Source organism: Anopheles coustani, chromosome 3, assembly GCF_943734705.1.
Source record: "Anopheles coustani chromosome 3, idAnoCousDA_361_x.2, whole genome shotgun sequence".
Taxonomy (NCBI): Eukaryota; Metazoa; Arthropoda; class Insecta; order Diptera; family Culicidae; genus Anopheles; species Anopheles coustani.
The window spans coordinates 11342361-11464256 of NC_071288.1; the positions used below are offsets into that span (position 1 = coordinate 11342361).

The window sequence follows — 121896 nt, forward strand, 5'->3', positions numbered from 1 at the left end:
TGTCGCTCTTCAAACGGGCGAGAAGGTTGTTGAATGCAGAGGCAACACTCAAGTAACTACCATGCCTAGCGGAGAGCGAGAAAAGCAAGTTCAATGTAAGTAAGTACATATTCTGCGTCCGTAGTGTTCACCGAACTCACCCTGCAGCCCAAATTGCATGGTTTTGTTGCAGGTAGTTTGAAGCATGTGGCAAATTGTACTGGTTATTGATGATATACAGGTATGCATTGCTCTTGTCTTGCGATCGAATGTGCTCAGAAGCGATGGCGTCCATCATAATCTGTAAGTACAATTGATTGTAATAGATCTTCCTGGTGTTTGGTTGAGTATTTCACCCTGCCGAAAACACAACTCACACTAATCAATTCATACGTCGATGCACAACCCATTCCGCGCAGTATGGTAAGCTGCTCCGTCGCTACATTGGAAGACAAGTACTGATTCCACAGGAACTCGAAATGAGCTTTGGTACCCTTGCGAGCTCCCTCGCAGTACACCACCTGGCGGAGATCGGGATGGACTCTGTAAAAGAAATTATTATCACTATAATTTATCTAATTGGTGCGACTAGACGAACGACACTACGTACTTCACTGAAGGGTTCTGATAGAATCTCTCGAATTCGGCCACTGCTGCCTTGCTACACGCTTCGTGACCATAATTGCAAGCCCATTGCAAGACGTTTTGGCGCATGTAGGTAAACACACGGCGTTCGGTAGCAGACGGTGCTTGGAACATGACGGTTTCATACGCCTTGGCAAAAATGTCCAAGATGTGAATCTACGGAAGAGAAATGGAACTTGATAACATGGCTTACAGATAGTTATCAATAGCAATAGAAACTTACCGCGAACAGATCCTCGTCCTCCTCATGAATCCTGCGGGACAGCGTCGTCAGTCCATTTACTGCCGCCAGCCAGGGTGCGTATTCGGTTTCGTGCTTGAGATATTCCAAAATCTCCAATGCCGTATCGTACGGGACGACATCTCCTCGGGCCAGATTGAACAGATCGTCGACGAGTTGTGCACGGTTGAGCACATGAATGCCGCCGAAGTTTTCGCTGTGCAGAGCCTTGCTTATTTTTCCCCACAAGACAGCATCATAGTTGACGCGATAGTATCCAACTTGCTGGTTATTCAGGATAAAATATTCAACATCGGTTGCGTTGGCCATGGGAATTTCGTGAGAGGCTGTCATCACAAACGTTGGGTTCGTGTTGGCGAAATCAGCCGCCTTGGTGGCATAGGTCAGCGGCAATGGCCACAATGTAGCATCGGAATGATTAGGTTCATTGACGAGGAAACGCTTTTGTGTGATGGTGAATCCATTTGTATTACTGGTGACAGTTACCAGAGGGAATCCGGACTGCACAGTCCACGGTTCCATGTACATTCGTACGTTGGGATTATATCGGTTGAGAGTGTTGAACAAGTGATCTGGGCGTACGGATTTATATGCATTTTCCTTTATATAAGCTCTTATGGCGGTCAAAAAGGTCGATGGAGTCATCAAGTGTTCAATCATTCTCAATACTACAGCTCCCTTATTGTAGGAGATGTTATCGAAAATGGAACTAGCTTGTGCCTGTGTGTATACAGGATGCGTCATGGGGTGCGTTGTGATTAAACTGTCCATTTGCATAGCACTTTGAACTTGCTCTACCACAAACTGGTGCTCAAGATCCCAGGAAGGCTCCACCAGAGCCGTAGCGAAATACTCGCAATAGCGAGCGAATCCCTCGTTTAACCAAGCCACATCCCACCACTCGCAGGTCAGCAGATCTCCGAACCACTGATGGGCAATCTCGTGTGATATAACGGTTGCGATACGCTGTTGCTGCATAGTGGACGAGTCATCCGAACGGAATAGAATGTTTGCCTCCCGATAGGTCAATAGACCCCAGTTTTCCATAGCTCCAGCCGAAAAGTCCGGCACCGCCGCCATGTACATGCGCGTCATCTCAGGCACATTCGAGTACGGATAATCGGCCCAATCATCAAGGGCCTGCAGAACTTTAATACCTTCATCCAAACTGTATTGGGTCTGATTCTGGGCTTGCGGGCGGGCGAGAATTCCCATGTTTTCGCGTTGGTTCACTTCGTAAGGTGCAACGATGAAAGCCAGTAGATAGGTCGACATTTTTGGAGTAATTCCGAACGTCGTTAAAGTACGTCCAGTTCTACCAATAAACGATGATAAATGATTAAGCGTTGGAGAAAATCCCCCAACCTACTCAACAAGCCCAGTGATAATACTTACTCTGAGGGGGCGGTATTTACGATCGGCGTGTTGGAGTACACGTTGTATTGAGGAGTTTTATGGTTGATCTTCAACTGGAAGGTCGCCTTAAATCGGGGCTCGTCGAAGGAAGGGAATGCACGGCGTGCATCAGTTTGTTCGAATTGTGTTGATCCCAACCATACTTTGGCACCGTCGAGTAGATAGTAGCTACGATAAAATCCAGCCATATCATCATCCATATTGCCAACGTATGTGAAAGATAATACGTATTCCGTATTGGGTTGAAGGGTAACACCGTTGGCTAGTGGAAGCGTCAATACTTCCGTTTCGCTATCGTAGATCTGCGTGAGGGTTTGCACAAGACTGTTGTCTGATTTTCGTACCACACTCCATGCACTGATGTCCATTCGTGCCATATGTAGCTTAATCAGCGTAACACCTTGCTTCTCGGTTGTGACAGTGATTTTTGTGTTGCCATCGAAGGTAAAAGCTTGTTTGCCAGCTTCAGCCTCAATGTATGGTTTGATCTCGATCTCGTAGTGCGTTGGCCATACATCATCATTCAACCGGTAATCCTCCGGCTGGGCTCGTGGTTCGGCTTCGACCAACAGATAACGTTCGGGGTCTAGAGGGCTTGCCCTTGACGTCAAAACGAAGCTACAGGCAACTATGGCCGCGAGGGCTATCACATTTGTGAACATCATCCTGCAATAATTGAATGAACTGATTGGATTGTTGGAATGATAACGGTTTGTGAAAATATGCCATAAATGTAAAACATGAATGGGATTCACACTCTGTGGATTGATTGGAAATATCACGTGTCTTAGCTTATCTAGTTAATGACAATGATTCATCGCAAGGCTACTAGCTCAGTTTTGTCTTAGCAACGGTCAACACAAATCAATAAGATTGCTTATCAATCAAATTTCACCTTCGCGAAACACTACAGATTTTCGACGAATTCTGATGGATCTCCCATCACTGATATTTAATGAAAGTAAATGGTGCTGAATTTACATTCTTAGATAGTTTTGCTTTCTCTTTTGATGGATTGCAATATTCTAACAGAGCAAAATTAGAATAAATTGTTTAAAAGTATATCTGTTGTAAGGCCATAGATAGAGACACAACACTACGCAATCAAGGAACAATCTGGTAACACTGATAGACACCAATCAACTGTTATTTTACAAACGTGGTCACTTGAAACTTTCAATAACGTACATTCATAATATACTTTTTTATCGATATGTTTATAATTTTTTAAAATTCCAAACATGTTTTTTATGAATTAGTTCACTGTTATTGAGAACCAGCGAGATGTTTTTCCACTTGTAAATATTTTCTTTGGCAGAAACAATTTTCATCACTTCTATCCTACTTTAGCCCCAAAGAGATGATGGCACGTCTAATTACCTGTTTGCTTGCCTAGGATACTAGGCTACTACTCGACGGGACGGGAAAGTCGATCCTCTTATATAGAAGAGGTGGTACTCGATCGCACGAAGAAGCGGGAAAGAATTTTGGAATGGAAAGAAAAACAAATCAAGATGACAACCATTATCAATACTTTACGATAGCACGCAGCCGATAACCAGCTCCCATCAATATTTGTACGAAGCGCATCCGCCGAAGGGTCTCAATAAAATAGTTAAGCTTACTCACACGCTCCGTCGGTATTACAGCGCTGACCGATAGCGAGAAGATTCGTGACGTGCCCACTTTGTTGCCGGTAACGTTCTCGCGGTTCACACGAATTGCTGGAGTGGCAATCTCTTCCCCTAAATATGTTCGTACCTACATTTTGATTGATTTGTAACAACCTTCCTGATTGAACTGTCGTTGACGGTAAGGTGCAAAATACCCGTATCACAAAACCGACTGGATGAACGATGAAGAAGAACTTATGACGTCTTATTACCGGTTACAGCAATACAAGATTAATAGGTGATTCACGGTCGTAAAAAGCGCATGTGATCACTCATGTGAACTTATTGATGAACAGATATTCGAATGAAACTTTTTAATAGATAATAACCAATTTTACAACAGGTTTGAACATGTTTGCAAATGAAAAACAGTTCTTTCGAGTAGATTCGATCAATGGATTATATTATAATATAAGCATTTATACAGCCACAGCATGGACTTCGATCGCATTAATCCGATCGAATCGAGTGGTCCATTTTCATACATATTACGATAAAAGTTCAATTCCTTTTGTATGAAAATTGAGAGCTCAATTCGATCGGACTAATTCGATCAAAATCCGTGCTTAGGCTGATAACGTCAATATAAAAAAAATCACTAGAAGAGAGCGCAACAAAGTTTATTGCGTTGATGCATCTATTTCGAGAAACTGCCCAATTTATATGTAATAAATACGATACTTGTATTTTTACAACGAAGTCCGAGCAAGTTGTGTGAAGGAATGAAAAGAAGTAAAGAAGTTTATCAGAAGGGAGGAAGTTGCCAATACAAAAGGAAGTACACAAGGAAGTTTATTGTATTGTTGTATGTAGTTTACCCCAACCACCCTTCGCCACGAGAGGAAAGACTGTCCATATTCCAGAAAAGCAAGGCAGAAAAGTTGAATTTTACTATAATCACTTTATTAACATTTGAAACAGTCACTGTTATTTTAATCGATGGTTCCATTTCAGCAAGCATCGTTGCTGTCCTTACCAACGACATACTACGAGAACCAACAGACTAACAATTAATGCCATGTTGGCAAACACCGTAGCGGCGCCTCCATCGGCTTTCTTTTTCAAGAAACCGTGGATTTCGTCGCGGTTTCGCAGCGTGAACTGCTTGTTGGTCTCGTAATCGGCAAGTCCATTCTTGATCGAATCATAAGCGGACTGACCGAGGGTATTCTTATTTGTCTCGATGAACGCACTGATCGTGTCCCTTTCGGTGTCACTCCTTAGACGGGCGAGAAGATTATTGAATGCAGATGCCACATTCATGTAACTGCCATGGCTGTGGGAAGAGAAATTACGAGGCAACAGTTAGTGATTGTACAAAATTTTCGATTTGGGACGTCCATGACAATACGTACCCTGCCGCCCAAGTCGCATGATTCATTTGTAGGTAGCGAGATACATGGGGTAACGTATACAGATTGTTGATAACATAGGTGTATGCATTGCTCTTATCCTGAGATCGGATGTTCTCAGAAGAGATGGCGTCCATCATAATCTGAAACATATTGAATAAAGACACTTTAAATTCCCGATCCAATTATATGATTTATAATAAAAATCTACTTACACTAATCAATTCATACGTTGATGCACATCCCATTCCCTGGAGGATAAGAATCTGCTCCGTCGCCATGTTGGAAGACAGGTATTGATTCCAGAGGAACTCGAAATGAGCCTTGGTTCCCTTGCGGATACCCTCGCAGTACACCACCTGACGTAGATCGGGATGGACTCTGTAAAATAAATTATTATGATTATACTTGAAAGTGAAAAAAGTGTCTGGCCATACGGCAATCCGTACTTCACTGAAGGGTTCTGATAGAATCTTTCGAATTCGGCCACTGCTGCCTTGCTACATGCTTCGTGACCATAATTGCAAGCCCATTGCAAGACGTTTTGGCGCATGTAGGTAAACACACGGCGTTCGGTGGCAGACGGTGCTTTGAACATGACGGTTTCATACGCCTTGGCAAAAATGTCCAAGATGTGAATCTACGGAAGAGAAATGGAAGTTGATAATATGGCTTACAGATAGTTATCAATAGCAATAGAAACTTACCGCGAACAGATCCTCGTCCTCCTCATGAATCCTTCGGGACAGCGTCGTCAGTCCATTTACTGCCGCCAGCCAGGGTGCGTATTCGGTTTCGTGCTTGAGATATTCCAAAATCTCCAATGCCGTATCGTACGGGACGACATCTCCTCGGGCCAGATTGAACAGATCGTCGACGAGTTGTGCACGGTTGAGCACATGAATGCCTCCGAAGTTTTCGCTGTGCAGAGCCTTGCTTATTTTTCCCCACAAGACAGCATCATAGTTGACGCGATAGTATCCAACTTGCTGGTTATTCAGGATAAAATATTCAACATCGGCTGCGTTGGCCATGGGAATTTCGTGAGAAGCTGTCATCACAAACGTTGGGTTCGTGTTGGCGAAATCAGCTGCCTTGGTGGCATAGGTCAGCGGCAATGGCCACAATGTAGCATCGGAATGATTAGGTTCATTGACGAGGAAACGCTTTTGTGTGATGGTGAATCCATTTGCATTACTGGTGACAGTTACCAGAGGGAATCCGGACTGCACTGTCCACGGTTCCATGTACATTCGTACGTTTGGATTATATCGGTTGAGAGCTTCAAACAAGTGCTCTGGGCGCACTGCTGTATACTGACGTTCCTTTACATACGCCCTCAACGCGGCCTGGAATGTCGATGGAGTCATGAAGTGCTCCATCATTCTCAACACCACTGCTCCCTTATTGTAGGAAATGTTATCGAAAATACCGCTGACTTGACTTTGGGTGTATACAGGATGCGTCATGGGATGAGTACTGGTTAAACTGTCCATTTGCATAACCCCTTGCAACTGTTCTACCACAAATTGATGCTCCAGATCCCAGGAAGGCTCCACCAAAGCAGTGCCAAAGAATTGATAGTAGCGAGCAAATCCCTCGTTTAGCCATGTCACGTCCCACCATTCACATGTCAACAGATCTCCGAACCACTGATGGGCAATTTCATGTGCGATGACGGCGGCTATGCGCTGCTGTTGCAGACTTGTCGAGTCATCCGAGCGATACAGTATGTTCGTCTCCCTGTATGTCAACAGGCCCCAGTTTTCCATAGCTCCAGCCGAAAAGTCAGGCACCGCCGCCATGTACATGCGCGTCATCTCAGGTACATTCGAGTACGGATAATCAATCCAGTCTCCAAGGGCCTTCAGAACTTTAATACCCTCATCCAAACTGTATTGGGTCTGATTCTGGGCTTGCGGGCGGGCGAGAATTCCCATGTTTTCGCGTTGGTTCACTTCGTAAGGTGCAACGATAAATGCCAGCAGATAGCTCGACATACTTGGAGTCATACCGAATGTGGTTAGAGTACGTCCTGTCCTGCAAATAAACAGAAAGAATTGATCATCTCATAGTCAATTCACTAAATGCAGGCCTTGAAGTAATACTTACTCTGAGGGGGCGGTATTTACGATCGGCGTGTTGGAGTACACGTTGTATTGAGGAGTTTTATGGTTGATCTTCAACTGGAAGGTCGCCTTAAATCGGGGCTCGTCGAAGCACGGGAACGCACGACGTGCATGAGTTTGTTGGAACTGCGTAGATCCAAGCCATACCTTGACACCGTTGACTAGATAGTAGCTACGATAGAAACCATGCATGTCCTCGTCCATATTGCCAACGTATGTGAAAGATAATACGTATTCCGTATTGGGTTGAAGGGTAACGCCGTTGGCTAGCGGAAGCGTCAATACTTCCGTTTCGCTATCGTAGATCTGCGTGAGGGTTTGCACAAGACTGTTGTCTGATTTTTGCACCACACTCCATGCACTGATGTCCATTCGTGCCATGTGTAGCTTAATCAGCGTAACACCTTGCTTCTCGGTAGTGACAGTGATTTTTGTGTTGCCATCGAAGGTAAAAGCCTGCTTGCCAGCTTCAGCCTCAATGTATGGTTTGATCTCGATCTCGTAGTGCGTTGGCCATACATCATCATTCAACCGGTAATCCTCCGGCTGGGCTCGTGGTTCGGCTTCGACCAACAGATAACGTTCGGGGTCTAGAGGGCTTGCCCTTGACGTCAAAACGAAGCCACAAGCAACTAAGGCCGCAAGGGCTAGTACTTTCGTGCCCGTCATCCTGCAACAATTGAATGAACAGATATGATCGTAGGGATGATTACAGTTTATGGTACTATTTCTATATCAAGTGCATGAGTAGTAAAGCTCGCAGTCGATAAGTTTGTGGTTTTGACATTCATTGCTCATACTTATGTGACACCATATTTTATGAGACACTACATCTTATCAAACGTGTATGCCGAATCAGGTGACATCCTGCGATTATTTTTATACTAGACACATGCTGTTACTTTAAATTGACAAATTTTATTGTTACTTCTTTTGGTAAATCAACTTTTTCGTTTAATAATCCGTAAAAATATATTTTGTTGTGTGTTTGTCGATCATTTTGAATCCTTAGATCTTTAACAATACTAATTGCTAACTATCTAATTTCTATGTGTCCTATAAAATATGATCTACTTTGTAACGGGTACACGGAGATGAGTTCGGAATTTCTATTGTGTAACTGCCACGAGGTCACTGTCACATATTTATATTCTGCCTGTTGTACATGTTACATGCGCATGGACATCGTGTGAAATAAACTTCACACATACACACACAGGATAATTTGAGAGTAAAAGCAATATCACTTAAAAATATGTAAAAGCCCAATCACTTGTGTGTTAAAAACACTTGAACAACCACATGTGTTAACAACACTTGAATGCAAATTTTCTGCACACTGCAGCCTAAACAGACAACTAGAAGCACAATTACCTGCTCAGTTTACAGGAAAGCACACCTTCTACTGCCGATCGCATCGATCGGAATCCCTTTTTATAGAGAAGCTTGCAGTTGGTTTTTATCAGTTGTTGATGATATCCGTTATCTGCGTTTTATGATAGGTCACTTAACCAGTTTACTTATCCTCGTTGACACAGAATAGAAATGGGCGTAACAATTGAAAAGCTTCTTAAAAGCTCTGATGTTCTTACTGATGTTGTAAACAAAACAAAAACAGTGAAAATTTGGTTATTCCTTAATTGTTTGAAGAAATTTTTAATTTGTTTTGTTGTATGAAAGAATTGCTGTGACAATCAATTTCTGGGAGTGAAATAGTATTGGTTGATAATGAACCGCTTGGTTGGTGAACCTATAAATTATTGACTTATTATCTATCATGACACACCAGATAATGTTGAATGCGTTTACTTATTAGCACATCTGCGAAACAAAGAACATTTATGGGACATTCAAAACTTTAACTGGGCCAGGCTTATGCCATTTCAAATGCGCAAGACGTATTTCACTTGCACATTCTTGCTGTATTTGTCCAGAGAAACAAATATAACTAACCTGTGTAACACAAAACATAATAAATAATTACGTTTAGTCTATCCATTCATTACGCTTCTTCTTCTTCTTAGTCTATGAGATTTTACACCAGTACGGCTGTTGAATCCAGCTTCCTGGGCCTTCGCCAACTAACCTGGTGATGTAGACCTCTGTGGGTTAAGGACCGGCAACTAGGGCCATATGCTCCCCCATTCATTACTCATCGCACTTTTGTCTAGTAATAGGCTATTGTTCTTTGTTTACCATTCACCATTTATTTGAATCTTCTAATATATAAAAGTCACCGTTGCCTGTGTATATATATATAAATATATATATATATGTATGTGATCGCATCACGCAAAATCTACCGGGCCGATTTCCACCAAACTTGGCAGGAAGGTAGCTAATTTTCCAAGGTTGAATGATCTGAACTTCGTTTGTTGATATCCCTATACCTCCCTACCCCTCCCGAACACCTACCCTCTAAAATTAATGAAAAACAATTATTACTCAACGATTATTGAATGGATTTTCACAAAAATTGGTACACATACTGCTCACACAGGAACATAGCATGAATTAAAATTTCATCTTTCTAAAAGAAGGGGAAAGGGGGGCTCTCATACTACCCCATACCACGAAAATGGTATAAATACAATATGGGTATTAATTTCGAGTTATTTTTGGTCTCTAAAACGAATGGTCTTACTCTTAATGTTCAATCTTACCTCAGACTCCCTCTACCCTCCTCCTCTTCGGCAAAATAATAGCAATGCTCAAAATGAAAAGCGTTAATTCTTATCACATGTATGCTACGCAAAATCTACCAAGTCTATCTGAACCAAACTTGGCTGGAATGTAGCTAATTTTGTATTTTTTCTAATGCCCTCCTTCCCTACCCCCCCTTTCGAACACCCATCAATTACAATTATGAAAAATAATAATAATTCGTTAATTATGGAAAGGGTTCTTACAAAAATTGGACCTCATACTATTTTAACATATAGCCAACAAATGAGAATATTTCATCCATTTGGCGGAAGGGGTAAGATCCTATATCTTTGCTAAACAATGGTTACAATTCAATATGGGTATCATTTTCGTACAATTTGGGGTCACTAAATCGAATGGTTACACTTTGGGTGGTCAATCTCATCTCTCCTACGTAACAAATATTCTCAATCATACAAAATCGGTCTAATCAATTCAACCAAACATAATTATAAGAAAGCCAATTTTTCAAGTGTGAAATGTCCAACATTCTTATGCCTCCTTCCTGCCTCTAAATTTCAAACACCTGAACGATAGAAAATATCTAAAAAGAAAATGATATCACCCTACGACAGATGCGACGGATTTAAAAAAAAGACACTATTTGACACCGTAAATATCGTGGGGTGATGGTAGAAGTGCTCTTAAATAATCGTCGATTATCTGTTGTCCTGGTCCAACTGATACTGAATGCAAACACTCTTCAGTTAGGAATTTATTTCTACCTGGATGAAATCGGGTTAATCAGCTAGTATTAAAAAATTTGAACAAAAGTTCAATCACATCTTTGATTGAATAAGTTATTACATGTAGTTACGATGATTCATTTGATTCTCGATAATATAGCGATTTGCTTACAATAAATAATAACATCGTTTGAAGTTTATAATAAATCGAAGGGGTGCAATCGATAGTTAGAAGCAATTGAAAAGAATAATTTCTCATGATTGAATGCTTCGAAAATAACAGAAAACCGCCTACACCACCATCACACTGCTTTCATTCAAACATTCTGGCCACCATCTATCATGTATGAGTGAATTTCCTAGAAAGTATAGTTTAAAAACAATCATTGATCTGCCGATTCAAACGGACTCCTGTTAAAAATGCAACATACAAGCAACTCACACCATTTTAGCTGATATAAATTTCTTTAGCTGATATAAAAGTTGCAACATTTTTTGAAGCTACAACTAATATTTTGTTGTGTATTATTGAAACTACTAACACTACACTAAACAATCACACAATTTCGATAAACAATCGATTAATATGCGGTCGAATGAACTATTGAGCTGCAATTAAGAGGACACATACTGCTCTCTGGCCTGCCACCTCCACAGTAAACAAATGCTTGACAGCTAGTTGTTCTAGAAACACCAGTGCTCACCAAAAAACACCTTTGGTAGGTTAGGAGGTGTGCATGTTACCAAAACCTACCAAAAATACACCTTTGGCTGGTTATGAGGTGTGCATGTCAAAAAAGCCTACCAAAAAACACTTGGCGAGGTGTTTTTTGTAGACGCGTACACCTTTGGTAGGTACGCTTCTCCTTGGGTAGAAATCTGTCCACATGTGAGTATCGCACCTGATTAATCGTGACTAGAGAAGCTGCAACCGAAACAAGGTACACTCTCCCTGCTGAACATGTCCGGAGGCTGCGCAAGGCTTATCACTGCGCCTCATGCAGGTTAAATGGACAACCATCTCCTACCTAGATCTCCCTCAGCCTCCAGCGTCAATATGGCTATAAACACTAAATGATAATTAGCTGCAGTAAATATCGTAACCAGTGGCGTTCGACAGTTTGCCCAGTCCCAGACACGTTCATATCAGTGGTGGTATCATCTCTAGGAAATACGCGTTCAGGCGAATGGTATTTAACTGGCGGAAAGGTGACAGTTAATAACCGTCTATTTTAATTCTAAATTAAAAAAACACCATTGAAATTTTAGTTTTTTCTTAATTGTTTGAAGCAATTTTTAATTTGTTTTGTTGGACGAAAGAATTGATGTGACAATCAATTTCCGGGAGTGAAATAGTATTGGTTGATAATGAACCGCTTATTATCTATCATGACACAACAGATAATGTTGAATGCGTTTACTTATTAGCACGTCGACAAAACAAAGAACATTCGTGGGACATTCAAAACTATGTAGTTCAGATGTTGTGTGTCCCATTATCTTACTGGCGCGGGCACAATTATCATTGTATGTATCAATTATACATTGTATTTCTGTATGTACTATTCATAATTTAACGCTAATTCTAGATTCGGGGAGGTAAGGGAGGGGTGTAGTACAGAGTTAACCCTTTGATTGGTTTACACAAAGATGCCGGTTTCTAACATTGATTGAACAGCCTAACTAACTTAAATCGAAATTTCTACTTTTCATATTGGGTATGCTTTACCATCTTACAAATGCTAACAAAGCAATGCAAAGGGTGAATGTAGAGCTAAAGATAAGCCTGGAAGACGCAGATCTACTTCCAGCCTTTGCTAGCAAAAAGTCGCGAATGTCATTACGGTAATTCATGCTGGATTTTTGCTTATCATCAAACGCTGTTATAGAATCGATAATGAAATCATCATCTGCCCATTGTTCCTTGTGGGAATAAACGAACTCTTTGATTATGTTCCTGTCAGCCGGATTCTTGGAGAACGTCAGGAGTGTGAGGAGTGTGGCTATTACGTATGACGGTTCATGGCTGCTGCAACGAAATACAATGGGTTTCATATTTATCAGCTTCACTACGAAAGCTTTCATGCAGTCAACTTACAGCTCCATCAAAGCTTCGCTGTTTTCCACAATGTAGGTTATCGCGGACGAAACCATACGGGGGTTGTTAACAACTGAACGCCACAAGTTTTCACTCATGTTCGGAGAAAGCATAAAGCTCAAATATTTCTGTATGATTGAAATAGGTAAAAAATATAAGTAACATGTTAAAGTCACCATACAAATAGTGCAGTTCCTTAACGTACGTGTATAAGGTCATTTTCTTCGACGCAACTTAGCCCTTTTAATATGAGGTCCCTTTCCTTGGTCGCATTGCTCGTTTGGTAGCGATTCAGAAGAAAATCAAACTGGATGGCCGAGCCCTTGCGTACCCCTTCACAGTACACGATATCACGAAGATCAGGATGAATCCTACGAGTTGGAAAAGCAAATCAAAACTGGAATAACCGAATCTCTCATCGCTGGTAAGTGCTACAGATTAGTGGTTTGTACGTACTTCACGCTAGGATTTTTGCGGAATCGCTCAAATTCCTCAACGGCCTTTCGCCTGCAGTCTTCGTGTCCATGCCGGCATGTCCATTGAAGTACCTTCCGACGTAGATAAGAATTTACTCGGCGTTCCGAGTTTACTGGTGGTCGGAAATCCACCTTCCTATAGACTGTCTCAAAAATGTCCAGAATGTGGTCCTGAAATGCAAAACAAAAAACAAAACAATGTGCCGTAAGCCGCAACAACTCTTCGCAGTGGATTGTTTGTTCATACCGAAAACAGTTTTTCGTCGTCTGGTTGAATTTTTTGGGAAAGCTTATCTAAACCGTAAACGGCCGCCAGCCAGGGTAAATATTCGGTTTCTGTCTTTAGATAGTCGAGGATCTTCAGTGATGCGGCGTAACTCATGACATCTGCCGCGGCTAAGTTGAACAGATTGTCCACAATTTGTGCACGATTGAGAACATGGATGCCACCATAGTTGTCACTCCGCAGGGCGTTACTAATCTTATCCCATAGCTTCGGCTCGTAGTTCACCCGGTAGTAGCCCACTTGCTGATTGTTGACTATGAAGTAACGCACACTAGAAGCATTTGGGATCGGCACGTCATAAGAGGCCGCAGTGACGAACGTCGGCATGGTGTTGGCGAAATCCTCCGGCTTGGTGGCATAGGTTACAGGTATAGGCCACAGCGAGTTCTCGTTGTTGTCCGTCCCATTCGCAAAGAACCGTTTCTGTGTCAAAGTGAATCCTCCCTCCGTCATGGAGACCGTCACGAGTGGAAAACCTGGTTGTGTTGTCCACGGTTCAATGTAGGCGCTAGTATTAGCCTTGTGGCGGTCCAATACTGCAAACAGATCATCTGGACGTGCGGTCTGAAACGCTTGTGCTTTGACATACTCCCTCAAAGCTAACTGGAAAATGGGTTTGGTGAGAAAATGCTCCACCATTCTCAGCACAGCGGCACCTTTATCGTATGAAATGTAGTCAAACTTTCGAAGTGCATCGAATGGCGAGTGAACGGGACTCGTGAGTGGATGAGTCAATACCCTAGCTTCCATGCGCATTGCACTCTGTAGCGAATCCACAACAAACTGCTGCTCCAGCTCCCAATCAGGCTCCACCAAAGCCGTGCCGAAATACTCCAAGTAGTTTGCGAAACTTTCGTTCAACCAGGTGACACTCCACCAGTCGCAAGTGACCAGATTTCCAAACCACTGATGAGCCAGCTCGTGCGCTATTGTGGTCGTGATTTGTTGCTGATCTAAGCTGGTGTCCTCCAGGGGATCATACAGTAAGAAGGACTCTCTGTAGATGATAAGGCCCCAGTTTTCCATCGCTGCAGCAGAGAAGTCAGGCATGGCGGCCATATAAATGGGAAATATTTCATAGAAATTACCGATCGGATAATCAATCCAATCTTCGAGATATTGAAGCAGTTTCAATCCTTCTTGCACAGCGTAACTAGTTTGATTGGAAATACCGGGACGTGTCAGACTTCGAATTTGGCCCTCTCCTGTCATCTCAAATGGTGCCACAATGAATGCCAGCAAATAGGTTGACATTTTAGGTGTGACTCCAAACGTTGTCAACGACCGGTTATTGCTAGAACATTGAGGTAAAACAGTGTCATATAAATTCGACTTCAGGCATTTTTTTTATGTATTTTTTTATGTAAAGCTTACCCCACATCCACGCTACTTCTGATGGGCGTGTTAGAATACACACTATATTCCAGTGGTATATGATTAATTTTCAGCTCGAATGTGGCCTTAAATCTGGGCTCATCAAAGCAAGGAAAGGCAAGTCGCGCATCCGTAGGCTCGAACTGGGTCGTACCAAGCCATATCTGTTCGCCACTCCTGCTGAAGGAACTCCTGTAGAAGCCACGCAATTTTTCCTGAATAACCCCAATGTAGTGGAAAGTGAGCAAGTACTCAACTTTCGGCAGTAATGGTTCAGCCAGTTCTAACGTTAGAATTTCCGTTTGCGGATCGTACGTTTCATTCCACCGCCGCACCATCTGGCTGTTGCTTCTGCGCAATAAGTTCCACGACTGGATGTCCAGTTCCGACTGATGAAGTTTAATGCTACTAACACCTTCCTTAAAGGTGGTGATCGTTATGGTGGTAATACCGTCAAACGTGAATGCAGACTTGTTCGATTCGTTTGCAAAGTACGGCTTTATCTCGAGGTCGTAATGCGATGGCCAAACGTCTTCGTTTAGTCGATACTCTTTCGGTTCTGTTCGGTTCGGTTCTTCAACGGGCTGTTCGAATTTTAACAGACGATTGTTTAAATTAAAAGGCGTACACTCAGTATCTTTCCAGTGGCTAATTCCTAAGATGATGAGTATCACCCTTAACCGTAGTAATTTGATCATTCTGCAATGAAATAAAACATCCGTATTTCATTACCACCAGCCATTAAACCAGTTCATGCGAATACATAAACTATTGTATGTGAATCACGGGTTAGTTTCAATTGCGTAAATTCCATTTGCTCATTTGATGATTCAGTACAATGTGCCGCACAATTCCTTATAAATATTTACGATTCACCTTTCACCTATGACCGTGAGTATAAATATGCAAAAATACACCCAACTATATTATTCCAACGTGGTACAATCTACACACTTTGAGACGCTCTCAGCTGGAACTGAGCTAAGGCATCAGTAGATCGTCTTATTTATAGCAAAGATAGGTACAGATGTGTAGGCACGTCCCTTCAAAGTCTAGGTTAGCTTTTATCAGCTTAAATGTATTTTTACAACTGGGTCGGGCTTATGCCATTTCAAATGCGCAACACGTATTTCCATTGCACATTCTTGCTGTATTTGTCGAGAGAAACAAAATTAAATAACCTGTGTAACACAAAACATAACAAATAATTACGTTTAGTCTATCTATTCATTACTCATCCCACTTTTGTTTAGTAATTGACTCCCGTTCTTTGTTTACTATTGACCATTTATATGAATAATAAATATATTTAACAAAAGTTCAATCGCATCGTTGATTGAATAAGTTATTACATATAGTTGTGATGATTCATTTGATTCTCGATAACATAGCGAATGGCTTACAACAAATAACTTCGTTTGAAATTTGTAATAAATCAAAGGGGTGCAATCGATAGTTAGAAGCAATTGAAAAGAATAATATCTCGTGATTAGATGCTTTGAAAATAACGGAAAACCATCTACACCACTATCAACAACACTGGTTTCATTCAAACATTCTGGCCACCATCGATCATGCATGAAGGAATTTCTTAGAAAGTATAATCATTTTTACGCACACTTTGCACAAAATTATCTAACTGTGCTTCCTTCTTGGTGCTTACATTCAAAATTAATGAATACTTGCTTCAGTATGATGAAAACTATGCTGGAAACCCAGTTGAACCAGGACAACAGGGCAAACTAAAGTTTATAATTTAGCATTTTTCCGTTCTGTAGTGTAAACGGTTTGTCCTAAAGATTTTCTACAATTTTACTTTATTTTTTAATTTTAATTTTTTTAATGATAAGCCAATCCATTTAATCACTGTAAGAGTTGCAGAATTTATGCTTTAAAGCACGATTTGAAGTTTAATTAATTTCCTTTTTTTTGCCTAGAAATAATTTTTGTGAAGGATTTTGGTAGAGGTAAAGGAGGGGTTTGATATCAATAAAGTTAGAGTAGAATAACAAACTTAACAAACCCTCAAATCTAGTTTGGTGCATACCAGAACGGAAGTTTTATCGTGGTGCAATTGTATGTATGTCATTAATATCAACAATTTTTGCAAACAATGCAAATTGATTAGGCTGACATGAGATTGAGCACTAAAATTGAGACCAATCGATTTAGATACCCCAAATAGTACGGAAATGATACCCATATTACATTTTTACGATTTTTGATGCAGTTGCATACATGTGATAAGAATCAATGCTTTTCGTTTGCATTGCTATTGTTTTACTGAAGAGGGGGGTACAGGGAGTCTGGGCTAAGATTGAACAAAAAGAGTAAGGCCATTCGATTTAGAGAACATATATTTAGCGAAATTGATAAATTTGTACCCATATTGTATTTTTACCATTTTTGAGGTATGGAGTAGTGTGAGAGCCCTCCTTTCTCCTTATCCTAGATAGATGAAATTTTAACCCACGCTATGTCCATATGTGAAAATTTGATTAATAATCGTTGAGCTATAATTGTTGTTCATTAATTTTAGAGGAAAGTTATTGGAGAGGGGTAGGGAGATATGAAGATATCAATAAAAAAAAATCAAATAATTCAACCTGGAAAAATTAGCTACCTTCCAGCCAAGATTGGTGCAAATCGGCCCGGTAGATTTGACGTTATCCGAGCAAATACATATTTATATATACATATACAGGCAATGTTGACTTTTATATATTAGATTATCTATCATGACAAACCATATAATGTTGAATGCGTTTACTTATTAGCACGTCTGCGAAACAAAGAACATTTATGCGACATTCAAAACTTTATAGTTCAGATGTTGTGTGTCCCATTATCTGACTGACGCGAGTACCACTATCATTTACTTACATTGTATTTCTGTATGTACTATTCATAATTTAACGCTAATTTATTCAAAAATACACACCTAGGCTACGGTGTAGTACAGAGTTAACCCTTTGATTGATTTACACAAAGATGCCGGTTTCTAACATTGATTGAACAGCCTAACTAACTTAAATCGAAATTTCTACTTTTCATGTTGGGTAAGCTTTACCATCTTAAAAATGCTAACAAAGCAATGCAAAGGGTGAATGTAGAGCTAAAGATAAGCCTGGAAGACGCAGATCTACTTCCAGCCTTTGCTAGCAAAAAGTCGCGAATGTCATTACGGTAATTCATGCTGGATTTTTGCTTATCATCAAACGCTGTTATAGAATCGATAATGAAATCATCATCTTCCCATTTTTCCTTGTGGGAATAAACGAACTCTTTGATTATGTTCCTGTCAGCCGGATCCTTGGAGAGCGTCAGGAGTGTGAGGATGGTGGCTATTACGTATGACGGTTCATGGCTGCTGCAACGAAATACAATGGGTTTCATATTTATCAGCTGCACTACGAAAGCTTTCATGCAGTCAACTTACAGCTCCATCAAAGCTTCGCTGTTTTCCACAATGTAGGTTATCGCGGGCGAAACCATACGGGGGTTGTTAACAACTGAACGCCACAAGTTTTCACTCATGTTCGGAGAAAGCATAAAGCTCAAATATTTCTGTATGATTGAAATAGGTAAAAAATATAAGTAACATGTTAAAGTCACCATACAAATAGTGCAGTTCCTTAACGTACGTGTATAAGGTCATTTTCTTCGACGCAACTTAGCCCTTTTAATATGAGGTCCCTTTCCTTGGTCGCATTGCTCGTTTGGTAGCGATTCAGAAGAAAATCAAACTGGATGGCCGAGCCCTTGCGTACCCCTTCACAGTACACGATATCACGAAGATCAGGATGAATCCTACGAGTTGGAAAAGCAAATCAAAACTGGAATAACCGAATCTCTCATCGCTGGTAAGTGCTACAGATTAGTGGTTTGTACGTACTTCACGCTAGGATTTTTGCGGAATCGCTCAAATTCCTCAACGGCCTTTCGCCTGCAGTCTTCGTGTCCATGCCGGCATGTCCATTGAAGTACCTTCCGACGTAGATAAGAATTTACTCGGCGTTCCGAGTTTACTGGTGGTCGGAAATCCACCTTCCTATAGACTGTCTCAAAAATGTCCAGAATGTGGTCCTGAAATGCAAAACAAAAAACAAAACAATGTGCCGTAAGCCGCAACAACTCTTCGCAGTGGATTGTTTGTTCATACCGAAAACAGTTTTTCGTCGTCTGGTTGAATTTTTTGGGAAAGCTTATCTAAACCGTAAACGGCCGCCAGCCAGGGTAAATATTCGGTTTCTGTCTTTAGATAGTCGAGGATCTTCAGTGATGCGGCGTAACTCATGACATCTGCCGCGGCTAAGTTGAACAGATTGTCCACAATTTGTGCACGATTGAGAACATGGATGCCACCATAGTTGTCACTCCGCAGGGCGTTACTAATCTTATCCCATAGCTTCGGCTCGTAGTTCACCCGGTAGTAGCCCACTTGCTGATTGTTGACTATGAAGTAACGCACACTAGAAGCATTTGGGATCGGCACGTCATAAGAGGCCGCAGTGACGAACGTCGGCATGGTGTTGGCGAAATCCTCCGGCTTGGTGGCATAGGTTACAGGTATAGGCCACAGCGAGTTCTCGTTGTTGTCCGTCCCATTCGCAAAGAACCGTTTCTGTGTCAAAGTGAATCCTCCCTCCGTCATGGAGACCGTCACGAGTGGAAAACCTGGTTGTGTTGTCCACGGTTCAATGTAGGCGCTAGTATTAGCCTTGTGGCGGTCCAATACTGCAAACAGATCATCTGGACGTGCGGTCTGAAACGCTTGTGCTTTGACATACTCCCTCAAAGCTAACTGGAAAATGGGTTTGGTGAGAAAATGCTCCACCATTCTCAGCACAGCGGCACCTTTATTGTACGAAATGTAGTCAAACTTTCGAAGCGCATCGAGTGGCGAGTGAACGGGACTCGTGAGTGGATGAGTTAATTCGCTAGCATCCATCTGCATTGCTTTCTGTAGCGAATCCACAACAAACTGCTGCTCAAGCTCCCAGTCAGGCTCCACCAAAGCCGTGCCAAAATACTCCAAGTAGTTTGCGAAACCTTCGTTCAACCAGGTGACACTCCACCAGTCGCAAGTGACCAGATTTCCAAACCACTGATGAGCCAGCTCGTGCGCTATTGTGGTCATGATTTTTTGCTGATCTAAGCTGGTGTCCTCCAGGGGATCATACAGTAGAAAGGACTCTTTGTAGATGATAAGGCCCCAGTTTTCCATCGCTCCAGAAGAGAAGTCAGGCATGGCGGCCATATAAATGGGAAATATTTCATAGAAATTACCGATCGGATAATCAATCCAATCTTCGAGATATTGAAGCAGTTTCAATCCTGCTTGCACAGCATAACTAGTTTGATTCGAAATACCGGGACGCGTCAGACCTCGAATTTGGCCCTCTCCTGTCATCTCAAATGGTGCCACAATGAATGCCAGCAAATAGGTTGACATTTTAGGTGTGACTCCAAACTTTGTCAACGACCGGTTATTGCTAGAACATTGAGATAAAACAGCGTCATATAAATTGGATATCAGGCATTTATTAACATATTCGATGTAAAGCTTACCCCAAATCCACGCTGCTTTTGATGGGCGTGTTAGAATACACACTATATTCCAGTGGTATATGATTAATTTTCAGCTCGAATGTGGCCTTAAATCTGGGCTCATCAAAGCAAGGAAAGGCAAGTCGCGCATCCGTAGGCTCGAACTGGGTCGTACCAAGCCATACCTGTTCGCCACTCCTGTTGAAGGAACTCCTGTAGAAGCCACGCAATTTTTCCTGAATAACCCCAATGTAGTGGAAAGTGAGCAAGTACTCAACTTTCGGCAGTAATGGTTCAGCCAGTTCTAACGTTAGAATTTCCGTTTGCGGATCGTACGTTTCATTCCCCTGCCGCACCATCTGGCTGTTGCTTCTGCGCAATAAGTTCCACGACTGGATGTCCAGTTCCGACTGATGAAGTTTAATGCTACTAACACCTTCTTTAAGGGTGGTGATCGTTATGGTGGTAATACCATCAAACGTGAATGCAGACTTCTTCGATTCGTTTGCAAAGTACGGTTTTATCTCGAGGTCGTAATGTGATGGCCAGACGTCTTCGTTTAGTCGATACTCTTTCGGTTCTGTTAAGGTCGGTTCTTCAACGGGCTGTTCGAATTCTAACAGACGATTGTTTAAATTTAAAGGCGTACACTCAGCATCTTTACAGAGGATCATTCCTACGGTGATGAGTATCACCCTTAACCATAGTAATTTGATCATTCTGCAATGAAATAAAACATCCATATTCCATTACCACCAACCATTACACCAGTTTATGTGAATAGATAAACTATATGTGAATCACAGTTTAGTTTCAATTGCGTTAGTTCAATTTACTAATTTCATGATTGAGTACAATGTGCCGCACAATTCCTTATAAATATTTACGATTCACCTTTCACCTATGACCGTGAGTATAAATATGCAAAAATACACCCAACTATATTATACCAACGTGGTATAATCTACACACTTTGAGACGCTCTCTGCTAGAACTGAACTAAGGCATCAGTAGATCGTCTTATTTATAGCATAGATAGGTACAGATGTGTAGGCTCGTCCCTTCAAAGTCTAGGTTTTCTTTTATCAGCACTATAAATGTATTTTTACAACTGGGTCGGGCTTATGCCATTTCAAATGCGCAACACGTATTTCACTTGCACATTCTTGCTGTATTTGTCCAGAGAAACCAAAATAAATGATCTGTGTAACACAAAACATGATAAATAAATACTTTTAGTCTATCCATTCATTACACATCACAGTTTTGTCTAGCAATATGCTTCCGTTTATTGTTTACCATTCACCATTTATTCAATAATTAGTTAATTCAATTAGTTAGAATAAGTTATTACATATAGTTGTGATGATTAATTTGATTCTCGATTCTCGTCGAGTAACAAATAATAACTTCGTTTGAAATGTGTAATTTGGGTGCAACCGATAATTACAAGCAACTGAAAATAATAATTTCTCATGGTCGAATGCTTTGAAAATAACAGAAAACCGTCTACACCACCATCAACAACACTGCTTTCATTCAAACATTCTGGCCACCAATACACCATCGATCATGCATGAATGAATTTCCTAGAAAATATAGTTTAAAAACAAAACAACATTGATCTGCCGATTCAAACAGACTGCGGTTAAAAGACATGCAACTGACACCATTTTAGCTGATATAAATTTCTTAGAATTGACGAACACTAATAATAATAGCACTTAAAAAATATATAATTTTCTTGAGAAACGAGAACTACTGAATACCTTTTTGCACTGCAGAATGGAATGGAAATCTGTCCACATGTGAGTATCACACCTGATTAATCGTGACTAGAGAAGCTGCAACCGAAACAAGGTACACTCTCCCTGCTGAACATGTCCGGAGGCTGCGCAAGGCTTATCACTGCGCCTCATGCAGGTTAAATGGACAACCATCTCCTACCCAGATCTCCCTCAGCCTCCAGCGTCAATATGGCTATAAACACTAAATGGTAATTAGCTGCAGTAAATATCGTAACCAGTGGCGTTCGACAGTTTGCCCAGCCTCAGACACGTTCATATCAGTAGTGATATCATCTCTAGGAAGTACGCGTTTAGGCGAATGGTATTTAACTGGCGGAAAGGTGACAGTTAATAACCGTCTATTGCTGGTGTGTCGATTGCCTTGCCTAAGGTTTTATAGTTTACAATCCGTTTTACAGGATTTGAAAAAGATATCGTTTTTATCGTCATCCGTTAAGTACAAAGCTGATTTGAGACGAACAATGAAAACATACAAATTAAGTATGTTTAAACTTGGACAATAATTTTTGAAAAAGACATTGCAACATGTTGAAGGCATGTGATCCAATACATAAAGGAAATTTTCTATGTATTACTATTCTTAGGGAAGATTTATTTAAATTCGATTCTATTTGGATGAATTCGAATAAGTGCAGCTTAGTCGTTGAATGAGTCTATTAATAACCTTTTTTGACATTAAATGGTTCTTATTAAGTTAAATTAATTTTGAAAATAAATTCTAAAATAAATGAGCAAATTAGAAAACGAAAATGAATTATCCATTTAACACGACCGAAACTCAATCAGCAACAAAAACACTCAAGTGGAAGCGGTACATCCATCGCTTATGCGGATCTACGGGGTTCCTTATCAGTCCAAGGCAAAACAAAAATCTTATCATGCGCTTCAGGTATTTGCAATAGGACTATAACATATCCCTATACGACGGTCTAGTCGGTTGTTGCCCCTATTCAATGATAATCCTTATCACTTTATCGTAAACCGGTTCTTCACACGTTCATATCGCAAACCATAGGATGTAACAAGAGGCGCACGGTGGTAACCAAGCTAATTGATGATAGAAATGAATCAGTTGGTAAAGGTAGAGCGCTCAATCTAGATGCGTTATGGCGCGTGCGGATAAGATGGGTGTTTTTCGTGTATATATTGCACTAGCTTCGCTAGGGTGTGTGCTGTCAAGTACTAGTGTTAATGCATCCCATTCAGCAAGTGTAAATACAATCCCAAATCGTCTAGGGAAACTCGTTGACTCGTCGTCGGTACAATACCGGTTGGATAATGCTTCGGAACCTTTGTCGTACGACCTGTTTTTAGACTTAACCGACGAGAATTTCCTAGCGTACTCTGGTGCAGTAGACATAGCAATAAGATACCTGAGTAGCGAGAGCTATGGTTTCGTTATCAACAGTGCTGGTTTGACGGTGGATGAGGGTAGTCTGCGGTTGACTCGCTCTGATGGGAAGCTTATTCCGGTCGATCAACAAACGCCTGTACAAATATTAAGTGAATTTGAACAAATCCATTTAAAATTCGCCGAAACTTTGGAAAAGGAGGTGGTGTACACGGTGCATTTGGAGTTTAGTGGTATCATTAGAAGCGATTTTTTTAAAGGTCTCTACCGTAGTAGTTATAGAGTGAATGGGCATGAAAGGTACGTTTCTTGAATGCTTAGTTTTATAAAATCATTATAAATTCGATATGTCTATCGTCCACTACAGATACCTTGCAACAACATTTTTTGCCGCTGCATACGCTCGAACTGTGTTTCCTTGCTATGATGAACCCGAATACAAAGCTTCCTACAGCATCAAAATTCGTCATCGCCCGCAACACATGGCATTGTCGAACATGCCAGTGAGTCAAAGGTATAAAAACGATATTCATAAAGTGAACACCAATTTATAATATCTTAATTTGTTTACATTTTATTTTACCCAAAGCGTACAGGTTGGAGAAAATAGAGAAACATCTTTCGAACCAACCCCTTTGATGTCCACCTATTTGGTTGCCTTCGTTGTATCGGATTTCCAAACAGCATCCTCCGGAGATGAACTTATACGTGTGTATGCTCCGGTAATGTCTTTTCCAAGGATAGAAATTGCTTCATTATCATTTCAAATAATTTTTAATATTTTTATAGGAAAACAAAGTGTCTCATACCCAGTACGCCCACGACTTTGCTATGAGATCACTGCAAACCCTGGAAAGATATTTTGGCCGTCAAAATCAAGTGCCAAAGATTGATCTCGTCGCAATACCTGATTTTGCGATGGGTGCCATGGAGAATTGGGGGATGATAACATTCCGAGAAGATTATTTAATCTACGAGGACGAATATAACACGACAGCCATGGCAAAACAATCGATTGCCGCGGTTGTAACACACGAGCTGGTGCACATGTGGTTCGGCAATGAGGTGACACCGGAATGGTGGACGTACGTGTGGCTGAACGAAGGATTCGCTCGATACTTTGAGTATTACATCACGTCCCAGGTTTGCTTACACAAGTGTATGCGCATGATTGAAAACATCTAAAAAGTATTCCTTTTTAGCTCGAGCCTTCGTGGAATCTTTGGGATCAATTCGTTGTGACTAATGTACATTCAGCACTTTCGCAAGATTGCCACAGTTACACCCGCCCGATGAATTATTATGCTACTGATCCATCTATCTTGAATGCAATCTATGACTATGTAGTATATGCTAAGAGTGCCTCCGTTATTCGCATGATTCAAAACGTCATCGGATCGGATACGTTCAAAATGGTAATCAATGATTACCTGCGATCCCGCAGCTATCTTACCACCAAACCGCAGTATCTTTATGCAAGCATTGAAAAGTTCCGAACGGTTGAGCTGCCGGCTAGCGTGGAAGCTATCTTTGAAAGTTGGGCCAACGCTCCGGGCTATCCCGTTGTTACGGTTAACGTTGACCTGACCCAACGTACGTTAAAAGCTTCTCAGAAACGATTCTGGATGCCAAACGAGATCGAAAGTCCTCCCAAGAATGAGCTGTTCTATGTGCCCATCAACTACGCGTCCAGCATCTCCAAGGACTTTGACACAACAACTCCAACATCATGGCTGACACCTACCTCTCCAGAGATCACTGTTTCGATTGAGTCCGATATAAATTGGTTGGTTGTTAACAAACAACAAACAGGATATTACAGAGTAAACTACGACGAAGCAAGCTGGAATCGGCTGGTTGGCGTACTGAATAGCGATCGTTTCGATACCGATCTTCCCGTGATTAACCGAGCCCAGCTGGTGGACGACGTTGCAAACCTTGCACGTGCCGGTGAAGTAGACTACGGTATAGCCTTGTCGTTGATGCAATACCTTGAACGAGAGACTGAATACATCCCTTGGAGTACGGCGTACAACGCCCTTCTGCACCTCGATCGTATGTTTTCGGGCAACAAAGAGTACCCAAGTTTCGAGAACTACGCGCAAAAACTTCTGTCACATGTGTTCAATGAAACAAAAGTCATCGGACCCACCGACCATCTAAGCCGTCTTTATCGTGAAAAAACGATTTATTTAGCGTGTTACTATGGCGTCCCCGCGTGTCTGAAACAGGCAACCGCCATTCTACAAACAGCCATCCAAGGAGAATCGTTGGATGTTCCCAAAGAAATACAATCCAGCGTGTTTTGTGCATTCCATAAATACGGACCATTACTCGATGCTAGTTCCGAACTGGTGCTTCTCCAGAAATTTATCGAAGGTGGCGATCGGCTTGAGGAGCTGATGCAAAAATACATCGCCAGCATGGGATGTTCGCGACTTCCGCTCACTATCGATTTTTATCTACAGATGGTTGAGTTTGGTCCGCCAGGACTATCACGAAGCATGCAACGTGACATCCTAGCCAGCATGATTAAAGGAGGTCCTGCTAGCCGAAATGCTTCGCTAAAGTATATGTTGGATCGTTTTACAATGATCTCCACTGCCTTGAATGGGCAACTAAACATAGCATTTGACGCCTTTGGAACAAGCGTTAATACTCATGAGGAGTATCAGATGGTACGGATTTCCGGTGATCCGGAAATTTTATAACCGAAATTTTTCATATTTTTTAAGTGACACATTTCAATTGTTTTTACAGCTAGAACAAATTATTACAACTCATAAATCGTCAATGAATGAGGCGATACGAGCTGCAGCAATGAAAGCTCTGACACAGGCTGAACAAAATCTGCACTGGGTGGACGCGCATGCCTCTGGAATCGCAAAATGGTTAGTCGAGCAACAGTTTGGAGATGATGATCCGGATGATAATGGTGCAATACCGGCAAACGCAAGGAGTGTTTCGTTACTCGGTATCTTATTCATCAGTTTGTATAGTCTTTTTATGTACTAAAATAAAACTAAAGTGCTGCTCATTGATTCTAGTGTTCTTAAGTTCAGATGTGAAGTAATACCGTCATTGTATAACTGTGAATGTCAATGTATGTCATTCTTTATTTGCTCACACTTCAAACTAATACAAGATAACACTCTGGTTACTAGTCACTTATACCCCTTACAAGTTAGTAAGGCAAACTTTTGGTGCTCCTTCACCATAAGCCGGATTTTCAGCTTTGGAATTTATTCCCGAACAATAGAAACCTTATCAGTGAACTTATCGGAAGCAACCCACTGTGACATGATATGATGTTATCTCGAGTGGTTCCATTGAGAGCATTGTATCCCGATATTGGCATTAGGATTTAATCTGCAAAGCGATTAATCGCCCTATCTTTTCCATTTCACTTTGTGGTTATTCGCATCCTGTCAATGGGACATTAAAAGTCTGGCTGACAAGCTACTAGAGTAGTGCCCAATCGCAATCGGGACCAGCAAGATGTACAAACGTGTTTTTCTAATCGTTGTGACCGTGTGGTTGCCTACCATCTTAGGTTTGGTGCCAGTAGAGCAGGAACCACTTGTACTAAAACGTGATTCCCATGATGACGCTCGGTATCTGATGGAGAAGGTTTCGGAACCGATTTCCTACAAACTGTTCTTTGACATAACAGACATCGATTTCTATTCGTATACCGGTACGGTGGAGATACTGATGCGTTATACTGGCGATCAGAACCACTTCTATTTGCACAGTGGCGGATTGGTAATCGATGAGAGCAGTGTAACAGTGACAGGCCCAGATGGCACCAATGTGCAAGTAGCAGACATTATCCACATGGACCAGTTCGAGCAAATCTACTTTGGGTTTATTGATCGGCTTCAAACAGGCGGGACGTACAAGGTCCAGTTGAGCTTTCTGAACAACATCGGTACGGAGCTGAAGGGACTGTACAGGAGCAGCTATACTGTTGGTAACACGACCAGGTAGGTAACTTACTACACGTACATCAGAGGGCTATCATTCCTGTGCTAATCTGTGTGCACTAAAGCAATAAATGAGACAATAGCCAATTGTAAAAACCCTACTACGCCCACTGAGGTGTTGTAGAGTATTACTCCAACGATAAAGCAGTGTGTTGTGTATGTCACTGGTTGGTAGATTGTCAAATTCAGACCAAAATAAAACAATAAGAATTTTATCAGCAGAATTCATCAGATAGAAACTTGCCCTCCTCCCGACAGGTACCTTGCAACGACTCATTTTGAATCAACCTACGCCCGCAGTGTGTTCCCATGTTACGATGAGCCATCGTATAAGGCCCAATTCGACATTCGAATTCGCCACCGGTCTCAATACACAGCCCTATCCAACATGCCCGTCAAAGAAACGTAATTATGATAGGACCAGATACTACAGCATTGATAAAGACTAACTTAAACCATGCTTTCATCACAGAGTTCAACAAAGCGATTATACTGAAACGACCTTCGATACCACTCCTCTGATGTCTACGTATTTAGTAGCATTCGTTGTTTCGGATTTTAAATCACTATCGCAAGATTCACGCTTCCGAGTGTATGCCGTCGTAAGTGTTTCATTGGAAAATACTTAAAACTCACCACAGCTCACCCGAGTGCCTTGGACTTGAAGTAATCCTTACGTTCTTATTGCTATAGGAAAGCAAAGTGCCTTATACCGAATACGCGCTGGATTTTCTTGGTAAATCGTTGCGCAGTCTAGAGACCTTCTTCGGGCGTCAGTATCAGTTACCGAAGGTCGACCTGATCGCCATACCCGATTTTGCGATGGGGGCCATGGAGAACTGGGGCTTGATAACATTCCGTGAGATGTATCTAATCAACGAGGAAGGAGTCACTACGGCACGTACCAAGCAGAACATTGCCGATCTGATAACGCACGAGTTAACCCACATGTGGTTCGGCAATGAGGTGACTCCCGAGTGGTGGACGTACTTATGGTTAAGCGAGGGTTTTGCTCGATACTTTGAGTATTACATCACGGATCAGGTACATAGCGATCGATTGGGTTGTGTTAACATAGCAATGTGATGTATTGTTAAACATTTATTAATTTCCTTGGTTCGGCTACTTACAGCTAGAACCAACCTGGCACCTGTGGGAACAATTCATTGTAACCAACGTGCATTCAGCACTTTCGCAGGATGGTAGAAGCAATAACCGACCAATGAGCTACTACGCAACAGAACCATCGATTTTGAATAATCTCTTCGATTATGTAGTGTACGCTAAGAGTGCTTCCGTTATTCGTATGATACAGAATGTCATCGGATTCGATACCTTCAAGATAGCACTAAACGATTATCTACGATCCCGCAGCTATCTTACCACCAAACCGCAGTATCTTTACGCAAGCATTGAAAAGTTCCGAACGGTTGAGCTGCCGGCTAGCGTGGAAGCTATCTTTGAAAGTTGGGCCAACGCTCCGGGCTATCCCGTTGTTACAGTTAACGTTGACCTCACCCAACGTACGTTAAAAGCTTCTCAGAAACGATTCTGGATGCCAAACGAGATCGATAGTCCTCCCAAGAATGAGCTGTTCTATGTGCCGATCAACTACGCTTCCAGCATCTCCAAGGACTTTGACACAACAGCTCCAACATCCTGGCTGACACCTACCTCTCCAGAGATCACTGTTTCGATTGAGTCCGACATAAATTGGCTGGTTGTTAACAAACAACAAACAGGATATTACAGAGTAAACTACGATGAAGCAAACTGGAACCGACTGATTGGCGTACTGAATAGCGATCGTTTCGATACCGATCTTCCCGTGATTAACCGAGCCCAGCTGGTGGACGACGTTGCAAACCTTGCACGTGCCGGTGAAGTAGACTACGGTATAGCCTTGTCGTTGATGCAATACCTTGAACGAGAGACTGAATACATCCCTTGGAGTACGGCGTACAACGCCCTTCTGCACCTCGATCGTATGTTTTCTTCAAGCAGCGATTATGGTAAATTTGAAGACTTCCTGCGCACAATCACGGGGTGTATGTATGAGAACGTACGCCTTGCTGGGCTCACGGATCACATCAGTAGACTACATCGCGGAAATACCGTTTACCTAGCATGCTACTCCGGTGTGCAGAAATGTCTGGACGACGTTAGCGTAATGGTGAACAAAACGGTAGAGGATCCTACGTTCGTCGTTCCCGAAGAGGTTCAAGCTGCTGTGTTTTGTGCACTGCATAGACACCCCATTCCTGTGCCTGTCGATGTACAAATGGAGTTATTCGAAACGTTCCTCCTAGCGCCGGACCAACCAGGACAGTCTGATTTAATTAATCGCTATCTGTCAAGCGTCGGATGCTCCAGGAATGAATCCATCGTGCAGTATTACTTGTCACTTACACTCTTCAACGAGCCCAGTTTTCCTTTAAAGTCTCAGCACAAAACTCAAATCTATCTCGGTCTCATTAGCGGTAGTCCACAAACCCGAATGGCGGCACTACAGTACATGAACAACCATTTTGCCACTGTTATGTACTTCCTGAGCTCCGTTGGCCCACTCTTTACCGAGCTCGGCAATCGGATTAACTCAAGGGCAGAGTATGAAGTGGTAAGTTATCATCCAAGCGCTAATTGTTTTCTTTAAAATAACACTACGTTTCATCTGAATTTCCAGTTGGCGGGAATGGTAGAAACATACGGAGATACTCTATCGTCCGGTGCCAGGGATGCCGCGAATAATGCGCTGGTACAAGCAGAGGAAAACCTCAGATGGATCACAAAACACGCAGGAGCGATAGCATCCTGGCTAGAGCAGCAAAACTACGAAGGAACGACCCAAAAACCGTCCGATGGTGGCGCTGTAGCACATTCTATTGGCATCATCGTTGCGATTGGATGTGTGCTGGTATTGATTGCATCCAATGCCATAAATAAGTAACACTTTTGGTTGTTCGAGATTAGAGTTCAGTTGTTTGGTTTTATAAAGCAGAAAATATATGTGGATTGAAAAAATCGAGTCTAGAGAGTCTTCCTCTCCTGAGCGGCGGGATATATGAGCAACGCGCCAAGCGCTGCGGGCAGTTTTTTTTTTCTTTTTTTTTCAGTATTTTACATGAGCAGTTAGACATCGAGTGCTGAAAAAACGATAGTGCGTATCACTTGGAAGTGTTAGCAGTGGTTTGTGCTGTTGAAAGGTTACGCGTGTATCTTCTTGGCACAACATTCATCACGATCGCGAGATGCCCATCTTAATGTTAGCAAAGTATGAATATGAAGTATTTCATCGATCGAGCTCTTCGATGTAGCATATAGACGCGCTTAGTCGGGCGCCATTGATGACGATGACAGTCGACCGGGTGATCAGTGCTCTGCGAAGAGCACAAGAACGCGATGAACGTGTTATGGACGCAACAGAGAAAAATACGGGTACTTACTCGTGATATTAGATGCCTTTAGTAAGTACACTTGGATCTACCCTACCAAGACGACGAACTCCCCTGAAGTTATACAAAAGCTAACAATACAAAGTCGACAAGGAACGGCGCTGACGTCACACGATTACAAGCAGTACTGCGACGATCGGAACATCGAATGAATCGAAACTACAACAGGAGTTCCACGTGGGAACGGGCAGGTTGAAAGAGTTATTCAAGTAATTATTAGTATGCTACGGAAGATGTGTGTGGGCGACGCTATGTTTGGAGTACCGATGAGACATGAAGGGGACTTCAGATTGGGAGAATTGATGGAGGAAATCAAAGTGGCTCAGCATAACGACCAGCGAGAGCAGATTCGAACCCGTGCCGGAACTTTAATTGAGAAAGCGCAAGAGCAACGCAGATCCTATAACCTACGAGCGCGACCCGCTAATGTTTACCGAGAAGACGACCTGGTAGTTATTAAGCGGACACAATTCAGCAGTTTCGCATTCAGGAGTTCGCAGTTCGGTCAGTTCGGTCAGGGTAGTCAGTTAGAATTCGCAGTTAGAATTGGCGGTCAGTTAGAATTGACACAGTCGGTGGTCGAAATAAAGCGAAGAAAGAAAAGCAAAAGCATTGTTTTTTTGTTTGGTGTTGATATTGTCATCCGAAACCTTACATATATTTGAACTTTTGTAAACGAATTAATATGATGAATTTAATTTAACAATTCATTTTGATCATCTATTGATTTGCAGAAAAACAGACCTCTTAATCGTGCTGCATTTCCACACCAATCACATGTTTGATCCAGCTGTAGTACTCGCTAATACGTTGATAGACCCCATAATAACGAACAGGTGGAATCTCTCCGAAATCATTGTCATCCGCATTGCCCTTATGCTCGATGGTCCGCTCGGTACCGAACAATCCGACCAGATAAGTAACCTGATACTCTTCTACATCTTGAGCAAAGTGACTGACCAGGGCGTTGCCACCGTCAACGTTGTTGCGCACGAAACCTTGATAGAACATCGAATCCTTTTCGACGCACAAATACAAGTCGGTAACGTTGGCCACGTTTCTCCGTAGGCACTCCTTGTTGAACAGCGGGTACCGATACTGATGAGTGTAGTTCGGATTGGCGTACACTTCCTGCAACCGCAACGGTGTGTGGGTTTGGTTGTACCAAAGGCATGCCGGAATGGTTTCATTATTCACCGTGACCGGTGTCTTCAGCATCAGCAGCACCAAATTGAACTCCATCGGGTTTTCGCTGTACTGTGGATGCGTTATTGCACGATGAAGAGAGAAATTGTGCTTCGTACTGTTGCCTACTACAACAGTGACCTTATCTTCGGCAAGCTTCCGATAGCACATGGCAGTAGTTAGGACAAACTGTTTCGATATCAGTGTACCATTACACGAATGCTCGCCCTCGTCGTGGATACGGACCTGAAATATACACACGGTGAGCTCGTTGCTAAATTAAATTCCGAAAATTGGGTTTTATTTTCCAAACTTACCAGGTATGGATAGGTAGGGAAGTTGTCTATTTTGTATGGCGACTTATTCTTACGGAACTCGTGATACAGCTGTGGGCAAGCATCGATCTCTGCCGTCGCTTGAGCTAATTGCTCCCGATAGGTCTCGTTTCTCAGTAAGTCTCGTTCCGTGCAGCACACTGTCAAATCTGCAAATTCAAACGAACAAGATCCTGCAGCAGTTTGCACGTCCGCCGATGATTGGTCACTTTTAACCTCCTCTGCTAGTCTCGGACATTGAGTCAGGCCCACACATGTACCTTCGACGCCGGCTCCATTTTTGCAGCGATCGCCATAGTATTTCGTGCTATCCTTATAATGTACTAAAACAAAAATGCCAACGAAACTTAGACCGTTGCTTTTGTCTTTAAGAACGTCATGATTCGTACCTTTGTCTGCAAAAATGACACTATCGATCCACTGCACGTACGGTGCTATAACGGTATAGACGGTCGGCATGTTAAAACCGCAGTTCTCACCCCGGCTGTTGATTGCAAAGATATACTCGAAGAAACGATCGTAGCTGAACAGCGAGCGCGACATGGCTGACCCGATACTGTTATGGCACGAGTTCGGCGCCAGAGCCGTTGGAAAACCGGCACAGATTTTATGCTGCGGTACCTTCTCTACGCACTCTTCCAGCACGTCCGCCGTGGCATACCTCTGCTTTGTCCGAACGGTCTCCTCGTCGGTTTCCTCGAACGGAACATAGCCATTGGTTTGGAACTGATTCACAGGGAATTTATCCTGCGACCAGATACAGGCAGGGACCAGTGTTTTATTAAATCTGTTGTTTAAACGGATTGATAAGTAACACGTACGTTTTAAACTTTTTAAACGAGATGAACTTACTCAGAAATGGGAGTCACTAGTTCTAATAATGCGATATCGTTCTCCAGCGTGTCTGCGTTGAATTCCGGATGATAGTGAACCTTGCGTGCCAAAGTGCGTACTCGTATACCGAAATCCTCTACCGGGTAGTATACACTTTGCTGGCCCATCTCAACAATATAGCTGTCACTGTTGTTTCGGTGAGTAAAAACATCAAACATATTAATAAAAGGATTTCATCCACCAAATCTTTAAAACTTACACGTCATATTGATGCAGACAATTTGCAGCAGTGAGGATAAACTTTGGTGCAATCAGCGATCCATAGCAGTGCCGTTTGGAGCCTGTCTCCGTCGTGTTTGGCACTATACGCACCTTGTATTGGCTTACACTTGTGCTCGATAAGCGACTTTTTGAGTACTGGACACTCTGATAGTTGTCACTCCTTTGAACCATACTATCCTCATACTCACGATATTCAATATACTGGGAGACGCAATCTACAAGATAGAATCTATTTATATTTGTTTCATGGTTACGCTACCAACCGGTGAAAAGTCTTTACCCGAAGACTTTATTTTCTCCTCCGTAACCGTTCCCAGCCATTCAATGTATTTTGATACTGGCAACGCGAGTCCTTCATCATCTGATCCAAAGGTGAAAACGAACGGATGCATCCGATACTGGCCAATGGCTCTCGTCTGTACAATGGTATCCGTTTTTCTAAGAGCCTCGAGACAATCTTTTCGGTTCTGGAATGAACACTTTGTCTCTTCCAGGCTTAATGTTCCGTTCGGTGCTGTAAAAAATCGTTCGTTACAATGAGCATCAGTCGAAGTTTAGCTGCATCGCGCTGGTTGCATACCAATAAAAATGTTTTGGATTTTCTCAAACCCGTCGTCGTAGGGCGTATCCCAGAAACAAGTAGGAACAGCCAGTATTGTAAGCCTTTAAAAAAACATTCAATTATTAATGCTATTTTGCAGAGCGATAAACGTGCATGGCTTGAGTGTTCAAAAAATACATTAAGAAATAAGTAATAAATAAATAATTCATAAGATGCTTACTTAATAGACGAATCAAGACGAAGAACGGTAACATTGTAGTCAGGATTGCGAAAAATTTCCGTAGTTTCCAATGGCGGAAGGGTTTCGTTGTAGAGCTTCACTTCGGGCAGGGGACCGTCATCCGGAGCACACTCAGAAGTGGTCAGCACGTGCTTTTCGTCGACAATCAACCCAACACACGTGCTCTCGCCGTTGACTACCTTTACTGTATGACTGTAGGATTTGTCAATGTACCGATCAGCGGCTATTGAGCTGGCCAGTGCAAACCCACCAAGAGGATACACAGTAAATGGACAATCTGCAACAAGAGAATACTTAATGGATTCCATTCCCGAAACGCTACTGCATGGTAATTATTGATTATGGTGGTAAACTCCTATGGGTGGTAGAATGAAACCGTTGAACATATTTAGAACGCGAGAGATAATCGTTGTGAGTAAACATAACACTGATTAAATGAAAAGTGTGTCAGTGTGTAAAACAATTTTATAACAATTTCAATATACGCCCTCGACACACATTCAAAGACATGTTTAATTTTTACTCTACTACTAAGTACTCATATTTTATGATGAAACCACATTTTAGTCAGCTATTTGTACTTTCACATTTTCACCTGATAAAGTAAATATACTCTGCTCATGAGAATTTTAATGTGGGGAATACATTTTCAGTACCAACGGTTTTGTTTGGTCGTTGGGAATTACCGCGATCAGGTTGGGAATTAAGAATCCGGTCAGGTAAAATAATAATATCAAGCATCTATGCGACGATCTGTCATATAAACCAGTTCTAATTTATTGTGGGAAAGTCCTTGATCTAGGTCAGCCACCAGTTCAGCAAAAACCACTACGAACTATGAAGCATGTTACAATAATTCTCATTTTACAACACAATGCTTTTGGAATGGTTTTAGAACTCATGCCAAGTAAACCCCCTGGCTTTATTATTTATATAACGTTAAATTTATATATATACATACCTTTAACACTTGTCTCTTCATTCGGCATGAGAGGATCGTCCGCTTTGAGCTGCGGAACGGTCTCTGGAAACAGCTCAGCGAAACCTGTTAACACATTAACAGTTGAATTAATTTTTGTTTCGTTCAATGTTGTTCCATGGTTTAGGATAAAATGATTCCACTTTTGCCGTGCTTGCACTTCCTTGTTTCATTACATTACCTGTGTGCATGCTGCAGCAAAGCACCACGATTTGCAAAACGGACATCTTAAGGCTAACGTTAGCGAGTTGCGATCGGCCAGTCGACGAGAGCAGACGTGCTTTTGGATGCTCCGCAGCTAACAAGTGGGAACTTGCGTGTGTGTGTGCGTGTGAGTGTGAGCACTGGTGGAGTGATCTACAGAAGGTGCAGAGCGAGAGCAACGTGTACCGGCAAGTGACAGTAGTGCATTGGGACAAGAGAGTAGAGATTTGGGACGAGACGACGGGAGGCCGAGATACGGAGGTACCTAACGGTAAAGTAACGGTGAAATAACGGCTTTTGACTCCTGTGTAGCAGCGTGGGCCAGAGCGCGTCGGTGCGGGTGAGCTTGGTACCACGAACCAGAAGATGCGAGCTTCGACCCGTTTGGCCGAAAAGCGACAGGGTAATCCCCCGCCCAGCCGCCTGCCAACGCGTTCCTCACGAGCGACCAACAAAACGATGGTTTTGGGATCGTTGCCCAACGCAGGTGCTAGGGACGCCGGGGATTTGGCTACACCACCACCAACGCCGTCAGGCGAAGGGGCTCCGGGGGGCCCAGAGGCAGTGCCGTTGCCGAAGCCTAAGCTCTCCGCTGCCCCCAGTAGCGTAGACCCTTCTATAGTGCTTCTCACTGAGAGAGTGACGAAGCTAAGCGAGAGGCTGGAGCACCTGGCCTCCGAGCTTGAACGAGAGCGCAGACTACGACAGGAGCTGGAGAGACAGCTTCGAAAAGGTAATAAGAGAGGCACGGCTGAGCGGCAAGGTCAGCAGCAGCAGCAGCAGCAGCAGCAGCAGCAGCAGCAGCAGCAGCAGCAGCAGCAGAAGCAGCAGCAGCAACAGCAGCATCCGGACCAGCAGCAGCAGCAACCGGAGCAGCAGCAGCAGCATCCGGACCAGCAGCAGCAGCATCCGGAGCAGCAGACGGCCCCCAAGCGCGGCCAACATGCCTGGCAGCTGGTTGAAAACCGAAAAAATGGAAGTGCTAAAAACAAAGGGGAGAAAATAAAGGTTCCCCGCGTTCACGCTAGACCAGATGCCATCCTGGTCAAGATCGCCGAAGGAAGAAGCTACAAGGAGGTGCTAACAGCCCTTCGCACTGACCCCAGGCTAAAACAGGTAGGTGAGGCCAGCAAGCGAGTTCGGCGGACGGGCGAGCACATGCTAGTGGAACTGACCAGGGAGAGCTCGAGGGACTCCACGGTATTGGCGGAGAGAATGGAAGCTTCGCTTGAGGGAAAGGCGACTGTGACCACCCTTAGACAAACCGTCACGGTCGTAATCCGCAACGTAGACGAGGTGGCAACGCGTGAGGAGATCCGCGATGCACTCGAAGAGCAACAGCGCGTCAACATCAGCGCGTCGGCGGTTCGTTTGGGAGCGGTACACCGGGGTCTTCGCAAGGCGTTTATCCGGGTGGCAGCAACCGAGGCGACCACCTTACTAGAGAAAAGGCTGCGTATCGGATGGACGTCCTGCACGATAGCAGAGGACACCGAGTCCAAGAAGTGCTTTAGATGCTTCCACAGTGGACACATCCAACGTCACTGCGAAGGACCGGACCGATCGGGTCTTTGCATGATCTGCGGCAACGAGGGTCACAAAGCAGCCCAGTGCTCGAGCGAGCGTCGCTGCTTGGATTGCGGGGTCGAGTCGGGATCGGATCATGTTACCGGCCACGTTCGATGCCCTAAGCGCTCCAGTTTCAACAAAAAACGAGTATGAAACACCTGCAGATTAATATCAACCATTGCCAAGCCGCCCAGCAACTAATTTATCAGACGGCTCTGCAGAAAAACTGTGAGGTTATATTAGTGTCGGATCCATACAAAGTCCCGCGCGAAAATGCCAACTGGGTGGTTGATGTGGGTGACAGAGCTGCAATCCTCGTACTGGGAAGATACCCAGTCCAAGAAGTAATATCCACACAACACCAAGGATGCGCTGCAGCAGTGATAAACGGCACTCTCTACGTGAGTTGCTACGCACCACCCAGTTTTTCTCCGGAGGATTATGAGGCCTTGATTGCTCACGTTGAGGCGTTGGTCGTCGGGCGCAGCAGGGTAGTAGTTGCGGGTGACTTCAACGCATGGTCCACCAGCTGGGGAAGCAGAGCAACCAATAGAAGAGGAGAAAAGCTAGAAGAGGCAATGGAGAGTGCGGGGATGCTGTTGCTGAATGTCGGAACTAGTCCCACCTTCAGCAGGAACGGAGGGGAGTCGGTAATCGATGTAACCTTTTGCAGTCCATCCATGATACGCGGGGCAAAATGGGAAGTTGGAGACGACCACATGCAGAGTGACCACTTCCCAGTGTTCTTCGAAGTGGGAATGATTCCCAACAATGGACAGCGACGACCGCAGCACCTAACAAGAGAACGCTCACTACTGCCAGCTAGGGCATGGAAAACCACCTTCTTCGAAAAGGAAGTCTTTGCAGAGGCACTACATGCGGAGGACATCTACGGCCAGGACCTGCGGGCAGAGCAATTAACCAGAGCGGTATCTAATGCCTGTGACGCGACCATGCCACGTCGCTCTACGGCAAGGGGTCCCAGGAAGGCTTTTTGGTGGAACGAGGACCTAGACAACAAAAGGGACCGTTGCAACAGAGCTCGCAGGGTACTAAAAAGAGCTGGAACTCTCGATCGGATGGACCCCAGGTTGGTGGAATACCGGACAGCAAAGAAGGAGCTAGCGATAGCAATCGAGGCGACCAGACAACAATGCTTCGAAGAACTATGCGCAGAGGCCGATGTAAACCCGTGGGGATCTGCCTATCAGGTCGTAATGCGTCGGATGAGATGCCCACGAACTGCTCCAGAGAGGTGTCCCGAAAAACTCCGCCGGATAGTGGACACACTCTTTCCACATCATCAACAGCAAACATGGCCGCTCCCTCGACTGGAACCGGTCGCTGAGGTGGCGGAGATTCCTACAATCACGGAACAGGAGCTCTTGTCGATCGTAGACCGATGGGTGTCGCGCAAGGCGCCGGGACTCGACGGCATCCCAAATGTTGCTGCAGCTGAGACAGTACGATCCCAACCGGCAGCGGTGAGAGCTATGCTTCAAAAATACCTGGAAGAGGGTCGGTTTCCGGACATTTGGAAACAGCAAAGGTTGGTTCTTATACCAAAAGCAGGCAAACCACCGAACGACCCAAGCGCATATAGACCAATATGTTTGCTGGACGCGTTCGGAAAGCTCTACGAACGAGTTATCACCAACAGGCTCACGGAGTATTCGGAAGGGGCGAACGGACTATCGGGACTGCAGTACGGGTTTCGTCGAAAGCGTTCCACAATCGACGCCATCCGTTACGTCATCGAACAGGCGAGACCACACCGCAATCGGTACCGGTATGGCGGACGCTTCTTTGGGCTTATAACTCTGGACGTACGAAACGCCTTTAATAGCGCCAGCTGGGAAGCGATAGCCTCGGCGTTGAGGAGATTGCAAGTCCCCGGCTACCTCTACAGAGTCATCGGAGACTACTTCTCCAACAGGCTCCTCCTCTATGAGACCAACGAGGGAGTAGAGAGACGCGGCATCACGGCGGGGGTTCCACAGGGTTCTGTCTTAGGACCAATACTGTGGAATATAATGTATGATGGCGTTCTTCGGCTGGACCTTCCTCAAGGTTGCGGCATCGTGGGTTTTGCGGACGACATAGTACTTACGGTCGTAGCAGATAACATCCCGATGCTAAACACTACGGCAGAAGTGGCAGTCCATGCAATACAACAGTGGATGTCAAGTGTAAAGCTTCGATTGGCGCTACAAAAGACGGAGCTCCTGGTCTTCCACAGCCAGCACAGGAGCTTGCATGAGCTGGCCAAAATATCCGTCGAGGGTGTTGATGTCCTAGAGCAGCCTGCGATTCGGTATCTTGGAGTTACCTTGGACACCAAGATAACGTTCAAACAACATCTAGAAACCGCAGCAAAGAAAGCAACCTCGGCCTTCCAGTCTCTCAACAGAATCATCAGCAGCAGAAGAGCCCCACGCAGCAGCATTAAGAGAATCCTGGTCAGCGTGGTAGAGAGTATCATCCGATACGGCGCCCCGGTGTGGCAAGAATGCTTAAGATACGACTCGTACCGAGCAATACTGCAGAGAGCGCACAAGCCTGCGGTAAACAAGGTCGCGTGTGCCTTCAGCAACGTTTCTTACGAGGCAGCATGCGTCATTGCGGGGGTGGTGCCAATACATCTGGTAATCCGCGAGGATGCCCGTTGCTACGAACTGCGGAACAGCGGGAGAGATCCGAAGGAAGTTCGGAGAGAAATGAAGGCGGAGACGATGATACTCTGGCAGGAACAATGGGAGGCTGCTGGGCACGGACATCATACCCGCGAATGCATCCCAGATATCTCCAGATGGACAACAAGGAAGCACGGAGAGATCAACCGACACCTAACGCAGGTGCTGACGGGGTTTGGTTTTCTCCGCGCCTACCAACACCGGGTCGATAACGCTGAGTCACCAACATGCCCAGCATGCCCAGCAGAACAAGAGACAGCAGACCACGTGCTTCGCATCTGCCCTCGGTTCAACGCGGAAAGACGACCTCTCCAACGGCCCGATGGATCATATCCAACACTACGAGAATTATGCGACGACATGTGTGCGAGTGAGGATGTGTGGCAGGCAGCCTGCTCCACCAGTAAAAGCATTATGACGAATCTGCAGCGGATGTGGAACTACGAAAGCCCCATGCCAGCCAGGAGACGACAGCGACAACGATAAAGAGATGCACGTTAAAACGAGCCATGATGCCATGCATCACCCAAGGCGAGATGTACCAACATCACCCCCACCCATGCCATATCAGTTAAGACGGGATCTGGGTGGAGCCAGGGTTTAGAGGCCGGGGTTAGGTTTTAGTCCGTAGAAATCAGACACTCCCCACCTGTCGTGCCAGGTGGGCGCCTTTTGAAGGTTTCCTCCCCGAAAACAAAAAAAAAAAAAAAAAAAAAAAAAGGCTAACGTTAGCCATTGTTGAGGAAACTAATCGCAGCACGAAATCGAATTTGTCCTACACTCAAAATCACTCGTAGAAAAACCAACAATAAACCAGAGGGAAGTCGTTCAGCTGACTGCTAGGGTCGAACTGTGGGAATTAAAAGCTAAACGTTGGGCTTTATCAATTGTATACACCACTGGGCAGTGTTTCACAGGAACATGACTGTCTTGGGAATTTCCTATTATCAGGGTTTAGCCCTGGCGAAGGCACAAACTCCATCAAACGCCTCAAGATCAGCGCAGACGAGATCAATGTCATTACTGACTATAGCAGTCCGATCTTCGGTCGATGAAACGCTCACTAACGTAAAGTCTTGTCTGTGGACGCAATCAGCGTCCATCAGCCGGTAGCATACAGATGAATTATAATTAAAACAAACAAGAAAACCGGCTTGACGCGTTTTTATGATTAGGTAGGAGTGGGTAGGCAGAGAACTTTTTGAAGCCCCTATATTGGTTGATGTTGTTGCACATTTGGCCCTCAAGAGGAGTAGCGTTAATCATGTTCGACTAGATTGATAAAGTTCGAGAATGAAATACGTAGAACGAAGTATTTTCCTTCTAACGTAAAACAATCGACCTAAGTGAGTAAGTGTTTTTCTATTTTTTCTATATAAAAATGGTCTATTTTTGTTGCTGCAAAGCGCGACCAGTTCAAAAGAATGATTTTAAAATATTATATTTTTAAATTCTAGTCGACAACTGCTCTATTGCTTTTTAAGGAGTAAGATTTAGCCCCATTCTACTTACAAGATTGGCAACCCCTGAAAAAAATCCGTCTTATGTTTTGCACTCCTCACACATCCATTTTCCACACGTACTGATCAAAATGATTATACATTAATGACTCGTTGAAATGTTGATCGTGTAAAGTGTCCTGAAAAATCAATATAATAAATTAAACATTTTTTCCTAAATCAACACCTGGGGCAACTTTTAAAATGCTTCAATGCTTTATTCAGTTTTCGGTTTATTTCCAGAAAAAAACGATTTCGTACACGAAATGTCCTCAATATGTCTCATTAGATATCCTGTGCCATAAGGTAGAGCTGGCTCCTAATCCACGGGTAGTATTCACTAACTCTGGTGTATATGGCGGGCTTGCCCTGCGCACATTGCGCCCCGGTACTGTAGACACCCACCAAAAAATTTACCGGTCTCCAGTCGGCGCTCATGTAGATCGTACTGAACAAACCCGTACCCGATTCGGCACATGCAGTGCGCTCTTCCTCGCAGTACCCTTCATCGATCTCCGGCAGGATGCAGGACTCGGTAAGGGTCAGATTGGAGTAGTGTTTCAATCGACAGTCCATATAATAGAGCAGATGGTCATGGGTGACTGTGATGGCATCGGACGCAGAGTGGTATCCAGTCGTAGTGAGTCTGACCGGCATACGGTTCTTGTCCGACCACAGGCAAGCCGGGACGCTGTACTCCATGATGGTGAACGGGGCACTCACGGTAATGATGGCTAGATTATAGTGGTTAGACTGGTGCTCGAATTTCGGATGAATCAGAATTGATTTGATTTGCCTCGTTTGCATCAGATTCTTATCACCACTTCCTTTGCCAACCATAACGGTGTAGTTTTGGGACTTTATGCTGGAACGATAAGAAAGGAGGCGCTATGTTTCAATGTTTTAACCACAAGGCTTTGGGGGTCCGCGACAGCCGAGCGGTAACACCGGTTAGAAAATCGGCCTATGAGCGCCGGGGCTATAACCACCTTGACGGCGTGGGTTCGAATCCCAATAGAGACCGGAACCTCCCCTGTACGAGAGGACTGACTATTCACGTACACAAAGGGAAAAATTCTAGTAATCCCCGTTAATGGGTAGGCGTGGGGGTATACTCACTGCTGTACACATTGTGCAGCCGTCAGAACAAAGCTTTTTGCAATCAGCGTCCCAATGCATTCGCTCTCTCCGGCTTCGTTCTGCAACAGCGCCAGCTGCGAATGGGTCTGCTGTTCCTTCGTGGTACGGCGATGCACCTCGTACAGCTCATGGCAGAGCTCGATTTCCTGCTCGATGCTCTTTAACTTATCCCTCTTGTCTTCCGCCCTCAACATTTCGTCCGTCAAGCAACAGTGCAGCATATTTTTCCCTTCGAAACCGCACTGCTCGAGCCGGTCGGTATTGCGCGCCTTGCCCGTCAGGGCCTTGTAGACTTGGGGGCAGGAATCGATCGTAAGGCAGACCCCTTCCTTATCACTCCTGGTGATACACTTTTCACCCATGCCCGAGTTTGGCATCACGAACACTATACGGTCGCTGGCGATGACTTCGCGAATCCAGCTGGCGTAACTCGACACCGGTACCAACTGATTTTGGTCATCGCAAAACAGCCCCGCCACCATCGGGTGCATGGAGTAATGATCCAGGTCGCGTATCTGTAAAATGCTACCAGATGGGCGCTGAAGGAACGAAATATATAGAACAACATGAATGTCTGAATCTCAAGCGTATTTTCGTGCACAAATAATATTTTTGATAACGTCCCAAATCACATACCCGCGCACACCACTCAGTGAAGGTTTTTTTCAGACAGGCTTCTTGTGTTGCGCTCGAACAGACCGTTGTATTTTGAATCAATTTATCCAACGTTTTATCTAGAGGTTTCAAAAGGAAGATATTTGATATCGTTGGTTGCTTTAATTTTTCGTCCAACTTTGTGCTACCCACCGTAGGCTACATCCTGCACTTTGGAGTACGTCACTACATTATCTTTTGGCCACAGACAGGCGGCGGTATGCTCGTAGGGGATGCTGTAATGTTTAGTCATTAGTGTTAAGCAAACGATATAATTTTTTTTATTTCTTACCTAACGGTTCCATTAATTCGCAAGAGGATCGGAGTACTGGCACTACTTATATTGAGCGTCTCATACTTGGAGTAGACCAATCGATCAACGACGGGCAAATCGAAACCCGACTGCAGCTGCACCTGGACAGACTTCCAGTCTTGTGGCACGCAGCTCGCCGTAGTCAGGATGTAGTTGTCGTACACCAGCACGCCGAGGCAAATGGAGTCGTTTTTCTTCACCAACGCCACGTGACAGTAGTCGGTGTACACGTTTCGCAGATACTTGAACGGGCACTCTACGATACGATCGATACAGTGTGGTTTATGAAACTACACCTCTTATTCCTTTATGTAAAATGGGACTTAATTACTTACCATCGTTCTCGATGTACTCGTAGGACATGAATCGGTTACGAAAATCTTGCAACATCGATCTGCCATCAAATTCCGTCTGATCATCTGAAATTAAAGACAGGGTGACGAATCTTTAAAAATCCCAGCACTCAGGTGAAATTGTGTTTTGAAAATGCTTACGGCAAGAAACGCCAGCAATCAGCAGCAAAAATCCCCCGAAAAAGCTCCATCGGTACATTGTGGCCGAATTGAATACGAGAGCACGCGCTTACAAAACTTGTTTTCGCAACGGCTTCCGCCAACGGACTGTGGCGGGATTGCTAATGATCTACCAACGATAGAACGTCTCGCGCTGCGCCGATCATCCCTACCTCGATCTTTTTCGTTCTGATCCGCGTGAATCCCATCGCGCGGATGCAAACAATTATCAAGATGACGAGGCCGGTGAGTTTTTGGGTGTTCTGAATGAAAAAATAAATAAAACGATGTTCTACCATAAATAACCTTTTTCGGCAATGTTGTGCTGTTGACATTTAGAGTAAAATACTCGTAAATTCACCGACACCGACCGTTTGTCCTACGGTAGAAAAAAATACACAAAACAAGTTTCTTAAATTTCCATGAGCAGCACCTTGCGTCGGGTATTCCGCTGGGGAATACCAAAAAGGGTTAGCTGCGTCGATCGTCAACTTACGCAAATTTTCAAGAACATCAAGTCTGTGGTAATATTTTGTATTGCCTGTGGTAATACAAAAAGGGGCTATTCCTCCGATACGCTTATTTGTTTCATTTTCATAAGAAGAGGGCATTAAGGTTAAATGAAAATATTTTTAAAATGAAACAAATCTTACCTTACCTGTCTTTCACCATTTCACGATTATGTTATTGGATCTTGGATTTTAAAATTTTTAAATTTATTCATTTTCAAAACTTTACCACGGTCAAGAGAATCATCAAAACAAAGATCGAAAATAAAAAATAAAAACATTTCCACCCCCAACACAACCTGCTGAACCGGTTTTCCGTTGACAAACGATCGCAACATATGATCACGCGCATCCGTTGCGTTTTCAACTGCGTGCCGAGTACTCCGCGGCACAGCATCCGCTCATCTCGGGCATAAATAGCAACAAACAAAGTCACTGAAACCAACATAAAAACCGGGGGACGGTGCTCGCACACACATATTCGTACATGCTGCGTGAAAACACTCGACCAACCACATGTACCGGTCTTATCAGACGCACCTTTGGGGCTCGATTTCGCGATAGACAGCGTGTTGTATAATTCATTTCGTAGGCTTGGCGAACAGACCGTGGCCGCTTCCATCGACGATCGGTACACTCGAAGTCGGCAGTCTACCGGTGGACGCCAACAGGGCGCGTTGTTTGGTTCTTACTGTTGAAACAGAGAAAGTCTTCGCCGTTCACAAAATGTACGCTTCGGTCGAAACAAGTGATGCCAGCGGAGGCGAAAACGTACGAGTGGTTGACTTTCGATCGGACACGATCAGCGTTCCGACGCCCAGTATGCGGCGCGCTATCTTCGAGGCGGCAGTTGGTGATGACGTCTACGGCGAGGATCCGACCGTGCACAAGCTGGAGGAGAGGACCGCCGCGATGTTCGGCAAGGAGGCGGCACTGTTTGTTCCAACGGGCACGATGGCCAATCTGCTGGCAAGTAGGTTATGATGGGTCAATTGACTGTGATTAAATAAGAGGTTGTGGTATGCTTGCATCTAAAAGCCACCTGCTTTCGAAGATGAAAAAAGTATTTATTATGGAAAATGATCAAGGGCATCTTGGAAAATGTTCTTCACTTTTAAATTAAAAATTACCTTCGAAAAGGAAAGTTGTGTATAATTGAAACCAATCAATAATTCTTCAATTACGGTTTATTTCAGACATTGCTTACTTTTTCCTCCTCAGTTCAGTTATGTGTATCATTCGTATTGTTTAATTGTTTCTTTATAGTTGTACAGATACGTTAGATAAGCGAGTCTTAGCTGGTGATAAGAAGCACCCGGTAACATACGATGGCTATTTAAAGCGTATATGCGTCGGTGTTTGAGACTGATAAATCTCACCAACGCACATTTTCTTATCAACTATCCGTTATGTTTGCACTCGTCGCTCTGCAATCGCAAACAATTATCGATACTTCATTAAATTGACATGAATATTCATAACTGGAATCTCTATGCTAATGACCTTAGCTTCAATTGCAAGCTTGTCATAATTTTCGGTATGGTATATTTTCCGTGGATAACTTATGTTTTTTTTTGCGTTCCAGTAATGGTCCACTGCTCACGGCGTGGTACCGAAGCTATTGTGGGCGAGAACGCACATGGCTTCCTGTACGAGCAGGGCGGCGCGGCGCAGATAGCTGGCGTGCTGCTCAGCACGATCCGCAACAACCCGGACGGGACGTTCTGCCTGAACGAGCTGGCAAGAAAGTTCCGAGGCTTCGACGTCCACGAACCGGACACGGTGCTCGTGATGGTGGAGAACACGCACAACATGTGCGGTGGCAAGGTGTTGCCGTTGGAGTGGCTCGAAAAGCTGGCCACGATCTGCCGCGAAAAGGGGGCCAAGGTGCACATGGATGGGGCGCGAGTCTTTAATGCAGCCGCGTACCTGAACGTGCCTGTGTCACGCGTTGTACGGGACGTCGATTCGGTATGCTTCTGTCTGAGCAAGGGACTGGCCTGTCCCGTCGGCTCCATCCTTCTAGGGACCAAGGAGTTTATTAAAGAGTAAGTAAAGTTGGAGCAAAACTCGTTACTAGACGATAAAGTGCATTTTCCTTCTTCATCCCTTAAAGAGCCCATCGTTTGCGGAAGGCACTGGGTGGAGGAATGCGACAGGTTGGCTTTCTTGCCGCGGCCGGACTGTGCGCCCTGGATGAAATAGTGCCGAAGTTACACGATGACCACGTGCGTACGAGACGGATCGCCGAAGCCATCGATCAACTCGCCAGCCCGATCTTCAAGGTGGACTTGGCCAACCTACACACCAACATCCTGATGGTGCAGATCATCAGCAAGAACGTCCATTCGAGCGATTTGTCGCACCGGCTGGCCACTGTTTGTCCCGGTGAGGTGGAAGCCGGCGTAGTCGATTCCTCGGGGAAGGGAATAGCCGTGAAGGTTAGCGCCCGTGACTGGACCTTTGCGCGGATCGTCATTTACACCAACATCACCGACGAGGAGGTCGAATTGGCCATAAAAAAAATACGTTATGTCATTAAGGAATACGAAAAAGATTTATAAAGAGAAAAGGTAAAGCATACAAATTTGCCTCAGCAAACTGTTTGTAGAACATACCATAATAAAACAAAATCTAAATTTTAAAAATAAACGCAAAACGTTTCTTGAATTATTTGATGGTAATATCAAATAAAAAACCAAATCAAATTGTAACTCGAGTTATGATCATAGCATCTGTTAACACATTTGAAAATTTCAAAACATTCTTGCAGTTTGTTATTCTACAGTACTAATGTAAGCTCCACAATCCTATTGATATAAATCCGCAGCAGTTCCGGTTGTTTGAAAAACCGTCGAAAGAAATACATTTTTTTTGTTAAAAATAGGTTCTTAATCTTAATTAAAATCGCCACATCAAAACATGTGGATCAAGTCTGAATCAAATCGAGTCTTAACAATTAAATCTGATTTACAATCCAAAACGAATCAAGTCTGATTCGAATCCGTCGACTAGGATCGAATCTTCGAATCTTCCGAATCCCGATCTGCCAACACTACTACGTTAGTTCGGGATATTTTTCGTGTGTATAAGAAGCATTAGCGATCGGATTCTCTGCAAAATTGTTTAATTTTCTAGGTAAATTGCAAGTTTTTTTTCAAAATCAAACAGTTTAATTTCACTCCATAGACATCGATCAAGCGCTCATCGTCAAAGTGAAGACAGTTTAGTTTAACCAGGCCAAGCACTCCTTGTCCTATGCATACACGCATCTGATAAGCGCCATGTTTATTTTCTTCATTTCGTGTAGAAGGGCCGGAAAAGGAGACATAGGAAGGAAAAATGACGATCGATTCTGACGCCGGTCCGCCCGGGGAACGAAGCCAAGAAAAAATTCGATGCTTTTTCGACATCAGCCTTGGAGGTTTGCCGGCAGGCCGTATCGTTTTCGAGCTGTTTCCATCGGTCGCACCGAAGACGACCGAAAACTTCCGGGCACTGTGTACCGGTGAAAAGGGTATCGGCCAGAAGACGGGGAAACCGCTGTACTATAAGGTAAACACGAGACCATTCGGCTGCAGTGAAGTAAAAATAGACCCTCAACAATGTTCTGTGTACTTACAGGGAATAATTTTCCATCGGGTGGTGAAAGATTTCATGATTCAATCGGGTGATTTCTCGAATGGCAATGGAACCGGCGGCGAATCGATCTACGGTGGAACCTTCGAAGGTAAGACAATCAAACATGATGTATTTTTACTCCATTCTTATCGCTTTTCATCCACCAATGTTTTGTAGACGAAAGTTTCACCTTGAAGCATGATAGACCATTCTTGCTTTCTATGGCCAACCGTGGAAAAAACACGAATGGTTCCCAGTTCTTCATGTAAGTATCGGAGACAGTTAGTTGCAGAGATTGCTTTATACACTTCAACCGAAACCAGAAGAATTCCCGTTTCGGTGTAATACATTCTATTGATGAGCTTTTCTTCCAGCGCGTGTGTAACCAGATAGCGGATAGTAAACTCACCTACATCTTGTTGCTTTTGTACCCTTATATTCGTTGTATTTAGCAGACACAGTAGTGTCGCACCCCTAAAAATCCTCGGTACAGCCGATCTACCTGTTTTTAGCGCCCTAGGTGCGTAGCTGCGGGACGAAGATTCGGAAATGTAAAACTCCAAAAAAGCATAGCTTGGTGCTGTTTCGGGTCTTCGGCGTTGGAAGCACCCATCCGGTTTCCTTGCTTCTTCTCTCCATGCGATTAAGGAGGCGGCACCGTAAGCCAGTGCAGTGAGCCGAATCGTGCCGTCAGGCACCCCGTCCGGGGAAGGATCGTTCAGCGTATGCGCTTGCATTGCGATGTGATTTGCATGTGTATCTGGACAGACAACGGTGCATGGCCCATGTACGGTGAAGCACTTGTCACGCGTGCACTAGGAGCATCGAAGTACGAGCGTAGCACGCTCCACATTCGATCCCCGTGCGGCGATGGCTATTAGTCAACCATCGGAGGAACGGGCCGGACGTTACCTGAATGGTGCCCGATCGGTCAACGCCTTTGGCTACGCTACAATCCAAAGCAATACATTTGCCAATCAATTGTTCTTTCTGTGTTTTTTCTTTTTCTATTGTAGTACAACGCAACCTGCCCCTCATCTTGATAAGTAAGCATCCGCACCTATTATTCCCCATTATTTCAACAAACTTGAGTGTCAACATTAATGTTTTTCTTTTCATTACAGTGTTCACGTTGTATTCGGTCATGTTGTATCCGGTCAGGATTTAGTACGACAACTCGAACAGCTGCCGGTCGATCGCAACTCGCGTCCACTACAGGATGCAAGTGTTTCCAATTGCGGCCAACTAATCCGCCACATTAAGGGTACTGTTGCATAAGAATCACGTCAAGTGGTTGGAACGCTGTATAACCGTTTACAACCGTTTTATTTTGTGATACAGAAAAGAAAGAAAAGAAGAAGAAAAAGGCATCGGAATCTAGCGACGATTCTGAGGACGAATCCAGCAGGAAACGGAAGAAGGAGAAAAAGAAGAAGCGACAAAAAGATTCATCACCGCGCAGGGAAGGATCGCAGTAAGTTGTTATGCTGTAGAAAAATGCACTATAAAGCAAGCATGGTCAATGCTAACCTGATGCCTCATCATACCTTTTCTCTGTATAGCGATGGCGATACGGCCGAGGAAGGTGAAGTGGATGAGGAGCTTCACCCGATGGCAACGGTGACCAAAATTGATCCGGATGAAATTCCAGAGGTATCCAACAAGTATCTGATGCGGGCTGCCGACAATAAGCGCTCCGGGGAAGATGGAGAACGTCCAAAACGTGACGTCCGTGGTAAAGAACAGAAGGGTTTCGGTTGGTCCAAGAAACGGGTACCGTTGTCCCGCAGTGGACGTATTATCAAAGGGAGAGGCAACTTTGTAAGTATGAAACAATGAACTTGCTCCATTGATGAAGAAATGAGTTATTGTTTGTTTGTCATTCTTTACGATTTTAAGCGATATCGTACACCATCACGTTCACGTAGCCGTTCACGTAGCGTTACGCCAATTCACTGGCGAGCCGCACAAAAGCGTACGATCAAGATGACAGATCTGGAAAAAATTGAGGAAGAAAAACGGCAACGTGAGCTGGAAATAAAGCGACGAGAAGCTGAACGGAAGAAACGGCACGAAGAGCTTGCGAAAGGTGCGTCGAAAAAATCGTTCTTCGAGCTGAATCAGGATCAGCCGGCGTCGGCGCATGCTGAGAAGGACTCGACGAACGGTAGTGGCCCTGCGGAGCAGGAAGCGAATGAAAGACAGCCGCAGTCACGTGCCAAATCCAACGGTTCGATCGATATGAATGCACTGGACTATGAACATCAACCGGCCGGTACGTCGGACACTGAGCCAGAAGAGGCGGTCGGGGTCAACAAGAAGAGCGATACATTCGCGAAGGCATTTGGTGTTGAGCCGAAGAAAAACTCGTCCGATTCGGTGAAGGGTGACGATCGGCGAAAGCCATCCGGTGGTGATGATGGACGTAGGCGGGAGCACTCCAGAAGCCGCTCTCGTGACCGTCGTCGACAAGACGATTACAACCGTGGACGATCCCCACCGGCGCATTATCGCGGCGGTGGTGGTGGGGGAGGCAATCGAAACCCTCGTCAACAGTTTGGAGCGGGTAACTTTGCGGTACAACATAATCGGTTCAATCCACAGCGTCGATTCGGTGGAGGCAACAATGGTCCTGGAGGTCACGTGGGACCGTCGTACTACTCTCGCACTCGGGGTCGCTTCGGTGGAAATGAACGATTCGATCGTGATCGACGCCGTTCCCGTAGCCACGATGGAGGGAACCGACGTTCGCGTCGCGATCGTACGATGAGTCGATCGCGTTCGAAAACCCCTGACCGGCGACGAAGGCATCGCCGGGACAGTAGCCGCTCTGGCAGCTCGGCCACACCTGATCGTTCGCATCGTAATCGGACCAAGTCAACGTCACGACCGCGAGAATCGGTTGAAGCAAGACAACCGCCGGTGCAAAAGGGAAAAAATGCCAACGCTCAAGACAAATTCAGGGATAAAAGTCCGGGTTCGGTGGCGACAGCCATTGTGGCTGCGGCAACGGCCGCCGTTGAAGCTGCCTCGCTGGTAGCAGTCACCAATATCAAGAAGGAGGTAGTCTCCGAGGAGGATAAAGCCCGTGCACAGAAAGAGAAAATGTTGAAACGCGCCGAAACGCTTCTGCTGCTCAAGAGTCACATGGAGAAGGAGATCGCAGAGCAGCAGCGAAAGGCACGCGAGAAGCAGCTACAACAGCAACAGCAGCAGCAGCTACTACAACAGCGTAAGAAAGATGACCGCAACGAAAACAAAGCCCTCGACGCCGTTATGGATCTAGCGCAGCTAAAGCAACTAAAGAAGGAAACACTGGAAAAGCTGAATGCGCAAGAGGCTGCTCAGCGAATCTTCGAATCCGTGGTCACGAATGTTGCAACGGGGAGTGGGGGGAGCGGCGCTGGTAGCAGTCACAAGAAAAAATCTAAGAGTAGCACCAAACGGCGCTCGTCGAGTACCTCCTCGTCTTCATCGTCGTCATCGTCATCGAAACGGGAAAAAAGTCGTAAAAAGCGGAAGGACAAAAAACGCAAGGCACGCAAAAATTCGTCCAGCAGCTCGTAATGTAACCGTTTGCAAAGGATTCTAGACTGTGCTTTCGTCATTTTTAAAAGATTCCGTTTTACTATTCCCTAAATCAATCAGTCGTATACTGATACCGTTGCAAGCAAGCTGTCTTGTAAAAGTAGTCAACCATTTTTTTTATCGACTGTTATACAGAACAACATCTCCACAAACACGTATTGAAACTATGTTGTAATCATCAAATTATCTGCTTGGATTCAAAATTGACCGCTGAACAGATTATCAAGATTTGGTCTGACGAAGTTCCTGTCAGGAATTCATGTCCGATTCGTCAACACGACTCCACCAAAGGCTTCGTTTAATACGGTAACTTTACCAGGTGTGCTCTATCCGTTGGTTCAGCTTTTAAAATTCGTATCAGAAAGTGCATGTATATTAGTTGCAAATGTGTACTTCTGGGTATTTACGTAAGTTATAATTGACCGAGTAGAGTCTGCTAGCTTCATATAGTACGGGACGCAATCGCGTGTAGCTGGGTTAAATAAAACATCAATTGTATAATATTTCAATAAATATCCTTTTCGAAATCTAACTAACTGAAATAATGTTGCGCTGCCTTCATTTCAAACATTTAGAAAATCGTTATAAATCTAAACATTTAGAAAGTCTTAAACAAAGAATACAGAAATAAAATTGTAAATGTGTTTGAGCTCAACGAGACTTCTGAAGCTGAGCTAAAAATCTCGCACAAATATGGCGGACGCGAAAATTAGTCATAACTAACCTTACAGTTCGTATACCTTGGGCAAAGAAAGCAATTTTCAGACATGGAACTAAAGTGATTGTCACTCCCCGAACCTAGTAAGCCCTTTTCGTGGTCCAGTTCCAGGAGTTTTGCGGATCCGTGATCGCCCTGAAACGCAATAACAGTCTAGTGATGGGGAAACTGAATCCCTACAGGGATTCGAATCTTTCGATTCAAATCCATTCTGAGATCCGGATCTTCAAATCCGAATCCCAATCCGTCATATCATACATGCTCATCTAATGCCGATTTTTCATATGATGTGTTTAATTCAATGAAGGATTTACATTAGAATATCAGTAATTTGATATTATTCTTCTAATTGTATTCCAACAACACGAACATTCTACCCAGCGTTCGATTTGAGTAAACTTAAATCAATTACATTGTCTCTAGATCAACTCGTTATGTGACTAATTCGACTCAAATCATTGTGAGTCGATTCAAACAGTTTACGATCAAGTCAGAATCGAATCAAATCGAGTAACAACCAATCAAATCTGATTCGAATCCTAATTGAATCAAATCTTTAGATTCTGTCAGATGGGATTCGAATCTTTAGAATCCGTCAAATGGGATTCGAATCTTTAGAATCCGTCTAGGGATCGAATCTTCGAATCTTCCGAGTCCCGATTATTAGATATATTGCATATTCAGTCCGTGTTGTTTGCCGGACGCGGGAGCAAATCTTACCATTCCGGTCGGTACTTTTTGCCGCAGTGTTTTTCCCAGTATAATGCACAACGCGACGCCTCAGTGGCATCTCCAGTGTTAGTTTGTGGTTGCAGTTCATTTACCCGGTTCATATTTGTCTATGGCGTGTATTGCAGCTGTGAGTAAATGCAGAAAAATGGCAAACAGTTGCCAAACCCCTCGGCCGAGTGCAGAGTCGAGGCCGTGCAAAGAAAAGCCACGATTGTACGACGCACAATCGGATGCTCCGGATGCGGTGTGCTGCGTTGAAAGAATTGCGGGATAGCAAACCACTACCGGGGACCGATTCGGGGCCGTCGTTTAATATTTATTTCGCAAACAACCATCCCGGCCAGGATGAATCGAAACTCGCCACCGTAAAATGTGTGTGTCCGCGGCGGTCGCGAGGACTCGGCAGAAAGGGCAGCAACGCGCACGTTACGGAAGAAATGAGACAAAGTGAATTTTGCAATCGGCAAAGGTCAGTGTATCGTTCTCATTTCCATGCGCTCCTCCCGTTGCCCTGTGCTGCCTGGTAGCCTTTACTTCCCCCCGCCCCTCTTCCGTGTCCTCCGGCCGGTTTCTTCGCGCACCGAGTGCAAATTTGTCATCGTCCTCCGGGAAGCCGTGTGTTTTGTGTTGTGGCCATATATACGGGAGATGCGTGTTTTGCTGCTGCTTTCTGAGATGGTAGTAGTGCCAGTGTATCGTTTTTCGTTCAGCCTGCCCTGCGTGATGCGAAAAAGAATTGTCCAGTTGACCCAAACACCCATCGAGAGGAACTGCGGAAAACGCCGTGAAGAAAGTACCCGATACTGCGTTTTGTTCGATAGACGGTTTTTGTTTTCTCTTCCGCGGCCTAACACCTTGCTTCTGTGTAGAATTTCGAGCAATGAGGGGTGGAACAAGCAAGCGGACGGTCGGAGAGCAAACCGTGTGACAAAAATAATGCGTGCAAGGTGGTTTTTCGCTTTTGCACAGTCAACAGAAAAAGAATACGCGAAACTCCGCACAGCCGCGTCGCATAGAAGGGCGAACCGTGGTGCGGTAATACATCATTAAACCCTTCAACCGTTTGCAAACCGTTGATGTGTGCTGCGTACTGCAGGGCACTGGATTGCCTTACACCGGGAATCATCAATAGCGTTCTTGGTAGCCAAACCTCCGAACTGTTGGTCGTGGTCTGTCAGAAAGCACTCGGTTTGTTCTACTCTTCAAGCGTCAATCTAGTGTGCTGTAGTGTTTCTCCGAGCTCTTGAACCCGGCATCCTTTTGGCAAAGATGAAATTTTGCTGAACCATCCTCCGGGATGGGGTGCTCCCATCGGTTTATCATCTATCAATCGAAAAGAAGCAGCGGAAAATTGGTGCCGGAATGGTTCCGACCGTGCGTGTATGTTATTTTTCGTTGTTGGTGTGTATGAGTTTAAGAACGCCACACCATATCGACATTCCGCTGTGCGACGTCCAGCTTTCCTTGTCACCAGTTTGTGCTGTTCGATCGAATCAAGGATATATTTTGATGTTTTTTTTTACCTTTCTTTAATGTGTTGTTGTTGCTCTTCACTTTGCCGTCCATGTTTCGAGCAGGCCCGCTGCGTAAATGCTGCGTGCTGTGTGTGTTGTGTGTTGTGTGAACATGGCGTGCGGTATTTCCCAGCGGAAACATGCCACTGTTGGGTGGAGAGAAAAAAAATGCGTACACGAAGAGTAAACAACACACGGCGGCCAACGCGCACTCACAGCGCTAACCGTTTCCTGTGCGATTTTCCATCGGCGATCAACGAAAAAGAAGCTCCTCACACACATTTCCCATCGGATCGCAACGCGATGTTTGTGTTTGGGATTCGCATTCGATAAAAACTGTTCCAGCTGAAGTCAGAGGAAAAAAAAGTAGGAAGCTTGGGGGCAAATTTTTGGCGACCGCATAATATACTTTCTTTCCTCTTCTTTCTTTGGCCTTGCTCTCTATCTTTTTCTCTCTCCCGCGGGGGATCCCTGCCGGTACGTCGACATATCGTCCCCCCCCCCCCCCCCCCCCGCGCCTTATCTCATCCTATGGTGGATTTTTGATCTGAAGGTTCCCTTTTTCATTCCGCGCACTTTTGTTATTTGCACTTCTTTCCCTTTTTCCTGTTGGGAAACGACGGTGAAGGGAAGGTTGGCCAGCTCGATGCAAGCGGCGGTTGTGTTGTAGACTGACCAGTACCAACAGTACGAAAGGAACCGCCTGGCTAACGGAAAGTGTATGCGGAGCGAGCTGCGTGTTAGGAAAGTGCGAAGAGCGTAGCGAAGGAACAACACAAACCGAACGCACTGGGGAATGGTGCGCGCACGGGGTGGCCAGCATTTATTAGCTCCCCCATCATCACCTACCCCGCTCGCCTGCGTAACCGTGCGGGGTTGTGGAGAGGAGGTAATTCTTATGCCTCAATCTCCATCCATCCATCCGTCCATCCATCTAGTCAGTCATCTTCATCCATTTAAATTGATAGAACCTCCTCTAGCGGACCGAGTGCTAGAGAGCAGTGGATAGCAAACCGGACCCCGGAGTGTGTTTGCAATCATCACACCGGAGAAAGAGAAAGAAACGGAAAGAGAGTACCCCATACGCATACATACACACACACACACTCGCCCCACACCCCAAAGATCCGCGAACAGCGGGAATGCGCGCGCGCGCGCACGCGTTCACACGTACCCGCGCACAAACACGCACAGTAAACACACACACAAATACAGCTTACACTTACTTTGGATCGCGCGCGACTTCTGCGATTCGCGAATATTTTCGCAACGACACGGCACGGCGAATAGTAGAAACCTATCTTATTTCTGGACAGGATCTAGCGTGCGGGCAGGAGGAGGAGGAGGAGAAGATGGACAGTGCAAAAATTGGATAGAAAAATGCACCACCACAGCAGCCAGCCGCTGGTGTGTTTGTGCTGGTTCATTGTGGGGCCTTCTTGGAAAACATTTTGCGCCTTTTGGGAAACGACTATTCCCAGCGATTTGTATATTTTCAACTTTGTATGTTTAATTTATGCTCATGCGTATGGTGCGTGTGCGTGCGAGTGTTTGCGTGCACAGTCGGTGGATCGTACATTGCGCTGCTGCTGCTAATATACACGCCATGCCGAAGAAACTGTGTACGTGCGGTGTGTTGTGTGGTGCACAATTTCAGATACCAAACCGACACAACGGCACAAAACCACTCGATTAGACAACGTCTCCCGGCTTCATCATCCTCCGGCCGCACAAAGTTTTGTCACCAAAACACAAGGACCCACCAACACCGCCCGCCGGTCGCGTCGCTTCCCGCGGCATCATCGTCACCCGGTTTCACTCGAAACCGGGAAACAGTTGCTTTTTATCCCGGAACGGCGAGGAAGAAAACATTGCGCGGCATATTGTGCGTACGCAATAGAACAAGAAGAAAATACAGACAATACACACCCTGGAGTTGGACGGGGTGCTCCGGCTGGTTCTGTGGTGGCCTCCAGGGAGCTGTGGCCATTATTATTGGCGTCACCGCCGTTGGGTTGGTTGGATGGTGTTTCAATTTGTTAATAGTTAGTGCGTAGAAGGCCAGCCAGGCTGGCAGTTGAGCGGCGTGGCCTGTTGTTGTGGGTATTGGGCACAATAAATCGCATTTATTATGCGACACTTTTGGTTGGTCTGCTCTGCCGCTAGACGACGAGCTTGTTTCGCACACACCGGCCACTGTTGTGAAATGCCGCATCTCGAAATAATGGTACCCAAAAGGAACGAATTCCTTCCCTCGGAAGGGGGGTTTAGTGTAACGCGAGTGAAATTAGTGCTCGACGCACGTTTCATTTATTGCAAGTATTAAAAAAGTATGAACATACCTTGTTAAGATACAGGAAAAATCTTCAAAAGACTGCAAAGTTAACATCACAAGAATGCCAGAGTGATTTTCTATGGGATTTTCAAAGAATAAAACGGGAAAACTATAATAACCCTTCTAAACCTTCTCTTAACTGTGTTTTTTTGAATTTCTTGTGAAGATTTGATATTGATTATTTTCTTTAGTTCATATGAAAGATTCCTGTTTGATTCTAAACACAGATCCGTGAAAATTTTATCTGATCGGAATAGTCCTGCGGAGAAGTCCTTGAATGGCTTTACCAAGGCGATGTTTTCTTGCAACTATTTATCAAGTAGGCGATATTCCCCGTACTGACGATTTTTGGCACCGTAATAATAGTCGCTTGCTTGGTTGAATGGCGTTTGCTGTTCCGTCATTCGTTCTTTCATTTACACTTTTCAAAGGAATGATTTCCCAATGAATTTCCAGCAGCAAATTAAGTAAGCGCCACCTGGTGCGTAAGTGGTAGTGATTTGTAAAAGCAGAAAAAAAGTATAGTGAAACAAAAGGAGAAAGACAATACCTCGCGTGGTCACATTTGAAGACAACTTTGTGCTTCGTATTCTTCATGTGCGTGGGAGCCCGGGGTGGAAACAGCAGAGAACACCATAGTTCCGAGGGTGCCTATGTTTGGTGGAGTTCCGTACCGATAGTATGTGCGTGCACATTCGTCCACACACAGACGCAGTGCCGGGATTCGTCGTGCCGGTCAAAATGAAAAGTGCAGCGAAACAACATCAACCGTAGATCAGCATCTGGTTTGGAGGTGTTGTGCAAAGGGCGGAAGGGAGCCAAACAGCGAGTGTGGTTGTGGTGCACGGTGCGCTGCAAACCGATGCAGCACCGGTAAGCGACCCTCCTCTTCCAGCCGGCGTCCGCCATCCTGGACAGCATATAGAAGCGCGTGCGTGGGCGCGGGAACGGCAACATTCTGCCTGTGTGGCCAGCATCAGGTGTGAAGTGTATTAGTGGTGGTTGTCAGCGAAGCAATCGAAACCTCGATCGTCGTGGAGAGGTGGAGGAGTCCGAAGGCGAGAAGATCGTCACCTCCACAATAGCACCCTCCTCCATTGGGAGGCAGTTTTGTTGTTGTTTTGGTGACGAGACCGAGTTGAAACCAGAAACATAAACATCACACACGACGCAGCAACTATCAACAACATCGCCGGTGGAAGCGGATATTCAGGGGTTGACGGCTCCCAGAACATCGAGCGTGCAAGTGTGTTGTTTATATGTGTGCAGCCCGAAGCAATAGTGGAAAAAGTGTCGTGTGAAGCGCAAGAGTTTGTAAAATATTATGAAAAAAAGAAACACCACCACTAGCCAGGCCTACACATTTTCGAACGTAAACAACTCCAAATGGTGAAGGATTTTTTATGGCGCTGCTCTCATTTCGACTTAGCATTGTGTTTACAATAGGACTGCTACTGCTGAATGGATTTACCTCCGACACGTCAGGTGAGTGTTGTTAATTTTTTTTGTAAAGGGGTTCGTTTTTGTTGTAGTTATAACCTTCCCAGTGAATTGAAAAAATAAAAATAAACAAGTTAGACACACAAGTCCCAAAACTTTTCTTGACCTAAATGGCCACTTTTGATTGGGGCACTTTTAGTAGGAGCAGGCATTAACGCTGTTGCTTGGTTTATCTGCAACTGACCAATACACGACTGATGCAGAAATCCGATACTCTGGATTACATAAATAGGCTTCTTTTTCAGCGTTTCTCCGCCCGTTTCAATTGCAAATTCAATTAAATTTGTGTTCCGAAATTAAAAAGTTCCGTATTGATTTCAGAGTTGGGCTTCATGTCCATTAGTGACTTCTGATGATAACATTATCGTTGGCAGAGTAGCTGTTCTCAATATTTCTTATCTATGTTTATTGTGCAAGGCTTGAGAATAACGTAACGTGTTTAATGTAATTTTGTGGAAATTTTGTATCGACATTTTGAAATCTTTAACCCCGTTTCGAATTCCTTGGCAATACTCTTAATTTTCCTAGATGAAAATACGACTGACCTATTGACGAACAGTTCCAAAGTTGGCATCGGCCGGGGATGCTGGTTTTGCTGTGCGAAAACCTGACCATACCCACACTGCACACACCAATGGATCCTTTCGGTGCGTCCAGTCGCGTTGCCCCCCCCCCCCCCCCCTCGCCTCTTCGTATCACTCCTACCGTTGATTGTCTTCGTTTGACACAATGGATTTCGCCGTGTGTGCGCACCGTCGTCGGGGTGGTCCACGCGCGGGGACGACCTTTACCACATTCCAGACGCGCGCGGAAGTTTACATTTCGCGTGCGTTTGCACGAACTCCCACGTACACAAACACACCCAAGGCACAAGCATCAACATACGTGGGTGATCTTCTGACACCCCCTGCCCGCCGCCTCTGACGCACAATTGTGTCAAAACAATCAAAATGGCGTGCAAATCGTGGCGCTCGTAGTCGGAGCAGATAATACGGCGAGCAGCGAACCTTCCCCACCAAAAAAAGAAGGAAGGAGAGAGAAAGAGAGTCAACACAGCTTGTTTTAGCTGTTCGCAAGTTGACAACAACAAAAACAACGACGACGGAGGGAGGAGAGGGAGCAATAGTTGGAAGATGCGCAGAAATGGCAAGTGCGTCCGAAGCAGACCAAAATTATACAACCAATTTGCCTAGTAACTCCCATGAATGTCCACAACGGCGAATCATTTGGCATCTACTAAACTGTTTTTCACTTGTTTTCCGAAACGTGCCGTCGAAAAGAAAATCTACTTCGCAAACGGATATCGTTGAAAAGTGCGAATGCTGCGCAGCTGTTCATGTTCAGCATCTGCTTCGCAGGCATATCAGTCCCTTTTTTAAGGGAGTGCATGTGTGTGTGTGTGAAGGATTGAAACGGATTCCATCGAACTACCGGCGTTGGTCAGATGACAGTTCACGCCGGAAAAGCTGTAATTTTCCGGATTGCAATAGAATATCGTTGCATTGCTGCATGCTTTGTAAACCCACCCTTTCCGTTGACGGTAATTCTCAATTTATTCCGTCTGAACCAGAGAAGATTTTTGTAACATATTTTTTCTTTCTTTTATTTGTACAAAATCCTTGCTTAGATCCTTATTGGGTTCATTAATTTTTCAGCGTACTTAATGCAAGGTCCTTAGCCCTTATCTATTGGACCCTTTTTCGGAAAATAATAGGCCTTCTTAATATTCATCATGCTTCAAATGGAAGCGAATTAAATCAATCTCAGTTTAGAATGGCTTAAACTTGTTCCTTTTTGGTTTACAGCAATGTGAGAGAGATACATTAATTTTCCATTTCCATTTTGCTTTGCATTTAATTGGCAACCTATTAACCCATCTGCACAGTAGGTTTTGCACGAAAGATTGGTAAAATGTTACATTACCCCCGAACCATTGCCTCCGTCCCTTGGTCTAGCCCCGAGCAAAGGGGTAAATGGCAAGTTTCGTGCCGGAGCCGAGCATGATAATGTTTTGGCTCATTAATTACCGGAGCCCAAAAACGAAACAAAACAAAACAGAAAAAACCAAGGGCCCAACGCTCGGTGCTGCAATCGTACCGGGGAGCCTCCCACACGTCAGTTCTGCCAGTTGCCTCTGCAGTGCCTTTCTTTCCTAGTCCCAAGGTGTCCGCCAAGGCGAACGCGCAAAAACTCGCACGACTCCGCGCTTGGTCAAGAACTCGTGACGGTAGTGTGCTTTTATTCCTTCCCTTTCTATTAATTCATTATCCATCCGTGCCTGCCCACCACCTCGCTGATCTTACGGTTGTATGCGTGCGTGTGGGGTACGTGTCCACCTCCGCAAAACGCACGCGACTACCGTTCCGGCATATAAGAAAGCTGCCTACAGCCCCCAACTGAAGAGAGGGTGAGGGACAGGAGTGTGTGTCGAAATGTACGTCGCCCGCTTTGTCAGGGGCCCTTTTCGTGGCATGCATCCATCGATCCCCATCCCCCTACGTCTTCACCCCATTTGGACCGCCCACCACGAGGAGGAGGCGTCGTCGTAATGCAACCAATGTGCATCCCACACCAAAACCAAAAAAAAAAAAAACAAACGCTGCCATAAGGACAGGCGAACGTTAAAGGAGTTAAAGGAAGAAGAGAAAAAATATGTTTTTTTTTTTAATCCAAAGGGTTCGGAAAAAAGTTCCATTCTTCTTCACCCCGGTGTGAGTGCCGGAAGATGGATTATGCGGAGAGATAATCCTCGCCGTGCCGATTGTGTTCCATAATGAAATAAATAAATGGAAAATGAAAGACTTTCTGAAGCAAACGCAGCGACTCTCACGCAACGGTGGTGGCAAGTCACATTTTCCCCATCTTCAGGAAACGCAGCCCACGCTCGGGTCGATCTCGAGCTGGGTTGAGCGTCCCCCGGCTTACAAACAACACCCCGGCCCACGCACTCACGGATGCTGGGTAAACTAGTTTTCCGGCCGCCGTCTAACGCATCTCTAATGCACACGTGGTGTCTCGGGTGTACACCGGGGGTAGGCTCGAATGAAAGAGGGAAAAAAGGTGTCACTTCCTTTCGATCACTTATGCGAGCAACGGACTCGATCGCGTGTTTAAGCGTTGGATATCAGTTCTTGTTCGATCATGATGGAATGTAAACAAATTTTCATTATTCAGTAATTTTAAAAGAAGTTCCCATTCTACTTTCATTCGAAACTATCCATCAGAGGAATGTAGAAAACGATATACTCTCAGATAAAAGTAAGAAAAAGAGTCAATCCAAAGTGGAAATGCAAACTCCAGGAGAAGAGTGGACGAATTACCGAAGAAAATAAAGTGACCCACAATAGATGTAGAGCATAGGAGAGAGCATAAAAATAAAACGGAGGCATAGCCAGAGAGAACCCGACGCTGGCGTCGTTCGACGTTTTAAGTGTCGATGCTGCTGACACATGCGTATGCAATGCGTTTCGGAATGCGTGGCGTTGTCCCGTCTTTCAAACGGATCATCCCAACGATCCGGCGCGATATGGCGTGCTTGATCTTGGTTGTCCCACGCACACATTTTCTTTGGCTGTTCGAATCGGGGATAGATGGATGAAAATCTTCAAAACCGAAAGGCTCAAGCCATTAGCTTACATCCCATGGGACGCCCTACGGTGAAGTGTACGGACGGTTTGGGCTTCCCGCGGAGCCTCCTTCCTTCGGTCGCATCGGAAAGAAACAGCCATAGAAAGACGGTGAGGATCGATTGTTCCCGGATGGATGGATCTTGTGTGGGCGTTTGGGCGCGATTCCAACGAACACGACGGGCCTCGTGAGTCAGTGTGGCCATAATGTTGCTGCCAGGGCGAGTGGGTGACTAGTTTTTCGTTAGTTTCCTCAAGAGATCCGGCCGTCTGTCCCTTCCATGTCCTGGTATGCGCTTTTACGGTAAATTTGTACATTTTACACGTTTATTATGGGTTTGTTTCGCAGGAAACCTCTTCGTGAACCAGTAAAATATTTAAAAATATACACTCAGAAGTAGGCAATTGTTACATTTATCTCCAGAATACGAACTACATTGTTCCTGGGCGCATCATTTGTGCAAGGAAAGTCGACATTTACAGTGGGCTGTTAACTAAAATGGTATTAAAAACTTCACTCCTAATCTGCATTCCGTTGGCTTGCTTTTCCTCCTTTCTTTCGACACTTTTTCTCGTCAATTCTCAGTAATTCTGGAAACGGTCGCTGCCTTCCTAGCGATTGGTTCTTCCCGACGCAGTGAAATACGGAATGTCGTTGTGGACCTAATTTGGGAATGCATTCATCCGGAGATTTAAGAACCTGTTTGTCAACCAAACCACCCGGTCTTGTTTTTCAATCTCCTAAATTATGGAACTAGATCACGTCATGGATATTTGTCGCGCGAATGTATGCTTAATCTGCCACGCGAAGGTAACCCAGCCTTTTTTTTTGTTTGATTTCTTGTTTTTGCATTTTTTTAAACAAATTTTTAAAACCAAGTTAGATACAAAGCGCAAAGTAATTGAAAACAAAAAAAATAAAAGTCTGCTCAAGCAGTGATTATCATATGCGAATTGTTTAGATACGTCATGTCGGGATATTTGTGACGAAAATTGTATAACTAAATTAATTAATCACTCGCGCGCCCTGTCCTGGCTGTTAATTTGTAAAAGCAAACTTTTACTCGCCACTCACAACACATTGGAAATGGATGGATGGAACCCAAACATTCAAGCGTTACGTAACGCTTCTAGCTTTCACACTTATTTTTGTGATTCGTTTAAATTTCGATAAAAGTGTTTGTTGGCAACGAAATGCAAAACTCTAGTTGGGATAAATGTATGTAAATAAGTCACTATGAAATTGAATTTATTTTTGTATATTTGCGCACATCTAAAAGAACCGGATTTGCGTAAAAAAATAATGTTTCATCTAGAATGTTTTCTTTCAACTAAATGGAAACTCTAGTTGGAATAAATGTGTATAAATACGTCCTTCTGCGATTGAATTTATTTTCGTACATTTGCGCACATCTAAATGAACCGATTTTGCTCAATAAATTAATACTTCATCTCCAATGTTTTCTTTCTACTAAACGGCACCAATCATATTCCTTCGTATCTCTGTCGATTCCACGAGCGAAAAATCTGGTTTTCGGATTTCGGTTTTACACAAAGTCACGATCTGCTCCGACGTCTGCGGGATAATTTTGAACGATGTGTTAATTTCCTCCAATTAATTATCGTCGCTTTGCGATCACCCAAGCGCACGTGTCAATCGTCAACGATAATGACGATACAGTTGTTTGTGGAGATAAAAAAAAGGCTCACTATCATGCAAATCATTGCAGGCGACGCTCGCTCAAGGCGTTCACGTTGTGGTGCTGGTTTTTGCACTGTTACGTAACGTATTCGAAAATTGCAGATCGAAACTGTAGAAGGTGTAATTTGGCAATAGCTGAACCCAGGAACAAGGATACGGCCGGCATCACCGAGCATATTTTGTTAAAGCTTCATAAAAGCGACGCTAACGACGACTAGGTACAAACCCCCCCCCGCCGCGGCTAGGGATTCCCGCTGCCCCTCGGATCCGGTTGCCGAAAACGCACAGGGACAGGAGGGACCCACAAAAAAGGAACGCCTTAGAAGCGTAAGAAAACGAAGCCCGCGAGAGAGAAAGAGGGAAGAAGTTGCGCCGGGTTGTGGCCGAAGGACCGGGAGACCGGGGGGTGACGCACGGCAAGTAAGTGATGCCGATGCCTGAAGAAACGGGTTGCCGAAAAATTAGACAAAAAAGGGGGTTGACGCTGGCATTTGTTGCTGCTGGCGTTCGGGGGATTCTTTGCGCCATGCGCTCGTTCAGTTGGCCGTGTTTTATTCGGCGTTTAAGTTTTGGTTGCTTCTTCTCTGGTTTTGCTAGTTATAGTGCGTCCTATCGTTTCCATCTCTTCTTCCACCTGGTTCGGTGGTACTGTTAGTTTTATTGAGGTCTTTTTTTTTTTAATTTAAAGATTTTTCTACCTTTCACCCTTCGCGCGGGGTCCCGCTCGCTTGCCCGGGCCCGTCTCCTGCGTTGGGTTTCGCGGTTTATGCTACTCGCCTGCGCGCCAAATGTTGTCTCTTCGGGCGCTTTTTCTGGGCCGACGCCAAGCCAAAACAAAGCCATAAACGCACCGGGCCAGCGGAGGAAATCTCGAACGCGGGTCGCAACACATTGCAAAAACATTTTAGCAAACAAAACGAAAAAGGTAAAAGCAGAAAAACGTGGTAAAAAATATGGCCAAGAATGAATAAAATCGTGTGCCGGTCGTGAATCGCGCAGGTAGAAAACGTCCCAAAAACAAACCAACCCCCTCCTTTCGATGAAGCTCGAGCAGGAGGCGCACTCCTAGGATTGGGTTAGGATTTAGGATTTTTGGCACACAAAGCACATACACGACGCGGGCCTCTACCCATATTTGCCGCCGATCCTTGCCTGTTGTGCTCGCAGTTTTTGGCAATTCTCTGGTCCCTCCCGAACCCGTTTTTCAAGGGTAAGGAACGGTTTCTTTTCGCTTGTCTTCTCCGATGATGCATGTGTTGGAATGGTATTATATACCTCTACCTACCACCGCGGGGAGTGCTTTCTAATCATTCATTCAATCGAGAGCGATAGGGGACAAACTACAGTTTGCATCGCTCAGTCGTCGAACTCGTCAACTAGAAGTGAACTAGAGTGTGTTAAACGATGAAAGCAAATGCGATCAACAAGGAAATTTTAGGCAACCAATATAACATCCAAACAATTTGAACACCAAAAAAAAATCCAATCTTCTACAATAATACTGCTACGATGCTAAATATAAGCCTGTTCATTACCCTCGGGACTAAATTCGGCGCGAAGAGAAATTCGTCGCGAATTAACGCCGAAAGTTTGCGTTAGCGGACTTTTGAATGAAACGTACGCATAATTGCGAGCATGATTTATGTGTTGGTTTTCATTCGCGGAAGGTTGTTTTCTTCGCAAATCTTTACGCCAAACCCCCTTGGATCGTCGCCGCGAAAATGTGTCCGCGATCGGCTTCGCACGCGCATCCTTGCGCGCCCCATGCGGCCAAGATTTTTGTCTCGTTCTCTTCCCGTTGCCCCTTTTCTTCCGCACGGGTTGGTGGTGTCTGGGACAAAAAACGATATGTTTCCTGTTCGCCCTTGTTGCCCTGCGTTTGGTTTTCGCTCAACCTATCGCATTTTAACTACCACAATCCGTCTCGGCATCTTCCTTCAAGCTTTGAAAGCCTATTTTATAGTTTTTATGGTGTTTTTTTGTCTGAGCTGAGTGAAGTGCGTTCTATTTTAACGACGTGGTTTTTGTTGAAGAGGTTCCGCATCAAACTAGAATCATCAGAACACGGTGAAAGTAGTTATATTTTTATCGCCATCATAATAAATCGTAAAGATCCTTACTTATTTAAAAATTATGTGTCGGAGCCAATAAAAAAATCAAGGGGACGCAGATGAAACTGTGACACCTTAAAATATGTGTCTAATTGTATTAGCTCATCTGACAGTAATCTCTACATGAAGGTGCTTTAAACCCCAAAGATTAATCAATCTGTCAACTTCATAAGTTTTTGAGATTCATAAAAGACAAGCAAAAAAAATGGACAAAACACTATCCCAATTTTGTGCACCGTTTCAGATTATCCAAATCCTCATTTATCACATAATTGAATATGTCGAGTTTAGTTAATCAATAGTACACCTTTATGAAGCTTCCAAGATAGTTAAATCCTTTGATGATACTTTCAGATTTATTAACTTATTTAGTTTAAAGAAAAATTTAAATTTATGAATCTGAACAGGAGAAATACTGATTTACATTGATTGCTGAACTACTCTAATAGATCAATCATTCATTTACCATTAAAAAATGATAAATCAATATGAGGCACTACCAAAATCTGGTTTCCCCCAATCATATTCAACTTTATCTGAATTCAACATGTCTGTCCAAAGGGTGCAGTAATGTCAACTAAAGCACTAAGAAGTGATAGACATAAAAACTTAACGAAACATTGGAAACAAATAGAGGGAGAAAAAGAAACGTCCCGTTGGTATTATAAAATATTAATATTATTTACAACCTTCTGGATGAAACGTACAACGAAACACTTCCAATAGCCTTTTCACAGCATTAGCATAGCGCAAACATCTTGCGAGATTCCGGACGTCTATTGTCCGTCACTGTTCCGTCTTAGAACGGCGCAATAACAGGATGGGCCGTTTTTGTTTTGCCGGATATCGTTTCGGTGTCTGCCTATGTCGGTAATATTTCGTCTATTTTCTTCCATCTGCTGGAGGCGTTCGAACCGTGTTGCGCAGACTTAGAAGTCGTAGGCCACTCTCCTAAGAATCGGCGCAAAAGAAGCCAAACACAGATGTTTCGACGGGATTTTTTTTGCGCTCATTATCTTCTTGTCGGTTTTGGTTTTTATTCCACTGACCCACGGAATGTCAAACGCTTCCCGTCGTAGAACTAGAGCTGACCATAGGGGTGTGGAGGTGTCGGCGTCTATGGGTGAAGAGGATTAGGAAACTATAGCCACAGGCATAGAAGAAAACAGGAGAATAAAAGCACAGTAGGCAACACAGAGGCCCATAGCCAGGCACGGTGTGTCCTCTAGACATCCTTGGTCGTCGGGGCCACTCCAGACTGTGCTTTCGATCATGTTGCTTCCCGCTGTTCACGTTCTGCTTCTATGATATGTCTATGGTTCACACCTTCCTATCGGCTTTTTGCTGGCTGGCATCTTGCGTCCGGCCGCTTTGTTCGACATTTGTTTCACACGTGGTGCGTAAGCGTCATTTCCGTATGGCGTCGTTTTGCGCAGTACGACGCACTCTCTTGACCACATGTGAATTGTTGTGACCCCGCAAAGGCTGTTACCAAATGTTGGATAAATAACATAATTTGTACATTCAATTGTCGCGTCTAGCTGGCGCGTGCGTGCGTACGTGCGTATCTGCGAAACTGCTCGCGTTTAGCGGTTACCAACCCCGGTCGACAAGAAAAGTCACATGAAACATGAGATACTTTTCTTTTCCAAACTGAAGATGATCCTTCGCCCCGCGTTCGCCGAACGCGTTGATAACGGTTCAGTTTCCGTTCCAATTTTCATTACGTACTTCATTGTCTCAAGAAAAGATAGAAAGGAGAACAGCTAGCAGACAAAGAGCGAACGACGAAGAGAAACAGTTAGGAAATTTATTAAGGAAACTTCCAAACGGTCGGACGCGTTCCGCGTCAGGGCTCGCTAAATAATTTTGGCGGTTGTGAAATTCGGCTACGCACTTTTTCTGTCCCACGTTCGCTCCATCGCTACGTCTCATTCTTTTTCTCTTTCTCTCTCTCATCCGACATCCCCAAACGCTGTACGCACTCACGCACTACCGGCTAATGGCCAATAGACTCGCCACCACCGAGCGAACTGAGCATCAACCGGGTCAAAGGAAGGTGGTGGAAAGGGCGTGGAAAAAGAAACGGAGTGCCAAATTAGGAAAAGTGCGTATCGATCGATCGTCCGATCGGTGGATGAACGGCGAATGGGCGTTAGTTGGCTTACCTGTGTTTTGGTTTTCTTTCCCCGGCTTCTGGTTGTTTGCGAGTTTTGGCAATCTTTGTTGGAGTATTGGAGCAGAAGGGCGCGGCGGGGGTGCGGGATTTCGTGCCGAGACGGTAGACAACGAAATGGGTGGCCAAAGGCGGCGGGCCTTGGAGTTCAATAAACCTCCCTCCTGGTCTGGTGGAATGTAGCGGACGCCGGTTTTGTGTGGTGCGTTTCTGCCACCATTCGCACGCACTTTTCGTCTTCAGCACTGACGGGTTTATCTTTCTCACGGTCGCCTTTCCCTTTGGCATCCCGTTGTGCGTCCAGCATTAGATGAGGGTAGATGGGCAGACAACTGGCGAACAGTTTGTTTCATAATTTATACTTTAAAACCTTTCTAAATTCTTAATCCAAATCCTTAAACGCGATCTTAATCGCTCTTAAAGGGCAAATAGGATCGATCAAATACCGCGGTGTATGGCCGCCTTTGATCGCAAAGTGCGTTAGATGAGATGCTGCTTTGTGTCGATTTTTCGTTGTTGCGATTATTATCGAGCAAATTGTGGGGGGTTCGTCGCTTAAAGCTCGGTTGAAGTCTTTCCTCTTCAACTCGCTCTAAAAGCATACTTGGTGGTGGTGTTGGCTTGTGGTGTGGTGAGGAATGTTCTAGTATGTTATTTTCTCATTCAAATGCTTTCTCCTGTATAAGAATGAGGTTTGTCTCCTTGAGTGCGATTGTGTTACTTCCCATTGAAGAGGCTACCCAATAGTTCGAATTAGATGGAAAGAGCCGCTGCGAACGATAGTCAAAAGCACCGAAGCATTAGCGAAACAGAGAGGGTCTTTGGTTGAGTAAGAAGGGGCCACACCAAGGGCGGGAGGGGTAGGATGAAGTAAAAGCACATTAATTATGCGTGAGCTCCTTCAATCTTTGCACCACTTCGCTTCCTTGCCACACCACCATAAGAGGTGGTGGTACGTTTCTTCTTGGCTTCTTTGAGTGATCTGGTGTGGTTTTCCATCTTCCACACGCTTTCTGCGACCTCTTCCTGTGGAATGAAATCCTGTTTGCTTGTCAAGATTTCCCTTTTCCTCTCCTTATCGTATCCCCACCGGCTTTTAATCACTTTTTAAGCCATCGATTCGAACAATATCTCTCTTTCCTGGTTCAATATTTCGCAACACGCTTCCCTAGGTTCACGCATAAACGCGCAACACATACACACACACAGGCAGGTACATTTAAACATGCGTTGTTCATTTCTCTACCCGTTTCTTCATGCTCGCGGATCGATTCTTTAAAATCGATCGTAGAGCAAACTCTGGAATGTGCGTGTGCCTTTTTATTGTTGTTGAATTCCTGCGTGCGATCACCACCTCGCCCGATCCGTGCCGGCATGGTGTGACGGAAGGGAGCGGCCGGGAGAGACTATTAAATCCGATGGCTGGCATAAAACTGACACGGGTAGAGGCCGCCACTATCTCCTCCTCGAGGAGGTTGATTTCCCTGGTGAAAGAATGCTGTTTTGAGTTTAACCTTTTGTCATCAAACGAATAACTTGGATCGCTCGCTGAAACTTGAACTTTAAAATATTCAATACGGAGACTTGGCAACCGTTCCGATTAGACAAACAAATTGTGAGAAAGCTTGTAATCATTAATGTAGTTTTAAAAGAAGAGATTTCTGTAGGTTTCAAATATCAATATAAAACTATTCGTGATTCAACGGTTCCCCATGAAGCTGTGCCCAAACTCAAATATTCTAATAGAAGCTCAGCAAAACTATTTGTATAACAAGTCATAGTAGAAGTAAGTAAATGCAAAAAAGAAATAGGATTATTGTAATGATCACGATAACATGTTTGCAACTGTAAACTTTAACTTAAGCATTACAAAAGAGAACTCAAGAACAATTTAAGAAACAATAAAACGTTGCATAAATAATAACATAAATGTACAAAGAACGCGTTTCAAACGTATGTTGAAACTATTGATGTGTTAGCATAATTTTACGCACCTTTCTTGTGCTTGGTACCTGGCAAGCATACATTCCCTTGCGATCGAGTTTTATTTTCCTCCATCTTGTAGTTGGAGATCAGCTCAAATCAAACCATGGAAATGGACCGGGAAGCTCCACTGTTCCATAATTCATGTCGGGTAGAACTTTTTCGGGGACAACCGTGTTGTGTCTAGGATGGCAATAAAAACGGAGAATAAAACGGTGTCTATGCCTAATGTGTGTTGCTGGCGCTACAGACAGTTGTCCAATTTGGTTGTCCTTGAGATTGAGACTAGTTTTAAAGGCAGATTGTCTGGGTCCCTCACTTGCCCGTCGCTCATTACTATGGATTACGCAGTGCCGATCACACTTCGGATCTTGTTTTCATTTTCATCAGCGAAGCCATTTTCTAGGACTTGTTTGACTCAAAACGGAATACGGTTTAGCAATGCCCTCAACAATCTCTTGGTTTTTTTTTCGACCAAGCTTCTCAGCTGTGAAACTTATCAACTTTCGACGTTCATATGCTGGCCAATTGTTCTCTACCTAGGCCTGATGTTTCTATCAATTCTCTTGAAAGAAATGTTACTAAAAAGGCCAGCACACTGACTAGGGTTTAGATGTGTTTACGATGATATCATTGGACCGTAAACGTAGCACCTTTGTTGTTCAATGTTTGGCACTGCTGCCCAAGAGGTGACTTCATAAAATTAGCCAATTAAAATTCCAAAGACCCTACCCAAACACGGTATGTGCAAGATCTTTCCTACGGCATTTGAGCGATGGAACTCGCGCAGAAAAAACAGAAAGTCTTTCTTAACCGCCCCGACAACAGCTCAATCATGTGCGACCGTTGATTGGAGTGACTTGCGTGCGCTATGAATGCGTGTTTACACTGAGCTGCTTCATTGCCAGATTGATATTGACTTACATTGTGCTACTGTACTGGTTTTGCCATATTATTTATTTATTGGTTAAGCTTTTTTTGCGCTTGTTGCCGACGCTTTCCTTGTTGCCGCCGCCGCTCGTAGCTGTTTGTTTGTTGTTTGTTTGCCTGTTTAGTTTCTTTCGCGTCGGTTTGGTTTTTGAACGCACAATTTACCCGAATCAATCAATCTCGAGCCATCAAGCGAGACATGGTACGTCGCGCGGGATGTTTCTATTTTCCATCAGCCATCCCGACGGCTGGATGAGATGCGTAAGGTAAATAAATTATCGTCCCTTTTCGCGCGGTGCGTCGGTGTCGAAACTTCCTGTGAAAGACATCTGTCGCACAAATAAACAACATAGTAAAAGGAGTCGCAGTAGTGCACCCGTCGCACGAAAAGGTGTTCCATAAATAAAGTCGAAAGCGCGCGTACACAATGCGTGGCATCGCGATCGCCACATTGACGGATGATCAATCAATGCCGTTAGAGAATTTTTCTTTTTGCAAAAGGGTTCATATATGAACATATCCAGCAATCGGAACGAGTTTTCCCATCCTGCACGCAAAAGCCCTGCTAAACATCGGCAGTTTTCGCGATGTTAAAAAATAAAACCAACAGCGATTGAAGGGGGGAAAATTCCGCCGCGGTACCTTTTAAACGGCCCCGGAGTGGTTGCACCTTCGGTCGGTTTTGTTTAATAAATTTGTTTTGTTAATAAACGCTGCTGGTCACGGACTGTTGGCTGATTTTAATCGGCGCTGCGGTTGATTTATCTCTTTCCCCGACATCGATCGTACATCGATCAATCCCCGGACAAGCAAAAGGGGAGAGGGTGTTTGTTGTTGGCACTCTGGTGCTACATGCTTTACCGGGCGCACCCCACTCCCCTCCCATATCCCATTTTCACCCACGCACATTTTTTTATTTGCAACTAAAATGTGCATGCCCCCCGACAAAGGACAAAGGACGCGGTATGTTTAAATATCGCGAGGAAAATAGCGGGGCAATGTTGGAGGGTGGATGGAAAAATCCTTTTAGTTAAACTGTCAAAAGCGCTGCGCAAACAAAATATGTAACTATGTAATGAGTTGTAGTGTGATGTTTTACTGTTTTGCATAGATCGTGCCGTTGTGCACGCTTTCCGACGGCATGGAAAACATACAACAGCTCGTACCGTGGCCGGGCGTCGATTAAAGTGGTTGAAGTGACGTCGAACTGAGGCGCAAGCAATGGTCCAGATCTTGGGAAAGTGAGCACCCGTCAAATGTTCGCCGCTTATGCTGCGTGCGTGTTGCAAATGGCAGGAAGGAGCACGCACCTTTTAGCAGCTTTTCCCCTCACATGCATGCACTTTCTTCCTCCAGCTCATGTTTTCCCGGGTGGCTCGTTTGTTTGATACATTTCGGTGCGCTTTTATTAATGCTTAGTTTTATTGAAGACCCCGCCACTCTCCGCCTAGGGATCCGTTTTCCACGAGCTCGGTAAAAAGGCTCGTTTGATCTTGGAGGAGTGCACTCTGTGTGTGTTGCAGTTGTGTGTTGCTCGGCATGTTTTATGTAATCTACCCGCGCAACATGTGTGCGAAAGAGCGAACGAGTGTGTGTCTGTGTGCGATCGCGGAAAAGCCGTTTCGCCCCAGCGAAAATTGCATTGAAAGGAAGCAAGGCAAACGTTGCTGCGCCTCGTGCAAAGCGCCAGGGCCTGGTGCATCCGGACTGCAGCATCCCCCCCGTTTCCCGCTGCTGCCTGCACAACCCATCAAAGGTTGCGGTGGGTCAGGGTGGCGTGCTGCGTGCGGCTGCATATCATCGTCATCGTCGCGTTTGCATCGTGATGCTGCCGTCTCTTTCGTTCGGCTCAACAGAGCGGTCTACTTGGATGCGGTTCCGCGGGTGGTCGAGAGTACCCGTGGACGACGGGGTGAAGGGGTGGGAGAACAAAAATAAACCCAACCGCGCACATATGACATGCGCGCGCCGCCTCCCGCTGGAGCAGTGTAGAGCAGATCGTTGGTGCAGTTTCTCGTGGTCTGATTTCTTCCCGTGTCCGTTCGAAAGTTTGTTCCTCGAAGTGGGTCCACTTTGAGCCAATGGTTTCAATCCCTTTGCAAACGTTCTGTGTCATTTGATTAAACCAGTTTTAATCATCTAGTGAAAATTCACTTTCTCTTCATAACTTCTAACGCAGTGAAGCCTAAAACCAGGTTAATATAATGTTGTACTTATCGTTTAGTTGAGAAATTTGCAGTGAATGTTTGCGGTTTTCTTTCGATTAATTGTCATTGTCAAGGCTAATCGCTTTTCTAATTCATATTTTTCTTATCATTTCGCGAATAACGACTAATGTTGGTCTTATCAGCTCTCTTGTGCCCTAGCTCTATCATCGATACTGAACACGCTTGCAATTGATGTGTTTGATATCACTTTTTCAAAGACTTAATACTATAACACAAAGTGGCATGTGTTGTGGCGATTTAGCTTTCACTATTTTTGAAAAATCGCGACGCCGTGATCATTCTGGATGCTGCTCCAAAGTTCTCTCAATTCCTACTAATCTTATTTTTTTTGACAATCCTTCACAGCAGAATATATTACAAAGTAACTTTGCAGTTATATTTACGTTTTTCGATAGTCTGGTGATTATTTTTCTCATTGTGCTAATTTCATGCGCAATTTTTGTCATATGTTAGACAATGACAAAAACATCACTTTTCTTTGAAAATGGCGGTTCTTAATGTCCTGCAATGTCTATTTGGAAATCAAAAATTTTTTTCGGCAATAAGACATTACACTGACCTTTAAAAAAGAGTTTGCATAATTATTTATCGCATCTTTAAACTGCCTGAAAAAAACAGTAGATACTAACGAGAGGTCTTTTCTTTTCTTTTCGCAGTGCTTGCCTTCGTTAACGAGGAAGGACCGGAGCGGCTACGGCTAATAGCCGCTCCACCGTCGCACGTGATCGTGACCAGCACTCGCAGCTCGCCCGTGTACCTGCCATGCCAGGCCGAGCTTGCTCCCGACACGACCGACGACATCCCGAACAGCAGCTACGGCGACGACTACCCGGACGAGCACAACGAGGAGGACGATGAGGAGGAGGAGGACGACGAAGGCTACGACGAGGATACGGACGACCAGGAGGACGAGGAGGACGGCTTCCTGCCGCACACGGCGCCGCTCCTCAACAACAACGACCTCTCCCACGACGAGCGTTCGCTCCATCGACTCCAGCGTCAGCAGCCGCCAGATGTATTCCAGCGGCAGTATCGGGACTACGAAGGTGACGAGGTGAGACGGCGCCGGCGGCGGCGGCGATACGTGCGGACCCAAGGTCGAGGGTTCGCCGGCAGGGGCGGATACTACGGTGGCGGTGGCCTGGCGACCTTCGAGTACGTCTGGTACCGGAATGGGCTGGAGTTTCTGACCACCTCGTTCCAGAACCAGAACCATCGCCAAACCCACAAAGGCTTCCGGCTGTTCGAAAATGGGACGCTGCGCATCCCGTACAACCGGCAGAACGCGAACATTGCGGCCGGCGTGTACCGGTGCAAGGCGACCCTGATCCACCACAATCCGCGCAACCACGGCCAGGGTTCGATTCTTTCGACGGAGTGCACGGTCTCGATTGCCTGTAAGTAGTATAGCGTTTGTTGTCGGAGGCTGGCCTCATCGTATTGGCTCCCTAACGTTTGTTTCTTTGCTCATTGTTGCAGACCTTGACCGAGACAATGGAATCAACTTCCCGAACAACACCATCACGGTGCGAGCGTGCGAACCAACCATCCTGCCGTGTCCGTTCCAGAGTTATCCGGCCGCCAACATTACTTGGTCGGTGAACAAGACCACGATACCGCTGCAGGGCGGCTATGGTAACACGAAGGATGCTAGGTACGCACTTCCTCAAACTATTTCCGAACAGAAGGGACACAACTTATTTCAATGTTTTGACTTGCCTGGTCAACATCGACTAAATAATTCAAATCAAAATTAAAACAAGAAGATTACTAGAAAAAGAAAAATAATTTCTCTGGAAATCGGTTTCTTCAAAAAGAATCCACTTAAATTGCTGAACCACGTATGACAACTTACTGGAAATATTGCGGTTAATTCATAAAGCGGATAATACGCTTCGGAATAGTCAGAAGCCTTTTATTGCTCAAAAATAAATGTTTGTAACTTGTGAATCCAACAAAGTAATAATTTACACTTTGGGAGTTTAAAATTCTATCCAGATGCGGTTCCGACTTCTTACAATTTGGTTTTTGACGTGACATTTCCGTTTTTTCACTTTCAGATTCTTTCTCCTGCAAAATGGAAGTCTCCTTATCAGTGACGTGCAGCTAACGGACAGTGGCCGGTATCGGTGCAACGCTTCGAATCTTTACGTGGCAAAGAACTTCCGCAGCTCCAGTGTAAATCTGGTTGTGAGCGCCACGGCACCAAGCAGCGCACCGCAGACGACAGGAAACCATGTTCTGATGCCGCCACTGCAACCCTTGCAGCTTTCGGTGCCAGCCGGGAACACACTTCGCCTACACTGTGCCTGTTACTACTGCAAACCGCAGTGGACTTTCACCCCGCGCCACAGCCAAATCCCGATCCCGCTGGACAACTTAACGCACCAGGTCATGTTCGTGAACGCATCCGTCGAGCGGCACGAAGGCTCGTTCACCTGCCGCTCGTCACCGGACGCTACGGCGGAACGGCAAACGTTCAACGTGACCGTCCTGGTAGCACCGACGTTTGTCAGCCGGATCTCGTCGTACATTTCGTCGGTCGTTGCGTCGATGACGTTCAACTGCAGCGTGTCGGGCAATCCGCCACCGACTGTGACCTGGTACAAGAATGGGCGCGCGATTCGCAGCAACTACATTATGCACTACGCGTATCCGCTGCTGCGCATCAACACGCTCGACCCGGAGGACGAAGGTTTGTACCAGTGCGTGGCGAAGAACGCGGCCGGTGAGATCGCCGCCTCGACGTACCTGACGATCCGGGACAAGCAGAAGTATCGGCACAAGGCCAAACGCTTGGACGCGATCCGGTGCTTCCCGATCGACACGACCAGCTTGTACTTAACGTTTAACGTGCCGAGCCACGCTAACCCGGGCATCGAGTACGTCATGTACTACCTGGCGGGTGATGACCCTTTTCGCTGGTTCAGCTCACCGCCGACGCAGCTGGCCGCAAACGGCAGCCTCCGGATAACGGGCCGAATGGTAGAACCGTTCCGGAACTACACGGTGTTCTTGCGCGCTTGCTCGGTAAGCGATATCTCCGGCACGGAAAACATTCTGGGGGGCGGCACGCCCGGCATGAAGAAGGTGATTCCGTCCCGGCTATCGCAAGGTGTCCAGTGTGCATCACAAGGATGTAGGTTTCAATTTTGTCCACTTTTCACCCCTTTCACTCTCTCTACATCTAAACATTATGTTTTTTTGCACGATCTTGTAGATCCGATTCTGTCGACATTTTTCCCCAACAACGGTATCTTCATCTGGTGGCCGAAGTACGAGGGAGTGGAACCGACGGCATTTACGATACAACTGCAACACGATGGTAATGGCAGTTTAACCAGCTTCACCGAACAAATCATCGGCACTGTGGACCCGCTGGACGACTACATGACGTACGAGGAAGTGGAGCCGCTGCTGGGCAAGATCGCTGCGAAAACGAGCCAACACATGGACTGGCTGTGGAACGACGACGAGGGAGATGTTGTGAACGAAGAAAGCGGTGTGGGACGTAGGAGACGTCGCCGCCGCCAAAGCCACCAGCGGGAGAACCGGCACGAACAACACGCGTTCGATCTGTCCAAGGATCGGAAGCAAATCTTTGGTTGGCTAGCGACGAGCGGTGATGCGGTCGATGTCGACGTGGCACTTCAGGTCGATGCGGAGGGCAACCGAACGAATCTGTCCGATGTACAGGCGGCGATGGCCGCGGCCCAACAGTCCGCTAGCGCTCAGCAACAGCAGTCCGCCACGATGGATGCATCCGGTAAGCGGACCGATGGATTGACCTACGACGATCCGCAGTTCCGCAAAACACACCGAGAGATAACGGTGATGCGGGTGAAGGTGGCGGGCAATGTGACCGGTATTCTGCTGCCCAACATGCGGAGCGTTAAGGTGCGCGTGCTCGGTTCGATCGCTCCCGATGGCGAACCATTGCAGCAGGACTTGCGCTATGTTTTGTGGAAAACGGTAAGTAATTCACAAACCTTCCCCCTAGCAGAACCTCAATCTTCACTCATTTGTTCAACTCTCCCTATTTCGTACAGATTGACACGGCGGCCCCGAGAACCGATGCCATCAACCGGTTTCAGGCGAGCCACATCGATGCCCGTAGTGTCCAATTCACTTGGAGTCGATTCGTTGCGACCAAGGCAGTCAATCGGTGTCTGCAGTTGTGCTACAAGAACGTCAACCATGACGTGATCCTGCGCGGTGGCTCCAGTCGGTTCGATTGCCAAAAGATGTGAGTCCGTATAGTAGGGCTGGCAGAGTGGGAAAGAGAAGATTGATTTCCTATACGGGTCAAATATGAACATACCATTTATTCAATTATTTCTTCCGCTTTTATTACAGTCCCAAGGATGGGTCACACTTTAACGTAAAGGATCTACTTCCTCTAACCATGTATAAAGCTTTTCTTAAACCTTGCGAATCGAAGGAGGCACTGAGCGACATAGTCGACTTTCAAACGAAGCATGATGGTATGTTAACTGCTCCATGGTGATATAGTAGAAGAACCATTCAGTTTTTATTTTGTTCTTTCTTTTAGTCCCTGGTCCGGTGACAAATCACGAGCTGGATCGCTCGAGCGGAACGATCAGCATTACCTGGGGGCCGCCCGAGAAAAGCAATGGTGTGCTGCAGGGCTATCTGATCGAGTGGATCAACGAGGAAAACACGCAGCATGCGGCCAACCTGACTGCCAACGCCACCAGCTTCACCTTTCCGAACGTAACTTCTAACGAGCGCATCAACATCTCGATCCGTGCGCTTAGCAGCTCTGGCCTCGGGATCCCAATCTATCTGAACATGAAAAACTACTACCCCCCGGTCAACCCGCCTGGAAAAATAGGCTCGGGCGGTGCTCTTTCTGCTCACAGTATGCGATGGCTCACACAGATTTTGTTCGCCGTCATCATGCTCCTGTTTTTAATTCTCATCGCAACGTGGCTCTGGTTCGTTCTGCGCCGAAAGGCATGTAAGAAGGCCTCAAATGGAGCCGGCTCGGGTAATGCTGGAGGTGCTGCAGGTGGCAGTGGTGCGACGCCCAGTAGCGATGGCCGACATCACCATCATCATCATCATCATATGGTCACCGACGGGTCTGCGGTACAAATGATGGGCATACTGTCGAGCTGCAATAGCGATATGCATGAGATGCAAACGTTGATTCGCCCGAACAACTGTTCTCATCCGAATGGAGGATTATCGATTCCGAATGGCTTCGGCGGTGGTAGTGCTGGTAGTCTATCCTATGCTAATTCTCCTCCACTAGGCACAAACGTACTCCCGGTTGCCACAAGTCTCGTGGTTCGGAATCGATCTCAACCGGTTAAAAACTTTTCACCAACGACGTGCGATACGACAATTAACGTACCACTTAACGTCACAGTTCCTGCACCGCACGTAAACGGTACAAATGACTACGCTACCGCTATGGCTTCGTACAAAGAGCTGTTGGGTCGAGAACGGACAGACACCAGTTGCACCGGGTGCTCCGGGGAATGCAACAGGGAAGGTTGCGGCAGTATACATATACGAAATCCAACGGCGCTGGCCTCAAACGATGCTTGCGTTGTAGTTTCTGCCATGTCTCCAACAGACGTCATGTCGAGCGGAGATGAACTTCATAACCAGAAAAGCCCCGAGGTAAGAGTTCAGACATTACTTTTTCGAAAAAAGGTTTTAAATTTTGATGATAGATAGGAAAAAATTTAATTAAACAAGTTGTTTCTTTTTTCTCTTCCTTCATACAGTATTTAGCAGCTTGTGGATCCAGCACATCCACGAATAAGAAGGATTCTGATAGGATTTCTTCAACAACCCTCGCAACAACCGGTGAACGTAAGCGATCACCAACCTTGTCCTTCGCTTCCAAATCCTCTCGTGCTGCCATACCGTCGACGTCGATGCCGTCGTCATCACCAACGTCCTCGTCATCGTCGTCGTCCTCGTCGTCATCTACGTCCACATCCTCATCCCCGTCGTCCTCGGCAACGCCGTCGTCCTTAACACCCGCCTCCTCACAGTACGTTATGAAATCTCGCTCCCCACTGGCACTCGATAGTAGCCAACGTAGATTATTAGATACAACCCTAGATAGTAACACAAGCACCACTAACGTAGCGGAAACGGATGTCGCACAGCGACCGAAACCAAAACCACCAATATCCAACACACAACAAACACTACCAGTAGAAATTTACGATTATGCAACGAACTGTGATGACGAGCAGGTAGGTGTCCGAGACAACAGCCGGCAGCGGCTGCTCCTGGCGGAGTGCAGCGACGAGGTGCCTGAAATCGTTAGTACCGTACTACCACGTGGCGTGTTGCGAAACGCTGGTCGCACGCAGGAAGCAACCGACGAACTAATCCGGCAACAGAATGCCGTAATCTCCCTGCCTCGGTCTCAGATGAACCCGATGGTCACGTCCTACCGTGAAGCGAACGGTGGAGCCGACGTGTCATCACGACCGGAGCAAATCATACAATCCTATAGCCTAAAGAGTGATAACGACGCCGAAGACGACGACGACGAGCAAGAAGAAAACGATGACGAAGACGACGAGGAGCTGGATAACTCCGCGTCGTTACTGAACACGAGCAGCCTCAGTACAAAACCCCTCCATCAGCAGAACCACACCTCCAGTTGGAACTTCCGGCGACCGATCATCGGCCCGAACGGATAGACGAGTTTCCTCCTGTGCGAAAGATATGTTTTGTCGGATTCGCAACCGATCGCCGCCCCTCAGGTACAACCGTTTATGTTATAGTTTAGCGCCGATGAGGTACTGTTTTTACTACCGTTTCTGTGTCGTTAAGAACCCTTCTACCTAGTGGCCGTGTACCACCACCTTTAACTCATGTTTCGGTAGTTTGGTACCGCCATCGCCCGACAAGCACCGTGTTGCACGTGTGTCTATGTATGCGAGTAGTATACATTTTGTTGAAAAGGAATAGAACAGAAGAAAAGAGGACAAGCGCCACCATGACAAGTTGTTCGACGTTCTCTCTAAGACTAGATGAGGACTAGATGCAAAAAAAGGTTCGAATACTAGTGTGCAGAGTAGGAATCGAGAGCTACTAGTAGGAAGAAAATGAGCAGAGGCTTTATATTATCATAATATCGTTCGATAAGTAATTTAAGGCATTATCTTAATTTTATTTCATGGCAAATTCTGTTCTTCTAAAATTAGTAGTTTTTGTTCAGTATACCCCGTCCCATCCTCTCTCCGGTGCTCACCCATCTAATCGTTTGTTTTGTGCATCCTTCACATTGGCGCTATTTACGGTTTAAGAGAAAAAAACACATAATACGTTCCGGTTAATAACCCAGTTCTCATTCGATTTTAATCTTGGCAAAGGACCAAAAGCAAACTACTATCCTGGTGTGTAATCATGGCCCCATGCTCCATTCTTGTTTTTTATATCGGTATATATTTATAAAGGCAGCCACAAACGCCGTCGATTCTCCTATTATGTTACAGAGCACTTTTTCAACATTTAATAGATTAAACTTATCCAAACGTGAATGCTTCACGTGCGCCACTAAAAGGAAACTTAAAGTAACCTGCTCCATAGTGTGATCTACAGTATTGTTCTTTTAATTCAATTCTCGCATTTGTTCCATGATGTTGTTCTCGCAACATAGGCACTGGCCGGCTAACCTTTGTTGATGTATTTTTAAATCATTCGTGGCACAATTTGCGGTTGAAACGTGTACATTAAAATCCCGTGCCCCCTTACCCTCGAAGAACCAATTGAAACTCCCGGCGGGGACAGTTTGAAGAAGTACATACCGACTAAATAGAATCAGAATACTCACATAACAAAACTGAAAGTTTTAGTTTGTTGCCAAATAACATTGACATCCAATGAGGCGGTGCATATAGAAAACCATACAACCAACACAAGCACACCCCGTTGTTAACAACAATAGGAGAAACAGGATAATATGCGCAAGTTGCATATACTACACTTGATCGGAAGAGGTTTTGCGATGTGATCTGCCAACCCTCGGACAACTAATGTAACTGGTCTAATTTTATACATCTATGATAATCTCATCATCCCACCAAAGAACTAACTAGTGTTATGAATATATCTATATGCGCTAATGTATACATATATTTAGAACCGTACATATTCGAGCCCTTGCCCTTACCGAAAAACAACTCTTCTGCTTCTGGTCGTGCATGTACTTCTTCAAACGCCTGCGAAACACTTTACACTTGTGTTTCAAAGCCGAAATCATGGGTGAACGAATCCTTGTGTTTCAGAACCATACATTTCTGACCATTCATAAATCATGACACGCGTACATTTCCGTATGTTAGTTTATTTATTTATATACATTTTAATTTTTTCAAGACATAGTTATTCGAAGTGACAACCAGTTTTTCACTTCCGCCTTCACATTTTTCCATCCTTTTTTTTGTGTTTTTTTTTTTTAATTGTAAAAATATGTTTGCGCAAAAGTTGTTAAGGTGCAACTACTAAATGGAAGATTTTGAACAGACAGAAACAACAATCTCAATAGTAATACAACGAGCGCAAAAGGAGAAAGAAAAGAATTACGAAACAAAAACCAGTAAAATTACACTCACAAACATTTGAACAACACGAACAAAAATCATGTCATGGTAGTGCGGAAACAAGGATTACAATAGAAAGTAAACAATAGAGCAGTTATAAATGAACGATGATTAACGGAATAAGAATAATCTGGGTACCTGACTTATAAATAGTAGTAAGTAAGCACATAACTATAGCGATTCAAGATACAAACATGAAAAAACTCTATATTATATTAGCATATATATATACGAGTATGACGAGTTATTACGATTAACATAGTGTAATATGCAACGACGTTAAGATTGGGGAGGAACAACAGATGCGTAAATAATACGAAGATTTGATCATATATGTGCACCCTTGCGTGTGAAAGCAAGCTTTTGCGAGATCGTTCATGTGCGCTCATTCAAACGCGAAGGTAAGGCATGCAATGCATGAAAGTTGGCACGATTCATTAACTTTGTTCATTTGAGAAATTAAATTTTGATGTACCGTCTTATTAATTGTAACATTGAGCAGTTCTATTGAACAACACGAAAATAGGTCGCAAAATTTTAAATCACTTTTCAATTTAATTATTTGTTAAAACAACCAGCTTCGAAATCAGAGCACTTAGGGGAAGACAGGGATAGTAATCTTTGAACTACGCAAGATCGCTGCGAATCTAAGATCGAATACTTTTTTTCAAAACCGATGCAGCATTCATGAAACACACATTTCCATCGTATTTATTTCTTCATGCTAAAATGTATGAAATTTGTTCTGTTTAGTGATCGACATACGTGGTGTTATCGCCCAAGTCACTTCCTAGAGTCTATGCATCAACGAAACAAAGATGGTATTTTGTTTGTTTGTTTGTTTTTTTTTTCTACGATTAAGCACGCCCAACCGCGTATCCGACATTCAGTGTAGTAACATTTATAAAGTTACCATATTACAACCCCGGCTACTTCCGACCATAGAACTGGGATATTTGTTCCATAGACTAGCGTTTCGGGCATATATAACTATCCATGGAAGCGAAATAGAACCGTTAATGGTTTTCAAATGATTAGATTATTTATTTATTATTTTCAACAATAACAATCATCCATCCTCATGCCGCGACATAAGCAATAGACGTGGGTCCTACCAATGGATCCAATACAGACAAAATAATGTACCAAAAACCACCATTACAAAATGAACAGCATACCCTTCAAACACTGAGCAAACTCCCATGTAATTCATGAGATGATTTACAACTTATTTAACAGAGAACAACATATCTAAAGCAGAAACATAACGATAGGAAGCAAAGCGCCAACGTCTTTTGGAATGTATCGAATGAGAACGAAAAGTGTTAATACCTGAACAGAGTATACAAATTATTGAGACGGAGAGTTGGCGAGAAACAGCGAACAAAACTACAGGAATCCATAAACAAAAACAAAGTAGAACCGAAACATATTTTCTTGCACTCAACTCCTGATCCTAACACTTTTAAAAAAAATCATGGCGGAACGAAAAATCTCTGCACCAACTAACAAACAGTAACGCAACACATTCCATGTCATTGTTTTTTATGTTAAATCTTCTGTTTATACAGATCCAAACAACCAACGCAAAGTACGCAACATAAACTTAAGGGAAAAAACTGCAAGAGTTTTGGCAACGAAGTAAAGTTAATGTCAGTATGTGAAGCTACTCGCTAGTTCAGTTTTCTACAAGGATATTCTTTAAAATTCACGTTTTCGTTTTCTACGATATACTCCACGAATTCCGTTTGTGTATAAAAAGTATACAAAAGGAAAATAATATTATAATAATAATACTTGTTATCTACCTCACATTAATAACAGAATTAAGAGTTTTGTTTGTAAGTTTATGTTTTAAGTTTTAAATTTATTAATAACTATAAAGCCATGTGGTACGCAGTCAGTGAGTAGAGAACAATCGCCACGACAAAATAAGCAGAGATATAACATTTAAATCTCGCAAACGAACAGAAGAACTTGTGCTAGAAGGATTCGGTTTCATTATTTTTTGGCTTGCTTCAAGAGATACTCGAAAAACCGATAACAAATTGAATCTAAGAAAAAACCAACAAATTCCATAGTCAGACCAGAACATACACAGAGACGATCGGATTATTTTATTTTAAATTTTTTATCAACTGCCAACCATTGGTAACAGATAAAACTTTAGTTTGATGTTCTCTTACCACTGATGCGTTTCGGATATTTCTGTTAGTTTATATACATATATATATACAACATACATATATATGATGATCTATTTTTGTTTGTTTTCTGTAGAATTACGCGCATGAACGAGTGGTATACATTTTCTGTGTAGAAAATAACTTTTACGTGAACTTTTTTTTTCTATCTGAAAGAAAGCGTTTGGTCATACCTATTCAATTTCATTAACGTTTTATGGCGGCCTCTACTAAATGGATCCGTAAGTAAATCTGCTTTATCCTTGGTTAGAAGACACGTGTCGAGTTGAAATATTAAAAACTGTTCCTTGCGATCAGGTACGAGCGGAATAAGTCATCAATAACAGGCAAACAAAGAGTTCATTTCACGGCTTGTATAGAATCTTCAATATACGAACGTTTATTGTAGGAAAAGTGTGGATGTGGAGTTTGTTTCGATCGTTGCTTTTTGCTTCCACACTCCGGACATAGCCGACAGCAGGAAGAAAATTCGAAAACACACGCAGCAAGTCAACTCGATCAGACTTTGGAAGTATGATACCCTCATCACCAGCAGCGTAGTAGAGGCATACATGTTGGTGAGTAGTTCGCGATCGTTGCCGAGAGTGTGCAACGATCGGTCGCCTCACAGAAACTTGAGACTGTCGCAGTGGGGCTTGTACTCGATGGGATGCGTTTGAGGTAGGTTCAGTACGCGCCGCAGGGTTTCCCGGATCCGGATGGTGTTATCGGTGTCGGTGGCCGTCCGGTTCCACACCGACAGCACATCCTCGGAGACCTGGGTGCACAGGACGACGCCGCAGATTTCTGTACCAACCAAAAACTGCTCCCCCAGCATCGCCATACACACGTTCTCCCAGGCGCGATCAATTTTGGACTTCTTCAATCGAATCACCCACTTGCCGCCTCGCATGTTGGCCGGATCTTCCCACATCGGTTTGATGCCACTCTGTGAACGCAAGGAACGGAGGCAAACAGTTTACGAAATCCATTCAAAGCAGAGAAGAAGACGTGATGGAGGCTCACCTTAAACAAATGTAACCTTCGGAAAGGTTTTAATACGGTTGGTTTGACGAGGTGACAGTACAGGGACCACCACTGCTCAACGCTAGCACATCGACCGACAAAGTGTAGCGATTTTACGTATTCCTGTAACGATAGAAAACACCGCCAGGTCAGTGCAACCAACTCGGCAAGTAGATGAGGTTCGCACGTGAACTACCGCCGCTCGATGTGACCCCTTCTTGCCGAACCATAGGCAGTAGGTGTACTGTAGCTTGTGTTCTCCCGGTCCCACTTCCAGCGGTTCTAACTTATCCACGTCGAAATCCGCTCCTTCGTCACCACTGTCGTCGCTGTCGCTAGCATATGGCCTGATCCTGCAAGGAGATTCAAAGAGGCTAGTGATAAACCTTTCCTTGTGCCAACTCTGTGGTCTTGCTTCTCTTCCGGTATCCCGCTTCGAGGACCCACGACCCTAGAGGTCGGTGGTGTTGCAATGTTGTTTTTGGGAACCGATTTCGTATGTCTTCCCAAATCTCCGGCATGGCGACTTACTCGTATTTGTTTGACATTGTTTTAACAGTCGGTAGGTAGGACAGAGTGAAACGATGTGTAAAACTATATTCTCGCTATCACAGAATGTTTGCCGCAATGTTTTACTTTGCTCTTTTGCTTTCTTGCACGATTTCTGGAGTGTTTTCTTGACGTTTTAGCGTGTTTCTGTCGTTTTAAAGTGTCAAAGTTTCATGCCAAGGAAAACGGTACATCCACAGGTGAGCTAGTATCGCATCTTTGGCAACCATGATATGAATACTATTTTATTACCTCACATCTGCTTTCCAAATCATTGATTATGTGGGAAAAATACACTTTTTTCATAAAAACTATAGATTGATTAGAAGTTTCTAGTCTATAAAATATTTTTCTCAAAGGTTTGTTGGCGAATATGATATGATGACACCTTGCGTTCATCTGCCTTGGTCTCAAACTGTCAAACGCTGTTTCGGGAACAGTTTTTGGCGACGCCATATTGACGCAAACATTTTCTGCGGCAGCAGTTGATTCTTCCGGAAGATGTGAATTTTTCACGTATAGAAAAGAGTCTAAAATTTCGTGTTGAGTATTGTAATTCATTGTTGAGACCTTCCGGTGACCGGAAAGAACACGAAACGAAAATGTCTGCCTTCTTGCGATATATCGAAATGGAAAACTTCAAGTCCTACCGTGGACGTGCTGCAATAGGACCGTTGAAACGGTTTTCCGCCGTGATTGGACCGAATGGGTCGGGTATGATGCTGTGCTGCTTTCGTTTGCTAGACTGTGGTTTGAGGTGCACATTTGCTAACGTTTTCGTTTGTAATTTCTTTTCTGTGCCAGGAAAATCCAATTTCATGGACGCCATCAGCTTCGTCATGGGGGAAAAGACAAACAGCCTCCGTGTGCGGAAGTTGACCGAGCTTATTCACGGCGCCTCCATTGGGCAACCCGTTTCGAACCGAGCTTCAGTAACGGCTAAATTCATCATAACGGACGACGAGGAGGAGGTGGAGAAAACTTTCCAACGCTCTGTGATCGGTTCGTCGTCGGAGTATCGCATCAATGGCAGTCCGGTTTCGTCAACGGTGTACCTGCAGGAGCTGGAAAAAATCGGTATCAATGTGAAGGCGAAGAATTTCCTCGTGTTCCAGGGAGCGGTAGAAAGTATTGCCATCAAAAATGCCAAGGAACGTACGGCGCTGTTTGAGGAAATCAGTGGCTCCGGGCAGCTGAAGGACGAGTACACCCGGTTGAAGCAAGAAATGCAGAGTGCCGAAGAGGAGACTCAGTACACGTACCAGAAGAAGAAGGGAGTGGCTGCCGAAAAGAAGGAGGCGAAGCTGGAGAAACAGGAGGCCGATCGATACGCCCGTTTGAAGCAGGAGTACCATGAGAAGCAGGTACTCTACATTGTGTTCCGCCTGTACCACAACGAGAAGGAATCAAAACGCCTAAAGGAAGATCAAGTAAGCAAAGAGCAGGAACTGAACATTATCGAAAAGCGGAAGGAAGAGGCGGACGAAATATTAAAGGAGAAGAAAAAAGAACTCGGTAAGGTGACACGTGAAATGGCAAAGAAGGAGCAGGAAATACGGGAGCTCGAGGCCGAGACCAGTAAGCGCCATCCGATGTTTATCAAGGCAAAGGAAAAGGTTGCCCACACCCAGAAGAAACTGGACGGTGCGAACAAAACGCTCGAGCAAGCGCGGCGCGCCCACGAGGCGCATCAGGCGGACATAAAGAAGCTGGAAGACGAGCTGCGTGCCGTCGAGGATATAAGGGCCACCTTCGAGAACGAGGTGGCCGGCGAGTCGAAGAAGCGTGGCAGTAACGTACATCTGGAGCGCGATCTGGTGCAGGAGTATGACCGGCTGAAGCAGAAGGCAGACGCGACGGCTGGTAAATATCTCATTCATCTCGATTCCGTCAACCGGGAGCAAAAATCCGATCAGGATCTGCTGGACAGCGAAATCAATAAGAAGGCACAGATCGAAGAAAACTACAAGCGCAACGAGTCGGAGAAAAACGAGGCCCTCAAGCGGCAGGAAAAGTTGATAGACCATATCAAATCGAGCAAGGTGGCACTCGAGGAGCAGAACCGTATCAAGGCAGAGCTGAGCCAGGACGTGGGTTCGTCCAAGGAACGCATACTGGAGCTGCAGTCGGAGCTGGAGAATGTGCGCGAGCAGCTCGGTGACGCAAAGATCGATAAGCACGAGGATGCCCGACGTAAGAAGAAGCAGGAGGTGGTGGAACTGTTCAAACTAGAGGTGCCGGGCGTATACGATCGTATGATCAACATGTGTCAGCCGACGCACAAGCGCTACAACGTGGCCGTAACGAAGGTGCTGGGCAAGTACATGGAAGCCATTATTGTGGACACGGAGAAAACCGCACGGCGCTGCATTCAGATACTGAAGGAGAAGATGCTGGACGTGGAAACATTCCTGCCGCTGGACTACTTGCAGAAGAAACCCCTCAAGGAGCGGCTTAGGTGAGTTGGTTAATCATTTTCACACCAAACTTCCACGGTATGGCTCATCAATGTTTCGCACAACTTTATTCGTATAGTAATCTTAACTTTAAGGCAAATCAGTGCTGATTGTCTGTCTTTGGTCGACAGTCGGGCGGCGGGATGATTACCCATTCCGAGTCTGATTCCTGCCGGTTTAGGGGTGGAGGATGCAGTAGCTGCTGCTGTTGGTGCTGCTGCTGCCTCGTTTGTTGCTGTCGATTTTTGTCGTTCAGTTGCTTCTGCAGGTTAGCTTTGAACTTAAGTAGCGCCTCCTATAATCAAACGGAGCAGGCATTGTATTTTGGAATGCTACGAGATCGCTAATTTATCTCACGTAACGTACCCGTTCCTCGAGCCGCTTTATGTAGGCCTTCTTCAGCTGCAGCTCCTCCGGTAGCATATTGTTCTGCAACATTTCCCGTTGCGCCATACTGGTCACGATTTGCGTCTCGAACTGCGACGAAAGGCAGGCGGTGAAAATACAATTCATGTTCCCATTTGCCAATGCATTACAGGGATATGGTATAATGACTCACCTCGAAATACTTTTGCACTAACAGCTTGTGTTCGTTGTGTATCTGCTCGGAGAGTGGATTGTTTGGTACCGGTGTTAGAGGTCTCAGATTTGGGTCCAAAATACTGTACAGCGTGTCGCCGAGGGCCGCCTCGTTCTGTTTGTTGTTTCCTCGTCCGTCTCCTTCGCCTCGTTTACCGCCTCCCTCGTCGTCCGCAGTGGTGTCTACTGTTGGGATCGGCCCTACCCTACCACCGGTGGTGGTTTCACCAATCCCGACACCGGTGGAGCCGGTCGAGGAATTGGTGAAGGTAATTGAGCTGCTGACGGCATCCATGGGCGCATTGGTGCATTTTGTGACGGTTAACCCTTCCGTGCCCTGATTGTTGTTAGCTGCGAAGGAAGAAAAACAATAAAAATCCTTTTCATTAAATGACGAAATTTAAACCTTTATGAATCTTAGGGCGAATCAGACAGATTCATGAAAATTTATAGATAAATCAAAGTGTACAAATTAGAGAAACAATTCGTACGAATCACTGACGAAAAATTTATAAGACATAACTCTATGGAATTGCTGTTGCGTTTGCTTCATGTACGTACTGTATACGATCCAACAGCTTTGTAGCGTGTTGGAATTGCTGGACGATATAACCGTAGATGTAACACTGTCGCACATTTTGACGAGTTGCTTTCTCTTGGCACTGTCGGTTTTATCCACGTTTTCTGCAGAATCCAGAGTAATGATTCGTCCCTTTGTACGGGGCAGTTTTTACTTGACTTTTTGCTTCCGCCACCAAAGACTGATCAAACTTTACTTGCTGTCAGTGGCATGTTCCTGATAGCATTTGACCACGCACTAACTACTACAGTTCCTGGAACATCATGTTGCAGTTTGCAATCGTGCCGAGAAACAATAAACAAAATCTCCAATCTCTCGGTTGGTGTGTGCCCCGAGTGTTGACGAATGATTAATCACACCACGGCGTACCGCGCGTTGTCGAGTAAATATGTGTCGCAGTTTTGGCGGACGGCCTTCATGGCCCGGTGCAGGGTGCCGCTCGATGATACAGTATGGTTCTGGTGAATCCCATGCCAGTAGAGTAGAAAGCTTCTCTTCCGGTATGAAATCTGACACGCTACCTCATGTTCTTTCAATAAGATTGCCTTTGCCAACAAGATATGGTCTAGTTTCCACTTGTCGAGCAAAATGCATACACTATTCCGTCCACTACCGAACTAGTGATAGGTTCTAGTATTTGCCTTCAGCAACCTTCACCGTATGGTTCTCTTCCGCCCGGGATCCGTGCCTCGAGTTCATAACAATCTTGCCATTTATTTTCACAAGCGACTTTGCAAACACTACTAAGAAGCGTGGTGGACACCACCACCACCACTACTTTCCCCGTCGGTTATGGAAAACGGATTCCTTTTTTCTGAATATCGTCAGGACGATGTGGTGGAGGTACAAGAACGAACCTCCAAACAATCGCAATACATACGATAATCTCTTCCTTGCTTGATTGTTTCGAACGCACAGCTCGACCGCGACACGTAACTAACGGACGGGATTTCATAAAGCTAAGCTAGCGCGCGCGGAACACAACACGATCTCCGTACGCGGACAGAAATTCTGGTTCGCATTTCCACTTTTCCACCCGTTTTGCTGGGGCGGAAAAGAGAGACGGACAATACCTAGGCCGAGAGCAGCATCGCGCGCACCGTGGCGATGTAGATGTGCTTCGTGGAAATTGTGAGCGGATGAGTGTACCACCAGCGCGCACGGTTTTATGAGGCAGCTGGGACGATATGGAGGGGGGCTGGTCCCCGTGGCGATGGTATCCTTACTAGAGTGACATTAACGAGATACCGCGCGGGGAATGGGGCAGGTATAAGTTCGTCTGGGTCCGGGTTTCGATGGTGGACGGGCGGCACTTGCGTTTATGGGAGTGATTGCCCCGATGGAAACTGTGAACCACCAACACAGCGTTGTTTGTCCAAGGGGTAGAAAAAGGACGAATAAAAAAAAAACGATATTTTGGGAGAAACCAATGGTGAAGGAGAAGGACAAACACACCACCATAGTGGGAAAAGTTCGTCCACTTAAACTATCAGAAGACCAACGCACGGTTGGAAATCCGAGAGGGACGGCGGCGTAAATATAAATATAAGCGGGCTTGGAAAATCCCTCATTATTCGCTGCCAACTCAACACTTCTGCACAGTGTCCGGCTGAACCATCAATCTCGGGATGGTTTGCAGCTGGCCCTGCCCAGCGTTTCCTAGTCATCGCCGTCGTCGAAACCGAGCGGCTGGCGGTTGGCGGGGGGAAAATGGGGCGCTGTGTAAGCGGTTGGCTCGTATAGTTCAAAACAAAAAATAAATTACATCCCTAAAAATAGAAGTGAGTAATTTTTCCCGCGGGTACAACACCACCGCGCCGTTGCGTACACTACTGCCGGGTGATCCGTCCGCCTTCTAGTGTATGTCCCACGGATATGGTTCGTTCGGTCTGTTTCGTCTCGTTTCGCAGCTGCTGCTCGCCTCTACTGCGTCGAGAACGAGAATTGAGGGCCGCCAGCACAAGAAAGCAACAGTGAGTCACCGCGAATACGGTGCGCGGATGAACGAATATTGGGATGTGTATGGCAAGCAGCGCAATCGTGGGGAGGATGGTGGTTAGAGCGTTGTTGCGGGTTTCGGGAGCATCGCCCAGTATGCGCACACAGCTTGCGCATTAGACGCAACTGATTGTGTAAGGTATACGTGCAGCAGCACGTGCTCGGCGCGGAAGGGCACGCAAAAAGTTGAGCAAACCTCAACCAAGCGGTGAGAAACAAAATCAAAAGAGCTTAGCTAGCTTTTCGGCGGAAGGAATTTTAAATCGGTGCGGAAGGAGGGGGCGATATGAGTTTGGGACGCAGTGAGATTTGCGCTTGTGTCTTCACTTGGTGACATGCAAATGTGTTTTTCTATTAGATAGACCACGATTGGCTGGTTACCGGTCGGTGAATATTTGGAGCTTTTATTCTTACTTAGCAGTGTAGAAATTAAGGAATTTGAATTCCTAGTAGTTCAATACTCAAAGGAGGTAAAAAAAATCCAATTTTCATAAACGTGGACAGATAAGTCTTCCCAAGACGAATTTCGAATTTGAAAGTACACTCAGCCCATTGGATTATGCTTAATATACTGGAGAAGATTAGTTTTACGGAACGGATTAGTATTAATGCCTCTTACTTACCGGTACATAATGCCGTACTTCCGAGATCGGTTGGTTGATCGTACTAAAATAGATTTTGCATAGTTAGCAATAACCATGTTATGATCGTTTATGGAACGTAGTAGAATTTAGTTTACCGGATTGACCGCAATGTAGAGGGGTTGTAGTACCGCCGAGGACATATTTCGAAGGGGACTGTTCCTGGGCACGTCCGATATTCGCTGGATGGTAGTGTTCTTGTTTGTAATCGTGCCCCTGCTGCTGCCGCTGCCGCTCGAGTCCACCCCATTGTTTGTACTCTCCGATGACATGTTGCTATCAAGAGGATAATCCATACCGTACGAGTCCTCCTGCAATGATGGGATATAACAAAGGGTTAATAAGCCGTATACGGCTGAAATCGACGTTCCGTCATCACCTCATCGTCCGGCACGATTTCGTCCCCGATCGGTTCATTCTCTCCGGTGAACATTTTGCACAGTTCGTTCATCACGCTCACGACCTCCTTCATCGAGGGACGATTGATTGGGTCCTGTGCCCAGCAGCGTATCATCAGCTGCTCGATCGGCTTCGGACAGTCGTCGATCAGGGGCGGCCGGCTGCCCTGATGCACCCGCCACATGATCGCGAACGATGTGTCGATGTGCTTGAACGGCTGCTCGCGAGCGATCACTTCCCACAGGATGATGCCCCAGCTGAAAACGTCACACTTCTCCGTGTACGACGAGCCCTCGAACACCTCGGGCGCCATCCAGGCGGCGCTGCCCTTGTTGTTGGTCATCAGCGTCGATTTGTCGGTGACCGTGCCAAAGTCGCAGATCTTCAGCACGGTCCCATTGTTGACTAGCAGCAGGTTGGGGGGTTTCAGGTCACGGTGGATCATCGGCCGAGGAGTCATGTCGTGCAGATATGCAACACCCTGCAATTGTGGCAATCAATGATAAAATGTATGTTACCGAGAATTGTGATAACGATAAGAGAAGGTGTGGTGTGTTTGTGTGCCTTATCTCTTACCTCAGCGCACTGTCGGGCCCAGCTCATGGCATGTGCGGCCGTGTAGACCGGTCTGGGTCTACAGTGAAGTACTTTATGGAGCGAACCACCGTCGGCGTACTCCATCACCAGACAGACGTGTGGTTTCTCCGTGCAGGCACCGTACAGCTCGATGATGTTCGGATGGGCCACCCGGGAAAGGTGGCTCACTTCCGTGATAAATGCATGTTGCTCCGAAATATCCTCGATGTACTTCACCGCAACGTATTTGTTTCGCCATTTCGCTTTAATGACTGTCCCGAATGACCCTTTCCCGACGGTCTGGAAAGGAGTAATGTAACATCATTTGTGTAAGTCGCAAGAATATTACTCCTGCCCCCGGATGTTGTTGACATTTGCTGTTGTGCAGTGCGGCTGTGTTGTTGCAACTTACGGCAATCTGCTCGATTTCTCCAATATCGATCGCGGTCACAAACGGCGGCAGTACGCTGTTCATTCTGTTATGTTCGCGCGACATCGACATTGAAGAGTAGCAAAAGCCTTATGTGAAGAGATGGTCTGAAGCCGCTGCGAATTCCACCTCAGTTTTGGAAGGAAGATATGCCGTAGATTGGAGACGATGATGCGAACCTAAACAAAGCGCCTAACACTGGTTACACCCCGCACACGGGTGCATCAATGTTGCTGTGGCACTGATCAAACCGAACACAATTTCGGAATAATTGGTTCTAAATGTTCTGCACACTTGCTTTAGTTGAAAAATGAACGCTGCTTTGGTGTAGTTACGCTTCGCACAATATTTTTCATTTCGTCTATCACGGAGGGAAAAGTGTCAACATGACAATATGGTAAACGTCATTGCGTGTTAGAAAGAGAGGGTTCGGAAAGCGAGAAGGTGAACATTCTTCGTTAAGTTTTCCATATCGCACATTCAAAAGTAGCTAGTTTGATACACAGAATGAATTCGTATTTGATATATTGATGGTATTTTAATTACGTAAATATTTTTGTTTTTTATTTTTGCAGAAATATCGAAGATCCACGCAATGTAAAACTTATCTACGACGTGCTGAAATTCAGCCCCCTGGAAATTGAACCGGCCGTTCTGTTCGCGACCAACAACGCGCTGGTTTGCGAAACACCCGACGACGCCATGAAGGTGGCGTATGAAATCGATCGCAGTCGGTACGATGCGTTGGCCCTGGATGGTACGTTCTATCAAAAGTCGGGTATTATCTCGGGCGGTTCGCACGATCTGGCCCGCAAGGCCAAACGATGGGACGAAAAGCACATGGCCCAGTTAAAGCTGCAGAAGGAAAAGATCACCGAAGAGTTGAAGGAGGTGATGAAGAAAACGCGCCGCCAGGGTGAGTTGACGACCGTCGAGAGTCAAATTCGGGGCCTCGAAAATCGGCTCAAGTACAGCCAGAACGATCTGGAGGCCTCCAAGAAGAGCCTGGCGGAGTACGACCGCAAGTTGGACAACTTTACGCGCGAGCTGGATCAAATTGGGCCGAAGATAGCGGAGATTGAGAGACGGATGCAGCAGCGCGATTTGAAAATCCAGGACATAAAGGAAAGCATGAACAATGTGGAGGACGATGTGTACGCTGAGTTTTGTGCCCGTATCGGCGTCGCAAATATTCGCCAGTTCGAGGAACGCGAGTTGGTCCTGCAGCAAGAGCGAGCGAAGAAGCGGGCCGAGTTTGAGCAACAAATTGATCGTATTAATAACAATTTGGAGTTTGAGCGTTCAAAAGACACTCTCAAGAACGTGCAGCGCTGGGAACGAGCCGTGCAGGATGACGAAGATTCGCTCGAAACGTTCAAGCAGACGGAGGCACGTCACCGGCAGGAGATCGAAAAGGACAAGGAAAAGATTGAGGTGATGAAGCAGGAGAAGGCGGCCCACAAGGCACTCGTCGATCAAACGGAGGAGGATATGTCGAAGGCTAGGCGTGACGTGCAGGCACTTGCCAAGGAAGTTGCCGCCATTCATCAGAGCATCGCCAACATCGAGGCGCGAAAGGAAACGATGAAAAACAAACGGCACAATATCTTGATGCAAGCTAAGATGGATGCCATCGAGATTCCCTTGAAACAGGGATCCATGGACGACATCGGTCAGCAGCCACAGCAGCAACAGCAGCAAGGTGGTCAAGCCGGTGACACTTCGTCCGATACTAGCGCTGTCGCTGGAGGGGCGGCTTATGAACGGGAAAGTCTTATCGAAATAGAATACCAGCAGTTGCCAGGCAATCTGAAGAACATTTCCGACGCGGATCAGGTGAAGAAGACGGGCGACACGCTGTCCAAGGAATTGCAGTCAAAGTTGGAAACATTGGAAAAAATTCAAACGCCCAACATGAAAGCGATGCAAAAATTAAATCTCGTGTCCGAGAAAATCCTGTCGACGAACGAAGAATTGGAAGCTGCCCGCAAGAAGGCAAAGAAGGCAAAGGCAGCGTTCGAGAAGATTAAAAACGAACGCTGCACGCTATTCACGAACTGCTGCAATCACATTTCCGACGCAATCGATGGAATCTACAAGCAGTTGTCTCGCAACGAAGCTGCCCAGGCTTATTTAGGTCCGGACAATCCCGAGGAGCCGTACCTCGACGGTATAAATTACAACTGTGTGGCTCCCGGCAAACGGTTCCAGCCGATGAGTAATCTTAGCGGAGGTGAAAAGACGATCGCTGCGCTCGCCCTGCTTTTCGCCATCCATAGCTTTCAACCCGCTCCGTTTTTCGTGCTGGACGAAATTGATGCTGCCCTGGATAACACAAACATTGGTAAAGTTGCATCGTACATTCGAGAGAAAACAACCAACCTACAGACGATCGTTATTTCGCTGAAAGAGGAGTTTTACTGTCACGCGGATGTGCTGGTGGGCATATGCCCGGAACCTGCAGACTGTCTGGTTTCACAAACATTGATTTTCGATCTGGAGAAATACGAGAACGCAGAACAGCAATAGGTGATGAATGTAATAATCGTTCATAGTTTTACTTCAAGAAACTTTATTCCAACCCATGTATTGACCAGCGTGGTACACAATTTTTAATTTCAATTAATTTATAATTTAAACTTACATTTGTCCATTGAATTCGCGCCACTAGAAACGCAGCTTTTGGTTTCATGAGAAATAAATATGGATTTACAACCGTTAGTAATTTCTTGTTGTATTCCTTTTTACGAAACATCAGTGGTCCTTTTGTTTTCGTTTGAGGTATGGTATAACGATAGCTTTGAATGTAAAAGAACTCGACATGCGATATAAACGTGCAAACTTAACGAAACATCACACCTGACACAATCTTGACGTCTACATCTAGGACAGCATTCCTATTCATTGTCCGCAAACACGTTTCAGTGCCGGCTGGTTGTGTGGTATTTTGGTAAACGAAAGTTTTTCAAAGCCCGCTGCGATTGGTATAAATAAATTTTCAATATGGTGTCGACTTTCGTGTGCAGCAAATCAAATGCGGCTGTAGGTAAGTGTAGTACTAGCGAGCAGTGAGGTTTCCTGCGGCCAAGGTGCTCCCAATTGAAGAGCAAAATGGTTTTTGCCAACGAAATATTTGCTGACGAAACATTCTTCACAGGTGGACTCATCGCTGCCGAGCTATTGCGCGAGTCCAATCCGATCGAAGTTCGCTGGGGTGATGAAAATGCCATCTCGTATTCCACCCGCACGCTGGCGTGCATCACCAATAACGATGTGCTACGTGCCTTGTCCAGAGCGGCTCCCGCGTTCCGACTGTACGGTGAAACGCCGATCGAGCGAACCCAAATCGATCACTGGCTGACGTACACGCTATCAATGGAGAAGGACCCGTCGGACGAGCTGAAGTATCTGAACAAATGTCTCGGCCCACTGACGTACCTGGTCGCGAACCATCTTACCATTGCCGACCTGGCCGTGTTCAACGAGCTCTACTGTCGCTTCGAAGAGCTGAAAAAGATTGGCATACCAGTGCACGTGCAGCGATGGTACAATTTGATCCTGGCACAGCAGTGCACGAAGTCGGCGTTGCGCAAGTATGAAAGCGAACTTCGTACGGCCATCGCTTCGGCGAAGACGAAGAAGGATCCTTCGCCAGAGAAGGGTGCGGGCGATGCGAAACGTGAGCAGGGCAAATTTGTTGATTTACCCGGGGCTGAGATGGGTAAGGTTATTGTTCGCTTTCCACCGGAAGCGTCCGGCTACCTGCACATCGGACACGCCAAAGCGGCCCTGTTGAATCAGTACTACCAGCAGGCGTTCCAGGGCAAGCTGATCATGCGCTTTGACGATACGAACCCGGCCAAGGAGAATGTCCACTTCGAGCAGGTGATCCTGGAGGACTTGGAGATGCTCCAGATCAAGCCGGATCTCTTTACGCACACGTCGCAGTACTTCGACCTGATGCTGGACTATTGCGTGCAGTTAATCAAGGAGGGCAAGGCGTACGTGGACGATACGGAACCGGAGCAGATGAAGAAGGAGCGCGAAGAGCGCGTCGAGTCGAAGAATCGTAGCAACACTGCCGAGCGTAATCTGCAAATGTGGGCCGAAATGGTGAAAGGGTCGGCCGCTGGGCAGAAGTGCTGCGTGCGTGCTAAGATTGATATGGGCTCCCCGAATGGGTGTATGCGCGATCCAACGATTTATCGGTGCAAAAACGAGCCTCATCCACGCACCGGCACCCAGTATAAGGTGTACCCAACGTACGACTTTGCATGCCCAATCGTGGACGCCATCGAAGACGTAACGCACACGCTACGAACCATGGAGTATCATGACCGTGACGAGCAGTTCTATTGGTTTATTGAAGCACTCGGACTGCGGCGCCCTTACATTTGGGAGTACAGCCGGCTGAACATGACGAACACGGTGCTATCGAAGCGCAAGCTTACCTGGTTCGTGGAGCAAGGCTTGGTCGATGGTTGGGATGATCCACGGTTCCCAACCGTCCGCGGTATTCTGCGCCGGGGCATGACTGTCGAGGGTCTGAGGGAGTTTATCATTGCCCAGGGTTCGAGCAAATCGGTCGTGTTCATGGAATGGGACAAGATTTGGGCGTTTAACAAGAAAGTCATCGACCCGATTGCTCCCCGTTATACGGCGCTCGAGAACGAACAGCGCGTTACGGTGAATGTGGCAGGAGTGCAGCCGGGAACGATGGAAGCGGCAGTTCACCCGAAGAACGCAGAAATTGGCATGAAAACTGTGCACTTTGGTCCACGCGTGCTGATCGACCTGGCTGACGCAAAGGAGCTAAAGGAAGGTGAGAATGCCACGTTCATCAACTGGGGTAACTTGTTGATTACGAAGGTACACAGAGGGGCGGACGGAACGCCCATCTCGGTTGATTCCAAGCCGAACCTGGAGAATAAGGACTACAAGAAAACGCTTAAGCTGACCTGGCTGTGCGAACTGCCCGCGGATCAGTACACACCGACGTACTGCGTGTACTTTGAGCACATCATCAATAAGGCTGTGTTGGCAAGGGACGAAGATTTCAAGAACTACATCGGACATCAAACGAGGGTAGGTTTATGGTCGCCGAAACGAATACTAAATGGCCTCAATCTTCAATTACAATTGGTTGGTTAATTCACTTTCTTCTTTTCGTCCTAGACCGAAGTACCGATGCTGGGCGATCCGGAACTGAAAAAGCTGCGTAAGGGCGATATCATTCAGCTGCAGCGGCGTGGATTCTTCAAGGTGGACCAGCCATATCAGCCGGCCAGCGAGTTCAGTGGCGCCGAAACGCCGATCGTGCTGTTTGCAATCCCCGACGGACACGTCACCGCCGTACCGACCGCAAACGTCCCGAAGAAGGAATCTGCTGGAGAGGTAAGTGCTGTAACTATAATAGGCAACGTAACGATTGGTGGGATTTGGCCGGAATTTATTTTTAAACTCGCACAGCCTCTGGCTAAAAATATCCTTACCACATTTATCGTCCTATTTTTGGCGACATTGGTTAAATGTTCAACAACACTCATGCTTCCTGTATGGAAGATTCGATTGAAATATGTTTGAAAGTGTTTACCGGACCGGAAGAGAAATTTTCCTTGTTATTTTTCAGGGGTTTTATGCCCATGAGCGCCGGGGCTTATCACCTCGAGGGCGTGGGTTCGAAACCAAAACCGGGCCCTCCCCTATACGAGAGGACTGACTATCCACGTACAAAAAAAAGAAAAACTTATATGCACTTAACGAGCAGGCATGACCAAGAGTTCGTTACGCCAAGAAGAAGAAGAAGAAGAAGAACATGTCGGTTTGCTATAAGTTTAATTACCCATATAAGATGTTTTTGGATTTATTGAATTCCTTCTAATTTTTATCCTACTAATTGCTCCCTGGGATGATCGTAGGCCAAACCAAAAATGAACTAAACCCAAATCCAACAAAACATTGTAACTGTTCTAATAAGTGTGTCTCTAGAAATAATTTGCAAAAAATTGGCCATGAAACAATTAGTAAGTAGCTCACAAAATTAGGGTGGGCAAATTAGCAGCATTTTTTTTTGTTGCAGCATTCCTAGGGCAGCAAAATTGGGTCAAGTAATTTTATGAAGTATTTTTTAGCAGCAGAAAGCAGACTTGGTTGGTTAATTCGAGAATGTTTTTAGCGTGAAGTGTTCAAATGAGCAAAGTTTGAATTTACTTTGAAATTTGTTCTCGAAGAACTAATCACGTTTTTCGCCAAAGCATGTTTGATCTCAGTCCACAATGGATACTATATGAAAATGCAAAATAAAACACAAGCAAAAAGAGAATGTTCCGAAGAAAAAAGAGCAGATGAGGTAACCAAGCAACGGGATCCATCGTTTGGTACTAGCTATTAAAATCCGCGACCGTAACCAACACTTCAGGAGAGAAGGGCAGCTAAGATCACTCCCCACTGTCAGTGTGTTGGTGTTGCTCGTGGCAACGCGCGATGCGAATACGCGACCAAAGAGTAACCACCGAGATATGATGGCTGGTTGCGGTTGGATTCGCTTTCCATTCCATCCGGCGAAAGTAATGCTCGCGTGGAGCAGCAGAAGAAGTCGTGCGCGAGTGACACGTTGGTTGCATTGTTGGCGACTGTTGTCAACGTCGTAGTGGACTGCTTTACCACTCGTATATCTTATCTAATGGTGTGATTCTTTCCTGTCAGTAAATCGTGTTCGCTTCGTGTTGAAAATGAAAAAGCTTTTTGACTGTATCAAATACTTTTCGATTACCTTCCACAGAGCAAGAAGTCTAAGCAGACGGCCAAGCCTGCCAACGTAGCTGTTGTGAGCCAACCTGCCGTTGGGGCCGCCGCACTCAACGACTCCATTACCCAGCAAGGCGAAGCGGTGCGCAAATTGAAGGCAGACAAAGCGCCAAAGCCTGATGTCGACGCGGCAGTAAAAGTGCTGCTAGACCTAAAGGCACAGTATAAGGGCGCCACCGGTAGCGATTGGAAACCGGGAGCGGTTGCGTCCGCGGCTCCAGCGACGACGACGACCCCCCAGCCGGCCACGAATGCTGACGCTCTCAACGCGCAGATCACCGAGCAAGGAAATCTGGTGCGCGATTTGAAGGCGCAAAAGGCCCCGAAAGCGGATGTAGATGGTGCGGTGAAGACGCTGTTAGATTTGAAGGCACAATATAAGGCCGCGACGGGAAGCGATTGGAAACCGGGTGCAGCACCTTCGGTGGCGGCAGCAGCAACTCCTCCACCGGCGGCCGGTGCATCGAACGCCGAGGTGTTGAATACTAAAATCACGGAGCAGGGTAACCTTGTGCGTGATTTGAAGACGAAAAAGGCTCCGAAGGCGGACATTGATGGAGCGGTAAAAACCCTCCTGGATCTGAAAGCACAATACAAAGCGGCCACGGGAAGCGAGTGGAAACCGGGAGCGGCAGTGACGGCGGCACCACTGAAACAAGCCAATTCCTCCACCTCGACCGTCACGGGCGGCTCGGTGAGTGAAATCAACGATAAAATCGTTGCCCAGGGTGATCTGGTGCGAGATCTTAAAGCGAAGAAGGCCCCGAAGGCGGACGTGGACGCGCAGGTGAAGACGTTGCTCGATCTTAAGGCTCAGTATAAGACGGCAGCGGGAAGCGATTGGAAACCGGGCTGCGTGGTCGTAAAGGAAGAGGTTCCCAAGCCACAAGGCCTTAGTGGAGAGGCGGATCTGCTGGCTCAGATTGCCACCCAGGGTGAACAGGTGCGTACGCTCAAGTCAAACAAAGCCGACAAGGCTTCCGTCGACGCGGCCGTAGCGGTGCTGCTTAAACTGAAGGCCGACTACAAGACGCTCACGGGCAAGGATTGGAAGCCGGGCACGACAGTGACACCAGCTGCCGTCAAGAAGGAAGGAAAGGAAAACATGTCCCCCAGCGGGCAACAGCAAGCAGATGAGAAGGGTGCGCTGGCGGAGAAGATCACCAAGCAGGGAGATACAGTGCGTACGCTCAAGGCTGGCGGTGCACCGAAGCCCGAAATCGATGCGGCCGTCAAGACGTTGCTCGACTTGAAGGCGGAGTACAAGAAGCTTACCGGGGCGGACTACGTTCCACCTGGTGGTGGTGCCGGGGCCGGGGGTCGGGCACAATCGACGAAACCATCCGGTGGAGCAGCGAAGAAAGAGGCCAAACCAAAGGCGGATCAAAAACCCAAACAGGAGCAGAAACCCTCGAAGGACTCGGATGGCGCGGGTGGTGGATCGAAGAAGCAAACTCGCCTGGGGCTCGAGGCAACCAAGGAGGACAACCTGCCCGACTGGTACTCGCAGGTGATCACGAAGGGTGAGATGATCGAGTACTACGACGTGTCCGGGTGCTACATCCTTCGCCATTGGTCGTTCGCCATCTGGAAGGCGATCCGTAACTGGTTCGATGCGGAAATTACGCGCCTCGGCGTGAAGGAATGCTACTTCCCGATCTTTGTCTCGCGAGCCGCCCTGGAACGCGAGAAGACGCACATCGCCGACTTTGCGCCGGAGGTGGCTTGGGTCACGAAGAGTGGCGATTCGGAGCTAGCCGAACCGATCGCGGTGCGCCCGACGTCCGAGACGGTCATGTACCCGGCGTACGCCAAGTGGATCCAGTCGTATCGTGATCTGCCGATTCGGTTGAACCAGTGGAACAATGTTGTGGTAAGTATTTTATCAGAGTTATTACATTACTGTGCTTAAAATGTCTTTCAAAGAATCAAAGAACGAAAACTATAGACATGTCCCCATGGGAATTGTGGTTCAATATCCTAGAACAGGGGTCGGCAAAGTGCGGCCCGCGGGCCAAATCCGGCCCGCCAAATGATTTTATCCGGCCCGTAAGAATATGTTGGTGTTAATATTTTTTCCCAATTTTTATCGGATTTGCCAGGTTTGTTTTCTTCCCAAAAATGAAGATGAAAATTGTATAACGAAGTGGTCCTGTATGTTTATCGATAACATTTTAAATATCTTTTTCCACTTTTTATGTAACTTTGCTATTAAGAAAGTTCCTCTCTCCATTACAAAGGGTTTGAAAACATTAAAGCATCGTTTAAAGTATCCGGCCCGCGCCTTCGGTTTCTCTTAAATCGGTCAAATTTATCTGAATATTTTGATGCAAAGATGAGATTAGACAATTTGTTCATATTTAATGCAAAAATTCACGCACCCTGTATTTTTAGTTTTTCGTCCTCTTTTTGCGTTAAAAGATTCGAGCTTTATATGTATAAAAAGCGGCACTACAGATGAGGAGTTTTAATTGCGTTCGCTTATCGTCTATATTTTTATTTTCTTTTCCTTGTCCGGCGCGGTAGCGCTGGGAGTTTAAGCATCCACAGCCGTTCCTGCGCACCCGTGAGTTCCTCTGGCAGGAGGGCCACACGGCGTTCGCGTCCAAGCAGGAAGCGGACGAGGAAGTGCTCACGATTCTGGACCTGTACGCGAAGGTGTACACCGACCTGCTGGCCATACCGGTCGTGAAGGGGCGCAAGACGGAGAAGGAGAAGTTCGCCGGTGGTGACTACACGACCACGGTCGAGGCGTACATTTCAGCGTCCGGGCGCGCGATCCAGGGTGCCACCAGCCACCACCTGGGCCAGAACTTTTCGCGCATGTTCGACATCGTGTACGAGCATCCGGAAACGAAGGAGAAAGAGTACGTGTACCAGAACTCGTGGGGCATTACGACGCGCACGATCGGCGTCATGATCATGGTGCACGCGGACAACCAGGGTCTGGTGTTGCCACCGCACGTCGCCTGCATCCAGGTGGTGATCGTACCGTGCGGCATTACGGCCACGACGACGGACGAGGAGCGGCGCAAGCTGACGGACAGCTGCCGCGAGCTGGAGCGTGCGATCGTGGCCGCCGGCATCCGGTGCGAGGGTGACTACCGGGATAACTATTCGCCCGGCTGGAAGTATAACCACTGGGAGCTGAAGGGTGTGCCAGTGCGCGTCGAGTTGGGCTTCAAGGATCTGCAGAACGATCAGTTTGTGGCGGTGCGGCGCGACAACGGTGCCAAGTTGACGGTGAAGCGGGGTCAGGCCGCCACCGAGCTGCCGAAGCTGCTCGAAACCATCCACGGCAGCATGTACGATCGGGCCGACCGCGATCTGCGCGAGCACACCAAGGTCACCAAGCAGTGGCCGGAGTTCCTGCAGTTCCTCGAGGCGAAGAACATCATTATGGCACCGTTCTGTGGCGAGATTGCTTGCGAGGAACGCATCAAGGCGGAGAGTGCCAGAGACGATGCTGAGGCGGAGGCGGGTGCACCGGCGATGGGCGCTAAATCGCTCTGCATTCCGTTCGAACAGCCGGCCAAGATCGATCCCAAGAACGACAAGTGTGTCCATCCGGCTTGTGGTAGAGCGGCCAAATTCTATACCCTCTTCGGTCGAAGTTACTAGAAAGCGCGAACCTGTTTGTTACTTGTACCGTCGATGTCCTTCAAAATGTTCGACTAAGCTCAACCAACCTAGTTCTATGTGTGCTTTTGTCCTCTGATACGATAAATAAACTAAAGCGAAATTTGAATAATTTAATCCATCTTCCTTTAAATGCTTTAAGAACGAAATTTTACGAAAATGAGAAATACGATCCCGAAGAACAGCGTACCGTACAGTCCATCCACAATGATGACTGCGAAAAGTAAGAGTGATGTTATACGCAGAAATAATTTTTTTTTTACCTGCTTTCGAATTTCCATAAATCATACGGGTTGTTTTCTTGATGGATATACTTCGAAGAAAATTTAAAGTTTCCTTTTATAAGAACTGCCAAAAAATTAAAAAGGTATTACGATAAGTACTAAGGCTGAGGAACTGGCGTGTGGATACTGTAAATTCAAATTGTTCTTGCTTAATTACTCTTTTTTAATTTTTTAAACAGGAGAAATATGCCACACATTTGAAAAAAAGGTCGTCGATTATTTTCATGAAAATTATCAATCATCATAATTATAATTAAAACAGCATACCATCCAGCATACCTCAAAACCGATCCCCGAGAATTCAATTTTCATTGATGCTGAAATCGAGTTTTCGTACCAGGGCACAAGAACCACTTGGAGGTAACACGCGCGGGACCCAAACCATACCTTAGTCTCTTTTTACCTTGCGGCTACCTATGGTAGTCGCAGTGTGTCTTTCTATTTTGATCCGACCTCCTCCATAATTGCTCCACCACCTCATGCGATCCTGGTAGCGCAACGGACGTTACCGAGCTCCACCAAAAGAATGAAAAATGGTTGTCATCAAGGTGTGGGAATGCGCGCGACAGTCATCAGGTTTTTTTTTTAATAAAACACAGAATAGCACCAGTTTTTTTTTTGTCGTAGAATTTATATTAGCCCCAGTTTATTACAAATATCAGCGCCATAAAGTGGACAGCTTCTTGCAGTGCGTCCTTTTCTTCTTGCCCCCGGTTGCGTTACAAACGTTAAATCGCTATGTTTCATAATGCATCTGTTTTTCCTTGTTGTGGTTGGTTTTTTGCTGCTGTTGTTTTGTATCATTAGCTGCTGTTTTGCAAACTTTTGCTTAAATTAATTTACTTCTGCAATGCAGTGCCATTTCAGGGTTTTCCTTCTATATATTTAGTGTTTTTCTGTTTTCGTTATGTTGCTCCCATTTCGCCATGCGCCATTTAATTTTCTATAAGTGAGTCCGCGCACCGCTCCCTCCCCCTTTGCTACTCGTATTCATTAGTATTACTCCTTCTATAATCCCGTTTCTTTCTCTTTACCTCTCCCGCTTGATCGTCTCTTTGATGGAAACGGATAATAATATATAATTCTTACAGCTTAACTTATCGAACGTTTACATTTAGCTTCACTGCACTGCTGCCGGATGCGGGCCGGTTCAGTGTATCCTTTGATGCGGCCCACCACGATAATTCGTCCCCGTTCCCACGGGACGTGTCCCGGACTGCAGCGCAAGTTTTGTCCAAGTAGACACGGAAAAAATAAATCCCATCAGTATTCTTCTATTGCCCGCTTGTTTGCGTTGTGTTTCTCGAAGGATTGTACCTCTCCGGGACGGCGGGACAAAGCCGTCCGAGACACATAATTATCTAGTTTTTTTTTTTGCGGTGAGAGAGAGAGAGAGAAAGAGAGACGCGGATGAAGCTGCGGAAATTGGAAAATTGTAACGTTTTCGTTTCTTGTAGTTGCTGGTATTTTTCTCAGTGGTGTTGTGCTTGTTTGATTTCTTATGTACGATCAATGTGTAATTTGCGCTCTTTGGCGGGAAGTGACCCAGCGGTTCCGGGTCGTTGGTGCATGTATGAGTGTTTGTTTTTGCTAGGCGAAAAAGTCGTTGTGTTTGCTAAAAGACCTTAACATGAAAATCCTTCCTTCGTGTGTGACTGGTAGATGCTTATGCATAATGGTAAAATGATGAAAAACAACTGGATTACAGTTCATTTAAATAGGCATAGGCAATACACTTGGAATTGGTAGAGAAAAAGTGATAAAGTGTAGAGGAAGGGAAAGGTATTATTCGGTACATCGGTTTTTGTTTTGTCTTCACCCTATTATTGTTTTTTCTCCCATTTGAGATGAAGAGGATTAGGTGTTGTCCTCCGGTGACGCTTTCGACTGCTGGTGGTGATCCACCACCACATCGTCATCATCATCATGATGATCGTCCATCTTGTCGTGCTGCTGTTGATGATGATGATGATGGAGATCATGCTGCTGTTGCTGTTGTTGATGATGATGGTGTTGGTGAAGGTGCAGCTCTGAAGGAAGATGATGCTGATGGTGGTTGTTTTCCTCCAGATTTACTTGATGATGATGATGATGATGATGATGAAGTTCACTTTCGTGGTGTGGATCGGTTGCCATCGGGTGTACCGGCTCGTTGGCCGGCACCCCACCATTGGCAGCCGTTGGGCAGCCGGGATTACCCTCACTTGCCCCCCTTCCGTCAACAACATCGTTGAAGTGTTCATCTTCCTGGTGGTGCTCGTCGACGAGGATCGTTTGTGGTTCCATGTCAACCGAGGCAGCCCCATCAACTTCGGCCGAAGCCAACGGTACGTCGATCGGCGGAAGGGGCCGTAGCGGCTTTATCTTGGCATGCTCCGTTTTCACCAGTTCTCGTAACTCGTCCTACGGAGCGAAACAATTCAGACCATTAGAGCTGCTATCCCTGTACGGGATTGGGGCGAGCAAGCTTTTCTACTTACACCCCAGCCGAGCTGATCTGCTAGGAAGAAACAGCCATCGTCGCAGTTGCCCGTCCAGGCTACGTCACGGCGGTTTCCGGGCAGATCGAAGCACAGCCCCTCGCCGAACATCATCGAGCGGATGAAACCGAAGCTGCCACCGCCAACCTTGTCCCGGTTGATCAGCAACCGGACGCAGTCGTCATTCACGTATTCCACCAGCGACGCGAACGGCTGCACTGTCAGCGAGGTGCCCATGATGATTAGCAGGTCGCACTCGGCAAAGTCCCGATGGGGCAACATGTGAAACCGTTCCGGGAGGCCCTCGCCGAAGAACACAATGTCCGGCTTGATGACCCCGCCGCACGGGCAGGTCGGGACTTCGTCGGCAAAGATTTTTTCTGCAAAGGCGTGAGAGGATGAACGATACGGAAGAGAAAATTTAACAGAACTATTATTTATCAAGCCCTTTTAACTGCCCTACGTTAAGAGTCTGCATTAAATATACGAGTTAAAGTGAAACACCATTTGTAAATGATAATTTTTTTTTTGAAAACAAAGCATGCTTAGCAACGGACAAATGTTTTAAATTGTAAAAAAAGAACATAGCAAACAGTGCAGACGGGGGTCCGCGACAGCTGAGCGGTAGCGCCGGTTAGAAAATCGGCCCATGAGCGCCGGGGCTCACCACCTCGACGGCGTGGGTTCGAATCCCAACCGAGACCCTCCCCCGTACGAGAGGACTGACGACAACACGAACAACAGGGAAACAAGTCTCGTAAGCCCTTAACGGGCAGGCATGACCAAGAGGTCGTTACGCCAAGAAGAAGAAGAAAAAGTGCAGACGGTATTGCTTTCGTCCGTTTTATCAAATAACAAATTAAATGATTTAAAATTTATACTGTGGTCATGAGTTCTCAACGGCCTATGAGATTGTTTCCCTTAGTTCTTTTACATACAAAACAAAAGATAAATCAGGCCCCTGTGTCTGTAAAACACCCGCGAAAACTAAAACCTCGTGTTAGCTCGTGGTAAAACCATACGCACCTTTTACAAACTCCAGACTGTAGGCCGTCTTGCACTGGAGACAGTGGTTGGTGTAGAACGTTCCGTGTGCTTCGACAATTTTTTCCTCGTTAATACCCGCAATGCGTTCGAGCGTGTCGATGTTTTGCGTATAGTGGCGCACCAGCAGTCCCTTCTGCTCGAGCAGACGAACAAAGTAGTGCGACGGCGTTGGCTTGAAGGTGCCCGGGTACAGTTCCTTCGCGAGCGTGAAGAACGGTTTGGGGTTCTGGTAGAGATACTCCAGCTCGAAGATGGCCTGCGGGTACGGTAGATTGTACTTCATCAGATTGTTGTACAATCCGGTGTCCGGTGAGCGAAAGTCGGGAATGCCTGCCGCTGAAGGGGGGGAAACAAAGGGGAGATGCATCAAAATAAAGTCAACTGGGCTGGGAGAGCATGTCGACCCCTTGTCGGGTTTTCACTCACACGTTGATATGCCGGCACCGACCATGGTGACGATCTTTTTGAAGCCACCATTTTTCCAATGCTTCAGCACCCCGTCGATGTCGACCGTATCGAGCACCCGCCGGGGCGGAGCACCACCCGAACCGTCCTTATCGTCGAACCCGTCGGCTGTATAGAAACCCAGCTTGTCGGACAAATACTGTCGTATTCGCTCGATGCTGATCGATTCTGAACGGTACGGATCCTCGCCTTCGTCCTCGCTGTCGTCGTATTGTTGGAAGTCCGGTACGCCGTGCGGCTGTGTCGGCCCATTTACGATCGAAGCGGGCGGCGATGGGCCTATTGTTGTTATGGTCGGGTCTGAGGCGGGCTCCGTAAGCGCAACGGATGCACCAGCGATGGCCGAGGCAGCCGCTGGAACAGTGGACGAAGCGGCGGCAACGGCCGCTGCGGCTGCTGCCGCCGTTACAAGCGTCGATGTCGCATCACAATCGGGTACTCCGCCACCTCCGCCAATACAGTGCAGCAGTGAGGTGGGATGTGATGGCGACGGTGCTGCTACTGCTGGCTGCTGCTCGTCGGACATTCCGACTGAACCACGGTCACCGACGGCAAATCGGTGCACACTCTGAGATAGCGTACGAGCGACGTTATTGAACTGTTCTATCGTGAAAATGAACGGTACTCGGAGCGTGGATGCCGTTGCAGCGACTGTTTTTCCAACCAGACAAACCAACAAACGTTTACGTTTACCACGGAGGAAATCTACACACTTTCCCGATGTCAACTGCGCTTGAATATTTTCGTCTTTTTTTCGAAGAAACTCATATGGAATGACGTTTCATTGACGCGAGCAAGCGAGCAGTGTTGCCAAAAGGGTTTGGGATCGATATCAGCGTAGCACAACGCAAACGTTGGCGTGGATGACAAAATCAGGCACGATAAATCTGAAAAGATTTTTTTGTGTTTTGTGTATCCGACATTAAAACACAACAGACATATTTTTGTTGAGTTATAGCAATTAATTGACATCCATTCCGTTTGCAAGGCTTTTTAAAAAATTACCCATATTTTCTTTGATGTTAATCAAGGCTGTCAAAAGAGTTGTCAAATTCTAGAGATTCTCGTACAAACATGTACGACGTCTTGCGCATCCAGGTTTTACGTTATTAAACATTTGAACCCAGCGTTAACATCGCGTAATGTAATAGTGAATCGATAGAATATGCAGGACTGATGATCCTCGAACACAATTGGTTTTGGTGAAAGTAAGCACGAGTAAAGGGTTGTTCAGAAAGATTCAAGAACCAAAGTTCACTATCAAAACACAGGAAGGAAGAAAAGCGCCAAATATTTACGTCGCACTCATCGGAGAGCTCGTCAAAGGAAAACAACAACACGGTTCGATCGTGAATTTAACAAATTCCGTTTTGCGGAAAACTTTTCAATCTAACCCTGATCGACGATGGCCCAAATGGAGAAATCCCTTCAGTCCGTTTCAACGGTTGAAGAGGAGGAAGATTGTGGACCATTGTTGATCGGTAAACTAGAGGTAAGAGATCAAGTTCTTTCTATGATGTGGACCAGGCAGTCGTCACATTTTTATTGTTATTTCACTTGCAGGGTAATGGAATTACAAACGGAGATATCAAAAAGCTTGCCGAAGCCGGATTTCACACTGTCGAAGCGGTTGCGTTTGCCCCGAAAAAGCAGCTCCTAGCGATCAAGGGAATTTCCGAAGCGAAAGCGGACAAAATCCTGCAGGAAGCAACGAAGCACGTCCCGATGGGTTTCACCACAGCCACCGAGTACCATCAGAAGCGTTCGGAAATCATTCAGCTAACAACCGGCTCGAAGGAACTGGACAAACTGCTCGGCGGTGGCATCGAGACCGGCAGCATCACGGAGATCTTCGGGGAGTTTCGTACCGGCAAGACACAACTCTGCCACACGCTTGCCGTCACCTGCCAGCTGCCGGTGAGCCAAAACGGTGGCGAAGGAAAGTGCCTCTACATCGACACGGAGGGTACGTTTCGGCCGGAGCGATTACTGGCCACCGCGGAACGGTACAAGCTCGTCGGAGCCGACGTGCTGGACAATGTGGCCTACGCGCGAGCCTACAATACCGACCATCAGATGCAGCTGCTCATGATGGCCTCGGCGATGATGGTGGAATCACGGTACGCGCTCATTATCGTGGACAGTGCCACCAGCCTCTACCGGACGGACTACTGTGGGCGGGGGGAACTAGCAGCCCGGCAGGGACATCTGGCCAAGTTTCTGCGTATGCTGCTTCGACTGGCGGACGAGTTCGGGGTTGCGGTTCTGATCACGAACCAGGTAGTAGCGCAGGTCGACGGTGCAGCCATGTTTAATCCGGATCCGAAGAAACCGATCGGTGGCAACATCATAGCGCATGCGTCCACCACTCGGTTGTATCTGCGCAAGGGGCGGGGTGAGACGAGAATCTGCAAAATCTACGACTCACCGTGCTTAGCGGAAAGTGAGGCAACGTTCGCGATCAACCCGGACGGAATCGGTGACGCCAAGGAGTAGTTTTATAAACGATTTTTAACAAGGAGAAACTACTGCCCATTTACAAGTGTGAATATTTGTGTTAAGATAGACATTAAGATACGTTTTATATATTTTTCAAGAATATATTTGAAATGGGAAGAAATATACGTAATGGAAAGCTCATTTGTAAACTGTTTTTTCGCGCCGTTTGTATTGAAATCTCCGTTGTTGTGACGTACCCGAAAACCGGCTGCTACGATTGGTGGAAGCTACGAAAGATACCTTCTACCTGTAATGCGATCCTGTTAGAAAACAAGCCCACTTTGATCTCAGGCTCCTGATAGGTGGATGCGTGGGGAAAATCCACAGGAAATCTATAGGAGATACCTGCTATCAGTCCTCGACCCTGTTTATAAAATTGTTCCGGTTTGATCGAGAGCAAAATTTATCTTTCACGCCACGAACATTTCGTATCACTTGTGGACTTCGTCAGGCTGTGAAATCGAAAAAAAACCATCAAATCCTTTTTTTCTCAAATACATTGGGGGACTCTTTCGAAATAAATCGTTGGTTTAATACGTTTTTCATTTGCTCGTCTTTATTTTAAGATATATTGTGTATATAATGCAAATACAAGTTTGTTGCATGCATGCGGTAGTGTACGTATCAAAGAAAAGAGAAAAATGAATCAATTATAACTAAAAAATATATATAAACCTTTCTGTTTGAGTTTTCTAAGTGAAAAACAAAGGTGTAAAACATTATACTTTCGACGCGGGAACGATTTTTCCTGAGTCCTTACATCTCGCTACCACCACGTTATGAATACACTAGAGCCTAGGGGTGATAAACAGTACTATATTCGCCTACAATCGGTATTGCATGTGGTTTCAAATGTTCATTCTATGTCATTTACTATCGTTTTTCCTTTTGATATATTCCTTATTGATGCGTAAAACGTTTTGTTGGTGTAGTATTTGAATATTTCATATTTTAAAAATTGTCTCCTTCTGCTGTTTTTGTTCCAAAGGTGTTGTAAAAATGCAAAAATAAACGGCCAGTTGTTCTGTTTTTCGTTAGTTCTTAGTAAAGGGTGATGCCCAACCGAGCGTTGGTTCGTATCTTACGACGCTACTGTGGTATGTAGTAGTTGATAACAAACCCCGGATGTAAATGCTCACTATATAATTCGTAATTACATGCGTAATGATAATAGAACACATGCTAGAACGCTCCTATTTTCTCCTTCCGTTTACTACAATGCCACACAAGGTAGTAGAGGTTGTACTTTTTGTATTGCGTGTTCCTGGTACACTTCTGTCTTTTTTTTCGCGGGAGAAACCTTGACAGAATTACGTCATTTACGTGCATAGGTGGTACTTGTTGGTAAAAGAGTTACATGTGGTCGGCAAAAGGCCATCTTAACATCTAGCTGGTCTGGTTGTATGTGGTGACGGCGTTGATTGCTTAACGTGCGCATGCTTTCCTTCCCTACTGCTGCATAGTTTTGTACTTTTGTACTTTGTTTCTCGTTTTCGGCATTCGGGAGAACATAGAAGGGTAATTAGTTAGTTGTGTAAAAACAAGAAGGAAGAAAATTATTATTCTAACATCTACCAACCGTCGGGTATTTAGACATACAGACAAACACGTTGGTTTTAATTATCTCGTAGTTTTAAGCTCTTTCCATGAATGCTCTTGATGCTTGTATTATTTTTGTGTATCGCGAATGGAAAAGTGGCTACAATTCGGTGCCCAAACCCGGTTAACTTTGTACGGGCGTTTCGAGATGGTTTGCACCGTTGTTACCGAAAAAAAAGAAATCCCACCAAAAAAGAAGGGTACTTGACTTAACCTAGGTAATTATTATTACACAAAAAACGCAAAAGTAACACATTTATCTAGTGAAAGAATAAAAAAAACTACACGTGTTGGTGCACAAGGTTTGGGGGTCTGGTGTTTGAAGGCAAAAATAAATCGTCGCGCAAAGAAAGTCAACATCATGAAAGGGAAACTTAAAGGACCTCCAGCAATCAAATGAGTCCACGTTGAAGCGTTTCCTCCTCCGAGCCGGCGATCGTCCGGAATGACCGCTCGTACGGTAGTCCTCCTCCGTCGCGCTGCTGCTGGTCCGAAAGCTGGAGCCCACCTGGATCGGCGAGGGCGCCCAACAGGTTCACCGGATCGAGCTCATCCAGCAGTCCGCCGGTCAGCTGGGCGGTTGGCGTTCCGGAGAGCGATTTCGGGATGTGCCCGGCTCCGTAGAACGGTGACACCGCGGTCTGGGTGAGCTTTTTCGGGTCTAACTGACCCGTCTGGATGGCGCGCCAGATTTCCAGATCGGTCGGCGTCAGGAGGCTCGGCGAGACGGTCATCGAGAACTCCGCGTCCTGAGGCGTCGATGATCCCGGGAAGCTGGAGGGCTTTTCGGAGCCGAGGAAACGACCGGAAGCGCCGCTAAGCGTGGGCAGCACGTGATCGGTGCGGATGGTTAGGGGGCGCGCGATCGACTCGTCGAGAAGGGCCTGACCGCCGATCAGTGGATTGGCCGAGCTGAACAGCATGTCACTGTCGTCCTCATCGCCAACTGAAAGGGGTAAAAAATGCAGGCGTTAGTGAGGAAAACTGTAAAAATGTTCTCTGCTTCTCCGGATACTTACGGTGCATTAGTAGGTTTTCCGTGGTGTCATTCTGAGGTTTTGCCGCAACATTTGATCCCGTGTCGTCGATCAATGTTTCCGGTGGCACCAATGGGATGGTGTTCTGTGGGAGGACAAATAAAACGAAACGGAATTAGCAAGAGCAATCGATATGTGGCGTCAATTAAATCCAATGATGTTTTCTTTCCTTCGTTTTCGTTCTGGTTTTGCTTTAGTTAAGTTGAATTTAGTTTAGATGAATTGCATCTTACCAGCACAATACACGCACAGCATTGACAAAACTTCCTCAAGGGATTTTCTAACCGGTGTAGCCGCTCTGCTATCGCGGACAAAATTTGTCCGTTTTTATTGATATCCCCGACAAAGGAGTTCACACTTCAAAGACCCTTATTGGTTCTGGTGGATGAGTACCCTATAATAAATTCAGTATATTTCTACCAAAAAAGGCATTACACATCATTTGTCAAATCTGCAAGATTCTTGCATCGATAATTGAACGAACGTGAAGACAATTATGTAACAAAGAAGTCAAATGCAGTGAATTGACCTAAAAACGAATCGGGCCTTATACTGCTCCAGACCTAACGTACCTTAATTTCGGTGGACCTAACATCTAGCATTTGAATGAGGAGATACGCAGAACAAAATATGTATTTATAGCGTTTAGCGATGCCTTCGCCCTGATAAGACGGTTTATCGTAATAGCGCCAATCAACTTCATTAAAGGCAAATTATATGATAAACTATGCTGACAAGAGATGCCTTCTTGCGGTGCTTAGTAGAAACGATGATAACGTTGATAAGGACAGGTACTATGAGGAATGTAATTCGTTATCGTGCCAATGCAATGATTAGAGTTTGACCCTCTATAGCAGACGGGTTTAATTTCGGTAAACTAACAAATTGCCTTCATTGTTGGAATATGTTACAGTGGTTACGAAAGCATGGTTTTGGAAAATCGTGATTTTATATAAAATTGCCGAAGGGATACTTATCGCAATGCAGAAAAGGCAAGCGTGAATATAAAATGCAACTGACATACAATTTATCACAATATAATACACCTGAATTTGACTGAATTCTAAGGCGCAAAATAAATACAGGACATCTGTTGCTGATAGTGTACTTTCTTATTTAAAGATAAATTTTTGAATAAAAAATGTGAAATCTTTTTTGTGATAAGAAAGTAAATGAAAATTATTAATTCATTTCCTTCACGTTGGAAAAACAAATGATCCATCATTCATTTTTTTAAACTTGTCGTCTTTACCTGTCACTGTTTTTAAATGACACATTAGTAGTATTAGCTACTGCTCACGCAAGCACTTCAAACGAATAAAATATCACCAAAAAAAACCTTCAATTAGGTACCACTTTATTTCGCAATCAAGATAACGCTTTTCCCTCGATCGCATGCAAACACGCGCGAGAAAGTGCATGGCACTTCCGGCGGAAGCAATTCAATGCAGGAGGCAACCAGGCGAAGCAAAGAAACTTTTACTTTTGAATTGGCTTTGAAAGTAAAAAAGAAAATGCAACAAAAGGAAGCCCACGGCTTGAAACGTTTCCAACGACGAAAGGAAAAACCAGAGAGCGTAATAAGTGGTTTTAAAAAAGAGAAGCCTACATCAGACAGACGAACTGACGAGCGCATGGAAAAGGTCAACGTACTTTAAAGGGTATGGCATGCTCCGTTCTGTTGGGTTCCCTGCTAATCCTTTCCCGCACCTTACGAGTTACGTTTCTATACGAGTGTTTACGTAACGCCTCACAGAGCTTGGAGTGACATTTCCATGCATACGCGATTCTCCTACTTTCTCCTTCTCTTGCAAGTAATGAAAGAAAAGGATGTCAGGATGTTCTTAACTGAACCATGATAATATGTTTTCCACTTTGAAAACGCTTCGTCCTTTTCATTCATATATGACGTCACAGTATGACGTAACCGTAGTATGTGCTAACCTTTCTTCGGTATTGTGAAAAATAATAACATTTGCTTTCCCCGCATAGTGGAAGTGGGAAAAAGAAAAACCAACCGAAGAGTAAACGTTGATTGTGGCGAGCTGTCAAAAACGTCACTACCAGATGCCGTACTTCGTTCGTGTGGCGTACTATGGAAGCAAAAAAAAAGGCAAGAGTAAATCCACACTCTGCCCCACGGCACGGTTCCCTCCCAACATTTCCCAGCATTTCCCAGCGAATGTGGCCCGAAGACGGCTTCGGGGAAAGCTCACTGGGGTGGTGCAACCGCTATCATGATGGGGAAACTGACATCGGCGTTGATGATGATGATGGATCGACCACTTTTCGAGTCAGCCCATTTATCGGCATTCGTTTACATGACCTACATTAGTAATATTTTCGTGCCACAAACTCGGACGGATCACGTGAGCCGATGGAAAAGCGGCTTCAGTTTATGCATCCCCTCGGACGGATTAGACTATGCTGTGCGTGCTGCAAGGAAAAGGGATAAGAAAATGTTGCCACATGGCGGAAGCTGCTGTGAAATGGGTAAAAAGTAAACGTTATCATAATCAAACCAGAACCAGAAAACGAAGAAGGAAAAAGAAAACACCATTTGGACAATTGCTCAATTTTCCGGGGTTTGTTTATTTTTTGTTTTGCCACTGTTTCGCATTTCGTTGCGCTGACGAGCTGTCGTCTTGTATCCTCCCTGCCTGCCTTGCCTAACATGTCCTTAAAAACTCTCCTTGCCGCCGTCCCTACCCTTCCTTTCTAGCCGCAACCTACGTCCCAATCTAATGTCTCCCAAGTGTCGATCTATTTTGCGCAGAACTTCCTAACGAGATATTCCGATGGAGTAGCGTAAGTGGAGTTTTATGTGTATGTTTTTCAAATAGCGGGTATATTAATTCGTACGTTGCTACAGCCTATATGCACCCAGTTATTTTTTTTTATGCCGATAGTGTTGTGACAGTGATGGAGCTTTTCTCTGCGATTGCTTGTTTTAATTGTTTGCATGTTTTTGTATCGTTTTGTCTTTCCTTCATTATGTTCGCGAGGGGGAGCGTTTGCTCAATTATTTTTGATCGTGTTTTCGTTCTTACATTTAGTCCCTTTGCTTATTGCGCATTTCATTTTTCTTCCTCTTGCTTGTTTTCAACGCTTTTTAACGCGGTTGCTTATTTTTTAAATTGCCTTGACCATTTTCATTTCGGTAAAATATTCACCAACGAATTACTTTCCACTTAACAGCTAGTTACTTATATAAGTAAGTCTTTTGGAATAATGTTCACATAAACATGTACGCTTCGCTTCTCTTATGTCACGTATGAGTGACACACTTTCTGTGTGATTATTTGTGTCCTCCCCCATTTGTTCAGTTCCTTTAGTGATGTGTTTGATCTTTGTGTAGAGTAGTCGTTACCCTCTTTGCATGATTTTTCGTTCCTTACGCGTTATAAGATATTTTAGTGACATTTAAATTGCATTTTCTTGCTTTTTTTTTCTCCTCGCTTCGGTTGTTTGTTTACTTTCTTACGAAGGATATCCCTACGGTGCAAAGGACTATCATAATTTCGAGGAGAGTGGGAGATGCTAAAATTTAAGTGATTATTTCTCCCATTTAGCCGATAAGAGATACTGGCGTCCATGCAGTTGACACACTACGGCCATGATGTGGGATGTGTTTAGCTTAGCTACCGTGAAGAGAAGGATGAACGTTTAAATGCTAAGACTTGTTTTAGATTAAGGTTTGCCTGGTGCAAATATCTTTTCTACGATTTCATACGATTGAAATTTACCAAACACTCAAACCAGTGTGATCATGATGAATTCAAAACTAGTTTCTTTTCCAAATGTTTATTTTTGCTTCTTCTGCTTTTACCTGGAAAATAATGTACGGGGACGGAAAGCTTGATTTATTTGGTTATAGAAACCATACCTTTTTACATCGCTCAGAATCGATTTTGTAACAGTTTTAGTTTTTGCTCCTCTGTGGTGGCGTAGCAGTTTCATGCAGTTCATCGTTCTTTGCTATTCGGTGGTTCTACAGAATTATTGTGTAATGTTTTCTCTCTCTCTACAATTGTTGTGAAATGCTTGTCGTGATTTAAAGAATGTTTGTTCGAGAATTTCCAGTAACCGACCCATTCAAACAGGATCAAAACGATCGTCAAATCATCATCAGCCAAATATGACCAAACGTTTGCTTTCGAAACGCACCGACACGCGCCTAACTCACTAGCTAGTTAATACAACTTCCGGCGTTCCAGTGGCCAGCTCCCGGCGTACCAGCTTCCGCACCGAAAAGTCTCGCCTCCCCCATCAACAACGCATACGCCGGGCTGCGTACGTATATTACAACAATAAAACAACCTTTGCGATCTGTACACTTGTGTTTATATTTCATCTTGTCTTGCCTAATCAGTTCTTTTTTCTTAATTTGTGTTTGCTGCAGTCCGACCGATTAAATCTATTAATTTCAAAGTAAAATATTTCCTCCCTACAATTCCATTCTATAACCTGTCGTTTATGCTATCTTTTCACTTCTATACTAAACACTCCTACTCGTACTTGGTTGCAATAAAAAGAGTATATTTACTCCAAATGTTTTCTTGCATCTGTGTAAATGTTGATAACAGAAAATGTTTAGCGTTTTCTTTGCCATACTGCCGGCCAGTATATTACGAAAGGAAAAATGAACTTCTTCTTCGGGATAAAACAACAATAATTTCATTTATCTTGAGCTGTCATTTTCATCTAAACGAGCTGCAACACAAGCCACCGACGTTGTACATCAGATTCGGTTAGAAAAACTCATTTGTACTTAAGATTGACGTTCGCGTAATGGAGAGGTAGGATTTGTGGACCAATCATTAACCGTTCCGGGTTGGTTCCCGGTGTTTTAGTACATTTTTTGAATAAAATCTTGTATCGGTGTGCCTAAAAAGGGTTTGTTGGTGGCATAATTTGACTAGTGTTCTGTATATACGATAAAAGATAATTCCGTTCCGTGGTGTTGCGACCGTTACGTAGGCATTCCGTTCGGGGTGTAAACAACTGTTCAAACATCAACAACAATATTGGTGTGCTATTCTTTCATTCTTGTATAATCGTTACGGATCAACCTTCGCTAAGCTTGACATTGATTTGCCACAAGTTTGCCTTCAACAACACTGCCCTTCCTAACATTTTCCCTTACCCATTAACATTTCAATCGTTTCTCTTTTTTGTTTAATTTTCGCATTTCCTCATGATGTTTGAAAAACCAAAAACCCAATAACATCAGTCAAATTGAACGTTGCTTCCTTTTCTACATTCGTAGGAAGATTCTATACATATATTATAATGGACATCTCATTTGTTCCACTATATCCTATGGTTATCGTCTGTGCTCTACCGCTTTTTGAACGTAATTTTGAACTCTTCCATTACGACGCTTGAGAACAGGCGCGTGAGGTTTTTACTTTCCTTTGTAGTCACTTTTCTTTCCCCCCTGCTTGTAGTTTTGACCAACGTTGTCCTACTGCGTACCATAGTGTAAGCTGCTCTCCTAATATGCACCAGTTCCGTTAGCTCGCCACAACCGCTAACGGTGCCAGAGGGTGCAGTTCTAAACCTAGTCGACATCTATCGAATATGAATTCGCAAAACAAACGGCAATCGACACATGGCACAAAAGGATAAGAAGAAGCGTACCGAGGTTTCGCAACGGCGGAAACCCCCGTATATACTACGATCCTACGCACAAGCTCGGTATCGATGCAGCGTTCTTTGCCGTTGTCCAACATTGTCCGCAGTTGGGTTTTTCTGATGGTACTACCGATTTTTTTTTCTTCAAATTATTCGTCTTCGTTAAACATGTTGTGGTCGGAGAGGCCCGTTTCGATCAGTACGCTTGGGGAGGGTGCTAGTGGGGTTAGTGTAATTATGCTCTTGTTTATTTTGCTTAGTCACAAGGAGCTGCACACAATATAATTCAAGAGTAAGTTTTGATTTCGTTCGATTTGTGTAACGTTCCGTACATCTAGAATATAGTAAGACTTTTTCGTTCTCATGTTATTATTTAAAGCTTATCGTAATGATGTTTTGCGGTGTTGACGGTCTTGCTTGCCAGTGTTCGTTCGTGTTTTTTCGCTCTCTCTGTCTCGCTCTTTATCTTTCTCGCAGGATCTTTCGGTGTTCATTTCGATAAAACTTTCTTGTCTGTCCTTCCATGAAGAAAATGCTATCAGAAAGCTAGTTTCACAGCCAAGCCCAAGTCAATTTTCTTAAAACAATCGGAATTTTTCCAGATCCTTGGAAATCATCCTGAAATCGATCTCCCGCACGCGCAATATACTGCGCAATTGCACCGTGTGCATTAAATTTGTTTAACGGCTCAATTTGGCACCTTTCCACACCCGATCCCCTCGTGCCCGTCGGTGGGTGGAATGCAGCACGATGCACGAAAACAAAGCTAAAGGTCGCAGCCATGCATCGAGACGAGCGACGGCGGAAAAATGTGACCGACTCGGAGGGGAAGGGTGGAGTGTTGCTAATTATATAACACCGGGAAGCAGAAGCGCTCGTTCCCGGTGCTAAAAATAGCGCCGGTGCACTCCGGACGGGGTTCATCCGCTGCCATTCACATATGCACGATGCACGGCAGCGTGGGGTTGCATCTCGTGGTTCGTGTGTGTGCACGACACACCCACCTTCCCATCTGAATGAATAGCTGCCGAAACGTGGACCACTCTCCGTCGTGGGGCAAGCGAGCTGGTGGGCGAAAGTTTACAAATATGACAACACAGCGATGGCACACGAAGCAGTGTGTGACTATTTGGCCACAAATGGGCATAATGGAATGGGCAGTAAAACAATCGTCCACCGCCATCATGAATCATAAGTCTGTTCCGGCTCGTCACGAGGAAACCATTTATTGTTTCACCGAGATCCGCGCGGAATCGAGCTGATTGAGCCGGTTCTTTCCAACGACTTGAGCTACCCGTGAGCAGAGGAACACGTGGCAGCCCGTTGGCGTTTCTTATCAGCATCAGGAAACGAACTGCACCGTCCGCCCGTGTGCTGCACTATCAACCATCACGGGTTCGCTAGGATTATCATTGCTATGATGCGATATTTTCAATCAGCATTAATTTATTGTCTGATGGAGATCGCAAACAAATGAAATATAAAACACTTTTCTACAACAAACATGCATTTGCTTCGCATAAGCGTATTTTTAACCCTTGCTAAAACCTTCGATGGAGCCACCTGGTGTCTCATCTCTACCAAATGGAGACGCCCAGTACTGCTGGTGTTTGAAAACTTGCCTCACACCAATTCCTTCAGCAAATCAAAATTTTCATCACCCAAATACACCCCGACTATGGCTGTATTCAACGACCGTGTTCTGCTATTTATTTATTGTATTAATTGTTTCTACTTGTCTCTGTTTGAACTTTATAGACTCACCCCTACTTCATTGTACGATGGTTTTACTTTTATTTGTAATGGTTTGGTTTGTTTTGATGCAGAATCAGAGGTAAATCGGTTTGTTCCTTCGTTCGTCTGCTCCACCAGTTTGCCTTGTGTTTGTCGTTCCCATATGAAAGAGGTAATACGTTTCACGCACGTTATTGATATATGTATATATATTTTGCTGTCGTATATATCTGCTCTATTTGTTCTATTTTCTTGCCGGTTTTGCCGTTTTCTATTCCACCATTGTTTGTTTTGTGTTTCGTGTGTAAAGTTATCTATACATGTACCGTTGTTTGTATGTTTGTTGCTTGTTTGCTTTAAACATGCAGCCATCTGCAACGAGGGTTACGAATAACGTTTATGTCCTGTTTTACTCTTATATCGTTTACGTGGGAGAGTTGCTCCTGTGTTAGTTAGACTTCATTTTGATTATTATGTTCTTTACATTTTCGTTCTTTTCTTTTAAATAACTTTTAGCTTTTATCGCAGTAGAGAAGTTAGCCGTCCAAAATTCCTTTAATTGAGTTTCTGTCAGCGAAACACCTCGGCCGGTTTAATGTATCCCGTTTTATACAAGTGACCGCCATCGCCCTACATGGCACAAAGCCCATAGCGCTCTAGAACGACGCAACAGTTGTTTTGGGGCTACGGGGAGCTTAAATGGGTCGAACAACGTATATGTTGCATATCTCTACGAATTACTTTTTTACGATTGGATTACTCTTAGCTTTGCTAACCGAAGAAGTAGGCGCTTTCAAGAGCTCGGAAAAAGTAGGTTTGAACGGTACAACAGCGGAAGGAGACCAAAACGAAAAGCAGCTCGAAACGTGAAACGACGGTGAACGGTATCGATCGCTCTTTGGTCAGGAAATTGTTTTTATTTTTGAGTTTTAGAAGAAAAATACTACCAGAGCCACTGATCGGTGTAAGAGTCGGTTGCATACTTGGAAACGAAGTTTGAATGTTAATTAGCGCTTTACTTACATTAAATATATACCTCACATACCGTCATAAACAACCCACCGTCGAATTAAAGCTTCCACCATTGTCTTTTGTACATCGCAAACGCAGCAAAACGACGAGCGTAAAAAGTATTGACCGCGTACGGATCAATTTTCACTTTGTGGTC

General features: G+C 45.3%; 17 protein-coding genes across 19 annotated transcripts in view; 8 read left to right on the forward strand and 9 right to left on the reverse strand.

The window, feature by feature from the left end:
• LOC131260776 (uncharacterized) overlaps positions 1 to 8104 on the reverse strand; it is an 8414-nt gene extending 310 nt beyond the window's left edge. The window contains exons 1-12 of the mRNA XM_058262594.1: positions 7419 to 8104; positions 6014 to 7346; positions 5756 to 5946; positions 5522 to 5687; positions 5310 to 5449; positions 4931 to 5230; positions 2261 to 2947; positions 848 to 2180; positions 590 to 780; positions 357 to 522; positions 141 to 280; positions 1 to 65 (exon numbers count right to left, since the gene is read on the reverse strand). The exon at positions 1 to 65 is cut by the window's left edge and continues 310 nt beyond it. Of these exons, the coding sequence (XP_058118577.1) occupies positions 1 to 65; positions 141 to 280; positions 357 to 522; positions 590 to 780; positions 848 to 2180; positions 2261 to 2947; positions 4931 to 5230; positions 5310 to 5449; positions 5522 to 5687; positions 5756 to 5946; positions 6014 to 7346; positions 7419 to 8104 (5398 nt within the window). The remainder of the gene's footprint in view (positions 66 to 140; positions 281 to 356; positions 523 to 589; positions 781 to 847; positions 2181 to 2260; positions 2948 to 4930; positions 5231 to 5309; positions 5450 to 5521; positions 5688 to 5755; positions 5947 to 6013; positions 7347 to 7418) is intronic.
• A 4817-nt stretch (positions 8105 to 12921) lies between these two features.
• Positions 12922 to 15759, reverse strand: LOC131260780 (membrane alanyl aminopeptidase-like). Its single transcript, XM_058262600.1, has 6 exons — positions 15736 to 15759; positions 15062 to 15645; positions 13649 to 14981; positions 13382 to 13572; positions 13131 to 13296; positions 12922 to 13053 (listed from the first exon to the last, which is right to left on the reverse strand). The coding sequence occupies exons 1-6, from the start codon at positions 15757 to 15759 to the stop codon at positions 12922 to 12924; spliced, it is 2430 nt and encodes an 809-aa protein (XP_058118583.1).
• Positions 15760 to 18696: 2937 nt separating this feature from the next.
• Positions 18697 to 21285, reverse strand: LOC131260784 (membrane alanyl aminopeptidase-like). Its single transcript, XM_058262605.1, has 4 exons — positions 20633 to 21285; positions 19224 to 20556; positions 18957 to 19147; positions 18697 to 18871 (listed from the first exon to the last, which is right to left on the reverse strand). Exons 1-4 carry the CDS (start codon positions 21283 to 21285, stop codon positions 18697 to 18699), a joined length of 2352 nt encoding a protein of 783 aa, XP_058118588.1.
• Positions 21286 to 22604: 1319 nt separating this feature from the next.
• On the forward strand, positions 22605 to 26481 carry LOC131260786 (aminopeptidase N-like). The gene is made up of 6 exons (XM_058262607.1): positions 22605 to 22701; positions 23734 to 24070; positions 24138 to 24273; positions 24367 to 24492; positions 24560 to 24929; positions 25118 to 26481. Exons 1-6 carry the CDS (start codon positions 22605 to 22607, stop codon positions 26479 to 26481), a joined length of 2430 nt encoding a protein of 809 aa, XP_058118590.1.
• Positions 26482 to 27268: 787 nt separating this feature from the next.
• On the forward strand, positions 27269 to 30770 carry LOC131260791 (aminopeptidase N-like). Its single transcript, XM_058262611.1, has 6 exons — positions 27269 to 27756; positions 28015 to 28161; positions 28229 to 28358; positions 28450 to 28800; positions 28889 to 30373; positions 30440 to 30770. Exons 1-6 carry the CDS (start codon positions 27269 to 27271, stop codon positions 30701 to 30703), a joined length of 2865 nt encoding a protein of 954 aa, XP_058118594.1. The 3' UTR covers positions 30704 to 30770.
• A 1067-nt stretch (positions 30771 to 31837) lies between these two features.
• LOC131260794 (uncharacterized) lies at positions 31838 to 35853 on the reverse strand. Its single transcript, XM_058262615.1, has 10 exons — positions 35808 to 35853; positions 35609 to 35692; positions 34627 to 34924; positions 34425 to 34507; positions 34125 to 34358; positions 33822 to 34059; positions 33581 to 33748; positions 33118 to 33515; positions 32711 to 33051; positions 31838 to 32639 (listed from the first exon to the last, which is right to left on the reverse strand). The coding sequence occupies exons 1-10, from the start codon at positions 35851 to 35853 to the stop codon at positions 31956 to 31958; spliced, it is 2574 nt and encodes an 857-aa protein (XP_058118598.1). The 3' UTR covers positions 31838 to 31955.
• Positions 35854 to 37045: 1192 nt separating this feature from the next.
• On the forward strand, positions 37046 to 37552 carry LOC131260800 (uncharacterized). The gene has a single exon (XM_058262621.1). It carries the CDS (start codon positions 37046 to 37048, stop codon positions 37550 to 37552), a length of 507 nt encoding a protein of 168 aa, XP_058118604.1.
• A 4324-nt stretch (positions 37553 to 41876) lies between these two features.
• LOC131260803 (CLIP domain-containing serine protease B4-like) lies at positions 41877 to 44250 on the reverse strand. The gene is made up of 7 exons (XM_058262625.1): positions 44193 to 44250; positions 44034 to 44117; positions 43679 to 43954; positions 43539 to 43628; positions 43368 to 43465; positions 42711 to 43270; positions 41877 to 42456 (listed from the first exon to the last, which is right to left on the reverse strand). Exons 1-7 carry the CDS (start codon positions 44248 to 44250, stop codon positions 41877 to 41879), a joined length of 1746 nt encoding a protein of 581 aa, XP_058118608.1.
• Positions 44251 to 45195: 945 nt separating this feature from the next.
• Positions 45196 to 47361, forward strand: LOC131272838 (uncharacterized). Its single transcript, XM_058274705.1, has 3 exons — positions 45196 to 45692; positions 46305 to 46767; positions 46836 to 47361. The coding sequence occupies exons 1-3, from the start codon at positions 45446 to 45448 to the stop codon at positions 47281 to 47283; spliced, it is 1158 nt and encodes a 385-aa protein (XP_058130688.1). The 5' UTR covers positions 45196 to 45445; the 3' UTR covers positions 47284 to 47361.
• A 430-nt stretch (positions 47362 to 47791) lies between these two features.
• On the forward strand, positions 47792 to 52461 carry LOC131261161 (peptidyl-prolyl cis-trans isomerase G). The gene is made up of 9 exons (XM_058263096.1): positions 47792 to 47857; positions 48030 to 48274; positions 48344 to 48449; positions 48518 to 48605; positions 49357 to 49386; positions 49465 to 49604; positions 49682 to 49814; positions 49903 to 50161; positions 50240 to 52461. Exons 2-9 carry the CDS (start codon positions 48062 to 48064, stop codon positions 51905 to 51907), a joined length of 2637 nt encoding a protein of 878 aa, XP_058119079.1. The 5' UTR covers positions 47792 to 47857; positions 48030 to 48061; the 3' UTR covers positions 51908 to 52461.
• Positions 52462 to 58286: 5825 nt separating this feature from the next.
• LOC131261091 (uncharacterized) lies at positions 58287 to 81028 on the forward strand. The gene is made up of 9 exons (XM_058263003.1): positions 58287 to 58712; positions 74140 to 74880; positions 74963 to 75137; positions 75544 to 76622; positions 76704 to 77455; positions 77533 to 77729; positions 77840 to 77967; positions 78036 to 79135; positions 79243 to 81028. The coding sequence occupies exons 1-9, from the start codon at positions 58631 to 58633 to the stop codon at positions 80176 to 80178; spliced, it is 5190 nt and encodes a 1729-aa protein (XP_058118986.1). The 5' UTR covers positions 58287 to 58630; the 3' UTR covers positions 80179 to 81028.
• Positions 81029 to 84638: 3610 nt separating this feature from the next.
• On the reverse strand, positions 84639 to 85974 carry LOC131272286 (eukaryotic translation initiation factor 4E type 2). Of its 2 annotated transcripts, none has more exons than XM_058273962.1 (4): positions 85824 to 85974; positions 85489 to 85645; positions 85293 to 85415; positions 84639 to 85215 (listed from the first exon to the last, which is right to left on the reverse strand). In XM_058273962.1, exons 1-4 carry the CDS (start codon positions 85838 to 85840, stop codon positions 84892 to 84894), a joined length of 621 nt encoding a protein of 206 aa, XP_058129945.1. In that variant the 5' UTR covers positions 85841 to 85974; the 3' UTR covers positions 84639 to 84891. The 2 variants fall into 2 exon arrangements, with proteins under 2 accessions (XP_058129945.1, XP_058129944.1); XM_058273961.1 differs by having other exon boundaries at positions 85480 to 85645.
• Positions 85975 to 86330: 356 nt separating this feature from the next.
• Positions 86331 to 104063, forward strand: LOC131258986 (bifunctional glutamate/proline--tRNA ligase-like). 2 transcript variants are annotated; one of them, XM_058260392.1, is made up of 7 exons: positions 86331 to 86555; positions 86646 to 88299; positions 94076 to 94934; positions 97536 to 98585; positions 98676 to 98894; positions 100282 to 102180; positions 102834 to 104063. In XM_058260392.1, the coding sequence occupies exons 1-7, from the start codon at positions 86444 to 86446 to the stop codon at positions 103926 to 103928; spliced, it is 6888 nt and encodes a 2295-aa protein (XP_058116375.1). In that variant the 5' UTR covers positions 86331 to 86443; the 3' UTR covers positions 103929 to 104063. The 2 variants fall into 2 exon arrangements, with proteins under 2 accessions (XP_058116375.1, XP_058116376.1); XM_058260393.1 differs by lacking the exons at positions 86331 to 86555; positions 86646 to 88299; positions 94076 to 94934 and adding an exon at positions 96425 to 96546 and having other exon boundaries at positions 96658 to 98585.
• Positions 88347 to 93856, reverse strand: LOC131258987 (mitogen-activated protein kinase kinase kinase 7). Its single transcript, XM_058260394.1, has 8 exons — positions 93483 to 93856; positions 93071 to 93370; positions 92475 to 92975; positions 92194 to 92406; positions 92078 to 92120; positions 88857 to 89227; positions 88664 to 88774; positions 88347 to 88592 (listed from the first exon to the last, which is right to left on the reverse strand). Exons 1-8 carry the CDS (start codon positions 93570 to 93572, stop codon positions 88398 to 88400), a joined length of 1824 nt encoding a protein of 607 aa, XP_058116377.1. The 5' UTR covers positions 93573 to 93856; the 3' UTR covers positions 88347 to 88397.
• A 1706-nt stretch (positions 104064 to 105769) lies between the features above and the next one.
• Positions 105770 to 108938, reverse strand: LOC131261392 (NAD-dependent protein deacetylase sirtuin-2-like). The gene is made up of 4 exons (XM_058263415.1): positions 108184 to 108938; positions 107737 to 108093; positions 106711 to 107090; positions 105770 to 106633 (listed from the first exon to the last, which is right to left on the reverse strand). The coding sequence occupies exons 1-4, from the start codon at positions 108746 to 108748 to the stop codon at positions 106088 to 106090; spliced, it is 1848 nt and encodes a 615-aa protein (XP_058119398.1). The 5' UTR covers positions 108749 to 108938; the 3' UTR covers positions 105770 to 106087.
• Positions 108939 to 109289: 351 nt separating this feature from the next.
• On the forward strand, positions 109290 to 110803 carry LOC131259810 (DNA repair protein RAD51 homolog 1). Its single transcript, XM_058261402.1, has 2 exons — positions 109290 to 109714; positions 109786 to 110803. The coding sequence occupies exons 1-2, from the start codon at positions 109628 to 109630 to the stop codon at positions 110716 to 110718; spliced, it is 1020 nt and encodes a 339-aa protein (XP_058117385.1). The 5' UTR covers positions 109290 to 109627; the 3' UTR covers positions 110719 to 110803.
• A 1801-nt stretch (positions 110804 to 112604) lies between these two features.
• LOC131260806 (uncharacterized) lies at positions 112605 to 113959 on the reverse strand. Its single transcript, XM_058262633.1, has 3 exons — positions 113930 to 113959; positions 113340 to 113442; positions 112605 to 113266 (listed from the first exon to the last, which is right to left on the reverse strand). Exons 1-3 carry the CDS (start codon positions 113957 to 113959, stop codon positions 112713 to 112715), a joined length of 687 nt encoding a protein of 228 aa, XP_058118616.1. The 3' UTR covers positions 112605 to 112712.
• Between the last annotated feature and the right edge of the window lie 7937 nt (positions 113960 to 121896).

Bases quoted from the DNA above. Each gene is read 5' to 3' on its own strand.
- LOC131260780 (XM_058262600.1), bottom strand. From the start codon at position 15,759: ATGATCAAATTACTACGGTTAAGG. The intron at 14,982-15,061 runs GTAAGCTTTACA...TCAATGTTCTAG, and splicing joins AGAAGTAGCGTGGATGTGGG to CAATAACCGGTCGTTGACAA. The intron at 13,573-13,648 runs GTATGAACAAAC...TTTGCATTTCAG, and splicing joins ACGACGAAAAACTGTTTTCG to GACCACATTCTGGACATTTT.
- LOC131260784 (XM_058262605.1), bottom strand. From the start codon at position 21,285: ATGATCCTCTGTAAAGATGCTGAGTGTACGCCTTTAAATTTAAACAAT. The intron at 19,148-19,223 runs GTATGAACAAAC...TTTGCATTTCAG, and splicing joins ACGACGAAAAACTGTTTTCG to GACCACATTCTGGACATTTT. The intron at 18,872-18,956 runs GTACGTACAAAC...TCCAACTCGTAG, and splicing joins CGCAAAAATCCTAGCGTGAA to GATTCATCCTGATCTTCGTG.
- LOC131260786 (XM_058262607.1), top strand. From the start codon at position 22,605: ATGGTAATTAGCTGCAGTAAATATCGTAACCAGTGGCGTTCGACAGTT. The intron at 24,071-24,137 runs GTACGTTTCTTG...CGTCCACTACAG, and splicing joins AGAGTGAATGGGCATGAAAG to ATACCTTGCAACAACATTTT. The intron at 24,274-24,366 runs GTGAGTCAAAGG...CAAAGCGTACAG, and splicing joins TGGCATTGTCGAACATGCCA to GTTGGAGAAAATAGAGAAAC.
- LOC131260791 (XM_058262611.1), top strand. From the start codon at position 27,269: ATGTACAAACGTGTTTTTCTAATCGTTGTGACCGTGTGGTTGCCTACC. The intron at 28,801-28,888 runs GTACATAGCGAT...GGCTACTTACAG, and splicing joins AGTATTACATCACGGATCAG to CTAGAACCAACCTGGCACCT. The intron at 30,374-30,439 runs GTAAGTTATCAT...CTGAATTTCCAG, and splicing joins CAAGGGCAGAGTATGAAGTG to TTGGCGGGAATGGTAGAAAC.
- LOC131260794 (XM_058262615.1), bottom strand. From the start codon at position 35,853: ATGTCCGTTTTGCAAATCGTGGTGCTTTGCTGCAGCATGCACACAG. The intron at 34,508-34,626 runs GTAAGCATCTTA...GTTTTTTTAAAG, and splicing joins CGTCTTGATTCGTCTATTAA to GCTTACAATACTGGCTGTTC. The intron at 34,359-34,424 runs GTATGCAACCAG...GATTTTTTACAG, and splicing joins AATCCAAAACATTTTTATTG to CACCGAACGGAACATTAAGC.
- LOC131260800 (XM_058262621.1), top strand. From the start codon at position 37,046: ATGGAAGCTTCGCTTGAGGGAAAGGCGACTGTGACCACCCTTAGACAA.
- LOC131260803 (XM_058262625.1), bottom strand. From the start codon at position 44,250: ATGTACCGATGGAGCTTTTTCGGGGGATTTTTGCTGCTGATTGCTGGC. The intron at 44,118-44,192 runs GTAAGCATTTTC...CTTTAATTTCAG, and splicing joins GATTGCTGGCGTTTCTTGCC to ATGATCAGACGGAATTTGAT. The intron at 43,271-43,367 runs GTATGTGATTTG...TCGTTCCTTCAG, and splicing joins TCACTGAGTGGTGTGCGCGG to CGCCCATCTGGTAGCATTTT.
- LOC131272838 (XM_058274705.1), top strand. From the start codon at position 45,446: ATGTACGCTTCGGTCGAAACAAGTGATGCCAGCGGAGGCGAAAACGTA. The intron at 45,693-46,304 runs GTAGGTTATGAT...TTTGCGTTCCAG, and splicing joins GATGGCCAATCTGCTGGCAA to TAATGGTCCACTGCTCACGG. The intron at 46,768-46,835 runs GTAAGTAAAGTT...CATCCCTTAAAG, and splicing joins ACCAAGGAGTTTATTAAAGA to AGCCCATCGTTTGCGGAAGG.
- LOC131261161 (XM_058263096.1), top strand. From the start codon at position 48,062: ATGACGATCGATTCTGACGCCGGTCCGCCCGGGGAACGAAGCCAAGAA. The intron at 48,275-48,343 runs GTAAACACGAGA...GTGTACTTACAG, and splicing joins GGAAACCGCTGTACTATAAG to GGAATAATTTTCCATCGGGT. The intron at 48,606-49,356 runs GTAAGTATCGGA...TTTCTATTGTAG, and splicing joins AATGGTTCCCAGTTCTTCAT to TACAACGCAACCTGCCCCTC.
- LOC131261091 (XM_058263003.1), top strand. From the start codon at position 58,631: ATGGCGCTGCTCTCATTTCGACTTAGCATTGTGTTTACAATAGGACTG. The intron at 77,730-77,839 runs GTGAGTCCGTAT...CTTTTATTACAG, and splicing joins CGGTTCGATTGCCAAAAGAT to TCCCAAGGATGGGTCACACT. The intron at 77,968-78,035 runs GTATGTTAACTG...TCTTTCTTTTAG, and splicing joins CTTTCAAACGAAGCATGATG to TCCCTGGTCCGGTGACAAAT.
- LOC131272286 (XM_058273961.1), bottom strand. The intron at 85,416-85,479 runs GTGCGAACCTCA...CTATCGTTACAG, and splicing joins ATCGAGCGGCGGTAGTTCAC to GAATACGTAAAATCGCTACA. The intron at 85,216-85,292 runs GTGAGCCTCCAT...TTGCGTTCACAG, and splicing joins GAAGGTTACATTTGTTTAAG to AGTGGCATCAAACCGATGTG.
- LOC131258986 (XM_058260392.1), top strand. From the start codon at position 86,444: ATGTCTGCCTTCTTGCGATATATCGAAATGGAAAACTTCAAGTCCTAC. The intron at 88,300-94,075 runs GTGAGTTGGTTA...TTATTTTTGCAG, and splicing joins CCCCTCAAGGAGCGGCTTAG to AAATATCGAAGATCCACGCA. The intron at 98,895-100,281 runs GTAAGTGCTGTA...TACCTTCCACAG, and splicing joins AGAAGGAATCTGCTGGAGAG to AGCAAGAAGTCTAAGCAGAC.
- LOC131258987 (XM_058260394.1), bottom strand. From the start codon at position 93,572: ATGTCGATGTCGCGCGAACATAACAGAATGAACAGCGTACTGCCGCCG. The intron at 93,371-93,482 runs GTAAGTTGCAAC...ACTCCTTTCCAG, and splicing joins GAGAAATCGAGCAGATTGCC to ACCGTCGGGAAAGGGTCATT. The intron at 88,593-88,663 runs GTACGTTACGTG...GTTTGATTATAG, and splicing joins TAAAGCGGCTCGAGGAACGG to GAGGCGCTACTTAAGTTCAA.
- LOC131261392 (XM_058263415.1), bottom strand. From the start codon at position 108,748: ATGTCCGACGAGCAGCAGCCAGCAGTAGCAGCACCGTCGCCATCACAT. The intron at 108,094-108,183 runs GTGAGTGAAAAC...CCCCCCCTTCAG, and splicing joins CGGTGCCGGCATATCAACGT to CGGCAGGCATTCCCGACTTT. The intron at 106,634-106,710 runs GTAAGTAGAAAA...TTCGCTCCGTAG, and splicing joins CAGATCAGCTCGGCTGGGGT to GACGAGTTACGAGAACTGGT.
- LOC131259810 (XM_058261402.1), top strand. From the start codon at position 109,628: ATGGCCCAAATGGAGAAATCCCTTCAGTCCGTTTCAACGGTTGAAGAG. The intron at 109,715-109,785 runs GTAAGAGATCAA...TTTCACTTGCAG, and splicing joins TGTTGATCGGTAAACTAGAG to GGTAATGGAATTACAAACGG.
- LOC131260806 (XM_058262633.1), bottom strand. From the start codon at position 113,959: ATGCTAGATGTTAGGTCCACCGAAATTAAG. The intron at 113,443-113,929 runs GTACGTTAGGTC...GTCCTCCCACAG, and splicing joins TTAGGTCCACCGAAATTAAG to AACACCATCCCATTGGTGCC. The intron at 113,267-113,339 runs GTAAGTATCCGG...TACCCCTTTCAG, and splicing joins GGAAAACCTACTAATGCACC to TTGGCGATGAGGACGACAGT.